We start from the raw sequence: 144,179 nt of genomic DNA, 5'->3' as shown, positions 1-144,179 counted from the left end.
TCTTATCCTGGTATTATACCAAGCATATTTTTCTACAAAACTTCTTGCATCCTCCCTTCTTTCACGTTCAGTTCCTCTATTAGATATCCTTTTATAAATCCCGTGCAATCCAGGTATGCTTTTCCCCTCTGTCGCATAACTGGTCTAATGCTTCCAGGTGTGAAAAATGAGGTTCACTTTCCTGGTAAAATTTAAAAGTTTTAATAAAAAGACAATAAGAGATACAAAAGCAAAAATACAAATTACGGCCGGGTGCTTGGCATTCTGCCAGGAGCATGCACTAACTCAGAAAACACTTCTTTAAATGCATCAACATGTTGCATATTCACAGACCCTCATGCATTATTCAAATCATTCCTTTGACTTCCCCCAACCTGCCCACCTGTAGATGTGGCTCCATCTTGCCCTCCCCACTCCCTGATAACAGAGAGGCAATAAATTCTTCCTTTGGGGTTCTGGTGCCTGTTGCTGTTATCTTCATCCGGATACAATGATCCAAGAATGCAAGGAATTTCCTGATTATTTTTACTGTTCTCTGAGTTAGCTACAAAAAGCATTTTATATATCACACTACTATTTCTGAGTTTTGTTAATAGCAGAAATAAAAGAAACTATATTCATACAGCAAAATTTTCTAACATTATAAATATAGCATTCACTTTTAATATTTGTAAAAAGCCAAAAATATAATATGTACTTATAACACAGAGGTGCTGTCCTGGCCCTGCCTGGTGCAGGGTGTCCTCCTGGCCACTGGGGTTGAGGTTCCCTTGAAGCAGCCCTGACTGGGCCCAGGGCTGGGGCTTCTCTTTCTGTTATTAGGTTTTTGAGGTTTGCTCTGTGTTTGTTTTGTGTTCATGGAGCCTTTCCTTGCACAGCCTAACACCTAGCACAGCTTAAAGGCTCCATTAATTGTTGTGACTGGTTGAGATGCCTCCTTGGAGGCATTGAATTGTTTAGTAACTTCATAGTAATTAGTATGTTCCTCATGTCAACAGTATCTGCATTCACCCTAACTATTCTTTTTCTGTTGTAAACCAATTTTAGATTATTTAAGAAAGTGTTTCTTCAACTGGGTGCTTACTGGCTCAAAGCAGAGGGATTTGCCTGTAGAGGGATTTTGCTACTGCAAACCCTGTGGTGTCATGTAGTCTCAGTCCTGGTTTGCTGTTATAAATGATTTTCTGTGGATAACAAAAAAAACTTACTGAAAGGTAAAGTATGTAAATGGATAAATGCTGGTTTTCTCTGTTAAAAGAGAAAGATAATTAATCTTCCCTTCCTGGCTGAAGTGCTGCATCTTGCACTTACTCAAATAATTAACAAACGTAACAGAAAAGTTCAGCAGTAATTAGGTAAGTAATGACACAGTTGTTCAGTTAGGGTTGCAGTTAAAGCCAAACTAGATACTTTACTTGATTCTACAGCCCGCGTCCCAACTTTGTGGAGATGCCTGAAGGCAAAGTTTCCCAACTGAGAATGGCATCAGCCATCTGGTAGAACCACAGTACCTTTACTGGCAAAACCAAGGATTTTTCTGTCCATCTTCATTATTGGAACACTTTGTACTATTCCTGTGCATGTGGCATCTTTTACTTACCCAGCATTTCATGAGCCCTTTGGACATTTTTTAAGGTAGTTGTTCTTCTTTCAGCAAAAGATACATTCTGCCTCACAGTACAATGCTGTTATCCCATGTAGAGCCAGGTGACTTCTTGGAAGTTTCCCTCTTGTTCTTCACCAGAGTCATTGGTGTCCTGTTATTTCAAAACAGTGACATAAAAAAAAAATGGGTTTTTTGCATATGAAGCAGAGTTTCTGGTGGTATTGATCCATGACATTTTGTCCTCTTCAGATTTTGGCAATGACCTGTAGTCAACTGAGATTAGACCTGAACTTGCAGGTGGAAAATATTCTATCAATTTAGGTCCTTAGGTGATGCCAGACTGGCACCAGGATTTCCTGAGGAGATGTGACTCATGGCTGTCCCATTATTATTAGGAAAGGCATTGACTTGCTTGTTCTTTTCTCTAGAGCTTCACAGCTGTTGCTTACACTTCAGGTTTGCAATGAGTTTGTACAATATTCTGAAATAATTGGCTTTGTTGACATCAGAGAAGTGCTAGCAGATATGCAAGCCAAACCCATATTGTGACGTTTGTTTTTTATTTCAGTGGCCATGTAAGAAAAGCAGTTCTACCTAATCATATCAGTAAATCTGCGGGGGTTTTTTTTTGTTTTGTTTTGGGTTTTTTTTGTGGTTTTTTTTTTTTTTTTTTTTTTTTTTTTTTTTTTTTTACTTTAGAGGATGCTACCAGGGACTTAGTGCAAGAAATTGTCCTAATTGCCATGTGAAAGAGAATTCTTTTTGTGTTTCCTGGTTTATATCTTTCAAAACTTTTAGCAGTAGACATGTGAAATATGACTGAGGCTTTTTCCTTCTTGGCAAAAAAATGAAATTTAAAATCGAAATGCAGAACAACTGGAGTGGACAGCATCTCAAGAAAGATTTCTATAGAATCTGACTTCCTATAATAAATGTCTTCAATCAAAGGATGATTAGGCATGTCCTGCAGTCTTTCTTTGGAGCCTGAGAAATATTCTTGTTTGTGCTGTATTTTTGAATAATTTCAATTGTCTAGGCTCAGGTTTGAAAAGCTTACAAAAATGCTTTCTTGATGGGCTAAGTAAGACTTCAGGTGGCTTTAGGCAGCTCAATACACTTGAAATATCTCTCTTTTCATTTAAGCTTAATTTCCTTACAACACTGCTCAGTTTCTGATAATCCAAGACTAGTGATACAGAATATGCAGGAAATAAATCATGATAAATCTTGCAAGGGCACTTCCATTTGATACAGAAAAGATACTTTGATAGTATGGGATTGGTTGGCACACTGCAGTCTGCAGACACCTGTAACACTTCCAAGTCTGAAAGATGAGCATCCACAAATTGTATTCATTCTGCAGTGAAAATGCAGACTTCTCTTAGGTAATGAGGCAGAACCAATTATTATATTGATTGCCATGATCCTGGACTTTATAACATCTAGCTAACAAAACCCAGTAGCTTCTGCAATGGCTTCTACTGATGAAGGTATATAATTGCCTTTTCATAATGAATAGTACAGCATATCTTCCTGCAGGAGGTTGCAAAGTGGGTAAGACAGCCGTCCTCCCCATGCTGACAGACTGACATTCTTCCTGTAGTTCTGGTGGGACAGATGTCTTTGTTACTGACCAGATAAACAACTCTGGTACCATGAAGGTGGAGGTACTAGTGGGTGGCGATTGGCCTGTTTTTCCCTTTTATTGAGAAGACACTGAGGATGAAAACAATCAGAGAATTTATTTTCCAATATTATCTCTGTGGAAAGTGGAGCTACAGCCCAATGCATGAAGGAGCCTGACAACAGGGTGAGGTGCCCTTCAGATGCCAAGGCCGTGGTTATACCTTCGGTGTCCTTAGACAAGTATCCTACTGTGCTGTTGTTTGTATGTGGTGTTCTCAGCCAGTGAGAGCCTGTTTAGGTTGGACCTTCAGGTCATGCTGCCCCTCAGGTTGTAAGTTCCTAGTCCCAGGTAGCAGCTGGCTATCCTAAACAAGTCATGCTTGTGTCTTGCATTTCCTACGTGACTCTGAAGACTAATGCAATTCTTGCACTTTGGCCCCAAAATGGCCATTTCTAAGGTTTGTTGTGGTGCAGTAATTGCCAACATCTTTCTGTACTGTGGAGTAACTGCACTGCTGCTCTTCCTTTCCCCTGTGAATCATGGGCAAAGTATCTCCCTTGGAAGGAATCAGTAAAAGGCCTCCTGATCAGACTTGTCTTCGCAGTGTCAAGAATCTGATGTCTTAATTTCTGCTAAAAAAAAAAAAAAAAAACAAAAAAACAATTAAATAAATGTTATGAAGGGAAGCTGCCAATGCAGAAAGAAAACCAAAACTAAAAGATGTAATTTATTTCCACATGTCTGTAAGCTGCTCTGTGAGCAGGCTGGCAACTTGACCCCAACCTTTCCAGAGGGTCATCACTGTGGTTTGTAGTAGGTCATGTGAGAAATTTCTCACTTAGTCCAGACTTGCAGGACACTTTCCACATCTGTGGTCTCAAGCTGGTGAAAATGTGCTGGTAAAATTGTGGAGAGAGGTAAATTTTCTCAGTGGGTAGCCCTCTATGCACAGAGACATCAAATGAGTCAGTAGAGTGCTAAAAATAACCAGTGGTGATGTCTGAAGATCTTGGAAAGTAGGTCATGATGCTCACATATAAGAATTATGGATGCTGCTGGCAAGGATCAAGGGAAAGCTTCACAGATACTGAAGTACAGGGAAGAGCGTGTAGCAGATCATAGAGTTTTATCCAATGATTCTTGTGAGCAGTGAAGGTGAATCACGTGTGGACTTAACCTTAAGCATGTTCTGAAGTGTTTTATTAAAAGAAGTCTGGCTTCTTTTCAACAGTGTGGATTTTTCCTCTCTCCTCTTTTCCTGGAGCAGCAAAAGGGAGAAGTAGAAACAATCTCTTGGTAGTTCTTAATTATTTAGCATAGAGGAATGTGGGGCAACGAAGAGAAGTGAAATTTTTGTTGAAGTGAGCTGTTCAGGTCACAGTCTCTGCTACCTCTCTTGTGCTTAATTTTATTTTGTATTGTGTTGTCTTAGTTTATATCTTGTGGAATTGGCATGGCCTTTTTGGGGGAAATGTATTAGAAGAGATAAGGTAAAACCAGAAAAACTTTTTAAAACTATCTAGTTGATTGATCTGCTTTCTCTCTAAAAGATGATCAGTTGAAAAGCAAATCAGTTTGGTGTTGCAACGTACAGATAGTCAGTTCTTGTGGCTGCTCTTGGTCTTCTTCATTGCCTGTGACAAGAGGAGCCCAAATAGAATAAAAGCAATTTTTGGATATTTTACTTGCAATGCATTTAACATGAGTTGATGGCTGTTCGGGTTACAAATCCGCTTGCATAAATAGATAAGAAATTGTATCTCATTGTAGGAAAACTTACCCCCCCCCCCCCCCAATATAGTTTTCCTTGGTAAAGAACAATCTAAGAAAAAAAATTACAAAAATAGTAAGTAAACATCAAGTAAAAAATCAGAACCAGGTGAAGACAGTTGGATGACATGCAATATAAAGGACATTTTGCATATAACAATGTGAATAAATCCATCACAAAGCCACAACAAAAGGTAAATACATATGCTCAGATTTTTCATATTCTTTTTCTAAAAGAAGCATGTTTTAATAAATAATTGAAATCTGGTTCTTTAGGATTTGCCCACAAAGGGAGGCAACACTTTAGAAACATTCAGTTGTTCATTTAATAACCGAAACAATTCAGGTCAAGATTCAGGAAAACTGTTCACATGTAATGATTTATTTTAATAACTTAGGAACAAAGGGCTCAGTCCTGTATTTACTTAGCTTTAAAATATATATAATGCCGTTGAGATCATCAAGAAAGCACACAAGCTTGTCAAATTGAGAAGGAAGAAAATCAACTTACAATCAATGTGAATGAGCTAATGGATAAAGCAGAATTATTGTTTAGAAAAAATATTTACTAAAGAGCTTACCACAATATCGTGGCATATCTGAACACTCTGGATCATTGGTGGACACAGAACAAATATTTAATATAAATTACAGCAGTTCAAGAGAAATTATCTCCAGGTAAAACTGTTTCCAGAAACACGTGAGGTAGAAAGGAACAAGTAATGTACAAATCCTGTTTAGACACCATTGGTACATATGTGCATATTTAAAATGAAAGTACATGTGTACTCATAATCAAATGCTCTTTTTGGGAGCATATAAAGTACCTATGTCAGTTTGTCTATATTTTGCTTATTTTTATGATTTTCTAAGCCAGCCATTGAGATGATTGAGTTTCACATGAGATGTGAATCTATGTTTGATCTTAGAACCAAGCTGGATGAAGAAGCATTTGTACATACTTGTGTATGTGAATTTTAATCAAACATATCTGAGTTACTTCAACTGTTCTTTTTTTCATCAGTTCCTCAGTATTCAGAGGTGTACCTGTCAATTATTTTAAATCCATTTAATCATTTTTTAAATAGAAATTGTGACAGTGAAATCAAACTTACAGGATGGAGCTTGGGTTTGTGCAACTAGTATGTAGAGTGAGATGATTAAGTATGGCTGCAGAATATAGAATTTCATTTGATTTTATTTACAGATGGCATCTCTTTGAGGAGAGTCACAACTTTGATATGCGAATTACATTCAAGGTCCATGTTATATTCTGTAAATATCACTATAGTTTTAAATCAGCATGTTGTCTCTTTTCCAGTATTTAGCTCAGGTTTTTTACCACCTTGAAGTCCTTAGCTGTTATTTTAAGAAAAGAGTAAATTATGGAAAAAGAGAAGAGAAAATGAACTCTATCTGATCACTCAACCCTAAAGAAGTTTATGGCTGTTAAAGAATAGTATGTCTTTCATCCTTTTGTGGTTTGTTTTTTGCAGGGGAGGGGTGGTGTTTGTATGTTCGTTTTTGTCAAATTTTATGGATCCCAGTCTAGAGATTTCAAAGGGGCTGCACATTTCACACAGTCTTAACTGTGATGATAAATCAGTGCAAGGAGAAGTATGTCAACCACCTAGTTAATACTTGTCAGAGATTTGAATGCATTTTATGTTGGCAGTGACAGGAATGCCACAGCTTAAAAGACTTCTGTATGGCAAAGAGTCATTTACTATGTGAAGTAATAATCAAATTCTAGTCCCAGATCATGGAGAAACTATCTACAAAACAAGATTAATTTTTTTTTTTGTCAAAGAGACTAAATCCATGGCATTAAATTCAACGTATGAATTTTATCCTTGTAAAATGAACAGTAACAACAATGAAAACAATCTGTAGTAAGACATTAATCACTGAAGGGTTTTCCTCAAGCTTTGTGGTAAAGACTAAGTCCTAAAATTTCCATTGTTTTGTGGAACTCTAATGATTGAAAAGTGAGTTTACGGGATTTAGTGAGATTCAGGATGACAATAGATTTTTTTAAAAAATGTTCAGTGTAAAGCAACATGTAAAGTTTATTCGTCATTAAAAAGTGCATTCAGTTGGAGTTGTCTACTTTGAGCAACCTTCCTACAACCTCTTAAGCCATATAGATGAGGTAGTGCTGAAGTCCTTACAGAAGTGGGAACATGTTTTAATAATAAAAAGGTTATGTTTTATTGCTGAAAATATTTGTTCAATGTAATCCGTTACATTAATGAAAACAATTTAGTAATTTGGTATAGAAAAAGGTTGGAATATATTTTCCAGTGCTTGAGGATAGACTAGATTGAATTTATTTGAAACAAAATAATTTATCTGTGTATATGAAAAATGAATTTAAAAAACTTTCAATCAAATGAACTTTGAGTTTTGAATGTGGAAGGCAAAGTCAGACAAGAAATAACAGTAATTGCTGGATGCTATGAGTGCAGTTGAGAACAGAAAGTGGTGCCAGAACAGCTGCATTCGTTTTGTTAGCAGGATATTTTTAATACATTTTTAATTAGCATGACCAGGGCATAGGGACCTGTAGCAAATATTAATGACCTTTGGAAGAGTGAGGGCCAGCACCTCAAGGCTTAACTGGGTGTCTGGGCAGCTGGTGATGCCCAGAGAGATGATGCATGGGCATGGAAGAGCTATGGGCTGGGCAGGGGACTTTCCACAGCATGGATACAACCTTAGGCAAGGACCAAGGCATAGGGATGAAAGCCCATCCCTGAGGTTTCTCACAGTTTAGCTGTTTCCACTCAGTCTGATCCAAGATTACAGCTGCCTTGTACCAGGGATCGCCTAAGGGAAGAGGTGACAGGGTCTGTTGGTGGCCCAAGGGCCGCTGTAGCCCTACATGGGGATGTCTGGGTGTGGAGTTATCAAGAAACAAAAAAGTGAAGAATGCACAAAAGGTGTGCTGAGAGCACTTTGATTAACGGGTCATCAAGATCCCAACCCAGCCACAGGGGTTTGTCGGGGACATCCCAATTGAGAAAACAAAGGTCAGCCAAAAACAAAAGCAGCAATCTGCAGTCATCAAGAGGTATAATGGGACGATAAAAAGGCTGGAGATAAGACACCCCTATAAGGAGAAGGAGTGGTGAGGAAATAATATTGATTGGCAGAGGTGAGACACAGTGAAAAGAGGGAGAATCACAACTGCTATTCCTGAAGGGGACATATATCCAAAAATAACTTGCGAAGAGCCCTGAAGAGGTGGTGAGGATTTGATAACTGTACACCTTGTCCTCCTACACAGCGAGTAATCATGGCCAGATACCTTGAAGACATGTGAGCCTGGTGCTCAAATGCCAAACTTGGGCCTGTGCATCTTAGTCCTTGTAGGTACAACAAGTGTCAGTTGGTGAAATCTGTTCTGCTTTGAAATAGACTTGCCCTCTGCCTCCTCCAGTAGAGTCTGGAATTGAGATTTACTGCATTGATAGCCTTGTGTTGCAGCATTAATCATGTTCCTTCAACTGTATGAATGGAAAAGGTGACATTTGCAGAGCTTTCAGACAGGATGGGTACTCCGTGTTTGTGCTGGGAATTAACTACAGCCAGTAGCTAAGACCCACACATCCACTTGCTCGCTTTCCCCCCACTGTGGGATGAGAATTGGAAGAGAGAGCAAAACAATGGGCTGAGATAAAGAGAGTTTAATAGATAAAGCAAAAACCATGCACACAAGCAAAGCAAAACAAGGAATTAATTTGCCACTTCCCATGGGCAGGTAGATGTTCAGCTGCCTCCGGGAAAGCAGGACTACTCTATCCCGGGCAAAACCAGGACATTTTGAAAGCATAGACACTGCAGGTTTAGAAAAATCTGCAATTAGTTTTCATTATGACATGTCTAGGCCATAAAAGCAAAGAGGACAGCAGAAATTTCAGCCTGTTTTAGCCACCTGAGATACATTACCTGTCTTCAGTGATAGTGGAAGTGATAACTGAGAGGTTCATCTTCAAAATTTTTTGAACACTGATAAAAAAATTATTTTAGAAGCCAGTTCCAAGGTAGGTTTTGGTTTTTTTTTTTATTCCCAAGAAAATATATCAAAAACATCAATCCATCTGAGCTGGAAAATCATGCAAAAAAGAAAGAAAACAAGCTGATACATTCTAGCAAACTGGAAGCTGACAAACCCTACCTGAGTCTTGGCCCTGATGTGGAAACTATGCATTCTTCCATTCATGTAGTCCTAGGAAGCAGGCATTTTATCCATGGGGATACAAAGGAGTGTCTTTAACTGAGTTCTTCATAACATCTTACGTGAAACAGCCAGCTTTTAATCAAACTTGCTTAGGAAAAAATATTTCTGACAAAGCTCAGAGAGCTTTGAGCCTCATCTAAGTTTTGCAAATTTCAGGAGCTGATCACACTGCCCAAAGGGGATGGAATTCAAACAAGCCCCGAATGTTGCTCAGGTACCATAGGACAGTCCCATGCTCTGAACAAAGAAACATTTATCCCACTAGTGAGTGCGATGTGTTGTTTTTCTGCAAAGCAAGGAAAACTGGGACAAGAACCTTTGTAATATAAATCTACACCCTTTGTGATGGTGGGATTCAGATTCTATATGGAGCATATTGCATAACCTCAGCAACTTGCAGACAGATGATATAAATATTCTTCTTCAATTAAGGAAAGGAGTGCTGCAATACAGGACACAAAGAAAACAATGTATTAAAAAAAAAAAACACCCAAAAAGATGTACTTGTGTAGAAGTACAGTTTTTGCCACACCCTTAGAGGAAAACTGCTGAGAATCTCCAATTCTTTGGTGCAGAATTTCCTTATCTCCTTGGCATAGTTTACAGCCAGATGCAATGGCAAAATTTGATGATGAAGTAAGTTAGTTATCTTTAAATTGTAGTGTGCGATGTCATGATGTTATGGTAGGACTGTGATGCAGGGTTGTGTTTTATTGCTGTTTGTCATCACATTAAATTGGCTGAGCTGGGAATTGCAGTAAGGGCATTAGCATTCACAACCATTACTGCCTTGAACACTGTCCAGCCTTTTCACTTCCCTCTCTCACCACTCATTCAGTAATTCTGCTTTATGCCTTTTTTGAATGCAAAATAGATTCCATCAGATTTTCTCCCCCCTCCTGACTGCCTTCACGGGGAACTGCTGTGGAGAGGAAAGCTGCCTTTAAGTTCCCCACCTTCTTTCAGACTTGTCATTATGGGTGACCAGTTGTTTTTTGCACCTTTGAATTTTGTTCATTTTCTATATTGGTGAGCCGTCAAAAGCCCTTACAAGTCACAAAAGTTTGAGCACTTTGATTTTCACTTATTATTTGCATGTGTTGGAGAATCTGGGCACTCAGTCTTGAGTATTAATTATTTTACTTCCACAAATGCATATGCTAATAGGGATGAGAAAAGTTAGGGGTTTCAACACATCTAGAATTGGACTAACAGAAAAGGTTTGGGCTGGGAATTTTTTAAGTAACATGTTTTGTCCTCTCTAAATATTTTCATAATATACAAATTAAGCTTGTTTTCCCTTTCAAGCATGGCTTTTATCCTCATTTTCCAGTGGTAGTGAAATAGAATGGATAGAAAGCCTACCCTGAGGCTGGTAGAGGTCTGAATTGGACTTGGTGGAAGCTGAGTGAACCCTGAGTTGCACAGAAACTTGTGGAGGGAACCTTCTGGTTTAATTCAGCTCTACTTCCAGCTAATGGCATGATGAGCTGGGTCAGCTTGTCATGGTCTTGTGCTGTTGAACTCTAAGCTCAAAGACATTGACTTTGCAGCTTCTCTGAGTGACTTTGCCAACAGCTGACCACATCTAATGGGGAAAAGTGTTTGTTAAGATCCAACTGGTATTTCTCTTGTTACAACTTGTGTCTGTTGCCTGTAGCACTGTTTCGGCTCTTGTGCTTTTGCTGTGTGCTACAAGCAGCTTTCTCTGCCTGCTCTGCAAACGACCATCAGTTTGTTGAAGACAGCCATAAGATCTCCCCTGAGATCCCCGTTTTCCTCCTCTTATGCCTGGTGTCTCAGATACTTCTTACACTTATGTGAGCCAGTGTTGTAGTGGTCCTATGTTACTGGCCTTCTCCTGGTCTCATTCCATTTTGACAATGTCTGTCTTCAACTGGAGGTTCCAAAACAGGACATCATTCTCCACATGTGGTCTAATGAGTGCCAAACAGAAGAGAAAGGGAGTAAAATTATTTGAGTTACTGGGTCAAGTCTTGGTAATGCAGCTTGGTACCTGGTTATTGATCTCAGTCTCGAGGGCTTACAGCTAAACCACAATGGCCATATGTGTCAGAGAAGACAAAAAAGATGGTCAGTGTTAATAATGCCTGTCAGTGCCACCGGGGTCCTGACAGTTGTGTACCGTCCTACATAAATTTCAAAAGTTGTCCTGAGTAAACCTGATGAAGATTTGCCATCGGTCCAGACTAACCTTTAGGTACCAAAAATTAAGGTATCATTTCTAGGTGCTCCAAGCAGGTGGATTGAATCAAAATGCTTTTGTCTGTGTGCAGGGGAGAGACTTAGACACTAAGTTGAAGTTTTGCTTTTAGGCAGCTAAATTCAGATGAGATGACAATTCAGGTGGGATCCTACCATCAGATAGTACTCTTGCACCCTTGGAGTAGAAAACAAATGTTTACACTGTTTTGCTTCAGTGTAGAAATTTCTTCCTCAACTTCAAGCCTCAAGGTCTTATCTTCAAACTGACTGGTTGCAAACTGTGGTTGCCTCTCACCCATGTTAGGGCATAGTAGAGTTTTTTCTCATTCACTGGTATGGGTTCCTGTGCTTCGGATAGGCTTACAAAAGTCTCAGAAGTTGTTCTTCAGGGGTTCTCCAGCTCAATCTATGTAAAATGTGGCTTGCTACTGAACCAGAAAATGCTCAGTTTTGAATGAGATTTTGCAACCATTAAGTATGGATAATGGGAGCGTGCTCAGGATGCTGGATGCTCTAAACAAATGCTATCCAAGATCCACCTAACCTGCTTTTGGATGTATGGTTTGAAAACCACTGATGAAAGAAAAGCTCAGAGAAAAGCACAGCTTGCTAAGAAGGGCTAGATGGCAGGGTTGAAAGAAAGGAATTTTATCTTTTGGAGTATTTTAGCATTGCTTTTGTCCTGAATGCAAATCCAAGAGTCTCTGAGTTTAGCAGAAATTGAAAAATCAGGGCTATGACAGTCTTATATCATGCACATGAATTGTAAAGTCAAAACACTCCTAAGTTTTAAGTGATGCATCAGAGTATGGAGAAAGAAAAGGACTCTTTTGCCACATGACTGAGAGACTGGACTTCAGAAGAGGGGTGCAAGAAGTAGTCCAAGCAAGAAGTCAAAGCAAAAAGAAGTCGAAGTCTGAGTTGAAGTCGTTGAAGTCCAAGCAAAAAGGGGTTGACGTAATTTGTTTTCCTCTCAGTTCAGTCTTACATAATGTTGCAGCTCCAAGCAGTTCCAGCTCTAAGCAGTCACATCCCTAAGCAAGAATTTCCCACTAGTTGCAGAATCAGCCTATTGTTTGCGTTACTTGGCAGCCTTACAAAACTACATAGTTTCAAAAACCTTGATATCTGCATATGGTGTACTTTCCCAGTTCTTCTCACATCTGTGGTCGCTTATCCCATGGCCTGTATTCCACCAAGGCCAGGATATCATTAGCTCCACTGTGCTCTCTGTTCTGTCCCCCATTTGTCCTCTCATTCTCTTTCCACAGGTATCTCTTCAATGCTTTGCCTGTAAAGGTCTTCACCATTACCCTGGGCTTCAAAATCTCAGATTTCCTTAGCGGTTTTCTTCCTCAGCTGTTGACTTTATTACTGCAAAGCTACTTCTGTTTCCATGAAGTGCCGAGAAGACAATTTAATTAGCAGATCAGGAATTGGTCTAGAAGCACCAGTGCATGCGCCTCTAACCATAACCACCTGTGACAGAGAGTTTGTTTTCTTTATTCCACTAACAGCTATTATGGAATTTGGGAAGGAAGGGAAAGGAATGACAGATGGTTAACAACTTTGTAGAGGGCATTGATGTGGATGATTTTTTTTCTTAAACTTTTTGAGGAGGGGGAGCCACTGTCACAAACTCACTCTGAGGCTGCAGGGTGCTGGCAGTCCTCACCAGTGCTCTGCTGCTGGGGAAGGACATTTCTGTTGTGCAAACACCGTGAGTGCCTGGCACTGGCCCTGACCCCTCTGGTTTCCAGAAGAGCATAGCTTTTATTTCTGGAGAACCTGGGAATGGCATCACAACAGCCAGCACAGAGAGTTTAATGGCTTACTACACCCAAGCCTGGTTGCCTTCTAGCTCTCTTGAAATCACATTTAACAGAAGTAGAGATGAAAGCAAATGTAAATGAGAATTTGTATACATAGCACAAAAGTCAGCGATGCAATTATAATGAATTTAGAGACAGAACTAAGAAGAAAACTCTTCTTTTATCCACCCATATTTTAATGAACTTAAAGAGGAATTTCTTTGTTCAGGGAAAAAGTGTTTAACCAAATTTGTTGTCTGGGATCCTTTTTGGATGTAATGTTTACACCTAATTTATTCTCTGTGGCTACATTTAAATGTAGTTTAATCAAAATTCTGATTTCAATCTTTTGCCTAGGGTTTGCCTCCCATCTGCCACTTCACTTTCAGAAATACTTAGTTTCACATAGCCATGCCCAAACCCCATATCTTCTTCCAAGATGATAAACAGTTTCTGCTAGCAGACTTTCTTCACCCCAAAGAAACCCCAAATTTACTCTAAGCAAAATGCTCTTGTTGGCTTGCTACAGTCATATTCATGGCTCAAGGTAAAAAGCTTTTTCCACATGCTGAAAATCACATTTGCATCAATGTTAAAGTTTGCCTCTAACTCTGCAAGCCTATTTCAAATAAACTGGTATTCAAAGTTGTGTGTACAGGCAGCACATTTAGTGCTTGTTTTTGCCTGGTGTGGCTGTTACACAAGTTGGTGTGGCAATGCATTATTGCCCTGCCCTTGGCAGAGCTATCATGTGGTTTAATAAATATTCAGATTTAAGAACAACATTCTAGCAAACACAGTGTCTCCCAGAAACCATCAGAAAGTGCTGAATATAGAGAGTGATTTAGTTGTTTTGGGGTTGGGGGTTTTTTATGTGTGTTTTGGTTTTTTTAATTCTTTCCTAATTTTTTTTATCCTTTCTTAATTTTTTCCTGATTACACAATTTTCACAGAAATAAATTCATTGTTAGTTTAGCATTAATTTGTTCCTGGTACTTACTGTTTATTTGCTTCAGAAGCTCAGTCACAATATTTTATTGCAGATCTAATTATCTCCATACCAACTAAGTGTGATTTATTAATAATGATACTAGTGGTAATTGAAACAGAGAGATAGAAGAAGCATGCTATGTACCAAACATGTAGATAAAATAGTTTCCAAATAAAACATCTTCCTTTTTTTTTGAAGAAACAATGGGTGCACTTAAGGCAGTAATTTTATAGGGAGATGGGGGCTTTGCTAGACTCTTCCTGTGCAACAAAATGTGTTTAGATGTTCATACAAATTTTGTGTTATGCAGCAACTGATCCAAAACTCATTGAAAATTTTGATTTCAGTGATCTTAGGATCAAATCCTTGTTTAAGTAACTTCTGAACCCTTTTTCAAGCAATCTTTCAGATTTTGCATCTTTCATGTGAGAACAATTAAACTGAAAATAAACTAATTAGAATTTAATCTGCTGTTGCAGTGAGGATCAGGACATTAAGGATTGTGTTTACTGTGGAATTTATTCAATAGTCCTAAACTCACTGAGGAACAGATTTCTTTCCCACATTGAATAATCAGGCTTTACTAATTTAAAGAACTTACTCCTAGAGCCCACAAATCCAGGCTAATACATTTTCTTTAGAGAGGAAGAAGGCAAAGCTAACCAGGATTGAATTTTTACATGTAAATCCCGGGGATTACAGGAGCCCTTCCTGCCTCTGTGCTTTACATCACTCTCCCAAATAAGCCGACGGAGTGGGGCAGAAAGCCTAGGAAACACTCCAACAGTCACCTTGAAATGGTTTTTTCCTGCTTATGTCTTGGTTGTGGGTTTAAAGGTGGGGAACAGCCAAGTCAGAAAAGTCTTCTGGGGCACCTGGAGAGGATAGCGTGAAATTCCTGAGAACACAGATATACAGCCAAAAAGGCTATGATAAATCTGCCCCTGAGTTTGCAGGTCTTGTCTTCCCAGCAAGGCTGCTGCTCTGATGCAGCCCCTTCTCCCATGAGATACTCGGCAGGTTTTCTTAGCAGCAATAGGGCAAAGCATGTGGGACTGCTGCTATGCAGTGCTCACAATGTGAAAGGCTTGCACTGCCTCACCTTGAGGAGTCACCACTGTGGCCTCTGGCAGGGCCATGCTAGCACTGAGATCCCTAACACTTGTGTGGGGAAAGGGATTTCAAACAAATGAAAACACCAAAACCAAACCAAACACCCCAAGGTGAATTAGTGATATTGGTTGTAGCGGTGAATATCCATGCAAGTGATTCTGAGCAATAAGATCCTGCAATAAGTATTAACTCCATGTTACAAATCCACATTATATTATTGGCTTTTTGCAAATATTAAAATGAATGCTAAATGTATAATGTTGGAATAACTTTGCTGCATGAATATAGTTTTCATTTCAGCTGTTAACAAAATTTAGAAATTTTGTTAGTAGTGTGATAAATATATCTTAAGCCATAGCACAATATTAAAATGGAGATTATGTGATGTTAAAATGCTTTTATTCATGTAGCTAACTCAGAGAATGGTGAAGGCAACTTGTGGATTACCCTATCTGGATGAAGATAAGTGACATAAACCAGAACCCCAAACCCCAAAGGAAGAATTTATTGCTTCTCCGTTATCAGGGAGTGTAAGAACAACAAAATGGAGAAATAAACTATATTGATTTAATCTAAGACAAGTCAATGTAAAAACCAAGCAAAAGAACATCTAAACTCAAAGGAATGTTTGAATAATGCATAATGGTCTATGAATATGCAACAGGCTAATGCAACAAAAGGGATTTAGAGGGTATTTTTGAGATGGTAGGTTTTGGCTGAATTCCAAGCACCCAGCCATAATCCTTTATTTCTGTGTCCTAATTGTCTTTTTATTAAACTTATTAAATATTACCAAGAAAGTGAACCTCATTTTTCACCCTCCATATAGAAAACCCTGTTCTCATAGCTTGCCCCAAGAAGTCCCATGGATCTTTCATGTTATGACTAGGTCAAAGACTCAACCAAGGGGCAGAACATGATTTCTTTTCCAGGCTGCTGTTTTAACACACAGGAGAAGAAACCTATCTAGAGATTAGGTTGCCAGCCTTGAACTTGAAAATTTGATTCAGTTTTCTCTTCTGCAGCTGATTATTTATAAGACCTGAAGGAAATAATTTTGTGTCAGATTCTTCAAGGTATGATGCCCATTTGTTTTCCATGGAAATTGGTTAAGATTAGATGCTAAGTACTTTTATGTTCTCTGTGGGGCCTTTGAATTTGTACCTGAAAAATAGAGAAGGGATGATTCATATACTTGATAACTGTATTAACAGTTGTGAAGTTCTTATACCTAACAGCTACAGAAGTCATAAATTTACTGCAGGTAGAGCTACATAGTTCCAAATCTAATTAGACCTTTCCATCCTGTTTCAAAGGATTTTTTTGGCTGTAAGATAAACTTCTTGTAATATTCAGATCAGTGGTAAATTTTATTATTTACTTGTGTGAATCCACCAACTTTTCAAGGGATTTTATTCTTACTTATATTCCTTTTCCCATGATAATTGAAATAATACCTTCATCACTAGGTCTGTAAATTAGCCATATGAAAGAAACATTCAGCATCAGTCAAGGCAATTAAGAATTTGTCTAGATGGAAAAAATACTGTACCTTGCAGATGGCACACGAGCAACCACACTTTTCTCTAGAGCTTGAGAGATTTATATTCAGTCATCCTCTCAGGACTACATGCAGACTAACCAGGATAAAGTGATGTTCTTAATACACTTCTCAGAAGGGCTTTAGTTACTTTAGTTCTTTGAGCAAGTTCATTCAGGGTCTCTGTGTGGCCTGATGTTGTGCCGTGAAGAGGTATCCGGAGACACTGGACAGAGTTCAGAGGTGAAAATAAGGATTGCACGTGACCACAAGCTAATCTTGGAGCTTAACTGAGACCTTCTGCCTCTGAAACACCTCAGAATGTGTTCGCTGCTTTATTCATTTGACCTCTGCTGCCTTTTCCTTCTGTGATTCTCCTCTTCTACCTGTCAGATGCTAATTTTTTGGCACAAACCTCCATTGTTTGGGTTTTTTTCATTTCATGGTATGTAAGTACCACAGGGAATATCATTAGTATGAGAATTTACAATAGTGTGCAAAACACTTCTTATTCTTTACTTTCTGTTGGAGAATCAGTACAGGAAAAGTGGTATAAGGGTTTTTTCCCGCTATATATTTTTTGGGAGTGTTTCTACTGAACAAAAAAAAAAGTGGTTGATTCATGCCTCTTCCACCCAAGATGCATTGACTTAAATTAATGCACTTCTCAGAATAGAATTATATTCCTGGTCACAATGAACCAAGAGGATCTTCAACTTCATCTTCCATGAATTTTAAGAAAGGAATATTTATTTTTCTTGTGTACCTTCAGTCTAGGAAAGAACTGCAATTGTTCCTTTGCATTGTGCGGAATCGATCACAGGAAATAAATAGTGGTGTCAAACTGCCTCTTAAAGAACCTTTGGTACTTTATCTCACCTTACAGATGTGAGCAGTTTTTGGGCAAATGACAGATTGCCCCAGGCTGGTCAGCATAGGATCCGGGTACCCAAAAGGATAGCACAGTCCAATGGTAGCAAATAAAACAAGTCAACTCTCAAAGCTCATTTTTTGTAAGATTTTTTCAGCATCAAACAAATAGAATCTGCTAATAACAGACAGGCAGTTGTTCTAATGAAGAAATCCTGATTTAACCACTTTGCTCATATTGAACTTAATGCTCTTAGGGTTCAGAGTTGATCGGACTCTGACTTACAAGGGGTGCTGTGGGACAGGGACACTGTTACACCTTTGTCTGCAAGACTGTGAGGGGAGAGAGAATTGTGCAGGCCACATGACCAATTTTATCATGACGTGACAAAAATCTGTACAAAGAAGAAAAATGCATCTGTGCACACTTTCCCAGACTGCCTCAACATTGTGCGCATTCAATATTCAGAATTATTCTGTGAATAATTTATGCAAAAATATTCCAGTGGTACAACCATTTCAGTGAGTATTTGCTATTTTGGGACTTGTGGTTGGTCAGCTATTTCCATGTGACAATTACCACTTTCTGCATGCATGATTCTTACATGTGGCTCTTTAGGGTGAATATATTTAACTATTTGCTGAGCTTTCCCTATGTGCAAATAAATTTTGCTTTCAGCAGCATACAGGGGAAAAAAAAGAGAACAAAACCCAAGCAGAGATAAGGGGTTGCAAATATTTGAGGAGGAGCATAAGTACCAATGAAATTCAACTCTACAGCAATTTTCAGTGTTATGATGCTCTGGTTGTAAAAACTGCGTTTTAAGGGTTTAGGAGTCTACCCCTAAATGCTACACCCCAGGTCAATTTGAGGAGTGCCTGAAGGTCTCCTAGCAGCTCTGAATCATAAACTAATAGGACAGTTGGGGTGGAAGGGACATTTAAGGATCCTTTAGTCCAACCCCCAGCAATGAGCAGGGACATCTTCAGCAGGTCAGGTTGCTCAGAGCCCCCCCCAGTCTGACCTTGCATGTTTCCAGCAGGGCTGGGTCTCTCGCCCTTGCCAGCACAGGAAGCAGAAAGCCATGGTGTGAAGCCCAAACTCTGGATCTCTGCACTGCAGCACAGAGCCCACCTGGCTGCAGGGATGAAAATAGTCAGCAATGGTGGTTTATTGTGATTTATGAAAACATGTGAAAAATACATTGTTTTTTCCTGCTTCCTTCCTCTCTGTATATTAATCTATCCCCTTGCTCTTGGTTAGATGTATCTGTTTTGGGGGGAAAGAAAAACCCTGAAAAAAAACCCCAAAACACCAATGCATCATATGGGCATGGTTTCTTATTTCTGTGCTTTGTCATGTCCAGTTGCCATCCCCACAGCCTGGAGACTTTTGTAGTGCAATTCTTTGCCGTGCAGCACCCAGACAACAAAGCTCCCAGTGCTCAGGGAGTGGCATGCAGGGCAGCACAGGAAAGGGACATTAATAACGTCCCAGGGAATTTTCAGTTTTCTCTGAATGGGAATTTAGCTGTGCTCCCTCCTGCTGAGCGAAATGATAATGAGGCAATCGATCGTAAACAGGTGCAGCGAGGAGCTGCTCTGGGCACAGCAAACCTTCGCGCTCCAGCGCCGTGCTCAGCGTCTGCATCCTGGTATCATTCAGGAGGAGTGACAGAATAATAATTCTCATCTCATGTTAAGATAGAAACTTGTTAAATTCAGAACCTTCTGGAATTAATGCCCTTTTTTTCATGGGTTCTTTGCATTTGCCAAGCTTCATTTCAGGAATTCCTCGAGCGAGGAAATGCACCCTTAAGAGCTACTGTGTAATGAATTATTTATTCATTATCTGAAGCTGTAGAGCGTTTATAAACCTTTAAGTACTTAGAGGTTTTGTAGGTTTTTAAATTTTTTAATATTCCATATTTTTAATTAATTTTTAAAAACTGATTATGTCCACCTTTAATTTGATCAGGTGCTGTGGTCTTTACCACCTTGCTTTGGAAAAGTTGAGCAGAAAACCCACGCTTGCACGTGTTAAAATTCTAGTTTATTTAACCCATGAACAAAAAGATAACACCTGATGGATAGTTTTAGAAGAACAGTATTCCTTCTCCAAAGAAGGGGAGGGAGGACCTGCTGTGGAAAAGTGTTGACTGGGCACAATGCTGTTACTGCTGGGGTGAGGGGTGGCACGGTGCAGAGCATCTCCTCTTACTCTCACCTTCCTGCAATCACCATCTTGCAGAGGGATTTTTTTTCTATTCTTCCTTTTTTTGTTCTTTCCTTTTCCTATAAAACTATATAGATATTTTATATCTGTTCAATATAAGTTCTTTGTTCCCTTTTATTACAGCTTCTTTGTTGCACCCTGAAGTAAACCCTGCCCAGCTCTCAGGTTGCAATCCTTCACTGACCATCCTTGACGATTCATATTTGTGCTTTTCCCTCTGAAGTCATCCTCTGCCTGTAATTTTTAGGCCTTTGCTGTCACTCCATGAGCATATTCTCAGGGATCCCCTGTGACAACCTGCTTAAGAACCCCTAAAAAGAAAAGACACGCTGGCTCATATTCATTTGCATCTCAATCCAGGAAACTTCTACTCAGCTTTAAATATATGCTGAAACAACTTCTCCAGTATTTGATTAAAATATTTGAAGTTGTCACTGGAATGATATCTTTTCCTCTTCCTCTTTGAAAGGATTTTATCTGATCTTTTCACGCCTAGAAACTTCTATAGGAAGCTCTGCTGAGAAACATATGTACACATGACTCAAAAACCATCTGCCTCTCTGTCACCTGAAAGACTTTGCACAGAAAGCTAATGCATAATTTATCATAGACATTTTTTGTGTCACGTTTGGAAATTGTAGCTTTTTTACCTTGGCTCTACAAAGGGGAAGACACTTTTCCTGGACCAAAAAGCCTAAAAACCAATCTTTGTACCACAGATAGCAATTTATGTGCTTAGCTTGGGCAGCATCTGCTCTGTACCTGCTGAAGTCATGTCCCTCTGCAGCTCCAGCAGCAGAACACCAAGCCTGCAGGTTTCATCTACTTTTATGGGATGCAGTCTTCAGAAATCTGGTCTGCCTGATACAAGTAACCAATGACATGAATGGGAATATAAATTACCTTCATAACTATTTTCACGGCTTCTGTAATGCAGTTTAAATGTCGCCCATTGCTGTAGAACTGGGGCTCTGCACAGCACGCAGCCAGGTGAGGAGGCAAGTCCTTGGGGTGAAGGTTGCTGTCCTGCATAGGTAGCATCATGGCCCTTGCAGTGACATCCTGTAAGCTATGTGGAGCAAATACTATGGGCAAAATGTACCTGGCAGACAAAAAAATGTTTGCAGACTGAAGGATGCAGAGGTAATTTAGGTTTGACAAGCCTGCTGTGTAAAGAGAGGGTCTCCAGACTTTCTTCTCGTGACTTTCACTCATGACAACATTGGGAATCGATGCTAGTTCTGGTGATAAGGCTCTTAAGACTTCAATCTGTTAATTACCAAAGAATATAAGCATCTTTGAAAATGGGTGTTCAGATATTACGTTCTCTGAACAAGTGCAGTTGTCTTTGTCTTTCAGTACTATGTCACGGATACTGATTATGACTCCTCACCTTCAAAAGAGAAAAGTTCAGTAGATATAAAAATAGTTTTATATTCCTTATTTAGGATTGGTTGAAAAGCAGCTGCTGAGGGTACCAGACTGCAGTGGGTGAATCTGAGATATAGCTTTGACTGTAGAGTTTTGACTTGTGCTTCCACTCTAAACCTGAAATACACAAAGTGAAACCCTCACCTGTTGTTTGTGCCACATGCTGAATAGTAACTTGACACAGTATCATGTTTCTAAATCTGAACTTGTTTTTTCGGGGACTGCTTATAGCAGTGTGGGAATAGGTGTGAGGATGCCAGTGCATGCACATTATCTAGCTTTGTGTAAAATCTTTTTTTATGTACTTGTTTGAGCCAATGGCCACAGTGTCTTTGTCTTTTGCCAGTGGTATTTGTGCTTTAATACTGCCTTACCATGTACCACATGGAGTAGTTTTATAAAATATGAGTAAACATAAATTGTACCGTTATATATTTGAAAGTTACTCTGCCACCATCCTAGACATGAAAAAGCAGATGTTTCCCTCTTAAGTTCTCTTTCTCCTTGTTGTATATTTGGACCTTTCTAGTAAACTATAGCATAGTAATTTGAGCTTCACCAGACTGTTAAACATTGTTTTAAATCACTTTATCTCCCCCTACATGGTCTTGAGCAAGTTTTTATTCCATTGACAAGGTTCTTGGCTGTCAAGTGTGCTGTTGAATGTGCTAATAACCACTGAAAATATCACTCCCTATTGCATTATTCTACTTACAATTTTCATGACAGTACAAAAATGATGCTCTTAAGCTCTTGCATGCGTATCAAAGTGCTCTGCTCCCTGTCTTTACTTTGTCATTTCTGTTATTCCTCCATTACAAACAAATTCTCTTGTTTACTGTTCTGTCAGGAAGGCTATTTGTATTTTGGCTGTAGAACATACTGTGTCTTACTTGTTTTTTCACAAAACAGTTAATCAGTGGGTTTGGGGGGAGCGGGTACTAGCCAAAAGGGGTCTCTTTTATCGATGTTTTAATTGTTTACTAATTCCACATAAGATAGAGGTATTCCCTGATGGAACCATAGCAAAAAGTGTAAAAGGGGCGTGAAAGAGCTCTTCACCTGGCAGTAAATGCTGCCCTCAATCCCCCAAGCCCCAGACGTGGACCATCATTAAGATCTAGGGACACATTACTGCTGCTGGAAGCTGAGTGCTGTGAGGACTCCTGCATTTACTGTTCTGTTAGCTCCCATTCATTATTCCTTATCTCTGCTCTGTCTCCAGATGTTTTCTGGTGAAGACAATATGTTGTTTTGAGGGTTTTTTCCCACTGAGAAATGAGCTCTAAAAACTTAAATTTGCCAAATGTGCATGAAAGGAATTGAAACATGCTGCCTTTCCTGATGCTGGCAGCAGTTCAGTGATCCCAGTGGTGGCCTCAGTGGTGACAGGAATGGCCACAGGACCTGCAGGAATGGGAGCAGAGAGAGCAGCAGGAGGCTGTGCCTGTCTCATGCACCATCACATTTTGCTACCAGAGAACATCCAGCATTACAGGTGAGGGCACACAAAACTTTAAAGGACTTTACAGCTAAATTGGCTTATGTCTTTTGAAATGAAAAATGTTACAGCACAGCATCAATAAATAACCTGTGAAGGCCAAGACAATACTTGTGCTAGTAAAAGGCAGCCACTGTATATCAGTAAAGTCCATTTTTAAAAAAGTTTTGGGCAGCACTCTGTCTCAGCAGCAGGATATCACTGATGTGTTTGGCCAGAAGCCTAGTGAGAAAAGCAAAGGACAGAGGGAGAAATCCTCCACCAGCTTTGGGCTCCAAACACATACTCATATTCCAGAATCCATCACGTGTAGCATTGCATCGTTCGTTTTGTATTTCCTTCAGCAGTTAGCAAGCACAAGACAGCACACAGCTGCTTTGGATTAATTGGATCCTTTAGCATCTTCATTTTGGCTACCTTCAAAAGATGCTACCTTGGCATGGTTTCATTCAATGACTCTAATAGATCCAGGCAAATACCGGCTTGGGATTTTTTTTTTATTCAGAAGCCAAACCGAAAAATCAGGAAAAAATGTCTTAAGTCAGTTTTCTGAAGTTTTCTTTGGCAAAATGAAACAAAACAAAAAAAAAGTATAATGCCAAATGTATCGTGTATCAAAACCTTGAATGAACCAAAATATTTCATTCCACCAAAATTGAATGTTTGTGTTCTGATTACTCTTGCTTTTTTTTTTTTGTTTTTGTTTAATTGAATGACACTTTGAACAAATAAGTCAAAAAGTTTTACTTGCAAATGATACGAAATATTTTCCATCTCCAGAAATCTATAACTTATTCTTTTTTTCAGCCAAGGATTTAGCTGAATTGACCCTAAATTTACTCATTGCTTCAATATTTTACTTTTCCTTTCTGTTGAATGTTAATGGAAAAATATCCCCCAGAACTTTTCTTCTTGCTATTGAATTGATTCTGGAATTTTCATCCTGCCCTGTCAGTGAGCTATTCTCCTACTTTTACAGGGTTTCTTTTGACTTTCCTTTTTTGTGATGAAGAACATTTCGGTTTTGTTTCTTAATGATCTGAAAGTTCCTGTCATTTGGTGTGTGAAACTGTTAAGATTCTTCATCAGCTGTGCCTTGGCCGTCCCCTGCTTATTCTGTAACAGAGTTACAGGCTAATGAGGAGTAAGGTAAATTCTGCCTGTGCCATTTTAGAGCAGATGTTGCTGTCAGTACATTTTCCTCCTGGACTTGCTTTGGTTTTTCTTTTCATTTTCTTCCCCAAACAGGGACATTCAGTTAAAACACAAGTGTGAAACTGTGCAAAGAGAGAGGAATCAAAGGTTCATATTTAGCTTGGCATGTTGCATGCTCTTTAAACACCTCTTGCCTTGAGAATCTTGGCTCTGCCAGGGAAGCCCACAGTCCTTCAGGCCAAAGTCCATCTCTGCCCAGAAATGTTCATGTTCCTGTTTGTTTGCTCCTTGGCCCAGAAGCCTGGTAATCTGGGCTTTTCCCAAAGTATATGTACTTGTGGCATAGGCCACTGTAGTGAGTCCAGTGCATTTGGAAGATATCTGTTTTATGGTTTTCTTATGGAAATAAGAATTCTCGGCAAGAATTTCCAGTGGACTTCTCTACAAAGCTGGAATCTGGGTTTGTTTCCAAGCTCTGCACAACTGATATCCTTCCACCCATTTAGCTTTAATCTTCTTCATGTGATAAAAGTGTTATTATTTTTGGAGGATGAATGTTGTTTCAAAGACTCATAGTCAGCCCCTTCCAACTTTGAAAACATCACCTTTTTGAAAGAGGTTTTCTAAGTCTGCTTGGTCTGCAAAACTGAGTTTTAAATATTCCCATAAAACCTCTTTATTTCCTGTGCCATGTGCTGAAAACACACTGTTTAGTTTGTTGGGAATTTGAGGTTTGAAAATAATGCTGCATTTATATATAGAGTTAAATAGGCTTGGAAATAATCCTTTTAAGGGCGTTATTTACATGACCAAAAATAATCAAGATCTGATTGTTTGAGAACTATAGGATAGAATGTCAGTAATACTTTAACAAGCAAACTAATCAACTGGCCCTCCTACTGCCTAGAACTGATGAAATAAAGAGATTCTTATTAATTCTGCTTGTAAATGCTTGGGAGCCATGCAAATTCTCACTGGTGAGAGCCAGATGGGTCCCTCGATAGCGAGATTCTTTTATAGGTTCATTGCTCATTTCTGTGGCTAATGCTTTCCTCCTGATGAGGAGATTGTCCCCACTGATCCTATTTCTGGTTGCACTGTTGTTCTCAGAGGCAACCGGAATACAAATCACAGCTGGCACGTCCTTCTGGTGGCTGTACTGGGCACTGAGATTTGAGCTCACCTCCAAACAGTTGTTGCTGCTGGGGATGAAACCTCACACTGAACTGAGGATCTCCACTTCTGTCTGCTGTCTGGGCCCTTCCTGGCAGCTCAGCAGAAGAGAAAGGGGGTCAGGAGGGTTTTCCCATTGTCACTGAAATGGCAGGAAAAACAAAAACTCTCCAACAACATTTTTAGTGTTAGAGAATCAAGGCATTACTTTATTCTGGCCAGGATGTACAACAGAAGTCATTTCATCCACACATTGTCCAGGTTGTGCAGAGAAAACCATTCCATCACACATGACTGTTTACTAGATTTTTCACATACTGTCAAAACCCAGAAAACTCATTGGTTCAATGTTCATTGGTCCCAAGTTATGCAGTTCTTAGTATTTGGTTTCCTATTGGATATTGATCCCTTCACCTTCTATGTTAATTAGATTCTCATTCTTCCTTCTCTTATCTATCTTTTCCCCAACTGATACGAGGAAGTCTTTAGAACTCAAAGACAAAGTGGGTTTTAAAGTAGGTATGTAGTTTATTTGGCAGCCAGGTACACAGGGGATATTTCCTCCAAAGGCATGAGCATCCACTTGGATTTTCTTTTATCCTCTAGAATGTTACATATGCATCAAGTTTTGCAATACACCTATGCACATTCATTTTCTGTGGCTCCACCCCTCCCCTTTTGTATGCTAATCATCTTAACAATCCTTGGAGCCTGTGCAGTTGTCTCTGGTGGTCATCTCAGGGGTCGCAGAGGATGAAGTGAAGTGGTCTTCATCTGGTTTGACCTTCTCACCCCGTGCCCTTTCACATTCTTACTGCTCCTTTGGCCACAGTGCAAGTCATGAGGCCAGTTTCATCTGGTTCCAGGGGCCCCAGGAGCCTCATTATCTTAGCATCCTTGGTAGTTCTGCATACTTGTGTCCTATTCTGGTGAGCATCCTTCCCCTTATCAGGCATCCTTGCATTCCTTCTTGCTCTTCTTGTACATAGTTCTGTCTTTTTCCTTCTCAAGCAACTAGTACAGTAAAAGACGCAGCAAATATTAAGCAATGCACATCATCTAAACGCCTATTCTTATTCAATACCTTCTCATTTCTGTGATTAATATACTCTAGTTTCCAACCCCATGTTTCACAACCAGGTGTCTCCAGCCATGCCAGATGTTTAGAGTTGATGTTCACTAATGGTCATTATCTTTTTTGTATCTTCTGTGCTAATCCCAGTCTGTTGAGATGTTAAACTCATCACGCCTCAAATGGTGAAACAGTCCTTTGAAATGAAGCTTCCCTTCCCCCTGGGCAAGGGTGAACAAAACCCCTGACTAAAGTTAGATAAAGGAACTTTAAACTTTGTATCATTTCCAACACCATGTGGCTGACCTGGGGCAGCCTGCTGGACCTCTCAGAACTTCTTTACTGGGCTTTTTGGTTGGATGAAATCTTTCTCTGTAGCTTAACAAACCTAAAGTTTGCCTCATCTGTAAGAGACGGTCTGAAGATCTCTCATCTGCCTCATGACCATTGTCAAGGACAGAGACTGAAACCCCTAAAGGACTCTAAAACCCCAACACAGGAGTTCTGGCCTGGCTGAGGTGGGACGTCGACCAAGTGTTGCTTGTAGGTGTGTTCGCTGGAAAAAACTAGTATGCATTCCCATCGGAACCTGAGCAGAAACAATGGGCAAGTCACGGTGAATTGACTGTACGTGCTGCCGGACCGGTCTGTTTCTGTACCTGTCCTTGTTCTCTCAAAACGAACACATCCTATCGATCTCCCGATCTTTTGGCCAACTGCCTGTTGCTTTGGAACCAAAGCTTGAGATCTCCCCACAGAAGAAGATGGATCTATTGGCGCAGACCACAAGGATTTCGTCTCTCTGTTGGTAGCTATTACCCACCTTTTCTTTCTCTTTTCTCCCTATCCTTTATTTCTTTTCAAATCCTTCTATTGCATTTGCTGTTGGCACTCAATAAACGTGCATTTGTTTCGATTAACACTGAAATCCCCTCTGTGTTGTTTTTGCACTCTGAGATCAGTTAAGCAACCACCACAACCCCGGCTTGCATTAGTGGATTGTGACACTCATCTCTAACACATTTTAAATTACATCATTTGACCTTTCATCTTTTCATGTTTGGGGTTTTTAAGGCAATTTCCTTCCATCTGTGTTTATGTCCAGCATAAATGTGTCAGCATGCCTCCTGCAGAGCTCAGCCTGATGAGATTGGCAGATTCACCTCTTGTAGATCCTTTTACTGAACAACCTGTTGCAGGTCTCACAGATGTCTTTAGAACCCAATATCCCAAGGATTCTTAGAACTTTTGTTTCAAAGTCATTACTTTGCACTTCCAACAGCCCCACACACATCCTAGGCTGAGCATGGCCCTGTGTCTGTGTGACCTGACCTGCTACAAGGCCCAGGGAAGCTTCAGACCTCTCTGTTTGCTTTCTACAGCAGAAACGCTTTCAGTGGTTGAAGGAGTAAAATCTCCTAGAAAATGTTCTATTATTAAGCTGCAAGGAGGAGCCTTTCAGAAAGGAGAGAAGGCAGACTTTGGGTTACTGCCATCCTTTCAAAGGGAGGGATTTCAAGCCTGTGTGTGCCTGTGGGCCCCCAATGGGTGAGTGTACTCCAAATCATGCACTATAGCTGCAGTGTGAGCTCTCCCAGCCTGGGCAATTGCCCTTAGGAAGAAACCCCATCGAGAAGCAGAGACTGTGGGAATCAGGTCAGCCTGATGAGCAGCAAAAGCCTGTCCAGGGATACAATCAGCCATATGGGAGAGGCTGGCTGAGCCCCCTGGCTATGCAGACCTCATTGCTTATCAGCAGTGGAGAGCCCTGCCCTGGACTTCAACCAGGACTGGATGTCAACCAGAACAAATCCATAGCTGGAAAGTGACAGATCTTGAGCTGTGGAGCTCAGGAGCAGCAATGCAAGGAGAGAGACAGGAGTGTAATTAAAATTCTGCAGGAGGCAGGGAAAGTGCCAGCTGGATGCTGGGGGGCTTTCATAGGAAAACAGTGGGTTCACTCTACAACAAGGGATGCTGAGATGAATTGTGCATCTCTTTGGGTTAGAAGGATCAAAACAGTGCCCTGATTGATGTTTGCCATGGATTACTGAGGATTACATGAAATTTGAAAATACTTTGGGCAGTGGGCAATTTTGGAAACTGAGATTTTGACAAGAAGTGCATACAGATTAGAGCTGAAATCAGGTGGAACCATGGTGTGGGCTTTCACTGGTCAGTAAATTCTGGCCCCTGAGGTGACTGAGACCCACTACAGAGTAAGGGGTCCCAGCTGAGTTTATGGCAGAGGTTTTGTGTGTCCTGGGGTATGTGGCTCTCCTACTACACATTTCAGAATCCTCTCTCTTTGAGGGTAAGATTGCCAGTAATACATGTTGGATGTAGCAGACAGTTGTTAGATAAATTGCTCTGAGATTTTACGGTGACGTGAGACTTTTCTCAAAGAACATAAATTGGGACTAATTTTCTCAGGTGAGGAATGGGGTCAGTATCAACAGATGCTCAAGACTTGATACCTATTTGGGAAATGTATCCTTTGATTTTTGGCTGCTAGGGGGATGTTAGCTACCTATAGTGGAGAATGTAATGTTAAAAGCTGCAACAGGGAAAGAATACTACAGCCCAAATGAAAACACAGTAGTAACTTGAGAGCTAGAGATGCCTTCTGAGTGACTTTTTTTTAACGAGAAGGTAACATTTCCTGTTGACTTGCTGTTTTGGATAGACAAAAATAGCCATACTTTCCCAGATAGGATATTTAGTAGCAGAACCTCAATAAAGATGCTGTTAAATTAGGGGAGATCTCATATTATTCTGTGGAGCAGGAAATACTATATGTGAAGTGTAAAAAGACAAGTTCTGGCCAGCCTCTCCCATGGTTGTGCTGGGAAACCTGTAGGCCCCATCTCTGTGCTGCTCCAGGAACGTAGCATGGCACATCCTAGTAAACCAGGAGTGTGCATACATGGTCAACAGGTTGCACTTAGGCTGTGTCTTCTGCTTGTTTTAAACGAAAGTCTGCACAACAACAATTTACTTCCAGAGGTGGAGCATCTTAAGAGCTATAGGGCAATGGTAATATGTACATTTGTGTGTATGTGTGTGAATTTCACAGAATCACAGAATCACTGGGTTGGAAGAGACCTTCAAGATCATCAAGTCCAACCCAACCCTAACCTCAACTAAACCATGGCACCAAGTGCCACATCCAGTCTTTCTTTAAACACATCCAGGGATGGTGAATCCACCACTTCCCCAGGTAGACCATTCCAATACTTTATTACCCTTTCTGTAAAAAACTTCTTTCCTAATATCCACCCTATGTTTTCCTTGGAGCAGCTTTAAGACTGTGTCCTCTCGTTCTGTCAGTTGCTGCCTGAAGAAAGAGACCAACCCCCACCTGGCTACAGCCACCTTTCAGGAAGCTGTCGAGAGTGATAAGGTCACCTCTGAGTTTCCTTTTCTCCAGGCTAAACACCCCCAGCTCCCTCAGCTGTTTCTCACAGGGTTTGTGCTCCAAGCCCCTCACCAGCCTCATTGCCTCCTTTAAACACACTCAAGCGTCTCAATGTCCTTCCTGAACTGAGGGGGCCAGAACTGGACACAGCACTTGAGGTGCACTCAAGGAGCCTCACCAATGCCAAGTACAATTTGCACAGTTTGCTTCTTGTCCATCCAGGGTAAAGATTATTAACAGTTCTTGACAGAGAGAAGTTTTTGCTCCCTATTCAGCATGTCTGTTCATGTCTGCCTTACCCTGTCAGTGACTATTTGCTTCTGTTGCCCACCAGAAGCAGACCTGGGATGGAGTTATGCAACCAGGTATTTACTATGGCAAGTCATGAGACAGACCTTCTGTTTAGTTTTCTCTTGCCACATTTCTTCAGCTCCATTCATGTGCAAGCAGGCAGTGTGTCTGCAAACAGTGTGGTTGCCATCTCCAGTGCCTTCTGTAAACCTCTGCCTCTGTGCCACAGCTCTGCCCCTGTGCCACACAGTACCACATTGGTTGCCACTTCCTTGGCTGTCTCACTGCAGCAGGCCTGACAACACCCCTCTTCCACCCCGAGGCAGACTGGGAGCACAGCAGAACCCCAGTGTTCCAGCCACAGATCCCTGGCTGTGGCTGTTGGCACTGGTGTGCCTGGCCAGGATTTCTGTCTTACCCTGCCTGCATTGCTTAGGGATACAGGAAGCTTTGAGGGCCAAGATCTTCTTCTCTGGCAACACAGCACCTACCGAGTTGGTCCACTGCTGAGAACTGTCACAAGGAATGTCATAAACAACCAGGGATACAGGCACAACATTAAAAGGAAAAGCATCCTATCCTGGCATCTGAACCTTCTCTGGTAGCTCTCAGGGACTGCTTGGTGTAAGAGAAGTCTATTCCATGACAGAGTACCAGTGGGACAGATCCCAGTTCGATTTCCTCCCTTTTTTTTTTACTCTCAGAAGAATTCACTGAATTACCTCAAATTCAGGGTATTTTTCTCAAGCATTTTACAGGGAATTAGTAACACTCGTAGGCTATATTCCAAGAGAAAGACCTTACAATTATCTACAAATTCTTGGCCTGAGTCCATGCTTGTAAATAAATAACAGATGAAGAAGTGAGTCTCCTTAAAAAAGTGCTCCCAGGGTGTTGCAATGATAATGATTGTCATCATAAGGAAAGCGGTTACAGACAGATGAAGCTGTCTGGAAAGGCTGGGGAAGAGGTTAATCGAGATGGTTAACACTGGTCTAACTCTATAAAGCGCAAAGTGATATAATTAAATACAGAGTTTTCACAAGCACCAGTGCTGTGCTCTACAAGTTGTGATATCTCTAGAAATATATGATAGAACTTTGCTAATGTCACGTAGGAAACAACGCAGAAATCATTAGATTATAGGCTTCAATGGCAGATGTGTAGTAGAAAACAAAATATCTAGTCCACTCTGGTTTTAAAATAAGTTTATTTGGGGTCTGTACTTCTTTGGTTTCAAGGGTATCTAATGTAATCAAGATAATGAATGTGTGCATCTTTCTGATTGCATGGGCATCTTAGGTGACCAAAAGAGTGAATATGGCTTCCTAGACTCACCTGTCTGTCTAGCTGTGGGCAAACTTCTGTGTGTATCAGGCTTCAGCTGTTGCAGTTTCTGTAGTTATTTACTTTTTCACAATAAGTTGAAGTTAATTAATTCAAATTTTCATTAACTCTTCTGTGCTGTAATAGACCAAGTCGTATCGAAATAAAATGAACTTTTGAGGCCAGTTGTCATGGTCTGTTTGGGTATTTCATATTTACAGGACAATGTACTCTGTAAATTCAGTTTTATTTTACAAGCTTATTGAGAAAGAAAGGAAGAAACACAACAAACAAGGGCCAATTGTCTTTGCATAGACTAGTCTGCCATGTGAATTCACTAATTCATCACATAAATTATGAAGTTTCTTTTTAATTCATAACTTGTAATTGACAATTTGTAACAACTCATCCACCACTGTGCAGAACATTTTCCTAACTGGTGGGGGGATGCTCATCCTTCCTACTCTGTCACTGCACAGGTATCCCTGGTATCACACCAGGAAGCACAACAGCCCCAGTGCAACTGCTCTTGGATCAGCTTCCAAACCTTTTTGCTTAAACAGACATTTTTATACCTTCCAGCATGGAAGTTTTATCTGTGCCATTTCCATGACTTAGCAGATTCTGAGGAAACTGCCAGACAATCACCATGCAAAGACAGTGGCTGCAGGAGACAGCAATCTGCAGGTGATAATGCCTGAGTAATGGCCCTTTATCTCTTCCTGTCCTTCCATCCTGCCTATTTGACATTCTTCCTTTGAACTAGGGACACAGCTCCCAATATACATGAGTCATGAGCTCTTAGCCAAAAAACCTGACTTTATCATGTTCTCTCAAATACCTGAAAGGAATTTATAGTGATATGGGGCTTGGCCTTTTCTCCCAGGTAGCAAGTGAAAAGAGGAAAAGGCCTTAAGTTGCCAGGGAGGTTTAGATTGGATATTAGGGAAAAAAAAAAATCTTCACCCAAAGGGTTATCAAGCACTGGGAAGGCTGCCTAGGAAAATGGGGAATAACCACTCTTGGAGGTATTTAATAGATGTGTAGACCTGGCACTTAGAGATGTGGTTTAGTAGTGGACTTGGCAGCTGAGGCTTAAGGAGTGGACTTGATGGTCTGAGACCTCTTTTCACCCTAAATGATTCTAAGAGTCTATTAAACTTTGCCAGGAACTGTCAGGTTTATGAGTCTCCAAACTCTCAAAAAACCATCAACTGGATTTCATACAGTTTTGGAATCAAAGAGGATAATTCCCTGTCTTCCAGCCAGACCACAGTTATGTCAAGGACAATGAGAGCCACCATTTTGCAATACCTGGTCAGACAAAAGTCCATTTTGAAGTCATTGTTACTATAGCCACATCCAGGACCGGAAAAAAAGAGCTCTGGCTTTTACACTTCAAGTCTGAATATCAGGAGCAGTTTGGGAGATTTATATGCCTTTATTGTAAACAGAAGCTAGTTCATGGCTATGATGTGTTGATTTACTGTTCTAAAGCTGTTCCTGTATTATTTTATCACATTACAGATAAATTGCTGCTAAATTTCTGTAGACTTACTATTTGATCAGCTGTCACCTAATGTTTACACTTTATTGACCATTTCGTAAGATTGGACTTTCTCCTGAATGTGCTGCCACAAACCTCTCATGCTTGGTTCTAAAATATTGTGTCCTAATGACCTTGAGGAAGGACACGACAAAGATCACAAAAAGATCACAAAACCATCAAATGGTTTATGTTGGGAAAGACTTAAGATTATCAAGTCCAACCGTAAACCTAACACTGCCAAATCCACCACTAAACCAGGCTACCATGATCATGAAAGATGTGATGATGAACTCTGTGGGAGTGTTTGCATTGTGTAGCTTCAGTCTTCTCTGGCTGCCAGTGGTGAGGGCACAAGGAGCACTTTGCCCTTCAGTATCTTGCCACACAATTTTCTGCTGCTCTTTTCCACCCTCTCTGCCAGCATAGTTTTTTGTGTAATGAACCAGATGTGGGACTTGATTGGGCTGGAAAATATTTAAGGAGTGTTGAGCCTAATGGATAACTGTTGCCTCAGACTGTTAGACTAATGCTACAACTGTGATGTGTAATGTCTTTGGCCATGATTATCATTCTCGCTGACATCCCCTTCCACTGCTGAAGTGAAGCAGAGGAACCAAACTAGTCTTTTGTTATTTACTTTACTGTTATTTTCTATTTGCTTATGGTGACATGGACCTGTTTTGAGATAAAAGACTAGTTTTTCAATATAGCAAGTGCTATAGGTACATATTATATTATTGAATTTTCACAAATATTAAAATGAATGCTGTATGTATAATGTTGGAAAACTTTGCTGTATGAATATAGTTTCTTTTATTTCTATTTTATATATATACACTATATATATAATGTATATATACTATATATATACACTATATATTATATACTATATATACTGTATATTTTATTTCTATCATACATAGTTTCTATTAAGAGAGTTTAGAAATGATGGTGCGATGAATGTATATATATATCTAGGCTATGGCATAATATTAAAATAGAAACTATGTGATGTAAAATGCTTTTTGTAGCCAACTCAGAGAATGGTAAAGTTAATCAGGAAATTCTTCACATTATCCTATCTGGATGAAGATAACAGTGACAGACACCAGAACTCCAAAGGAAGAATTTATTGCCCCTCCTTTATCAGGGAACTGGGGACAGAGTGGAGGAGAAATTGAATGGGGACAGGTTGGGGGTTGAAACAAAGCAAAAGAATGTTTGAATAACACATGAAGATCTATTAATATGCAACATGCTGGTGCTTTTAAAGAAGTGCTCTGAGATGGTAAAGGGTGCTCTTGGCTGAATGCCAGGCACCTGGTCGTTTAACTATTTTGATTTTCTGTCTCCTAATTGTCTATTTTTTTTTATTTTATTAAGTTTCTTAAATTTTACCAAGAAAGTGAACCTCGTTTTTCACAGAAAACAACCTAATTCTCTGGGAATGTTGATTGTGACCAAGTATTATATTTGTAGCTAGCCACGTACTGAAGCAGTTTATTTTGCCTGAAAATAATCAGGTTGCTGTGTTTGATTGTAGCCTGTTCTGCAGTAATTTAATGGAGCCCAAACTAAAATTTCACTTGTAAGGAGGGCAGAGTATGGTATACAGGAAAATACAACTACAGTATGTAGTACTTAATCACATTTAAGCAGTTTTCAGCTCTGCTGGCATAAGGCTCTAACCCAGGCTGTTATTTGCAGTGCTGTGTGGAAATGAAATAGTTTGAATCTCTTTTCAATGACTACCTCTGTCACAATGATCCTATATGGATCAATTTTTTGTTAAAAGTGTTTGAAAATTTAAATGCTACTTAAGCTGATGTCACAACTTTCTTATAACATAAGAAATTCTCACTATGTGAATTATTTTTATTAACGCTTTTTAGTGTTACAGTTACCTGCAAAATATTTTAGTACTCAGCCATAAATGATGAATGAGTGACTACCACAATCTTGTAAAACATTTAAAGGCATGTCTATGGTTAAATGCAACAGGAGTTTGCCAAGTCATTAACAGGCAAGGGAGGAGCAACTGTTTGTAAAGATTCTGCAGGGTTTGGTATCTAGAATCCACTCCCCAACCTATGAAGTTTAGCTGGTGCCTCTGTGCATTGATGACCTAAAACTTTACAGGCATCTGGGAGTTGAGCTGGATGTCATCTTTCTGCAGAAGTAGAGGCAACTGACACTGAATTATTAAAAAAATATGAATATCGCCCTAATGCCGATATCCAACTATGACGGACAAAAGACTCTCTAACAGTTCAAAGTTAGAAAGTGTATGTTTAATTACGACGCCGGGCAGCGTGCGGGATAGCTCCCAAACACACGCGCCCCTACAGAAGATCACAGGGTCTTTTTATGCACAGAAGTATTGAATACCCAAAACACAAATGTTTATTCATGACTTTAGTACATCCCATGCCCCGCTTCGTATGGTAATTAGCCAAAAGCTATTAAGCATGCGTGGTTTGTGTTTTGAAATGGCTCGGTGGTCTTTTTTATGGGGCGGGGTCTCAAAATGATGAAGTAAGTGAGTCTTCTTCGCTTTGACTTTTTCACCTTTAGTGTTGCGTGACAACTGAATCCTGTTTTCCCAGGAGTATTTGATTTATGAATTCATTGTCCTTCTTGAAGCCTATTGATTAGTCAGAATACACAAACATAAGTTGACAGGCCTCATGATTTATCAGTTCCTTAAATCCGGCTTCTGCTTATCAAAAGGGAAGTCTATCTGTCTTACTTCAGCAATATCTGGTTTAACTAAAATCTTTAATTCTTCAAAATTAATGTTTCAACATAGCTTATCAGTGATTACACAGAACCAAATGAAGCGCCAAGGAGTGATGCTGGATGGGTGAGATCATTTTTTGAAATCGCCGTGGCATTCCTTGTGCAATGCTCAGATGCTGGCTTGCAGCTGTGTCCCTGCACAAGAGCCAGAGACATATGCCCACGTATATCCAAATCGCTTCACCATGTGCTGATTCTTCTCCAGCATCTGGCCTGGGGCTCAGATCAAACCTGAGGTCCACAAGGAAATCACACCTGTGAGCATGTGCTGCTGCTTAGCTGGCACAGCTGATTTGCACCTTGAGGCTTTACTTGGTGGGAGGAGAGCCATGGAGATGTATCCAGCATCTAGAACTGTTCTGCAAATCTTAACTAATGGAGCAACCCTTGACAAGAGGTAACATTAGAAGGAAAAGTAATTTTATTTTGTACAAACCAGGTATCACTCAGGCACAAGCGTTCTTCTTGTAGTTTTACTCATTCTTTCTTATTGGGAAGCTTGAAGGTGTGTCTGCACGTGGTCTGTCCAAAAATATTTGTGGCCACAAAGAATTAGGGAAGCTTGCTGTTTAGTTCTCATCATGTGTCTTCTGGGCTGTTCTTAATGGAAGCCACGTAGTCAGTTGGCTTCTGAATGTGTCTTTTACACCTTTCAAAAGTTGCCAGTGCCTGTGAATCGTTTGTCTCTCCTTTTGTCCCACCTCTGTGAGTCATTAGGTAAAACTGCTGATTAACTCATTGCTCTTTTGTCTCTTTCTGGGTGTAGGCTGTTGTATTTAGGTTGTCCTTTGTTTTTCCTCAATCTAGATGTTTCTATAAATAGAAACTGCAGATAGTTGTGAAACTTTATAATCTACTAATTTAGATGCCATTAACACGTGCTTTTCTTTCATCTCTTTTTCTTCCACTTCTTCCTGTTCTCCCACATCCACGCATTTCTACTTTTGCTCTACCCATAACAAGGCTGATATTTCTACTAAAGCTCATCACAGAGTTGTTTGCAGCTCTTCTGCTGAACTTGGGATCTAATGGGTCTGGGAAGGCAGAGGATTGAGAAAAGTGCTTGATGTTACTTTCTATTGGAAAAATTACCTGCTGGTTAGGACAGCAACTCAGGCTTGCTTAAGCTTCACAGGGAGCAATGCAAACATCAATTTCTAAAATTAAAGGTAGCTCATGTGAATGTGCAGGATCATGATAAAAGGAGATCAGTATACCTGTGCTCTGACTCTGGTTACACACTTGTCCTCTCTCCTTCAAACAGTGGGATGGAAAAAGGAAATGGTGAACAGTCATTTCTTCTAGAGGAGACCCACATAGGAATCTACCACAGACAAATGTGGGCTTTCCCAAAAAAAAAAAAAAAAATCAGACTTTTGTCATCTCATGCTATTCTAAAACATAAAAATAAGAAAAATGACCTGATCTTATAAGGAGGTTAGAGGTACTAATTAATGGTTGTGAAGCACTAAGTAGTATAGCAATCAATTACATGGGTGATCCTATGAGAATGTTACTAATTGTGAATTCAGGCCAGAGTTTGAATAGGATATAGTAAATGAGGCATGAGGCCGTGCACTTAGCAATGTGGCTAATGAATCATTGCTCATTAAATGTATGCCATCCATGTACACAGAAAGGCTAAAGGTGCTATGTAAAAAGGTACATGTTATCCTGTAATTAAAGATTTCACAGTGCATATAAGAATTACAAATTTAATTTGTCTGGGGAACATTAAACCAGGCATTTCCTATCCTCAGAAACACGACTTTGCAACCCTTACACTTTTTGAATAGAGACTTTTTATGGAATTCAGTAAAAATTGTTTAAATATTGTGTTTCCATTGCTTGTTTTGCCACAGTTGGCACTGAGCTCCTTCTCCCATGCTGCCTTCGCCATCTGGAACAGATGATAAATGGTTTTCTGAGTTGCCTTAAATCCCATCACCAAATCCTATCTTGTGGGCCTATAATTCCTGTCCCTCTTTCTCATGAGAGAACTCAGTCCCATTTCTTGACCGAGCTTGGCTCCATTAAACTTAGAGCTCTGTCAGGTCCTGCCTTTTTTTCTCTACTGTGTTTTTATACCACAGAGACATGCATCTATAAGATGTCAATCCATCTGCCTACATTTGTTAATAACAAATGAGACCATCAGTGATTTAGTATTCTGAAGTTTTCCACATCAGATTAATTAGTTCAGAGAAATGTTTAGTTTAGTCTAAATTAGGTTTTAATGAAATAGCAGAAAAGTGACTATGTATGGAAACTCAGATTGACTGTTCTCTTTCTAAAGAAATCTGAATTCCAGTACTCTGTTGAAGATAAAGGTAAATGAAAAGCAGAGAACCAGATTGCATCCAGAATTGGATATCATCCAATATGTTTCAGTTTGGTATCATAGCTATATTATAAATACAGTCAACAGGAAGTAAATATCCAACAGTAAAATGGATATTAATCAAGTTCAGTACTGATACCTAACTTTCCCCCATGCTCAGCTTATACCATTTCCTTATGTTTAGGTGGAGCTTGAGTGACTCAAATAATTTATACCTTTGTTACTGATTGGTGTAAAATTCTCTCGCTTTGCTTTTAAAGACGCAGTCAAAAAATATAGAGCACATGCCCAGTGAGGGGTGGAGGTGTGTGTTAATACTACAATTTTATCATAAACCAAGTTCATCCAAGGAGACTGATTTCACCATAGAGTTCCCCTCCCTGAAAACATTTCGACAGTGCCTGGCCACAGTTTCTCCACACTGCTCCACCCTCCATTCCATCCCATCCCCCTTAGCAGGTGCTTACATCTGCTGCAGATCTTGTGTATGGGGAATCACTGTGGAACAGGCCTCTGAACACTCCATCCAGGGAGCAGCCACTGTATTTTACCCTTTAATTTCTGTACTCTTATCACATCTGTTAGGATGTGAATACGACTCCTCAGTTTCCTCCAATTGTACCTCCAGTACTCTGCCTTTGGGGTCCCCAGTCATCTTTCCACAACTGTAGCACAATGATCTCTCTGATCAGCACATAAATAATGGCTTTCTGACATAGGGCAGAAATAACGAGTAGTGCAGGGGATGTTTTGTCACGGGCATCTGCAGAAAGGGGAGATGGCACTTGGTGTCCTTTGATCTTTTTTTTTCTAGTATGTTTTTTACTCTAATTGTTCTAGTGCTCTGTTCCTTCACATAATTTATCCACCATTACTTTATAAGATATATTAGGTTATTTTGTTTTCCACTAAATTTAAAATATCAGGCATATTGATTCTTCTCATCACCCTGAATTTGTCAAATTGCCACCAATGTGATCTCTCTCTGCTTTGGATGAGGCTGGTGCAGTGATGCTATTATCTCCACCCTTTTCAGCCTCCATGGCTGGGCAGAGATAACAGATCAAATGGTCACATCCTGCGAGTTTTCCTGGGACCACAGAACCAGTGATTGTCCAGACACTAAAAACTCTACTAAATGTGAGATTCTCAGCTTAAAAAAGCCCATTCATTCATGAATTCAAAATTCTTTTGTATGGTATTCACAGTGTTCTGTGTTCTTTTAAAAAGAAAATAACATTAAGACAGCGTACAGATGAAATTGAAAGAAAAGAAACCAACCCTTCCCTGCTGACAAGCTAATTTTCAGTGCTTTAAGAATTACAGAGGGAAGTAAAATTATTTTATTGCCTTCTTTCATCATTATGTCACAGTACTAATTATGCTCCTGGTGTTCTAAAGTTTATAATTCTATTTCCTGCCATTGAGTTCCTATTTCTTCATGAAATTAATTCCTTAAACACATGCTTTATGCTGCTAGTGAGGCCCTGGTAGCAGACTATCATCTTACAATGACACCAGTGGGTAAGTTTTCATCCACTGCAGAGATAGAAATGATGGAACAAAGACAGTATAGAATAGAAACCATAGAAAAATGATTAATATTTTTCAGAATGATCAGCATATGCTGCCACAGAGTGAATATGAAATCATCACATTTTAATATGGAAAACTGATGAAGCCTAGAGCATAAATAATAAAAGTTATCCAAACATATCTTTGCATGCGTATGAGAGACTGAGTATGAAAGGCACTATACATCCTAAAGATACCTTGCTGCAATCACTGCTTTGCATAGACTTCAGTAAGAGTGACCTTTAATTTCAGATACAATTCCCAGCTGACTTCAGAAAGATCTAAGGAATTTCAGTCAAGAAATGAGCACATCTCTGATAAAGATGGACCCACTGCCACAGCTCTGATAAACTCGGGGCTTAACATGGAACAAAGGGTCACTGCTGTCTGGTTTGGGAAGTGTTAGCAAACTGCTTGGCAGAATAGGCAAGCTTAATAATGACAGCCAGCTTCAAGGTGCCTCCCAATCACTGCTAGAAAGAGATGCATGAAATATGACTCTGTTCTTGCTAAGAATATAGTAAAGTTATTGCCAGAGAATACATAACTGAAGGATTAACCACCAAGGAGAAACAATCCCTCATGGGAACCATGCTTGTGCTACTAAAGGGAGTGCCTTATGGCAATTTAGTCCAATGGCCAACAGCAACAAGACCTCAAAAACATTTTAATGAAGTCCTTAAAGCAATGTTGTGCCTTTTCCCATGGCTTCTAGAGGCCTTTTGGCAGCTGGGGATTTCTGCACAGAAGCCTCCCCTGTGGCACCCCTAAAACTGCAGCTGCCAAACGTGATGGCACAGGGTTTGGCACTGCTGGTTGTATAGCATCTGGGAATGTGCTGGAGAAGTCCTTGGCCAGGGAGGAGTGGTGAGGTACTGCAGCTCCTTTGCTCTATTTGAGCAAAGAGAGGCAAGCTAGGGACCAGGGCTGGAGGTTAACAAATGCTGAGCCCACAGGAAATTCCAGCATTAAGACTAAGGCTCTGCTATTGAGGAACACATTTATACCTAAATGAGGCCTCCAAACACAGGATGCCTGTCATCAGTGCATTCACCTAGCAAAATTTAGTGGTGCAGGTTCCAACCATGCTTTCAGCAACTGTCATGGGCTTGTTTGCAGACACGGTCAGGCATCACTTTGGAGTGTCTATTTCCATGTCCTTTTTTTCTCCTCATTCACGGATTACAGGTGCAACCCCTGACAGAGCCGTCGGAAATCACACCCAATGATATTTGGGAACAGAAACTTAGCCTGATCACTTGAAGCCAATGTAGCCTTTTCCCGAGATCTTTCATCTATAATCAGGAAGATGTTTTTGGTTTTAATAAGTTGATGGCAGACAGTTTTATTTTTAAAATAAAAATTTTAAAAAGCCTTTTTTTTTCTTTTCTTTTTCTTTTTTTTTTTCCCCGTCTTAGTAATTACAAAATTTCTGGTATTGACTGAAACAGTGCATAAGTGAGGCAGATCATGGCAAGATTTTGTTTCAAGAGCCTTGTCTCTCCTGTCCTATTATTCTACTTAAATGTTCAACCTTTTCTGCGTGAAGACCACTAAGTTAGACAAATCATTGTAGTGATTTTTGTCATACGAGCAAGTGCTTAAGGCAAATTTAGATCATCAGAATAATTTCCCATTTTTCCTACATTTAAAGATATTTTGTATCTTATTTTCTGTCCTGTTGCTACTTATCTTAAAAGGGAGTTTGTAATAGAAAAGGATTTTTGTCACTGAACCAGTCATTTTTCTGGCACACTGCACTGCTAGTAATGTGATTGCTTAAATAAAAATTGGTGCAGCTTTAACATCATAATATATTCACTCATTTCTTTGCCTTTCATTCTAATAATGTAAGACATAATGAACTCTTGGTAGATACAGTAATATCCCATAAGTATTTCTACAGGATTTATGTTGTCATTTAATATTATTTCAAAGGACAAAACATAACTCTTGCCGTTTTGCTCAGCTACTCATTTTGTGATTTTTTTGTTCTCCCACTATCACTGAAAAGAAATGATCAAATTAACCATTTTAACAAGCATTTGCTAGTTGTGCCTACATACCATTCATTTAAATGACTTGTGAAATCAATCAAATAATGGGGCCTAGTCTTCTTTCCCTGAATAATGACTTCAAGGAAGATCCACCTCCCTCTCCGGGAAAGAATGGATAGCTGGGAATGCTCAGGGGAATAAAAGGATTTAAAGCACCGCACATAAAAGGCTCAGTAGAAGAGTCTTTGAAAATAAATGCAGGCTTCAACAAAGGATGAGAAAGAAAAGGGTACAGAGGGAGCGGCTTGATGTAGATATGGACAGCGCATACAGAAGAGGCTGCTGAGGAGATGCATAATACCCCAAGAGAATGAGCTATAGGTGCTGCGCTGTAGGCTGAGGAAAATGCATTTTGATGAGGGGCACAGGATGTGCAGAGGCTGGCTGTGGCTGATGGGGTAATGAAGAGACCTCAAAAGGAATCTAGTCTGGAAAATTAAACTAATTATCTCAAAACAAAGTGTTTGCATGTCCACTAGTATGCAATGAGCCGTTCTTCACACCCAAAAAATTATGAAGGTGGCAAAAAGAGATGAGGTCCATTCAATATTTTAAAAATTTTAACAACTCTTTTTCCTATATCCCATATTTAGGATTAATTGAAAATAAAAGGTGCCCGATTTCTCATCAGTCCAGAGTGGTGAAAAGAATCGCAACATTGCCTCACAGTTACACAACTTCTGTCTGAATTTTTTGCATTTGCAGCAAAGTCTCATTAGAGGATTCTCTTAGAGCAGGACTGAAGTAGACTGTAGCATTTCTAGTGAGTGTTTACATACACTTCTCCAGAAAACAAGCAAACATAGAAATGATTAAAGAAGATGGTGAGTAATCTTCTTAGATTAGCATCCTTGGAGTTCAAAAGATTTTTTAAAAATTTAATCTATTTTCTCAGTTTTTGTTGTTTCAGTAAGTTGTTGGTGGGTTAAACACATCATTAAAAAGGAATGCGTATGTGATTAACATTTTTAATTGTGTCAGAGCTAACAACTTCATGGGGAAATGCTAGATCATCATCATTACCTGACAAAATTCCAATAATATATATTCAGCCACCCCCAATTATTGAAGTAACAGCTGAGTCACGAGATTTACTCATGGATACTTGGCATTACTCTCCTCTGAGACTACCTATTGGACCAGACCAGTCATGGGTCTGACCAAATATTGTAGTGTCTGTTTTTCTAGGAGTGTTTGCAATGCTTTATGAAGATGATGTTTGAGCAGTTGAATAATGTCGGTCTGGAAGAGCCTAAAAATGCCACTGTCCTTCCATAATTCTTTGCTGAGACTCAGATGCTGCAGTGTTTTCTGAATGATACAAATTTAAAAATAAATATAACAATTGGGACCATGCTGATGTGGCAGGATAACCAGAGGTGGGTGCAGGATTTTTGGATGCTGAAGAGCATCATCAAGACCCTCTTCTGTAAGTTGATGCCATACTTTCACCATCCTCACATGAGATTTCAGAACCCAGAGCCATGTGCAGGTAAATGACTGCCATCCATTAGTCTTGCAGCCTCTGACCATTACTTCTTGGTCACTAATTCCTTTGAGGTGAGCAGGTACACCACAGGTCAAGAGGGTACGGAAATTTTGTCCTCGGCAGTGCTGTGGGTGACACCTGAGAAGCTCTTCAAGGCTCTGATCTCCAAGGCTTCTGAGAGAGAAGCCTTGATAAGATCCTTATCTTATTCTTCTCCTTCCAGCCTACTGCAGCTGCAACTACATACATAAGGCTTTGCTCAACCTCTGAGCAGTCAAGCCACTGGGTTATGGTGCCCCTTGAAAAACTCCTCTTTCTATCATGGTACGCATTTTTTGGAAATGTAATTTCTTTGGAGCTGCAGACTGCAATTACCTGAGTGTTTTCACAGGTGTTAAGAGGGTACTTCCAGTGTGGTAGAGGAGACTGAAGTGTGGGAAAAAGAAAGATATTGCAAAAAAGGTGGCTTTGGCAGAAAAGGCAGGAAAAATGAGAAAGGAAAGGCTTTGGATCCAAAATTCAGATAACTGAGGATAAAGCAGGAGGGATAGACGCTGCTAAATTGATTGAGGAAGGGCAGTTGGCAGAAAATATGAAGATATTTCTATTCAGGTACTGCTATTCATGCAGTACCTGACTGTGCAGCCTCCTTCAGGCTTTGAGGAAACTCTTCAGGGTCTGACAGCTTTGGGGAATTCCTGCACCCTAACTACATACTGGAGGTTCTTGTTATGGAAGTCCACATGAGGATTTTTGACCAACTACTCTATTGAGTGTTGGAATGCTGTAGAGTTCTGGTTTCATGCAACAGGAATCTGCTTTGTGCACATCAACATCATTTTGAAAAACCAGTCAGTATGTGACAAATGGGTACAGTCTGGGTATTTGCTTCAAAACTGCCCTATTGCTATGAATTACTTAAAGTTAACAGAATGACTGTGCCTTATAAGTGCATGAATATATCTCTTCATGACCATGATCAAGAATTTTTTTTCCTTAAGGGTTCCATTGAAAAGTGTATGAGGAAAAAGAAACAATATGATTACTGCTTATTGTTTCTGGCTTTCTGCAAAATGGAGAAAACTAAAAAGAATACTTTGTTAACAGGACAGCTGTGCAATAATACAAAAAACTGCATTCCTACTGTGCTTTTCTGCCATGTTGTAAGTTTTTCAACCCCAAATAAGTTTGTGTAGTAGATGAAAAATGTACTGATTTTGTAAGTATAAATCTTTGAGAAATGTCATATGCTTCTTTTTTTGTTTTAAGACCAAATTAATTGAAAGATCTGCAGCCCTGAGGAAGGAAATAGTAATCATCTGTGAAACTTGATTTCTGTATTTGTACCATAATGGTGAATTATTTGCATATCTTTTGTCTAAAAGTTAACTTTTGTTGATTTCCTAAACCCTAAAGAATAGTCTGAGCCCTCCTCTTTGCAGTGTCTGAAGCTCCGCAGAACTCACATTGATAGGCCATATCATCATGAAAATATGCCCTTTCTTAGCTTTCATGTGGGTAATTTTCTTTCATGTACTAGTATTGCTAAGTTTAGCTTGTGGTTGGGTATCTCAGACTGTGGCCAGATGAGCAGTTAGGGCTGGAAACAGACTTCCTGCCTTTGCTCTGTACCTGTGCCCTGTGCACCAGCTGTAATGTGGAATCTTGGGAGCTGGTTGAGATGAGGGTCAGGGGTTTTCAGGAGCAGTGGAGATCCATTCTTGTGCCTCTCTAGCTCCCAGACTAGCTCGAATCTCAGCACCCCTTAGCACACGGAGTTCATTGTTTTTCTGTTGGGACCCTGTCCAAACTATGCCCTTTGCTAAAGAAATTTCATCTTCATGGAGGCTTCAGACATCATGTAGAGTAGATCTCCTTTTACTTACCATGCATCCTACTACTACTCCTGCAGTAAAACTAGCAGGGCAGACTTGGGTTAGTTTAATACATGATGCAGTTTTCAGAAAACTCCAGAATGTAGCAATGTCATCCTCCGTTGGTAATAATCATGAAGGCAGTATTAAATGCAAGGTTTGGCCTGCGTGTTGATGATTGCACCTGTTTGTTACCTCATTTGCGAAAAGTCGAGATCTGAAAGATGAATTAACACCTTTTTCCTCTCAGTGCAGAACCATTTTCTGTATTTGATTCCTCCCCTAGCCTATCTTATCAAAAAGCTCATAAAAATGGCACCAGCCAAGAGAGTTCACTTTTAATGAATATTCTTTGATGTAGTATTTCACTGTGTTTTTAAGGGTGAATCTACAGCTGATCACACATTTTTTCCCTAGTGAAGATAGGCTGTAAAGTCATATCTGGCAGAAGGGGTTTTTCTGTAACTTCTTCATTTTTTGTGGAAGGTGGTTCTCTGTACCTTTTTCTGAGAACCAGGAGCTGAGCAAGACTAAACAATAAATGCAACTGTAGCAGAGATCTGGACTGCAGAGAAATACCCTCACACTAAGAAACCCATAGAAGCTGTTGCAGCAAGGTGAGATATGGTTTGCAGAAGCTCTGAACCTCAGTTGTGTTTATCCCACAAGCTGTCACCAGTGTGGCCACGCTGTGAGGAAGCACAATCCCTAAGATGGACTGCTAGAGAACTTCACTGTAATTTCACTGCAACATCAAAACTTCAAAAAATACGTGTACAGATATTCCTGTGTCTCTGTCTCTTCACTACTTTTTTGAACTAAAGTTGTGGCCCTTCAGCTTCTCTAAGCAGATGGGATCTAAGAGCAATTCTACCTAAGAAAGGGCTATAGATGGAGGATTATCAAACTACAGTGTGTGAGGTGGGGAGTGGCAGAAACAAGCTCCTTTTTGGTACACTTTGTCACTTCTCTTCCTCTGTGAGTTAATGCCTTTCTTTTCATGCTTGTTCATGCTTCACTGATTCTCTCTCCCACTAGGCTCAAATTCTGCCTCTCAGCAGCCAAGGGGTATGGTGAATAAACCCTGAATGCAGACAAGGAGTGCTTAAGATCAGGAATCTCAGTCTGCAGGATGAACCGAGAGGCTGGATACCCTGGCTGAAGTCTGCCAAGGCTCAGAGGAGCAGAGCAGCATGCCAGATCCTCCCTGGATTTGAGCACATCAGCCTGGTAAGTGTCCAGTAAGGGGGCCCAAAGTGCAGTGCTGCTTTTGTGGTACACAATCACTGTTACAGTGGCTTTACTATAGAACTCGTCTCAAAACCAAACCAGTTTCCCAAGCTAAAACAGAACGAGGCCTTGAAGACAAATAATGATGTATTTGTATAGTGTATTTCTTTTTACCAGCAAACAGGAAAAAAATCACATTGATTCCAGATTACAATGTTAGAGACGCATGAAGAACATCTGTCATTATGACAGAATCATAAATCATCATGCCGAAACCCTGACATGCCTTTTTTCAGTGGCAAAGTAATTTTTTAAAATGGGATATAATTAAGTTGCTTAGAGCCACATATTATCTATTTTAAGCCTATTATTTTTCTCATGTGAAAACTGTCAGGTGAAACACACTGGTTTGGTTTTGGTTTTAAATGAAGCTAATAAAAAAACTGACCACTGTTCATCACAACAATTCAGGGTGCTAGGAACTGTCCTATGTGAAGAAATTCTAAGGAAAATAAACCTGTGAGTAAGTGAAACCATGCTGTAGGTGCACCAGCAAACCATCCTGACATGGAAGACAGATAAGTAGTAAGAGGCCAGTATATCTGCATCAGGAATTCTCCAGTGACTTGAAGATCAGAAAGGAAATCCTGCAAAGAGTGAAATCAAGGGCATATTGTAGAAGCAGTGGCCTGCTGGGGCAATCCTGACTTGATTAACAGCTCTTCTCCCATGGGAAAGCACATACCAAAGGAAAAGTCTAGCCATAAATACCTGTGTTTTGACGTACAACCCAGAAAACTGGGCTGTGAATGTGTGTGGGATGAATGATAAGAGCTAGAAACATTGGCTCTACTTTTCTTGGTTTTGTGTGGTTACTTTCTCTCTCCTCCTGGCTGGCTGTGTAATTGATCCTAAAACTTGTACACAGAAGAAACATGTAAATACTCAGGTGTGTTTTATAAAGACGATCCTGCTTGATGACAAAGTGGTGGTCTGTTACCCTCAATCTCAAAGCATGTAAGTGAGACAGGTAATAAAGCAGTGGCATAAACATCTAGGGATAAAACTAAAAAGAATCAGTCACAAAATAAGTTACAACTTTCCTGGAGCATAAAATGGAAGAGAGAGATATTCCATAAATACCAAGAAGTTAGAGGAAGAGAAAGGCAGAGGCACAAATAACAGATACCCAGAGTTGAGGGAAATGTTTTATTAATTTTGCTACTTTCTTCACAGGCACATAAACATTAATGACAGGTAATGATAATGCTATTTTTTTAACAGAATGACATATGCCAGAGTAGGGAGAAAAACAAGTAAAGGAGTGTTTGAATAAGTCAGACATACACAAGTCTCTAGTGCTTGTTGAAATTCACTTAATACCGACTGGGCTCTTGACTCATCTCTGAAAGTTCCTGAAGGAGTGGATAAGTCACCAGGGCCTACAGCAACTATGTAGCCTAAGAAGGAAATACAGTCAGCACCATACTTACAATTTTTGGTAATGAGCCGAAATCTGACATTACAATATACATTTTGCAAATTATTTTTAACCAAACACACACTTGGTTTAAAGCTTTGCTCTTCCCATCATGGCACCTCGGTTTTAAAGAAGGAAAAGAAAAATTTAGTAAGGTTTTTGTTTCTTAAATCTGGCATTCATAGCAGGCTTAGATTTTGACACTATTAATAAGTTGTTGGCTGTTTGCAGGGTTATAACCATTCCTGCTTTTGAAAATGGGAAAGGAAGAGCCTAGGGAATTACAGAGTAGTCTGCCTAATGTCAATACTGAGAAAGATAATGAGACAAATTATTGAGAAGTAATTCAAATTATTGAGAAGAATAATTCATACACACCATGAGAAGAAGGTGATAAGAAGCATCCAATATGAATTTGTCAAACTAATCTAATTTCCTTCTTAAATAAGGCAACTGGTCCAAAAGATAAGGAAAAGCAGTTCAAACGACTGTATGTAAGACCCAAGATGTGTCTTGACCTGAGTAAGGCTTTTGACATCGTCCTACATGCTCATAAATGAACTAGGGAAAGCTGTTCCATTTGAAATCACTCCTAATTCAATCCACTGTCAAAAGTAAACCTAATGCATGGTGGCTGGTAGCTGCACATGGAGGTTTCTTGCACAGCTCCTAATGGATAGGCTTCTGTTAATGTTTCAATAAAAATTTAGATGACAGAATTAGAAATAATTTTATACCTATAAGCTTGGTAGGTGACAATATGTAAAGATTTGCAGAATGTGCTCAAGGACTGATTTGGAATTCAAAAATATCCTGATAGATTGTGAAATCCAACATGAAAAATTTGAACAAAGGCAATTGCGGAGGGCTACATTTGGGAAGATGAAATCAAAAGCATAACCACAAAATGCCACTGCAGACAAAGATCTAGTGATTAATGGGGGCTATGAATGAGCCGATGGCATGATGCTGTTGAGAAAAAGAGAAGAATGTAATTCTAGATTTTCTTGAATTGTCCGCTCAAGATAGTGTATGTAAGATGAGATAATTAGTATGCTCTTCTTGGCACTGGTGAGGCCTCAGCTAAAATACTGTTTTACTCTGAAGCACCATCATTTCAGAAACAGGTAGATCAGCTGCAAGCAATCCAGAGATCAACAGCTATGAAGACTGGAAAATTTGATCCATAAAGCAAGGCTGAAGTTCTAGTTTAGTTTTAATCTTAAAAAAAAAAAACAAACCCAAAACAAAAACCAAAAAAGTCCCCCCAAATTTATATGAACTTATAAAAGTTCAACAGTCTTTAAGTACATAAAAGGCTATTACAAAGAGGATAGTTTAATGTTTTTTCATGCCCACTAATGACACACAGAATGACAAGTAAACCGTTCCCAGCTATACTACAATAAGTATGACAGTAACATACTCCAACTAGAAGAAAAGATTACTGCTGGAATATATTACCCAAGGAGGTTGTATAATACTTGCCATTATTGATTTTAGATACAAATCAGAGGGACTGCCATCTACATTTATCAAGAGAGTTGTGGACTTCCTTTGAAGCTAGAAGATGGGCCAGGTGCATGTTTTGTAGCAGGTGGCTGAGATCACTGGAACTGTGACAGAGCATACAAATTATTACAAGGTAATCCATGACATATTTTCACTAAAAAAGCATTTGAAAATTCCATGTTTGGTTCTGAGCATATTCTGTTGCTGTTATGGAATATTGCACAGGTTGCTCTCTGCTATGTTTTTTAACATCTTTCCCTTGATTTTGTGTTGTGGGATTTTTGGTTTGTTTTCATTTTACCTCAGGAAGGCTTGGTACACCTTTGATTAAAAATATTGAGGAATAACAAACTATGTAACCCCTTGAGATTCCATCCAAATCTATACTTCTATGATTCATGCGCAAGCTACTCTATTTTTCTGAGCTGTTGAAGAGCCTTGCAAGCACGAGTTAATTATTAAACTAGTTCTTTTCCCAGGGCAGTAATGATCTAATCATTTATGATAGTGATCAAATGGGGAATTAAACAAACGTATCCAGAATAAACACAGATCAAATAATCTTTGCCAATGGAAAAGGACAAAATCTTGTTTTCATGCCAGTGGGTCTGCAAAACAACAGCACAGATATAGATGTCAGTAAAACTAACAAGTGCAGACTTCTCAACCTGTGAGAAATTCTGTTTTAATAATTCTTTTTATTCGAAGTTTTAGGACATTTTTCTATCTTGGAAAATTAGAAGAATGGGAATGAGAAAAAAATGCAAGTGTTTTGAAAAGGTTGGAAAGTTTTGAGGGCTCGAATTACAACTGAACATTTCAACATTCAAAACCCAAAATGTTGCAGTCCTGGTGTACCACATATATATCTCTATATATAACTATCTTAGCTAGGGGAGCACAGAGCCCTCATATACACAAGAAAATGCCAACCAGAATTACTGTGCAAGTAAAATAGCATTCTGCAATATGATATTTTTTGTGTTAGCTAAAAATAAATCTCTTTAAAATCATACTCACAAAGGAGAACTGAGCAAACTCATTTCTTTTTCTTGGTAATTTTTTTTACCATTTAAAACTAAGATTTTTTCAAAAAATATGTTCTTTTTTAAAAACTCAAACCCAGATAAAATTTCTGACAAATTCTAGTAACTACTTAATATGAAAATAACTGGCTCAAAAATGTTTTCTAGAGAAATCTTTGCTCATCAGAGTGGACTATAGTGTTGACCAAAATATGTCTGTAAACTGGAAGTGTTTTCAGTCACCATTGTTATTTTGATCTAGTGAAAGATGATCCTCAAAGATAGGATCAGGGTTACGACTTTCCAGAAATTTATAAATATTTAGTTTTGGTGTTTATAGGGTATACTTCAGTGAATGTCCACTGGTTCTTTTGTTCTTTTAAAACCATACATGACATTTAGACACTAGAATAAGGATTTCATACTGCACAAGAACTTCCTCTCTTAGAAGAAAACCACTGGACCTTGTGAATTTTGCTATGTAAATGGATAAATACTGACATAATACATCTGGCTTGCATCAGGTAAATCATTAGATACCCCACCTTTGGATCAGCAGCAGTAAAAAACTTGCAGAATATCAAAGACCCTGGGACAAATATGTCAGGTATCAAGGGCAGCCTTAATCCCAAACCACAGGGAGGGACAATTGAACAATGGGGGTTGGGGTAGATGACTTTTGAAGGTCTCTTCCAAACTGAGCTCTTCTATGATTCTGTGACCCAAGAGAAGAGAACTCAGCTTAGCTGAGCTCACTCAGGGCAGCCCTGGCAAGGCCATTTCTTGCTGGGACCTGTAAATGTGAAGGTGGACTCTTGGATTTGCAGGCCAGGGTGTTGGTACAGCTCCACTGCACGTGCCAACAGACTAAAGTGTCTTAAGCAGCTTAAATACCCTTAAGCAGCTTTGAAGACTTAGATACTGTAAGCTTATAAAGCAGTTTAAGCTGCTTAAACCACTCTAGGTCTTTAACAAGGGCCCCACGATGCTGCTCCTTGCCTGGCGAGTGAAACAAAGCTGGCTGCAGCTCCCTCGCCATGGGCTGGAAGGATGGAGCTGCAGGGCTGCCACAGATCCAGCAAGAAATCTGCTGATATTGACATACTTTGTCAATGATGCTGTACGAAATAATGCATCATATACTCTCTCCCCTTGGTTAACTCATTGTGACTTTCTTTTCTTTTAGCTGCCTCACTTCCCAAGCCACCACTGTGTCTTTTTATTCTATTTTCACCATTTAGCTCAAGCTCTTTCAGTATCTCTTTTCTGTCTAATTAATTCTTCCTAAAGAGATCAGTGGGCTTCTCTTACTGCTGTGATACGCTTTTATGAAGAAAACACGTCTCAATTCAGCCTATTCAGTCCACAGAGCCATGCTGGGGGTAACTGTTCATTTGTATCACGATGGTTTAACCTAAATCTAGAACTTTTTTCTCAGAAGAAGGGCATGAGTTGACAGAAGCATTGTGGAAAAACCCAACCATGTAATCCCAGGAAGTACCAGTGGCAGTCATTAAGTTATCACCTACAAAATCAGGAAACCAGATGGGAGAGCACTGTTCAGAAGAAGGAATACAATGCACTGAATCTGTGTCACAGTTTCTGGCATTTTGGACGTTTCATAAAGGATGCAGGAGGAGAAAGTCTGGGGACAGCTCTCCAGAAAAAAATTGGTACATTTATGTTCCTACACTGAATCTCTTAGGGCTGAAAGGGCTTTGTTTTCAGTTTTTACTCCAACTGTCTGAATTTGGGGGATGCTGCGCAAACCACAAGTCATGTTGTTCTTACCAAAGGATGTAACACCCCCTCCCCCTCACACAGAAGACAGCTGCTGAGTGTAGGTTTGGTTTGGTTTAGTGACAATTCACTTTGAGCTCCCATGCTAATAACTTAGGGCAGTGGTGATAATATTCTGGAGCAAGCACTTGAGTTGGATGTGATATGCTTGCTGCAGAGGATCCTCTCGGGCCTCCATCATCCCATTTTTCTTATGTTTGAACTGAAGAACAATTTTCTTGTTGTTTCCAGCTCCTTTGCAAGGAACGTTCTCATCTTTTTCATATCCTTCACCCATTTCCTGGGGCTGTATCCTAACTTCTCAGGTGTTCTCTCTCCATAGTCCTCAACTTAACTGGGTCCATATTTTTCACAGGTTTATGGAGTCCCATCACATTTGCCTTTGTATACATCACATACTTCAATCACAGGTTAAGAAATGTAACTATAAAGCTGATACTCAATCAATGGTATTGAAAGACTTGAGAGCATAAGCAGGAAGAGGGATAATGGTCAGCCCTACTTACTGATCGATTTTTTTCTGATTATCTATGTTATGCATTCCTAAATGACGCTACCTATCACCATAGTGTGTATTGAATGCACCATGTCAAATGTGATATAATTATTCTAGCATCATTTACACTTTCATTAGGGCTTGATTTCTACCAAATGTTATTTTTTTCCAGTATCCTGAAAGCATGTTTGTCTCCATTTTTATCAAAGAAAATGATTTGTAGCATGATCTATTCTTTTCAAGTCATCAGTGAATTTTAATCTCTTCACCTATTTATCCAACTATCAATAATCACTTCCTTCAAAAATGTGTTTGAAACCCCTACATATGATGTCAATAGGATTCACTAGCTTGGTGAGTGATTGAAATTTGTTTTTCTTAAATATTGGTTAGATATGCTTCCATCAGGTGACACCACTGGCAGTTAACAGATATATTTGGAGTGGAGTTTTGGAACTCCCAGTTCTATGGGAACGTGGTTTCCTTGGGTTCATGACTTGTGTCTACATCATCTTCCTAGTTGTCCCAGCTTCTTCTCCAGCTCCAGCCAGTTTTGTAGGAAAAAGGGCAGGTTGTCTGGAGTACCTGTGGGCTTTGTGATCAGTAGATCAGTGTTACCTGCTTGGTGTCCATACAGCTCTCAGGCTGGAGAAGGTGAGCTGCAATCTCCATTTCATTCAGCTCCAACAGTAATTTGGCTCTCATTCTTCTCTAGGAAGCTGCTCATTTGCAGCAACAATTAAGGAGGGGAATTGAGGAGGATAAGGTTAATTGTAAGCATGGAAAAGTCATCTTTTTTAACCCTGAAAACTATATGTAGAGATCTATTCACAACTCATGCGTTTTCTTTGCCATATATTCTATTACATCTGAGGAAACAAAGGTCCTATTCATGTTACAAGAGAGTTTGGGTAGTTTCACAACTAAAGCATTTTTTAACATTAGTGAAACAGAAAATAGAAATCAGGCATCAGGTCATGTATACAGGCCAGGGTTTGGCAGACATTTACATTTATGCCCAAATTTCAATTTGAACTTGATTTCCCTTGACTTCCAGGAAACATCAGGGTGTGTTAAAATTAACTCTGCTGCTTTGAGGTGACAGCAGCACTGTATGTTTGCATGGCTTGATAGACAACTGTGTGTGCACCAGAAGTATTTTGTTGACTGTGTTAAGCCTGGTGAGGTCACACAACTGTGCTGATCCATTCACCAATGGAGAAAGAAAGTTTTCAGTGCTGCTGCTGCACTAAATCACCCAGGGCTGGCAGGCGGCCAGGGTCATGTTGCTGGGCAGATCATCAGGTGTTGGCCAGTCACTGAGGGCTGCTCACACAGCAAAAATGTGCAGGACAGCAGACCCACCCTTCCTTCCTTCCTTCCTTCCCCAAAGTCAAGATGACTGTCTCCTTGATGAGTCTGTAGGATTACAGCTGATCTTGCTACAGGACAGCATGGGGCTTCTATAAGCCAAATGGTCAGTTTTTCTCATCCCTCCATTTTCTCCCAAACATTGATACTCCCATTACTGTTTAATACATATGTTTTAAAATCTTGTTGAGATGAAGTAAACAATAGTTTATTTCAACTTCAAAAAATAACTTGTATTTACACTTGTTCCTAGCTATTTTTTTTCTTTTTTCCACCTTTGGTGGCTACCTTCTTCAGCTAATGGATGACACAGAGAATTGCCTGAATCTATTATGTGTCTGTGAACACCAAATTCCTAGATTGCAAGACCAGCCCTTTGCTCTGCTGGAAGTCATCTCAAAAGGTAGATAAAGATTTAGGAAGAAAGCCAGAGTTTGCACTCTACCAATATTAATTTCATGCATTCCCACCCGCATTCTTCATTCAATAATTGGGCTGTGCTTCCATGTCCACCCACATCCTGCCTTGACACACATCCACGTGCGGATGACGGGCAGTGACAGGTAAGCCAGCCAGCCTGCAGGCTGAGTCACCCCAGCAAGGCAGACTGTCATCTGGCAACCAGGATGGAGAAGAAGGAAGTATGCCAACCAAACAAGTGATCTGAGCAATGCATGGCGCCCCACATGCCAAAACAGAGGTTGCATAATGTTGGCAACGACAGAAACATATGGAGGACACAAGAATGCATTTCCAAAATGGCCTTCATGGTAGGAATTAAGAAATACCAAAACTCTGCCTGGTTATTTTCATGGACCACTTTAGTGATGAAGATGAATATAGCAATCAAGAAATAGAGCATTGCTGTGGTATAACCCTCTCAGCATTTTTGTTTATTTTGGGTGTCTTTTCCTCTGCATGGAGGCTCAAAAGCAGGATCACAAACACAGTTTATGAGTATGGAGCAATTATGCTATTTGTTGGATTGTACACACAATAAATGGCTGTGAGTAATGTGCTATTAGCCTAAGCATTAATACCCTCACCACCTCTGATGCAGTTAACCACTGGATTTCTGCTGGTCAGGCAGATGGTAATCACATGGGGAAGTGCCAGACTCCATTGCTCTTTGCAATAGGATGATCCTCAGTTTTGCTGAGTTGCTATATTCTGATTTTTTTTCCTCAGTTTTAAAATTATTTCAGTTGTTAGTTTTTCCTTGAGTCCTCAAGTGACTGCTGACAACTCAACAATTTAACTTCTGTTCTTGATTCAGGTTTTTTGTAATATATATCTTTCTTGCCCTAAGTGCTTGTATTGTCATTTATAGGTTCGCAAACTTTTTTTAGTCAAGCAGACTTGGGGTCGCATGGCTCACCTAGGCCTTGTGTTAAAATAGTATGAGTGTGAAAGATCTAGCAATATGGTGGGAGACAGACGATCTGTACTTGTTTTTTGATGTAATTTTAAGCACCTTGCTGGCTTAAACATGTGGGTCTTGCCAGATGGCAAAAAGAGCCAGAAATAGATACTGACACAAACACCCTGCAGGGTCAGATGTTCTGTATAACTGGTGGTATCAGTGATGTCTTTGTAAAGCCCAGCAGAAAAGTCTGGGAAGGATGGGCAGAACAAGTGAGGTAAGCCCAAAAAGGGTGCATCATAAAGAAGATAAAAACGCAGAAGTAAAAATTCTATAGTCCTGAGACAATGAGAAGTGCGGAATTACAGGAAGGAATGTGAGAGTAAACAAATCAGTGACAAATAACATCTTTTGTAAGGATGCAAAAGAAAGATGAACAGAGATGTATCAAGTACCTAACACCTGAAATTGAAACTCCTGCCGTGGTAGGAAACCACAGATATTGTTTACCAAGTTACAAAAAATCCTGTGTGGGGAGTTGAAACAGGAAATGGGCTGATCAAAAGCAAAGATAGGGAAATATGTACAACAGAGATAATATGGATCAGCAAAGCATTTTAAAGAAGTCAGCAGCAGAATGTTAGCCCTACTTTGACATGAGATTCTGTAACATGAGATGATGTGAATCTCTTTAAAAAGAGATTGCTGTTGGTGAGGTGATGACATCAAAAAAGCAAGTTGTAGTCCAGTAGGTAGCAGCAAAACCATGATGAAAGACATTCTGGTTGTAGTAAAAATGCAAAGACACCATGATGTCACTGCAGAACTAAAATTTTTAAAGTTGTTGGAAAAAAACCTAGGAAAACATGCCAAATTTTTACAAGAGGAAACATGGAGTTGTTGAAATTTTAAAATGTGAGACTGGGAAAGTGTCTCTCTGCACTATGCTATAGGGGAGGTCATTTGCAGTGGAATCCTGAGCAAGAGGACACAAAATTGGAGGAGAGCAGCCTCTGGACTCAGGCCCAGAAAACCAGATATTCATGCAAAAGAGCGTCCTGAAAGAGCACATGCAATGACACGCTTTGCTCATCGCCATCTTCATTGATTATTTCTTCAGGTTGCTTGACATGGGCCTCAGGAATGCCCTGTGGAACTTCAGCACTCAGCTTTTACTCCATCATCACAGCCTTGCAGAGACGGGTGGATGGCTGCATCTGGGATTCCATCTAGGTAAGAAGCTGGTTCACTTGGAACACTGGTGTGAAACAAGGCTACACTAGCTTTCTGGGGCTGTTTAGCATTATGATACATAGCTACTGTGTAGGCAGCAGCAGCAGCATTCTGTGGGGTGGATTGCACATATCTTGGAAGCATAAATTGTGCTAGTAGCACTGTGTTACTGAGCCACAGACCTGAAAAAACCTGTGAAGATACATAACCTAGCAAAAGAAGTAAGCCAGGCAGAATTCAAAATCAGTTATCAAGAGCAAACATCCCTGAAAGCTTAATACCAAGCATCAAAGTCATGCTAGAAAACACAAATTCTGGGAAAGCAGATCTTGCCAGTCTTGTCCATATCCCACTTCTAACTAATTAGGGAAGAACTGACAGTAAAAATAAGACAGTCTTCCACTGCTCATACTCATTTCAGCATATGGAAATTCAAGATATTCAGTTCAGATGAAAAAAAGATTCTTTAGAATTATTATTTACATGTAATTACAATGCTGAAATAGATCCTGGAAAACAGAGACATCAAAGATGCTAGGTAAACTAGATGCCTTGGGAAAAAGAAAGTGCCTGTGAAAAAGTCTGAATGTTGGCCTCTGTCTCAGCATAGAGTTGAACTTCCCACCACAGTCGGCAGGGAGCATGGCATACAACTGTGCATTCTCTGAATGCCAGCCCCCAAAAGAATTCCCCCAGAGATGATCCAGTGGGTATGAAGGAGACTCACCTGATGGGAATGATGGTGATCAATCCCAACCATGTGTGCTAGAAACAAGGAATGACAGTAAGAAATGGAAGATGCTACCTTCCACAGCAAGAATAACATGAGGGCTGCAAAGAGGATCCAATATATTCTCCATAAGTGCTTTGTTTGCTCTGCAAAGCAAAACTTGCATTGGCCAGCTTGCCACTGGAGCTGGTTCACTGGTTGTGAACGTTACTGAAGGGGAGGAAAATAATGCTCTTGCTCCAGAGATGCAAAGGGTAGCTGCTGTCCAGGTGAAAGCACGGTACCAAATACTTCAAGGAGCCAGGGAAAACCTCTTGCTGAGGCATCACTGTGTAATTGCTGCAGCCATGGTGGACTGGGGAGAAAGTCCTTTGTCAAGAAGAGTTGGCAGGTGTGGCACTCAGGTAGTCATGCCTGTGGAAATTACTTGATCCCTGATTAAAGGGGCTTTGCCTTTCATGTATCTTCAAAGGAATCTAGAGTCTACTGGTATCATTAGCAATGATGGCTTATTTTCATTACCTAGACTGAATGAAAGATATTTAATCAAACTGTATTTTATTAGAGACAGTTCTGCTGTTTAACCATAAATATTTGGTGTGCAGTCTGGTGTCGATCTGCAAGGTTAGTAATATCTATAAAAGAAGTAGTTGTTTTTTTTTATTTGCATTATCTACCAAGTTGTTTTTGCTTATTAAGTTTGAACTTAGACCTGAGTGTACTTTTTGAGGTGAATCCTTGTTGAAATAAGGAGGCACATTGAATGCATTCAGGATATATTGTTTCTGCTACAATTCCCAGTCATTTTCTTAGCCATGTTTTAACACAAAACCACTAAATCTATGCTTCTTCAGAAAAGTAAATCTCTACAGTCTGTTCTCAGCTTTCTTCTACATTTCTCATAATATCAAGCCCACACATAGCCCAGATTCCTCAATGGTAGCTGGTGAAATTTTTCCACTTTCTTGTGCTATATATATTCCTATGTCCTGAGCAGCAGCCTGTGTCTGTGTTTTGAGTGCAGACTGCTGTTATTTTAGATACCTGCCTCCATAAAGGAGCATCAGTGTTTCTTACACATCTTCATAATGAGAGTTTTTTCATTACTTTCACCTTTTTCAGAGGCTTAACCTGATTTCCAAAATGAGGTTGTTCTTGTTCTCCAGGTTAAATAACTAAATACAGATATGTGTGTGTATATGTGTGTGTGAGCGTGTGTGTCTGTATACAATGTTGGGAGTCTGCCCATCAAGATCCACGTATATTTATATGTATAGTGGTTGAAGTCAAGAGCTTTATTTAGGAGGGACTCTTAAATGGGTGCCTGCTTTTTAAGCACCTACTGAAGTGTCATGTGTGCTTACACACTTTCCTGAGTAGGGGTGCATCAAAGAACAGCCTTATTTTCTGGAATCAAAACCTTGGCTGAAATATCACTGTCTGGATCACTTGCTACTTGCAAGGCTGATAACAGCAAGGGGACATAAACCATAGCTCACGGTAATGTAAGGACACATTGCAGGTAATCACACAACCTGTTGTTCCTCAGGTGAGACCATGTGCTTTAGTAACCCGCCTATATGCAGTGGGAGCATCAAGATGAAGGTCGTGGGTCCCAGAACACAGCTGTGATAAAGCAAATCTACATTGTGACATTCAAATTTGTTATATAATTAGAGCATTCAATTATAGACTGAAAGACATACTTAGAGTGTATTAGAATATTCTCTGATGTAAATGAGGTTGGATTAATTCCCTAACAGGCCGAGCAGTGACAAGAGGTGGAGATAAGCTCCCAGCACTAACTGGGGACAAAATTAGGCAAGTGGCATTCTTGCCTGCCCTGCCCTGCCCTGCCTCGCCTCCTCCTGTGCTCTGGTCCTATGGCCATGAAAGCCAGCTCCAGACTGAGAGCCCCTGCCACAGAGAACAACTGGGCAATGTCCACCTTTTGTTGTAATCCTCTAATAAATGATCTCTCCTTTGGGTTCCAGCTGCAGCTCTGCCCTTGTGCAGGGTATCCCTTGGGTGGAGCCACAAGCACTGGGAACCGCTAAGACTCTTGAACAATTTCAGTAGTTTTCTTGGATTAATACTGGATTAATTTTGTCTCTGAAAACAGTAAGTTTTGATAAGAGACCTTGTTTCTCTAGGCTGATCTGGCAGGTTCAGCCATAGCTTACATAAACTGGAACATTGAGGCTTGTTTCAAAAAAGGAGAGAATGCAAGCCAAGACACAAATATGGGCCCCTATTTTCCTTTGAAAAATATTATTAGGTTTCCATTTTCCTCTTAGGCAGCAATAAGCTACTCCTCTGAGTGAGCAAAGGGTCCTTTATATTTTGCAGATATTTGAGGAAATTACAATGGCATTATTGTTCCATAAGTCACTTCGGAAATATTCTAGATCTCACACAGAGGTAGAAAGAGTCTGTGACCAGACTGCACAACCTAGAAACAACTGAGATTAAATGCAAGGGCAGCAGGCACAATGTCCAAAACAGATAAATCAGGGTGACTGCATAGTTGCATTCTTGTTTTTCCACTGTACTAACAGGGAGAACAAAGTAAGCCTGTATAGCAAATACTTGAAAACACACATACTGGAAGAAATATTTATGTTGTATTAGCATATTCTCTGCTCTAAATGAATTTGGGATAATTACTTATCAGACCAAAATGGGATAAGCAGGGGAGATAAGCTCTTAATATCACATTAGGAAAAATTAATTAAGCAGAATAAACATAATTTATTTGATTCTTCTCTTTCCTATTTCAGTTGCTTTCTTTAGCAATCTCAGTAATTATTCTTTAACAAATTCTTTATTTATTTTCTTAAACAGAAAAATAAAGAAAAATGAAACAAGCTGGAAAGAGATTAATTTTATCCTGGCTCCTCGTTCTCCTCAGCAGATGAACAACTGCAACATCAGCACAGATTTCTGCTACTTGAGTTAATGGAGTGCCACTACCAGTCACAGGTTGTCATCCTCTGAGTAAAGCACTCCCAGAAGAGGATTGCTGATGAGCACTGGTGAGAAACATGAACTGAGGATTTGCTTGTTGGCTGGGATGGCAAGTAATTAGCTCGATGTATATTCCAGATATAAGGTAACCCAGCCTCCTGTGTCCCCTCCAGCCTCTCACCATCCTTGTCCTTTTTCTTTCCCCACTTCATTCCAGACCTCATCTTCTCCTACATGAAGTCACAGTGAATCCCAGCTCCTGATCTCCCAATCTGATTTGTTTGCTCACTCCCCAGTATGACACTCTTTGCTTCCAATATACCTGGCTGGACTGCCCTAACTCCCCAATTCCTTCTCATGATCCCATTTCTCATCTAGAATAGGTTTGGTATCCAGTATCTCTGCCTGAGAAATTCTTCACAGTGCATTTGAATAACTGTCCTCTGTACTCTTGATTCGAACATCTGTGTTGCTGGGACCCGAGGAAGGCAGACCCCTGCTTTTCTTTTGTTGACTAGACCTCTTACAGCTCATGTCTATCCTTAAAAAATGGGACCTTTTAGGAAAGTGTTCTGTTGAAATCAAAGTCATCTTTATTAAACATGCACCATGACTTTCCATATACCTGTCACTGAACAAAAACTGTCTTCTACCAGCTTTTAAGTCCTTACACCAAACTTGCAAGATGTAGGTTTTGTCACAGAAGACGACAGAATTTTTAACCACAGCACATTTTCCCCTTCAGTCTGTCAGACATGTCAGAGATGTCTGAGTTGTTTTACACTAGCTCCCCTTGAGAATGTGTGTCAAGTAAAAAGTCCTGGATGATACAATTTCATATTGTTTAGACAGGACAGCAGTAGTAATGCATTTAATCTTGTAAAAAGCATTCTAATATCTTTAGTGACCACTATACAGACTTCTTTTCACTTAGAGAAGATAAGGAATGTCCTTGCAAACAAGAAAAATTAGATCCTGTAGTGCCAAGGCCGGTGCTGTAAGTAGTTCAAGGTGACCACTGTACAGCTCAGACTGTTACATAAAACAATTTGCAAAGATCAGTGAAAATTAAACACAAAATGACAGGTTCTTCAAGAAAACAGGACCCAGCGAAAAGCCTCAAGGACTATGCTGAAATCATGTCCAGTAAAAATAAGAAAAAAGTGAGACTAGACTCAGTAGTACTCTTGCTGAGTAGTTGAGAGAAGACTCTCAGTCAGGTGCAAGAACAATGACACTGATTACGTGGGTGATGATGATGAGATTTATTCCTAACACAGTATCTAAATATTGCCAATGCAGTGTATAATATAAGCAGGTCTGAAGGGCTGTAACATAGTAGGTTCAGCTGGAAATGTGCAGGTTTGCAGAAAGCACAACTGCAAAGCAGCGAGCTACTTTAGGATTTTATCTCCACCTGTTGCTCACCTGTCCAAAATTGAGTGTTCCCATCCTCGGGCTGGACGGACCCTGCAGGTGTCCCTTCTGGGGTGGGATCCACCTGGAAGCTGCCCTGCAGCCTCTGGAGACCAGTTGGCCCAGTCTCCAGGAGCCTTTTGTACCCTTTTGCAGATCCACGTGTACCAAGATCAGTCACAACCATCACCACTCCCCCATCTCTGGAATGCATTAATTATGCAAGCATCCAGACAGTTCCTCCTGCAATTCCCACCTGTGTTCTTATCTTTGGGCAAATCATATTCAAAGACTGCATGGGAGAGGGGGTTGGTGTGTGTGGAGGGCACACTCCAAAGCTGACTATTTTTTGTCACCATCACTGGAGCAAAATTGATATGGTAGATTAAACCTTGCTATTGAGCAAAATCATGAGTGGTGGGCTATTCTGACTCCCTGGTGAGCCAAAACTTGAGCTGCAAAGATGCTTAATTTGACCCAAACTGCAGAAAGATAGGTAGGCAGCGGAAACACAACACCCTCATTTGTACTTTTCCTTCCCTCCCCTGTTCTTTCCTTTTTCACGTGAGTTTCCCTTCGATTTCTGTTTGAGAAAAATCTGCTTGAGATACTAAAGCTGTCCTTTGGAGGGCTGCTGTGATGCTGTTAATAAACATCCAAAAAGCTGTGTTAGAGACAGCAGGACATTGCTGCAATTTCCATGTTTCTGTGTGACCAACAGACAATATGCTGTCCTGAAGTTTTCTAGCAATGAATTTGCTATTCAGTCCCAACACCAGGGAGAGAGGCTGAGTTCCCTTCCCCTGCAGCTCTTGAGCTGTCTTTGTCCCTCTCCCATATGGCCCTGCCTCTCCAGGGAAGGACTGGGCTCTGTCAAGACCTCCAGTAGAATTTCCAGTCCATCTCAGTGAACTGCATAACTCTCTTTTCTGAAATAGAAAACCCAATACTCTGTCTTTCTTTCTCTATCAAAGTCTGTTAAACGATGGTGTTTTTCTCACATAGACTTTAAACAGTGAATACAAATTGGAGTTTTAAAATTAAAGCCTGACTTGTCTGCATTCTAAATATTTTTAGTCTTCTTTTTTCCCTTGTATTTTCCTATCTTTAACAAAGGGTTTAAAAGATTTTGTGTGATCCATACTGCCACAGGAATAAACAAGCATTTGAAACTTCAAACCCTATCCAAAGCTATTTTAGCAATATAGTTTTGTGAGACAGGACCTTTAATTCATTTGACCCTCGGTCTGTTTGCTTTGCTGAAATTTGACTCAGCAAAGTTAAATCCCCTTCTATCATTCAGCAAGACAACTCATTTTACATTTGGATACAAACCAACCGCCGCCAAAGCTGCATAATCAACTCCTGCCCCAACATTCCACTTAGTACTAGTAGGGCGGAATGGAAAAATAATTGGTGATGGTTGTATAGAAATGCATCTAATTTCTATGGGATGCTCAGTGAATATCTGGACAATAGATGTTGTATTAACTACTATGTTTACCAACATACCTTTTACTTTGCCTACTGTATATATTTATGTAAGGGGATGGCAGTCTACTGTCATTTTATTGTGCAGAATTCTTGAGTGGATACCACGAAGTATTTTTTTTTTCCCAAATCTGTTTTTACTTGATATTTGGAAAACTGTTCTATAATGACAAGCTCTGGAACAAAATGTAAAAGACAGGGCATTTTCTGTATTTGAAAGATTTCTCCATATGACTGCAAATAAAATTATGGAAATATCTATTCTCTTTTATTCTGTATTGTTCAATCAACATGGTTTTCTCTTCCCTCTTGCTATACAGTCATCTACAGGTTTTACTTTGTCTCTGATTCATTATTAATATTTATATCTACTTATTATCAAACAAAACAGAGCAATCAGTTGTTTAAGGATGTGCTGGAGCAAGTCATTAGAGGAAAGTTATATTTATTTCCATGTTAAAGGCTATGGAAGGCTAGCCAGGGATATCTCTTTCCACTTAAAAATTTTAAGTCCATTAGAAAAGTATTAGGGGTTGGTCAAATAAGGATTTCCTTCTCTTTTTTTTTTTCTTTTTTTTTTTCTTTCCCCTCTTCCATTTTGTGTTAAACATTAGAATCCATGAAAAGCAGCCTATTACTGTAAGCCATAAAGCAATTCTTTCCTGGTTTCAGAGAAATCTACTTGAAATGTGTGCAGCCTTTTTGATCTCCAGGTTCCCAGTCTGGGCAAACAGATGGAGTGTTTCTACCTGGGCTATTATTTTCTTTCCCTCTTCTCCCCTTTGAGCTAAGCTGTGCAACCCAAGAGGAAGGACTTTTAACCGAACACACAGCATTGGGCCTGGCTGAGCAGATCACAGAAAGTTCTCAGTACTCTTCAGGCCCAATGCACCAGCTCCTATGGGCCCCAAAGCATAGGTATGCATCTGCCGCATTTCCCTGCACTGCCTGATTATATTTCCACCCTCTGCCAAGCTGGTGATGGCCACAGGACGGCAGCCTGAAGAGGGAAAGACTGAAATACTCTTTTCACCAAGGTGTATATGAGAGGTAATTGTTGGTTGCTTTCAAGTCTGAATCACTCAATTTTCAGGGGCTCGCAATATCACTAACACAGTTTCTTTTTTCCAATACCTTGTTAAATGGAAGAGACCCTTCTCTTTTATTTGAAATGTCGGTTTTCCTGAGCTCCCTATATTTCCTCTAAAAGTCCTTAGGCATTTTTTCTTAATATAACTCTGTGCCTCAGCTACTGTACCTCACAGGTAACCATATAAGAGGAGTGTGGTATATCTGATATGACTCCTGCGTTACTCTGATCTGACACAGCCCTATAATGCTATTGGGATGTGATTGCTACACAGCAGTCAGCACCCAGCTTGCACAACACTGGGGGGAGATCTTAGAGGCTGCAACAAGAATGCAGCAACATTGGGAAGAAGGCAGTGAATTGTGGCAAAATGTGAGTAAAGGAATGGAAGGACTGAAGAGAAATATTAACAGTAAACGCACTCAGGGAAAAAATATCAGAGGGTGAAGGTTCCTACTCTCTGCAGACACTGGAAATTGATACTGACAATGATAATAGATAATAATTTTTTTCATTTGTTATACAGAAGAATGTACATAAGAAAAACGAGGTAGGAAAATGAAAGGAACAGATTAATAAATGCACCTGAAACTGTGAAAGGTATTGGACTGGCATCATTCCAGTGACAAGAGTGGGAATCATTAACTTGAGCTATTTAGCATTCGTATGCAAAACTGAAGAAAACTACAGAATAGAAAAAATTATGACCTGGTCTATTGGATAACTATTAATAATTTAAAGCAACTTCTATCTTATCTTTTACAAATCAGTGGACAACTGATTAGGCTGTTATGTAGTTTCATCATAGCTACCTCCTTTTATCAGAAAATGGTGGGGGTTTTAAAGCTAATGTACGTTTCTTTGACCACTCCTATTTTGGTTGTTCAATTTTTTCTAGGGAAAAAGAGTTGTCATGTTCATTGTCTGATACTGCTGCTATTCAGATCTGGTTTTAGATTAATTCTTCTCCATTTGTCACTCATCTGTGATTAATCAAGCAGAAAATAAGAAATAAAATTATGTATTTTGTAAAGGTGAATTAAGGTTTCAGTAACTCTGAAACTGTGGGTAGGAACACTGTGACAGACTCTCGGGAATTGCAACTTGGTTTAGTTCTACCTACTTTGGTGGAGTTATGCTGAACCATATTTTCTGAGAATCTGAATTTTAAGTATCCTTGCTATGTTCTTCATAATACAGTATAATCTCTGTAGGAGTAATAACCTGGGAAAATTTTGCTTTGGTCAATATCTGAAATGAAAGTTATGTCATTGGCTGTGAGCTGTCTCCCAGGGCAAAAATACACCCAGTCCTTATTTGACACCAGGAAAAAAATTGAAATATTCTCCTTAATTTAGTCTTTGACTAGATGATGATAATGGCAAATTAGAAATTACTTCTGAGTTCTAACTTCATTTTAACATTTAGGATATCTGCCTGCTGCACCTTTAATATGATTTCCAATTACAACAATATGGGAAATATCCCAGTATTTGAGGTCCCTCACAACATGCCCAAGGGACAGGAAAATGCAATTTCTGTGTAAATGCAAACAGAGTTATAGACAGTTTTCCCCAGGAAAGTATGTGATTGATACATGTGTATACATATAAAATATAGATATGTATGTTGTATATATGTGTGTGCATATCTATAACTCAATCCAGTTGTGTTTAAGTCCAGAATATGTCTCTGATGCATGAACCATAATCCTTGATCCTATATCCTGAAATGTCAAATGATACCCTCAAAAAATATATTAAAAATTAAAATTCATTATCCTCTAGACATATTGCTAAAATATTCCTTTGGGGTATGACTTGTTTGAATAGAAGTACAAGAAATAAATTAGGTAGTTATTTACTTATATATTGCCCACAGTTTTATAGATTTATGAAGAAAACAAAACTGGAGTGCTGCATTGCACAACTTCATAACACTGCAGTTACATTTTCCCTTGTATTTACAGACTGGCTTATTTTAAAATCTATTCAAGCACTGGAAAATCATAAATATGCAGCTCCACAGATCTGGAGGTCAGGTTCCTGTGACTGTAATACATATCTTCTTTGGGCAAAGCTCTCCAATTTAGGGTCAAGCTCTGCTTGCTTTTCTCACATTTGATTTAGGATGGAAATACACGAGTGAAGAAACAGGTTTTGTCAGAGTATTGCACGGCTACACAGCGCTGACTGCTGCAAACATAAGCAAAAAAAGTACTAAGGTTGTAATCTAAGAGGGGCAGAATATGACAATATGACAATGTTTGGTAAAAATATTACTAAGGGGTCTATCAGCATGTTCATGATTTCATAGGAAATCTGACTAAAATATGCCTGATTTATGGCTATTTATCTCTCCTAACCAGAACTTCTGACAGCTCACAGCTGAAGCCTCATTCTGACTCCTCTATTAATACTAGAAATTTTAAATAAAATGAGTCAACAGATATAAAAGCTGTTATCAGTCTTAACGCCTTCGATTTCTGATCATAAATGCAATTGAGAATCACCCCTTTATATTAAATCCAGAAGAGAGCATGTCTGAGAAGCTGAAAAGTGGGCATCATGGCATCATCAATGCTCTATAACTCTCGTGTGATGGGACACAGTAGAGCTGCCACTGGCGTAGTCATTGACCGTGGAAGATTTTTTTTTCTGCAGCCAACCTAAGTATGATAAACCCTTTCCCCCACCAAAAAACTGGAACATGTAACAGTGCTGTGTTCAGGGCATGACTGAACATTAGAGCAGCTGAAGTGGCACCACTTCACCCCGGCACAGTGTAAAGGCAAAGTGAACCTTGCCTATCTCCCCCAGATATTAACTAAACAAAAAGATTTTTAAAATGGAAGTGCTCTTAGATATTCAGCATTTGCCTAGATCCATAAATGTCTTGAGGTAACTGAGAGCAAAATGTGTGGGATTTAGATATTATGTATCCAAAGTTCCTATATATATATATATATATAATCTACGCCCTTTAATTTCATTATAATACCCTAAGAATTAATACCATAAATAGTTCCATCATCATGTAATCTCCTAAGAATTAATACCAAAAATAGTGATGGCAGAATTAAAAAATTGGAGAGAAGCTTGGGATATCTCATCCCTTATGTCTTGGGGCTGAAATGAGTCATATTGCCATTTCTCCTGTGGCAAAGAAGACTTTCATAGCTGAGAGGGGAGGCAAGAGCCTTGAAATTTCTGTGTGGCAGTCTTGAGGCCAGTCCAGACACAGATGGTTGAAGGGTTCAGTCATTCCAAGTAACACGGACCCAAGTCTATCCACTGTGTCTTTAACTAGGATTGTGATTTGTTTATCCTCTATTTTGTTGTCCCATCCTCTATTCAGGGCTGTTCAGAGAAGTTGCGTAATGAAACAGATAAGTTGGTTTGACTTCAGCTGGTCCTGGTGCTTGTTGTCCAACGTGGGTTTGGTTTAGTTGTGGGGACAACACTTGGGACACAATGAGAGAGAAACTCAAAATACTCAGAGGCTTTTGAAGAGCTGAACATTTTATTTACTAGCTAGTTACCACTGCAAATAAAAATTTTAGTGCCCAAGATAAGATTAGTTTTATCTTTCTGCTAGGAAATTTGTAGCATGTTCCTTTGACTTAAATTGATAGACTGAATTTTCTAATAAGGTTTGCTTCTTTGAAAACCAGCTGTCTAAAAACAGCAACATGTGAAAGCAAACCAACCCTTCTTATTTTCCCTGTAGGTATAGTCAGAATCCTATCTCCAAACAACCTTAAAGAAAGTTTTCGATGCTACTTTTCTATTCTTGTTAGTTCAGCATAGCCAACAGTAAAGGCCTTGTTGACATTAGGCAAATGTGCAATGATGCAGCAAAATCAATTTAGTCACACTGATGCAAATCCCTCACACAGATGTAATGCCTGTGTGCAAAGTAGGGCATTTCTGAATGTACACAATATTTAAAATGAAGTGAAAGAGAGAGATCCTATTCCTTCCAACTGATTCCTTAATGTGATTCATATAGATGCCCCTGAAACCCTAAGCTAAAAGAAAGGGACTTTCTGGTCAAAAATAAGGGTTCATTGGGAGCACTGTTGATCGGGAAGGAATATTATGACCTTTAAATTGCAAGTTGCAGTAGCTTAACAGATAGAATACTACTTTAAAAAATACCGTTTACCTTTAAACCGAGGATATTTGTCCTTAAAATCACCAGGAAAAGAAATATGTGATTGCATAACTCCATTATATGGTTAATTTTCAGAACAGAAGTGAAAATTAATATGGTTTTGGTCCTGGGCTGGTTTTAGTAATTTAATGTGATCTGCTGTCAACAAGAGGCAAAACAAACCTCTGATGCTCAATAAGACTAAGAGAACAAAATGTACCTTACTGTGGGTATTCAGTTAAAGTTCTGTGGGCAAAAAATGGCACAGTCTGTGAAGGCGTTATTGAAAAACAAGTGGGGTCAGCAAGGGAGGTGACAGTAGGAATACCAGTAATGAGGTAATGACCATCTTCCTTTGCAGACTGAAGAGGTTTAGGGATATTTTTTTTTCTTTTTTTTTTTCTTTCTTTCTTTTTTTTTTTTCTTTTTTTTTTTTTTTTTGGTTAATAAAAATGCTTCAGGCAACTGTGAATTTGAAATAAAAGTTTTAGTAATTTTCTAAGTGTCTTTCAGCTGTTTTGGAGGAAAAAAGTTCCAAATGCTTCATGTGGCAGTATTTAATTTATATAACATAATAATAAATGAAATATCAAAATCCAAATAAAATATATGTATTGAAAGCATAGTTTTTAATCACAGCCAGACCATGTTGCAACACTTTTCTTTAAAAAGTACTTTCAGTTTGGGAAGACTCTTTCCCAATCTGAATGGAAGCACATTTTGAAACCTGGGATCCTTTTTGTTAAGTGAATCTTTGATTCTCCTTGCAGCTGAAGACTCACGCTAGGGAAGTGAAAAGATATGCAGGGCTTCTTTTCCATGTACACTCACCTAAAACCTGACTGTTAAAGTGACATTTCCCCCCTCCACTCTCCCTCAAAAAGAAGACTAGGAAGTCTCATTTCAGGAATGAAGTCAGGGCAGAATCTCATCCTGGTAGAGTACAGTCCCCCAGTATAGCCAGGTGACTTGAGGAAACGCTGTTTTTTTCAAATATTGCCAGGAGTTGGCAGTGCTTCATCTTGTTCTAGCAACAATGCTAACAAGAACCTGTGTAGGAAACCCTCATGAGATAAAGAATCACAGAATATGCTGAGTTGGGAGGGACCCATGAAGAACTTAGGCAGGTAGGGAGCTAAGCAATCAATTATTACTGAATTTCAAACCCACAGGCGATACAACTATACCCCCTGCTTTATAATTACTGAGATTCATCAACACAAGCTGTGGCCCTCACTGGGCAATTCCCAAGTTCCTTGAAATGAGTCTAATACCCAGTGAGGTTACTTGTGCTGCTGCAGAAAGATATTTCTGACCTTTTACGTGTCAGAAAAGAAACTGGATGTGACAGATTTGGAGCTGGCCTGTGATAATTTAGGAATATGGTCTGTTGGCCTGATTATTTCGTTGAATATCTGGGTTTAACTCATCAGAGATTAGCTCGCAGTTGCATTCTTAAATTATCAGGGCTGATCTGTACTCATTACCCTGGGATGCCCCACTTCCATTGATGCTGCACTGCCAGGGAGCACAGGGATTTGGAAGGGGAAGACATTAAGTTTTGAACCACAGCATCTCTACACGGGCAAGCCTAGCATCCTACACATCCCTAGGAGAGACACAGGGGTCCAAAGGTCCATTGGGAATTAGAGATGGAACCTCTAAGTGTCTGATAAAACAAGTGGATAGAGCACGGTTAGGAGACATTAACTGGGATATGTTCCTGTATATCTAAGCTATTTCCATGTGTTTGTGGAATTGATAAAAGTGAACCCTAAAAAATGCCTTTGTTAGAGAAAGGGGTTGTGAATACCACAATCATTTCCATCAGTTTTGAACTAATACTGGGTGTTCAGAACTGGCATGTTGCCTCTCACCTTAGGCAAGCTCCTTTTCCCTGAAAGGGAATCTAACAGGATGAAGCCAGGGTTAATTTACAAAAGCAGATTGTCTTCTCCAACCATGAAACCAATAGCAAACAGTGCAGAGGTGATATTATTCCATAGTTTACAGTGGAGGCATGTTGTGTGGAGAACTGGAAACATTACATGGCAGCTGGCCCACTCCAGAGTACTGAACCCAGCCTTACCTGTGGTGACCTTCCAGCTGAAACTGGTCAAGCGAATCTCTTCTCAATTGTGAAAGTGTCAGTTGTTATTTGCCAGGTGCTGGACAAATATTTAACTTGGGTAAAGAGCATATACAATAGGACACGAAAAAGGTTTCCAAGAAACCATCCTCCAATCTAGAAGAAAAGTTTTATGTGTGTGTCTGTGTATGTTAGGTGAGTGAAGTATAGAAAACAGAAAGTTGAAAATCCAAAGAAAATTATCTGAACCAAGTTTTTCTCACTCTCTCCTTACTGAAAGGACAAATAAGTAGTTTACTATAGCTTGATGGATTCTTGATTGTGGAGTTCCAAAAAGTGGCCTACATATCTAAGCTATATTCTAGATCAATTCCTAATTCAGCCTTCAGAGCTTGGGAGGCACTATGCTCATTCATTGTTATTCCAGATGTTTTAGTATGTAAAGTTCTACTTCACTGTTGCTGGAAAGGTTAATATATTACATTTCCCTAACCATGAATTCCTAATGCTTTCATCTTGCTTTCAGTGAACATATTTTATATTTTACAGGTTTCAAAAACCAACCATAGATTAAGATGTGCATTTCTCAAAAGAACACAGACCACTAAAGGCTGTATATTCTGCAACACATCCTCCCAGTGACTGATTTGTGTTGCTGTAACAAAATCTGGCCGAAAAGCTGCCAGATCTACGTCTTGGATGACTACTGTGTCGAAAGCATTTTTTAATGACACAGGTGGAGTGCTGAGTCTCCTCTCCACTTCCTTCACTGTTGCCACATAAAGGTTAAACTGGGCTGGCAAACTGCAAAGCCCCATGGCTTTATTCTGGTCTGTAAAAAAAACTTTGGAAAGAGACTGTTTGGTGTCACATGGCTGTTTTAGGAGGAGGAAATGCACATACTGGTGTTTATTGGTAATCTGGGAAGATTTGCATCTGCTGCATTTGCAAAGCCAAGTGACTTCTAGAAAGTCTAGAAATACAGGAAAGAGACAAACTGAACCAGGGACAAAAGGAGGAAATTAGAGCCAGCAAGTAAATTCTAAGTGCAAGGAACTTCTAGTTATGAGATCTCCATTAATTTCTTCAGTGCAGCTGGCAGCCATTTCTTTCTGCAGCTGAAGTTTCTGAGTGATACCTTTTTGTGGAGTATATCACAGGAGTGTAGATTACAAATTGCAAATATCTAGATTGCAGCCACAAAGTGTATATCTGAAGAGAAGACAAAACGCTTCTGGAATTTCCTTTAAATGGGATGCCTAGAAGAAGCAGGGGAGGTAGTAAAACAAGTAGTGAACAGAAGTAATGAGCAGCATAGCAAGGAAAGAGAGAAGCAGCCTCAGTTTCTGGATGTTTCCCGTAGCTATTAATCTTTATTTCCAGCTATCAGCTTGTCACCATTGTTATTCTTTCTTCATTGGTTTGACTCATTCCAGTGAAACACTGGAGAGCCCAACAAGTTGTCTTTCATCAGAAACTAGACAAAACCGTCAGCTGTTTGCAGACAGAAGCAAGTACAGCAGATATTGCCCTGTGGTGGCCTTGTCTTTCCCAACAGCCCCAAGCCAGCTCTGCCTGTGTTCCCTGATGGCCAGGTGTGGTGCAGCTGTGGCCAAAAGCTGTGCACCCAGGGCAGTATACCGGGATGAACTTCTTTCACTGATGGTTGTCACATTTTGTCTAAACAGTGTGGTTACATTTAAAAGCTTTTTCCCTCACTTCCTTGTCTTCACACACTGAATGGTTGGTTATCTCAGTGTGTTTTTTCTGTTCCTCCATGCCCTTTTTGTTCCAGTCCCAAGTACTCCTAAAATGATGCTGCCACTAACAGGAAGGCTCTACATTCAAGTTCAAATTATGCAAGTTCAAACTTTCATTTTAAATCAGATGCTGTTCAGATGCCATGCAACTACAGATTTTACAGCACAATTTGAGCGAGCTTTGCAAACATCCCAAGCAAACAAACTTTGCAGGAAACATAATCCTATTATTTTACTAAGCTTTGGGACACTGCCTCATGGGGATCATCATTTGAAACAAAACCTATACTCAGTTCCTTCACAGGGTGATCTTTGTACAATTACACAGTATTACTATTTTCCTGTGTTGACATCTGTTAGAGAAATAGTTCATACCAGTTACAGAAACTACCTGGTTTGATGATCTTATGACTTGGTATTATTCCTCAAATATGTATTATTTACTGAGTTTCTGATCATGTTTGCTCTCAATACTAATCAACCATTCTTCAGTTATTGCCTGTTTCTCAACAGACCCTTTCTAATGGCGCTTTTGGTAATTTTCACCTTGCAGAACCTGTACCATCCTCCTTAACTTTAATTCCAGAGCCCATTTCATCATTCACACTTGGCATGCTCTCAGCTTGCTAGCTCCTGTCACGACGGATTGTTAGCACATCATCATAGGGCGTTGGATAGCCAAACCGGGGAGGGGGGAAGACGGACTACAGGACTCTCTCCTACCATTTGGCGACTCCTAGTAAAGAGACAGAGGCAGCTGGACTGGGAGGCAGAAGATGTACTTCAGGAGACTGCTTCTGGAGGCATTTTTTCCTTATGTTTTGGCAGGTCAAGGGTTGAGAATGTATGGCTTGTCCCCTCCATTGATAACCAGAGAATGACATTTTCCTTTTAACAATTCCTCATTGTAAAACCAAATCCGTTCCTCCACGCCAAAACAACCTGTAGTATTGTTCTCCTGTTACTATGATAAATTATGCATGTGAGACATGCTGAATCATGACAGTGCTCCTGTACACAGTTGTTCCTTGTGCTGAAGAAATTTGTTTTTTGTCCTGTACAGCTTTTTTATGGTCCTATTTATTATGGAACCGATGTTAGGGTCTTGATGAAATTGCTAGGAAGTGGGAAGTTTACTAGCTGCTCTGGGAATTAAAGCACAGACATCTGGAGTATTCTGAGGAGCTTGGATCAGTTTATGGTTAATCAGCAACTGACGTGTAAGCAATGCGTTGTGTCTGCATGCATACTTCATGGAACCTCACAGGATCATGTAACAGTTTGGGTTGGAAGAGACCTTAACTATTATTTGCTTCCACCCCCACCCTACCATGGGCAGGTCACTTGCCACTTCACCAGGTTGCTCAAAGTCCTGTCCTGATAGATAACGCAGAGAGTAGAAATTTTCAGTTCCCCTGAAGCTGCTGGATAGAGTTTAAAGACCAACTGCAGAAAAAAAGATAAAATAATGTAAAAGTGTGCACACAGGATGATAAATGTAGCTGGAACCAGTAGATAAACAGATAATGAGGAATATAGTGGCTTTCTGGGTAAAGTTATGTAAAAAGAAGCAACAGGGCATATTCTAAGAGGAAAGGTCATCTGTAGCATAGGGGGCACTTGGTGAGGACAACCACCAAAGACCCCTTCAGACAACAGTCCAGGAACATTAAAGGACTTCCAGTAGGAGGCAGTTGCATGCAAATTAGTTCTCTGAAAAGTGATGTTTCTGTATTCAGCCAGAAGTACACTGTAATCAATATGCACGATCATGATGGAATAAATACCTTGTTGTACCTTCTGGACACACATCAGATTAACAGAGCTATCCTTCTGATGTGTCCAGCACTATAGTAAAGAATGCCTGCTGTCTGATACTCAAAATTTTGTTAGAAAGTTTGTTGTCTATCTGATTTCAGTATCAGTCCAACATTGCCATGAACACTTCCAGAGTTGGGGCATCCACAATTGTCTGGGCAGCCTGTCCAGCGTCTCACCAGCACAATACTTAAGGTCTTTGATTCAATAAAATGTTGTGTCCAAGTAAGAATTGTACTTTTCTGTTGTATCTTCTTAATCATACCAATCACCAATTAGCTTCAGTCAGGCTGCATGTGATGATGGTATTGCTGTGATCTGCCAAGCCAAGCACAAGCCAAAACTTACAGACTCACCCACACAGGGGGCAGGAGAAGGGTGACCTCTTTTAATGCCCTGTCCAAGGGACAAAGACCTCTCACAGAATCACAAAATGGGTCAGGCTGGAAGGGACCACAATGGGTCATCTGGCCCAACCTCCCTTCTCAAGCACGGTCATTCTAGAGCACACGGGACAGGACTGTGTCCAGATGGTTCTTGAGCATCCCCCGTGAGGGAGATTCCACACCCTCTCTGGGCAACCTGTTCCAGAGCATGGTCATGCACACGGTAAAGAAGTTTTTCCTCATATCCAAGAGGAACCTCCCGTCCTTCCTCTCACCCGGTCAGAGCCAGGTAACCACCCAGGCGACAGAGACGTGCCACCCGCACCGGGAGAGGGCGGGGCTGGCGGGGCGGGGCGGGGCTCGGCGGCGGCCGGGCCGGTTCCCGCGGGGCGGGCGGGGCAGCGCTCGCCGCACGTAGCGGGGGCGGGGGCGGGGGCGCGGCGCGGGCGGGGCGGGGCGCGGGGCGGGGCGGGGCGGCCGTTGGCGGGCGGCGGGGCAGCCGCTGGCGGGGCGGGCGCGCAAACACCCGCGGGGCGGGGGTCGGGAGGCGCGGCGGCGCGGGCGGGAAGCGGCGGGGCCGCTCCGCCTCTCTTCGGCTCTCCGGCGGCGGCCGGCGCAGGACAATGGAAGAGGCGGCAGCGGCGGCGGGGGGGCCGTGCCCGGCGGACCGACCGGGGGCAGCGGCGGCGGCGCTGAGCGGGGAGAACGAGGCCGAGAGCCGTCAGGGCCCGGCGGAGCGCGGCGGGGACGCGGCCCCGCTCAACCTGTTGGACACTTGCGGCGTGTGCGGGCAGCCCATCCAGAGCCGGCGGCCCAAGCTGCTGCCGTGCCTGCACTCGGTGTGCCAGCGCTGCCTGCCGCAGCCCGACCGGTACCTCATGCTGCCCCCTGTGCTGACCCCCGCGGCCGCCGCCGCCCTCAAGGAACCGCCGGCGGCGGCGCCTCCCTCCTCGCCTGTCTCCTCGCAAGCCTCACCGCTGCACTGCACGCCCAGTAAGTGTCCCTTCTGCCGTACCCTCCTTGCCCCTGCCGGGGGGTGCTGCCCCCGCAGCCCCGGGGCCTGCGGGTCGCGTTTGGGGGACGGGAGCTGTCGGGACCAGGTGCCGTGGGCGGGTGCGGGTGCCCGGCCGCGGAGCTGCCGGGGCACGGAGCTGTCGGGACGGGAGCTGCTCGCTGCTCGCCAGCGCCAAGGCTGGCGGCGGGGTTGTGCTTTGACTTCGTTTTTTTAAATCGTTATTTTTTGAATTTCCCACCTCGGAGGGAAGGCAGAACTGTTGTGCTTTCCCAGGACCTCTCTGTGTGGATGGAGAGGGGCGGTGAGAGCCGGCCTGCCGCTCCGGGCCGTGGGTGCGGGGGCAGGCAGCCCTTCTCGGCGGTGCCGGGAGGCTTTGGCCCCTGGCCGGCGGACAACCTGAAGACGGGTTGATACCAAGGCACAAAAACGTGGCGAGAGAACAGATTTTTTTTTTTTTTTTTTTTTTTTTTTTTTTTTTTTTTTTTTTTTTTTTTGAGTGATGTTCGGAGTGCGGAGCGCGGCCGGAGGGGCGTCCTGTAGGTTTCAGCCGTCGTTCGGCCGGGAGCGACCCCGCGCCTGGGCGGGGACCGGGGCGGCCGAGCGATAATGAGACTTGTCCGCGCGATGAGCAGCCTGGATGGCTCTGCTAATGCATTCATGCACCACTTACTTGCTAATTACCGTGCCGAAGGGAGAATGCCGCGAGGAAGTTTTGTTAAGCTCGTGTACTGACACAGTAGCCTGTGTCAATGTGTTTGGAAAGTACTTATCGTTGTAGAAGATGTGGAGTAAACTCCAATTTGAAACGATTTTCCTAGTTGGTTTTTTTTTTTTTTTCCCTTTGCCCTCTTAGGCTAGGTCTAATGGATCACTTAGTTTTGTTAAAGGCAATTTCGTCTTAGAAAAAAGTGCAACCAAGCATCCTGTCGTGGAAGCTGGTCAAGGTCTTGAAAAAACTTGTATAGGAAAGAGGAAGTGTGATGGAAATTGAGCTAACCCATAGGTATTAGTGGAGGTTATGCTTGTTGGAGTGTGTGGTGGTGGGGGCTTAAGTGAAAAGTGGTCAACCTGGTGCTACTATTCTTAAGTCCTTTAAGTGGGCTTAGGAAAACTTCACCATCCTGCCAGAATTCTGACCAAAAATTACCACTTGAATATGTAAAGTGTTTGCAGCAATTCGTAAAGGAAACACCCTCTTCAGAGAAAGAAATATTTGGAACAGTTAGAGATTTGCTTCAGAATATCTGAGAAACTATCAAGTATTTAAACAGTATCTGCTGAGCCTCTTCATCTGTGTGAATGTCTGTGTTAGTATAGTCATTCAGTCTTTAATTTTAGCATGTAAAGTATGTCACAGACTGCCTAATCAAAAGTAACAGAATGGGAAAATCTGTGAGACCCTAAGCCTATATACTTAAGCTTGATTAATTCAGGAGATGTTATTGCTTAAATGTCTATGGGAAATTCTGCATGGGAGGAACAGAAAAACACAGACTCTGGAGTATGATGAGATATTTCTAGAAGAGATACTTGGAAATAGGAAAGAGGGAATAGATACAAGCTCGGGAGTTTGCAAGGTGGCGTAAGAGACAATATTGTTATAAATGATCAAGAGCCAATCCAAAATTCAAAGATTTATTTAGCAATTTCAGAAATCAATTTTGAAATGCCACGATAAATCAGGACAACATCGATCGAATGTTGGCAGTGGGATGGCAGCAAGGGGGCCTTCCAATCTTGCCCACGAATTCTGGGTCTCAGTGCAGTTTTTCTGCCCTGTTATACAGTCTTATACAGTTTTTCTGCCCGGAGGTAATGTCCATTGAAAAGTCCAAATATTCATGTATTCTTTTCTCTCCGAGTGAGATTTTGAAAGGATTTCCTAGTAAATTGAAAAGACGTCCCAAAAGATCTCCCACATCTTCTTTTGGGGCACTTGAGCTCATCTCCTAGATCTTCCACCAAAATTGGTATCAGATTCTTGAGTAGCTGTGAAAGTGCATTCCACCCTTGATTAATGGGCCATCTCCATGTTAGCTTCACTGTTTCTGTTGCAAATTTTGTGGTTTCACAGCTGGACAATGGACTTTGGAATTTTGGAGACGCCCTCAGTTTGCTACTGAGAATCCAGGTTTTAGATACAATGTATAATTTTACTATGTACAATTTTAAAACATGAATTTATACACTGCATCTGTTACAGTATCATCATTGTCTTCTGAGATTTGAGGTCATGAACAACACAGGTCCATTCCCAGATGTTCTGTACAAATATAGCAGGAATAAGGATCTGTAGCTGAGTGAGATATGAGATGCATCATAAAAATTAAAAGATTAGTGCTGTTCAAACATCTGCTTGATAATGACTCACAGCAACAGTAAACTTTTAGCTCTGTTCCCTCCTGTTGATTGTGAGTTGGTTCTGTTTGAATGACTTTCACAGCACATACTCCTCCTCATTCTACAGATTCGCTGAGATACTGTGTTTTTGGTGACAGTTATTTTTACCCTGTTGACTTTTCTCCCAAGGTGCTTTCATGCTTCCATACTAGAGTTCATTGTCCAGTGGGAAGAAGAAACTCACACTCACCTTGAGGCATTTTTTTATATCTTTACTTGTGATGTGTTTGCCTTGGTTAAAAACACAGGACCTGTATATTAGCTAGCTATGGCCTAACTTGGTGAAGTGCATTGTCTACTTTCTGTTTTCCAACTGGTACCAAAAAATATGTGAATTTGAAGTTAGGATTGGGAAAAAAAACCCCACCGGTTACTGTCCAAAATGGATTATATATAGAAAATTTATTACAGCTGGTGGAGTTCTTAATTTCTCACAAGATAGTAGAAAGGACCAAAGTGATGCAAAAGTGTCACCTCTTCTGGTAGTGTGTTGTGCAAAATGCTTATGAGGAATGACATGAAGAAATAAACTGAAGAGTATAGTCTTAAACAGCTGGATAACAAATAACTCTTACGATGTAAAATATGAATTATTGTGACTAAACTGAAGAAATAAGCATCAAGGAAGCTGTTTTGCTGGAAAGAATGTCCCAGGTACAGAACACAATGGAATTGCAAACTATGAAAATGTCCTGAGAAATAAGCAGGCAGGTTGCTTCTGCACCTGTGCTGAGCGCTTGAGTTGCACAGAAAGAAGCCTGAGGAAAGATTGGAAGAATGGAGTCTGTCTTGAACAAAAGAGAGGATGTGATCTGAAAACTGCTTCAACAAACCAGCCATGTGTGTTGTATGAATACTGAAATCAGCTGAGAAACAGGTAGCTGAAGAGACTGAGTTTCAAGTATAACCTGGAGACACTTTTTGTCTTTGTTAAACTGTTTCCAGGAAGAAACATTTGTTCTCTTTACTAGAGTAAAGTGTGCCTTCAACTTCCAACATACTGACAAGTTATTTGTTGGCTCTCTTTCTGTGAAGATTCTAACAACTAATTAAGGAGCTGTGAAAGAAAAGACTTCAAGCTTAAAGTGAATTAAGAATTCTGGAGTTGCTCACTTGAATACAAGATTCAGCATGGATAAAAGCAGACAAGTGGCGAGATGTGCAGAGGAGTTTCATGTGATAAATGTTAACTAGTATTCCTCTTGCAAAGGCAAACTGGTGGAGAGGCCAGTTAGCATGGATATATTCTGTACTGCTACATGCACTCAGGTTTGGAGTAGAATAACTTCTGTAGAAAAGAAAACCTGGAGTTTCTGATTTCTCTACCCTTCCTGAAGTTGGAGGTGCTGAAGAATCATCAGTGTGTCAGACACCAGTGGTTTTAGCACTGGACAGTTCACTGCTTTCTGAATGTTCAGTGGTAGCTTATTTGCTCTAAGTGATAATTTTAATGTTGGATTGCCAAAAATGGGTTGTCAGACAGAACTTTACGAACTGCAGGGAGTGCTGCAAGAGCAGCTCTGTAAATGTGACACTTGCTTGTGAGCAAGTCTCTGCAGCCACCTCTACGAATGATTTGGCAAAGTTCACGTGGGTTTTCTTTTTGTTTCTCCAATGACCATTCTTTACTGTCTGGTTGTGCGAGTTACAGTTGGAGCATACACAAAAAAAGGCTGTTATTAGAAGTCTGCCATTTGCCCAGATTTTGCCTGGGCTGCACTTCAGTGAGTGAGTGAGTGGTAGCCTGTACTTAAAGGGTAGTGTTTGTAATGTGTAGACCTTCATAGTACTCTCCTGGATTTTTCAAATGTGAAATAGGTATATGAAAGCTGCAAGGTTAGAGATTGAAATTCTATTCCTTCTCAAAACTTTTAAAGTTGCAAGTAGCTTTGTTTGTTCTTCATCATAAATCTGTACACAAAATAGATTTGGAACTGGTGCAGGGAAATGCTTGTGAACGGAACTGCATAGCAAAGTTTCATACCAGTATCATCATGAAATCTTACTAGTGTCAATGCCAAAACAGTAGGCAGAAACTTATTTTTTTCTGAAACTCCTCTGTAGCAAACCTGCTAGCAAACAAATTTATATGAAGCTGTTAGAAGCATATAATGTTTGGATAATCCCATGGTGTAACTTCTTGGGGTGTGTCTGGACTAACATTTCAAGTATGTTCACTACATGCAAAGTAAGGAATAAATAAGGAATAAATACTTCAGAGTCACTAAACAAGGATTCAGAGATGTTAGTATTTCAGGTTATTGCTTCCCAGAAACACTTGCTCGGCAATGTGGTATAAAGTTCCCTAATGATGGGATGAAGACCTTACCCTTGACTTCCCCTCACATATGTGGATGGCATCTGCTTTTTTATTGTCCCATAGTTTTACTGACCCACAGTCAGTCCTTTTACAGATAACTTAAAATTCTTTCAGATCCTTGCCTGATCTTTATATCTGGACTTTCTGATGCCATTACTTCATTTGACCTTGAGAATACAGCTTTTGACATCAACTTAAATTTTATTACTTGTCTTTTTTCTTACTTCCTTTAGTTGGATAATGATTGGGAACCTTATTAGTGAGTTTGAAGGATATAATAGCTTCCTTTAATGTTTCTTATGGTGATGTTCAAGTTTTCATCCATATCTTGGTAGTCTAAGAAGACTTAGGATTCTTGTTCTAAATCTACTGCTACAAATTATTATTTCCATTTAATCCTTGGTACTGCCTCTTGCTTAAAGTGAATTCTCTCCATCTTTGCCATTACAAAGAGCCCATGTTTTATTTGTGTGGCTCTATACTCACACTTTCATAAATGTGGTTGCATCTATGCATCCTTTTCACAAGGAGCATCTTGTTTCTGCTGTGGTGCATCAAGAAGTGAATTGTTTAACCTCCCACATAAAGGAGATTTGGGAGTGCTAATATTTGGAAATAGTGTGTGTTGTAGGAACATGTATAGGAAAGACATGTCTAGTTTTCATTCTGTTTTGGATTTGCGCTTTGAGTTGAAAATTCCCAGAACCCCAGAGATTGCATATGTGAAATGCATTTAGCATTTCAGGTGAAGTACAATATTATTGTTTTGATAGCCTGGAATGGACAAATCTCTTGGTTAAAAAGTTACAAAGCTAGTAAAAGCTTAAAATATTAATGAATGAACTACCTAGAGCAAATTCTTATTTCTCTACTTATAATACCCTTCTTTTAGAGAAAAGTATGCTCTCAAGATACATATGATGGGATGTGATACTTACTGTATGTCTTTAGGTAGACAGGTATCTGCCAGGGAAGATTGGAGTCTCCCTTGGAATGTTAGCTCCCCCTCCCCCTTTCCAAATTATTATAAATTTGCAATTAAAAGGCTGCCAGGCAACGATTTTGGGAATAGGTATAGCAGTTCTTTACTAGAGATGTTTAAAAAATAGTAATTTTGTAGTACAAAAGAATAAGCAAACAAACAAGCAAGAAACCCTAGAAAACCCTCACAGTCAGAAATAGAACCTGACACCCTGTTGCTCAGGGTGTTGGAAACAGTCCAAAAGTAAGCCCTCCTGGAGTGGCAGATGTGGTCCTGTTGTAAGCCGGGGTGGTGCTGTGGAGAAAAGGGTCCAGAGATGGATCTGATCTTCCTTTGGGAGTCCCATGGGAACACTGGCTGTCTGGTGACACTTGTGGTTCCTTTTTATCTAGATGGAAATGGTTTGGCTCCTCTTCCCTGGGTAGAGCATCTCACAATAGGATGATTTATATCATGTCATTGATGTCATGATGTGTCATGTCATTGGTGAGCTTTAATGGCCCATTAACAGAAGATATCCCCATGGGAGTAGTGGAACAGTGCACAGAGATAAGAAACAATGCCCCACCCGGTTTTAACAGTTGACTTGGGAGGCAGTGGAAGACTGAGCAGAGATTAGAAACAGTGCCCCACCCGGTTTTAACAGTTGGCTTGTTATCAGAGAAGGCAGTTACCCCCTCCCTTCTGGAGTTACAGCAGATAAAGAAAATCTCCCCAACTGGGGTTCAACAGATGGAATGGAATAAACTTTTTTTGGTTACAAAACCCAAGACATACTGTAAAAGTGTAATTTGGAGTAGGGATATATTTGCCAAAAGTTACTGCTTTCTCTTCTACCAGGAATTCCATAGAAATCTGGAGGCATGTCTATGCAGCCTTAAAGGCAAGCAGCTGCATGTTGTGGAAATTAGCTTGAATCGTGCTTGCTCTGATATGATTAATATAAGTATGTAATAGATGTTTATTGTCTTACGTATGCAGAACAGTATTTCTAGGGTAGCTTGGATGCATTCATGTTCTTGCTTCTTTCACCTGTAGAAAGTGGGAGATTGAAAAACTGAAGGCATTAGGAGCATCAGATGAGTGTTACAACTGCAGTTGCCAAGTTCATTCCAGTTGGAAGCCTTAGAAAAATTAGGCTGTACAAGTTATCAAAATAGCTGTATTATTGTGTGAAACTTCTTTTCAGACAAAGACTTCTATCCTCAGAAGCCAACCTAGCTCTGTTTCAATACAAACTCAGTTTATAGTGTCTCTGGTAAGCAATTAGTACTTTCAGCAGTAGAAAGGAATTCTAGATCATAAGGACAGCAAATATAAGGTGAAAGGATCATAAGGAAAGCAAATATATACTACTGTATTAAAAATTCTCAGGTGTCTAATTGAAAGTGTATTGAGTTGTTTTAATGCTTATAATTGAGATATCTCTTAAGAAAATGTCTGAAGAGCAAGGAAAAATAATGGTGCATATGTTCATGAGGAGGCAAGTTGAAGAATGTTTTTGTGGGCTAGCTTATTCCTAGGAAAAAAAGTCCCGAAGAACTTGCAGCAGGCTTTTAGCTTGGTCTGCTGAATTCCATGAGTACTACAAAGTGACCATGTTCTCTGAACTTCACCCATTTGTTAAATTTGAGAAAGAAATTTTGTTGAAACTCCTGATTCTGAATGTGGTGTTATTAAAGAAACTTGTCTTTTGTACAGGAAAATCTTTATGCCAGTATTGTGTGTGTTTGCTACGATGCTGTAGGAGGAATTTCCATATTATTTAGTGGAATTTCCCAGTAATGGTAAACTTGTAAAGCTGGTATTTTGCCTGTTGTATCTAATCTAAAAACAAGCCAGGGGAAAACCAAAAGGAACTTCAAGTGAATTCTAAATAGGACTGTATTTCAGGATGAGTAACTGACTAGATTAAAAAAACCATTATTTCTGAAATTGGAAATTTAGACTTTTAAAAGGTTTTTGCAGTAAAATGAAATACTTTAATACAGTAGTGCAGTGGTTTGACCTTGGCTGGATGCCAGATGACCACCAAAGCTGCTCTGTCACTACCTTTCACAACTGGAAAGGGGAGAGAAAATGTAGCAAAAGGCTTGGGGGTCAAGATAAGGATGGGGGAATCACTCAGCAATTATCATCATGGGCAGAACAGACTCAGTTTGGGGAAATTAGTGAATCTATGACCAATCATAATCTGAGTAGTATGATGAGAAGTGAAAGCAAACTTCAAAAAAACCTTTCCCCCACCCCTCTCTCATTCCCAGGCTTAACTTTATGCCCGATTCACTATCTTCTCCTTTCTCAGTGGCTCAGGGAGATAGGAATGGGGGCTGTGTTCAGTTTGGCACATGATGTTTCTGCAGCTCCACTGTGGGATCCCTCTGATGGGAGACAGCTTTCCACAAACTTTGCAAATGTGAGTCCTTCCCACAGACTGCAGTTGTTCACACACAGCTCCAGCATGGGTCATTTCTGTGGGCTGCAGTCCTTCAGGAACAGACTGCTCCAGTGTGGGTCCCCCAGGGGATCACAAGTCCTGCCAGGAAACCTGCTCCAGTTTCCTCTCTCCACGGATCCACAGGTCCTGCCAGGAGCCTGTTCCAGCACAGGGTTCCTATGGGGTCACAGCCTCCTTCAGGCATCCACATGCCCCAGCACAGGGTTCTCCATGGGCTGAAGATGGTTATCTGTTCCACAGGGTCTCCATAACACACTGGTCAGGCAGGGTTCTTCAGGTGCATGTGGCCTGAAGTGTGGGTTGTGGGCCAATGCAGATGATCCCACTGAACTGTTAATAGTATAAAAATCTTCTGTTGGACTTACTATTTTATATCTAACTTTTGTGTGCTGTAACAGTATTCTGATGCATTCTTTTTTCTTTGGCAAATTTAAAGGTCACAGAAAAAATGTTTTCATAGAAAAAATTCCAGTGGTGCTTTTAAAATTTACCTCAGCAATTAGGTACTTATGGAGTTGTGTATGTTTCAAGTATGTACTTGGAGTTCAGATGTGCTTTGAAGGTGTCAGTGCCATAGTTGAACTGACCAAATAATCTACTTTTTTGCCTACTGGCCAGAGAGTATGGATAAAACCATAAATATTTACCATCAAAGAAAGCATGAAACAGTTGTGTGGAGTAGCTAAGCAAATGAAACTATTTTTAACAGGAAACAGTCTTGTAAAATCAGCTATGAAACTGAAGGTTTAGCCAAGGAATGTCCCTAATTACTTGATACAGTCTCTCCAGTGATTCAAGTAAATGCTTATTTGAAGCTTTTATGTGGGAGAAAATTGCATATTACCTTACATACATTACTAACATGATAGAGGACTGATGTTAAACAAGGTTTCTAGTTATTTTTGAAGTTTATCAGTGGGCTATGGGAAAAGGATAACAAGTAAGCAAGTCTCAGCTCTTTGAACTGTACTCATGGGTTTTGAGGGCCCTTGTTTGTAATGCAGATTTGGGTCATGGAGACATCCTCATTTCAAAAAAGAAATCTGCAGCTCTAGTGCTGAATCCTCTGTAAGTGGGAGTACATGGACAGGGGAACTAAGCCATTTGCCTTCTGAATGTAGAAAGATTTCTGCTTCTGATTAATAACTAAGTTGCCACAGGCAACTTACTATTAAAATGGAGAGTTTCCTTTTCAACTGTAGTCCCTCAAGTGAATATAGTGCAATTTGAATAAAACAAGACTGTAGTGCAAATACCCTTTGAACTAAAATGATTGCCTAATTTGAAAAGTGACTGCACAATTTTCCCAATGAGCTAACACATCTGTCTGGACTGTAGCTCATAAAAAAAGAAACAGGACTACTTTAACATACGTGTTGACTTGGAAACCCCCCCTGTATTTTCTAGGATGTCTACATGAGGTCGGAAAGCATTTAATAAAACTTACTTGATGGGCTTCATTTGTTTCTAGGCATGTGCTCTAGAGTCTTAGCCTGGTCAAGGATGTGTGCGGTGAAGTTTGTTTAACTAATGCCATAATCCAGCCCTCACACAAGTTCATGTTGTGCTTTAGGTAGCTGCTGCTGCGTCTGCTATGTCAGGGTACTTACCAGAACACTGATGCTCTTAGGGGAGGGAATGCTGGCAGCTGCACAGGGAATGAGTAGGTGGAAAGAAAGAGGGAGAGAGCTGCAGCACTGCTGGGACTGGAGAATGAGACATTTTAAAGTGGGAGCAAGGTTCTAATTTTAAATGCAAGGTGCAGTGCCTCAACGAAAGAGCCCAGCAGCACTAGTCTGTTACTAGAACTAAGCACTGTGCAAAATTGTCCTGAACAGCTGTAGGAGAAGGGAATACAGGTGACCTTGTCCCTGATAGGTAGCAGCTGTGTTGATTACTCAATACAGCCTCGTCCCCGATGAGTCACAGCTATCCAATAATGAGAAGAGTGATAAAAGGGAGTGGGTTAGCTGGTGGGGGATCATCCTGGAGAATCATGGAAGAGGAGGAACCTTGAGGAAGAGGGAGTGAGAGGATCATGAAGAAGAAGGATCCTGGGCATAGAGAATCACTGTTGTGAGGTCAGTCAGGGTCTGCAGTTTAGAGCCTGTTGTTGGGACCTGCAGTCACAGTCTAACTGGGTAAAAGCCTGCATTCAGAGTCTGCAAACTAATACATGCAGGGAGTCAGGATGGCTGAGGTGTAAAGAGGAATAAACCAGGACCCTTTTCATGCTGTGATAAACAAGAAGTCTGTGTCTTGGCTCATTTCTACCCTCTAACAAGACAGCTGCTGCAGCAACAGCAAAAGTGTGAATTGAAACACGTATTTTTTCTAATCTGGACTTTGCTTTAAAATGAGTAAACTAGTTGCTGAAATAATGTAGGAATATAAATTACTTGTCCTCCTTGCCAGCTGGTTTAAGGAGAAGGAGTAGCAGCTTTGAATCTTCTTTGCTTTTGGAAAAACTTTGCTGACTTGTAACTATGGTTTCAACCATTTTCGAGTAAAAGTTGGAATTCATAGCATTGCCCAGCTGACAGTAGAATAGAACACCATTTTAGTCTGAGGACAGTAAAACAGAACAGCACAGCCTTGGAGAAATAGATAGATAAAGGATGTAGCTTAGGCAAACAGAAGTCCTGCAAAAGGCAAGTAGGATGCCAGCTCAGCTTTGCAAGGCTGACAAAGCAGAAGTTACAGAAAACTGTGATATTGTGCTTACTCAAAAGTGGGGGTCAAGGAACAGCTATCTGAAAAGGACACTGGACATTGAAGACCACTGAAAAAGACCCTCAAAGAACCCTGTAAGGACTCCCAATAAAGGGTGTGACTACGTCAAATAAAGTAATATGTATACATCGAGTAAGGAGGGATAGCTAATGGATGTGTCATGGGTGTGTATGATGAAAACTTGCTTACCCCACACTCAGGGCACTTAATTAGAGTAAGGATCCTCCAAGTGACCAGTGCACTGCAATAAAGAGTACCTGCCTTCTAATACTCAAAACTTGTTGAATAGTTTCTACCTGTCTGATTTCAGTATCATAGCCCCAAAGTGATAAATTAGAGTAGCAGGTGGCTCATCAGTTGGGCACTGAGATAAAGACAATCTGTTTAGCAGACAGGCTTTGTTGAAGGATTGTAGAGCTGTATAATGATGGGTAGTGAGTGTCCCATAGCAGGACCTCAGAAGTGGTTAAATATCTGGGAACTTTGAAACCCGGGGGGTATCATATGTCTGGATTATATTTATCTCTTTTTTTTGTGTGTTTATGGATTCCTACCTTTTCTTGCTTAAGCAGTTGGTTTTCAGCACTCAATGGTTCCGTTCCTTACTTGCTTTTGTTTTGTTTGGGGGCCCTTCATCACACATTAGCAGCTACTGTTCTCACTTGTTTTAGCTTATGGACTGTTTGTTGAGCTTACTAACTACAGACTACTTGGCCTTCAATAGTTCAGTTTTATCTTCCTGAGTAGGGAGAAGGGACTGTGAGGATATAACCTGCTGGCTAGCATATCTTGGAAATCACTGAACTTAAGAGTATTTAGATTGTTTAGCTAATCAACTGTTAAAGGAACTTTATCTCTTTGGAGAAGTTCTAAACTTTTCTTCAGTCCCTTCTGTATACAAGGAACTCAAATGTGGTTTCAGAGCTCATGTGTCAAATGTTGCCTGAGTATTCCCTCAAAACAGACACCTAGAATTCTTTCCTTGGATAAACACAGGTGGCATTCAGATAGTTTATCTGAATGGGTGTTCGGAAATGCTAGCAGCTCTTTCTTCAAATATTGCACTCCAAGTTGTTAAATAAAATGTTTATTTTCTGCTTCATAGCAGAGTCCAGTCTTGTGAAAGAGTGTTCGGAAGTTTCTGGAATGGAACATGTGGGAGGACCTGTGCTCTTCCCACATCTAGCATTGAATTTTAAACAAAAAATGAAAGAAAAAAGTCCTTAACTTGTGTTTGTCATAACTCCTATATGTACCATAAGAATGCTATAAATGATCATGAGCCAATTCAAAATCCAAAGATTTATTTAGCAATTTCAAAAGTCAATTTCGAAACGGCCACGATAAATCAGGACAACATCGATCGAATGTTGGGTGGACCACCCAGCAGCAACAATGGTGCTCTCAGGTATGGCCACGAATTCAGAATCTCAGGGTAGGAGCTTTATACCATTTTTCTGCCCTGAGGCAAAAAACACGACTGCTGCAAAGAACACGAATTCGCCCAAAACATGACATCATGCAAATAGCACAACTGCCAAAATGTCCTTCATGCTCCGAGGGATGCTTTTGAAAGGGTTTCCTGAAGAAAAGTCCAAAATAGAGTCTCTGAACCTTCTGTTGGGGCACTTGAATGAAATCATCTGCTAGTTTCCCTCGAGATCATTATCAGATCCTTGAGTGGCTGCGAAGATGTGGCAGCCCGTGATTAATGAGCCATTTTCACGTTATCTCTTCTGTTATGTTGCAAATGTTGTGGTGGCACCTCCAAGCTAAAAAAAGAATTTGGAATTCTTGGAGACGCCCTCGGACTGTCTCCAAGAATCCAGGTTTTTTAATTCCAGTGTATAATTTTCCACATCCAATTTTAATACACGAATTTTATACAGTGCATCCATTACAAGAATGACTTGCAAGTATTGCTTTTATCACTCAGTAAATAAGTATTTGATAATAGACTGTTGGCACTGGCACCATCAGTAAAATTGCGTGCATCTTTATGGATTGTGCAGGGAGACAGTACTCTTGCCTTTTGCTTTTCAGAAATGGCCTTATAGCTGGATGAGGTACAAGTTAGAAGCAAAGCCATGATTTGTGGTAGCTCATGTGTCTTCTAGGTTATCATCTCAGCCATTGACACTCAACAGGGCCAAAGATCTCTCTTCAAAATAATGATTCCAGAAGCTGTTCTGGCGAAATGAAGATGACTTTGTTTATGGGTATCCCAGATGGATTCAGCTGACAGTCCTCTTTGCTGCATTCCACTCTTTGTGCAAGAGCTGAATGTAGTCTGGATTCTTTAAGAAGCTAAATGCTAATCTTGCATCCTTTAAAAGTCCATTTAGCAGCAGTATTATTGTATTGTGTTCCAATCTGATTGTATGTATTGTGTGGGTGTTTTGGTTTTTTTTTTGCCTGCTCCCAGTTCCATTGGCGATTAGGTCAGATTTAAAATGGTTTATTTGGCTGCCTTTTTGACTGATCTAAGTTTTTGAGACTGTAGTGTAGGTGTTGTAAGCTGCAGGATGTCTGGCTTAAAACTTTTGCCAGAATTACTGAAGTTGTGGCTGGCTGGTTTTGCTTTTTATTTGTCATTATGCCAGATAAGTGGATAAGGAACCACAATGCCATGGTGGAACCCTTGTGTTTATTCCTTAAAAATAAAGAAGGAACAGAAGTACAGTCCTAGTTCATTCCCAAGCTGGTATTGGGTGCCAAATGTAGTATTTCCAGAACTTCATTATCAGTCCTGTGAGGCAATATGGTGCAAGAAGGTGGAGAGAGATTAAGTGAGTCTAAAGGACAGAAGTTTTGTAAATGGCACTTATGAAGACCAGTTTTGGTAGAAGGTGAATTTTCTTAAGCTTTATTCTTAGTGCCAAGAGTGCTGGGAAGGCGCCTCTGAAGGAGTTCTTCTTTAGTTCTGAGAAAATGGAGGAAACCATAGGAAGACCAGATTTCTTCAGTGGATGTGGATGTTCATTCACATCAGCCAACAGGCTCTGGCTCATGCTTCAGTTACCTACTTTAGATTACAGCAACAGAAGGAGATGCACCATGGGAACATAAGCAGTATCACTGCTGGCTCTGTAACCTGCTGTTTTCTGAAAGCTGTAGGGCAGCTGTTAGAAATCCCTGTTGTTCTTATTTGATCAATTAGTGCATCTCTTCAACCCAGAAGGAATATGTTTTATTAGTTACATTCAATAATCTTCATATTAATGCAATGTCAGAGGAGATGATAACACTTCTTCTTAATTAATGCTGGCTCTTGCAGGCTGCATAGCCATGTGTGAATCTCACAATGCATGTATTGCTCCAGCTTGGTAGTCTTAAAGCTATGAGGGAAGTGGAAAAAGCTGGGCTTCTTGCTTTTTGAGCCCTTACAATGGTGCTGTGGCATACTGGGCACGTGTAAGAGAAGAATAGAAAGTGAGCTGGCTTTTTATTGCCTGACCACCTGCACGCAAAAGTGCAATCCCTGTAACTTGCAGTATACTTGGAGGATATTCTCCTCTCTTAGAGACTGGTTTTAGAATATTGGAGGAATTTTTGCAATTGAAGTGGATAAGAGTATTAGTGTAGTTACTGAAAAGTGGGTGTTTTTAAGGTGTAATTCCTCTGACCAAGTGTAAACATCTACTTTAACCACTCATGACCTAACTATTACCTGTGTCTGCAATGACTGTGAAGGGACCTTCATGTGACATTTAGATGAATCCCACTGAAGGTATTAAAACTTGGCAACACTACAAAGAAACTTTATCCATCTTTCAGGTGCAAAATTTTGTTCTATGGAGTCAGCATAACAAATCACTATTAGTTTTGTGGTACTATTAAGAGTTGCTTTTTCATAGATGAAAAAATCCTGCCTGTGACAAGCTTTATTGTTGAACAGCTTTTAAATATAATGTGTCGTCAGAATAGACTGCATTTGGGAGTCTTGGGTTATATTACTTAAATAAATTGAATGGCTTAGAGCTTTACTTTTTTATTCCATTAATAATGTCTTGCAGAGCACTCAGACTTATTTGATGTAAACTACAGGAAAGAGTTATCTATATTGTTTTCTCTTATTAGAGTGGGAATTTCCATCAAACATTTGTTGTACTTTTCATTTTCTCCGTCCCTGTCAACAGCAAGCTTTAAAAAAATAAATCTAGAAAATTTTAAAATACTCCCAAGTCAAAGTATTTGTTATATAACAGATTTAATTGCAGCACAGATTGACAATGTACCTTTAAAAATACTCAATTTATTGATAAATAAATAAATTCCTCTTTCTTGCTGTTGGGTATCTAAGTGTTGAGCAGTGTACTTGGATGGTAAATGTGCTATTACCGTAGTATTGTTGAATATATTGAAGAGACATTAATTATTAAAATACCTCTTCTTAGTAATAATCAGCCCTTTTTTTCCTGTACCCTTTCACCAAACAAAATAACCTAAACAAAGGCAGAACCAATTGTTTTAAATCAACATATTATCTCTGTGTGCTTTTAAACATCCATTCCCTGCACAAATATTTTCCAGATAAAGTTTTTGGAATTTTCCATTATATTTCCCATCACTGTTACCTGTGTTTTGAGATAGTTTGAAGGAAACATAATAGAGGTCTTGATGACTTCTGAACTCTGTCCTTGAGGAGAACCTCAAAATAAATATCCATGTAGCAGAATATGGACAGATGCTTTGAACACTGCAGTTAACAAGTTGATGGCTCTGAATATTGACACTTCAGCATTTTAAACCAGGTTTTCCTTTGGAGCTACAGACTGCAGTTTGTTAGAGTGCAAAGATCTATGTGCGTCAGTTGTGTTCTCCAATAGGAATTTAAAATCACAATATCAAAAATGCATGGCATAGAATAGGCAGGTAAGTTGAAATTCAGCTGTCTGAACTAGAATATCTCCTGCCATTTCTGAATTTTTGGGATGCCTGTACTATTTTTAAAAGGGATTGTGGATGAACTGCACAATCCACAGGAGCCTATTCCTTCTGGAATAGTAGCTGGAAGTCAGGCATGATATTACCCTCAAATTAGGTATGTCTGTTTAGGTACCTGAATTGCTCCCCTGAGGCAAGTGGCTGGAAAAATGAGGGCCAAGAGGGTAGTTTGCCAAGTCTCTTGAGTAGTTTCCAGTTACTGAGTGATTGAGGATGGAAGGAGTCTTGTAAAGGAACAGGTTGCAAGGATTCATCTGAGCACTTGAAGAAGAGAGGGAGTAACATGAGCTATAGTCAAAAGCCTTGAGTTTCATTATCATTCCTGTTTGGATGACATTTGTCTTGAAATACTTTGTCTAAAGCCTGTTACCTACTGTAATCACTGCTGGTTCTAATTTGGTTCCCTTAATATGATCCAGATACTTAGGAGTTATTTCTGAGGCTTTTTTTACCTTCACATCTGCGCAGTGTTGATGGGAACATTAAGGTAGCTGGGGCTAAACAGAAGAAGTGGGCAAAACACTCAGGAGTGTCACACGTTGGAGTGTAGTTTTCATCCTTTCAACAAAGAATTAAAAAGAACCAACTCTTTCAGTGCCAGGGAAGGGCTTGGTTCTTTGGGTTGTGACTGGCTGTAACTGTCCAAATTACACTCTGCTAACCTGCTATTTTTATAGCTATGATTTATGGGAATAGATGCATTATACTGCAACTGCTGAAGTAACAGCTGGTGGTAGATGAGAACTCAAAAAGATGAAGACCAAAGTATGAAATGTAGTGCTACAAAGAAATGATTATTAGCTGTGATGTACTCTAAGGCAGGGTCGATCTTCATACCAGAGATTCTGACAACAATTTTTTTTTTATCCCAGTCATTTTGTAGAAAAGAAAAAAAAAAATTTATAACGTGTTAACATGCTGCTATTATGAAGAAAGGTACTAATTTCCTTGTTCCAGAAACACATGGATACAATGGACTGAAGCACTGTTGGCAAGATCCTGGAGTATCTGTGAAATGGTATTTCAGCAAAATGTATAAATCTAAGCAGCATTAAACCCATTTTCAAAATGTTATTTCAAAATTAAATACTTGGCTGATCAGAGAAAACTGTGTGAGTATCACAGAATCTTAAAAATCCTTGCATGTTATATGTCTGAATTCATTACATACCATTTGGAAACACTTGACAATTTCAGGACTGGAAAGAATGTATTTTAATTTTGATGAAAGAAATGCTCATCACAGTCGGCAGTGACAATTGGCTTAATTGTTGGCAGCTTCTGCATAATCATTTAAGCACGTTCATTGCAAGACAGTGAGACTTTTTGTTCATAATCTTGTACTTAAACATTGTCTGTCCCACAATAACAATGTTTCCCTTTGTTAGCACTATGACACTCCTTATAATTGTGTTTTTGAGGAAAATGCATTGGACAGCTTTGGATGTGAATGTAAACTCTGCCATCAGAATATCTTAAGGTATTCAGAAGTGTCTGGAGAGTGAATTCTTGCAAAATTTACAATTTTTGAAGTCTAATATATGCTATCTAAAATGTTTGAAGATTTGGCATGTATAGCAAAAACAATGAACCATTTCACAGAGCAGCTGAAATATTTTAATTTGGCTCTGCAGTGCTTTCCAAGAAAGTCAATGTACTGCAGCATAAAAACTGGCCTGTAACACTCTTCCAGAGGGGGGGATTACAGCTAATAGTCTTTGTCTGATTTTCATTTATTTGCATTTTAAAGGATATAAAATAATTTAAATTAACAATTAATTATAATTTTAATAAACTTTTTGCTAGATTGGTGGTTGGTTTGAATGTTTATATCTTGGCAGTAGGTGCCAGTTTTCCCTTGAGACGTGTCTGCTTATTGGTTTAACCTATCTCCCCTCTACTAGCAGCAGCAGGCTGTCACAACTAGATGGGAGCAGCTTTTTCTGGAACAAACTGGTTTGAAGAAGTTGCCAATTTTGCAGCACCAGTAGTGGCTTAATGAGAAGCAAGAGGAAAGCAGTAATTATTTTAAAAATTGATTCAGACGTTATTGCACATGATACTGCCTCTCAAATTAAGTTTTCTAAGTGTTTGTTCTTAACTGGGAAACATGACCTGTGTAAATATAACCAGCTTACCCTCAAACCCATGCATTTTAATGAAAAGGCTTGCAAGTATTAATGGTATCTATAGAAAAAGCAAGAGGAGAAAAGAATCTATAGCTCACAGTTGAAACACACTAATTTTCTGTGTAGTTATGTTAAAAATCTTACAGCTGGTGCTGCCTTCAATCTCTGACATACCTTTTATTAGTTTTAATTAGCGTGTCCATGTTTTAAACATTTTAACTGCATGTGTAACTTGCTGTTAATATTTTTTGTTCTGAAATCTGTATAGTTAGAATTTCAAGGAAAAACATCTGTAAAATTGGGGAAGATTGCTGTACAATACCCTAATTATTTATTCTGTAATGACTATGTCATTGCAGGTAAAATTGCCAGTTGCTTCTAAGCACTCTATTTAATAAAGAGAGCTCTCTTTCAAAAAAACTAGTGGGTTTTTTGACTGATTTAATCTGAAGAAAGGGAACTATTAAGTCCTCCTTTTTTTAGTAAAGCACTTTGCATCTACTAACAAAAATAGCCTCTTGGATCTACAAATGATCATCCAGTGGCTTTATTAAATTGGCTCTGAAACCTGTTTGCAACAGTGAAGATGCAAATGAGTCAAAATTGGGGCAAACCAGAGCAGTCTCCTCCTATTGTCTTGGGATGCTTCAGTGGTCTTGAATGTACTCCCAGGAAATTGAGTTTTGAGTTGGAAATAGTACTGTATAAGCTATAAATCCATTCTGCTGAATGGCTTGAGATGCCCTTGTGGATGCAGCATGTAACTTGTGAAGAAGACTAAGAATGGGCCATGATTGTTCCTACTTAAAATTCCTACCTTGAATTCCTTGAAAGAGGTGCATGTGTTATGAGCTTGTAGCCAGTGGGGGGAAACACTTTTCTCTCCTGGCACAGCCCCACTAAATCCATATTGCAGTCCCTAATCCAGCTCACTGCCTGGCAGCACGAATCTTTCTGTTGTCATGGGATGGGAACGAACGAGCAAGGGAGCTAGCATTGCTACTTCTGTTAGCGTTATGGTGTCTTGGCCTGGTTCAAGCAAAATCTGAATGTGAGATTCCACAACGGCTTAGTTTTTGTAAGTAGGCGGCTAAGAAGGGTGGAGGTCTTCTCTTTTACTCCTCCTGCTCAAAAGCCACAGCACTTGATCCAGTTCCCTTTACAGCTGAAAAAGCAATGCCCCTGATGCTAAGATCCAGCTATTGAGATGTGCCTCTGCCCAAATTAAGGTTCAAACAAGATCATATGCTGAAGTCAATAATATAGATTTTATTTAATGTGGAATGTCAGGGAGAAAGGTAGAAAGAAATGGAAAGGAGAGCAGAAAGAGAGAGATCAGGCAGAAGATAGTCACCACCTCTAGATCCAGTGGTGTCCTTCTGATTCTTTTTCACCTTGGGCTTCTTGGTAGTGGGAATCTCCAGGTCTTTTCACTGTTCATACATATTAGCAAAGAACAAAGAAGCAAATTACTGGTCACTGGCTACGGAGTTCTACTGTTCTATTGATTGATTCCCTTGCTTCGAATGCTGATTAGTCCTTGTACTCAGTCTTCGTCTTTATTTGAGTTGGTGGTCATGATATGATCTTGTCCTGCCGCAATTAAGTTTTACCAAGTCCAAGCTGATTTCAGCACAGTTGCTGGGCTGGCTTTCCTTGTGGCCCATAAATTCTGCAATTGTCTCTACTATTGGTGACAGGTTCTTCTCCCCCAGTTTTGTTAACCTCCCCTTAGTTCTGAGATAATACTCAGACAGCAGCACCCCTTTTATCTTATCTCACGTTCCTGCTGTGGTGGCTTATCTTACAGTCCAAGTTCCAGGTATCCGGGGAGGCACTTTCAGGCAGCTTCAGTGGTTGGTGGTGGTTGCAGATTTCAGCTGTCCCAGAACTTGGTGATCTTTGTTTGACCAGTGATCCACATTAGAGCAGTTGCTTCTTTACACACGTTTCCACAGTGGGAATTTTCGTCTGGATGCATTACCCAGAGTGAGCTACCCAGGTCTCACCTCTGCCAGGCCTGGGGATAGCGCTGTCCTGTCACTCCATTCTGTGCTTATCTCATGGCAAAGTCCTTCGGTGGCTGTAACAGTGTTTGAGACTGGCAACTGTGTTCTTTAACTCCTTACACCTGGAACAAATGAGCAGATAAAAACGTGGGATCTGCTCACTCACTATCCTGACAATTATCATGATGATGATTATGAAACTCTTCCCAGTTTATTAAGTCATATATTTTCACCTTCCTGTGCTTGCTCCATTAAAAAGAAATAAGAATCTTATGGAATTACTTTGACAAATATAAACCCTGATACTTGAGATATTTTGCTTAAATTTACTGTCCTGAGGTTGACTAAATCTGGGTTAAAACTGATTTGTGTAGCATTCATCAATCCAGGATTATAACAAAAGCAAGTTTACCCTCACACAGTGGTAGAAGAAACCCCTGACCTAAGGCTGGACAGCATAAGGAATTATAGAAAAGAAAATTCATGAAGATTTTGAGAGTTGTAGGCAATTTTTCCATTTTTTTTCCCTTTTCCCATCTCACACCAGAAATTCTAAGTGATTTCTTGAATAGGTAGTTGGCAGTATTCTCTTGATGAAAAGGCACATAAACCACATAAACCATTTGGTTTATGTTAGTATGTTTATGTTAGTATGTTTCCTAATCTCCTCCCCTTCCTTGTCTTCCATATTTTCAACTCAAGCTGACTTACAAACCCTGGTTAATGCTGCTGATCTGGTTCAGTCGCTCCAGGTTTAATCTTCAGTGGCAGTGTTGTCCTCTTCTCGTCCTTGTGCTGCTTCTCATGTTGCTTCACTGTAGTCAGGAGTGCATTTGGTCAGTGAAGCAGAACGGGATGAAAGTGAAGCTTGGGAGAGCAGGAAAAATGCATCCATCTCTGAACTGGTTTGCCAGTCTCAGTCTGTGTCAGTACCCATCTCCCAAACACATGCAAAGACAGGCTCAGACACCTGTGTTGACCTTGATAAAAGTGTGAGAAGTCAGGTTGTGATTCTTGTCAATCAAATAGCACTCACCTATATACGTGTGTCTGCGGGCAGTGTGGACAGAGACCTTGGGGTTATTATAAAGAAGAGTTAAAAAAAAAAGAAATCGGCTAAGTGAGGCATGGAAGTGGGGTTCAACAGTAGGCTTTTAGCTAACAGTTTGTTTTAACAACAAACTTGTAATTGTAAGTATTTAATATAAGCTTTAAGCTACCTTGTAGTATAAGCTTCAAACTATCCTTTGTACAAGTTATTTTTTTGAGTATGGAAGAATTTGTAATCGCTTGACAAGGGGAAGTAAGACCAGCATAAGCTGAGAGGCTCTACAAAGACATTTTGAAATATGCTGACTTTGAGTTTTGTAATAACTGAGAGAGGGGCCCTAAGCAGACAGGTATTGAGGCATATGCTAGCTTTAAGTTGTGTAATGACTGAGAGGAGGCTTGCAAAATGTATGCTAACAGAATATATATGCTTGCTTAAGCAAACCGTATAACCAAAAAAAAAATGTTACTGGAGAAAGATATTTTAAAAGGTGTATAGGAGGCTGGAGAGGCAGCAGAAGACCATCTCGGACCACCTCCCCAGCAGATCTTCAAAAACCACAGCTGCTTATTCTGAAGAAAAGCAAGTAAAAAATAAGTGAAAATTTGGGGAAGTGCAGTGCCAAGAATAAAAGAGACCACCGTTTGAGATCTGAATTTGTGCGTTGCTTGGGGTGGAGACCCCCTGTGCACCCAGTGCTGTCACTTGCTCACCCTTTTATCAAATAAATAAATTGGCTGTATTGCTTGATGTATTGGCAAGTCTAGCTTTTCATTTATAAGAAAAGGAACAGAACTTAATGATGCCTTACTTGTCCAAATAAGGGAACAATATGTTTTAAAGAAGTAGATAAAAGAATGTGTAAGTAGACACACAGGATGCTCCAGGTAGCTTGAACCATTGGACAAACAGATGATGAGGAATACAGCAGGGTTTGTGGTAGTGATGTAACAAGAGGCAACAGTGCATGCCTTAACAGAAATTCAAGGAAAGGTCATGTGGAACACTGGGGGCTCCCAGTGAATACAATCACCAGAGACCCCTTCAGAGGACACTGTAGGAACATAAAAGGATTCTTAGGAAGAGGTGGATGCATGCAAATTAGTTCTAGGAAAAGTGATGTGTATGTATTAGACAGGAAGTATATTCTAATCAATATTTATGATCATGATGGAATAAATACCTTTTTGTAAGGTTTCACACCTCATCAGATTAGAGGAAATAGCCTCTGTATGTCCAGCGTGCTGCAATAAAAAGTGCCTGCTTTTCAACACTTCAAATTGTGTTAGAAAGTTTCCTCCCTAGCTGATTCTGGTATCAGCCCAGAGCACTGTGCTTTGTCAGGGTCAAGAATGAGCAGTGAGGGAACAGGGAGAGTGTGGTTTGTAATTGGTGCTGTTGGAAAATGTAAAAAATAGTCTTTTTTGGAAAGTGTGCAGCTTGAATATTCGGAGATGTGTTCACTCTTGACTATGGTAAATTGATTTGCTTAATTACAGGAGAAATTCAGTACTTGCAGTTCTGCTAGCTACTTGACTTACCAGAACTGAATTTCTCAATTATCCTTGCAGATGATGGTATAAGAAATGTTACAAAAGTTGTAGCCAAAAAAATGGAATTTGTATATCAAAGGAAGCTGCACAAATGTGTATTGAAAATAGCACTTAGAGTAAAATCTGGCTTAACACCATAGCTGTTCAGATGAAACTGAAATGCCTTGATAACAAGTGAAAAACTGCTTGCTGATTTTCCAGAATGAAGAATTGCTTTAGTAAAACAGGTGGACTTTTATTAGAGCACTGCCTCATACTGATTTGCCAGTTAAATCTTGTGCATCTGTTGGAGAAATCTTATGAAAAAACTACCTTAATCTTGTATGAAGCACTTAGAGTAAGGAATTAAGTTCTTCTGCAAAAAGTGGAATATTTAATAGTTCCTGTACTTCTTCATTTTATTGTAAAAATGAAACAGGAACAGTTTTAAGCCCCCACTGGTTTAGTTAAACATGGCAGTGTTGAGTTATATACTGGTGTTGAATTCATTGGGTTAAACAGATCTTTTTTAAGGCCTTGAATCTATGTCTCCTCTCAAATGGGAGCTGAAGGTCTAGAATCTGTGTCAGTGTAGACTTGCATGACTATTCTACTGTAGGCTTTTTGCATGTGACTTCCATGTCCTAAGTGATTATTTCAGCCTAACTTAGTTTCAATTGCTTCATTTTTTGCTTGTAATGACTGTGGTAGTTTTCTTCAAGCAAGATGTCAGTGCCTAGCATTTTAGGGATTTTTCTTGGATATTAAAAACAAGCCTCAGTGCTAATAAGACATTCTTATTTTCTGCAGCTGGAAAAGGTGTCTGCTCAAAAATGTTTGTGTAGGTGTTTTCCATTTCAACCTAGTCTACTCACGGCTGAACCCCAAGTTTTGAACTTTACATTGTCCTTTCCATTCTGTTGAGAAGACTAATTGTTTAATCCTTTGTGTTACTGGTTCTCAGCTTCCTTCAACCTGGAGCCTAAGTATGTTTCTGTCTTAGAATTGTACCCCATTGTGTCTTGCAGAGGAGAGAAGAGAGCCTTGCTTATTTATTCCTAAATTCTTCTTGCTTTCCCTTGCTTAATGTGAAGGTAGTTGCGATATTAATACAGGTCCATTCTTCCTCTCTACAACTCACCTCATTAATTTTGAATGTACTACGTTTGTGTTCTCGTGTGACATGGATGAAGGTCAGTCACGTCACACTGCTGGTGTGTGTATGTAATACCACTCAGTGTCACTTATTTATATTCCACACTAATAAGTGTTTACTTTAATCCATTCTATAACAACCAATCATCAATGGGAATACATTCCCTTTATAGTAAAATAATTATTTTTTTATGAGATTAAAGCAAATTCCTTATGGCATTGAAACAAGAAAGTGTTTGACCTTGGCTGATATAATATGTCATCAGGGAAGAACATGTAAACATCTTCAGTGATAAATGAGAATTTGCTTTTTCTTGCTCACACCTTACTGACAGGAAAGCGTTAAAACATCCTTTCAAAAATATATATCCTTGCAAGTTGTCTTTGAAGTTGTTTAATATATCTTAGTTTGTGCAAGCATAATCAGATTTTTTTTTTTCCCCCCAGTCGGTGTTGTCCGCTGTCCAATTTGTGGTCAGGAATGTGCAGAGAGACACATCATAGATAACTTTTTTGTGAAGGATACCACAGAGGTTCCCAGTAGCACAGTAGAGAAATCAAATCAGGTAAGTGCATTAACATGTAATCAAGTTAACACCTTTTGGATGTGTGTGCATATCCTTGGCTTCTTACTGTGTGGCCTTTTTGCTCTTCATATGCAGATAGAACTTCAAGTACTTAGACATCACATGGAGTAGCTACTCTAAAAAATCAGTTAAAATGTATGAAAATGCATGTGAAAAAGGTGGTTATCTTCCCCTAAACAATTTTTAAAAATTGTTGATATAAACTTGCATCTTAATAGCAAAAGATAAAAGTAAGGAACAGGCATTAGAATGGCAATTTCTGTACTTTGGACAGGGTGCTTGAAACAGTCTTGGAAGCAGAGACTTGAATAACACTACACCAGGAGACCTAAATGGACTTTATCACATTACTGACAAAACATGGCATTAAATAGCTGGAGTCCTGTTGCCAAGGAAGAGGCTCAAAATGCTAATTGGGGAGCATGGTATACTGTAGGGGTTTCTTGCTTGTTTTCCTTATGTGGACTGCCTCTTCTTTCTTATGCAGTCAAGTAATAGCCCTCTCATAGGAGTTGCTTATGTAGAGTGTAATAAATGGATATGATTCGTGTTAACTAAATTGTAACTAGATCAATATTTTAGAAAATAATTGTTACAAAGTAACAAAGGAAGTTAGTGTCAAGAAGCAGATGGGCCCAGTTTGCAGATGTTACATGCGAAAATAGGATACAGGATGTAGTTTTGAGATAAATATTATCCCAAGACAGAAATGACCTTGAGATGGACAAAGTTGGGACAGTTTCAAGTAAAAGATCTGAAGCTGTGGTTTTACAAGGCTAATTTTTTTGGAACGTAATGCTTGCTTACATAACACAACGCTTAGTACGCATGCACAGCCTGTAAGGTTAACTAGAGGACAAAAGGAGGGAGAGTGTAAGTCTTCATCAAAGACCACCAAAAGTAGACAGAAGACTCCCGGCAGCAAGTGAAGCATGCGCTGTGAAGTATAGTGCCGTAGATTTTAGGATCAGAAATAGGAGGGAATTTACAGGGAACACTGATGAATATGTATTAGCATATGGTATATAAGTAGAGTTTGAAATGTATTGTACGTACGTGAGGAGGGAGATAATCCCTCTCCATACCCAATCGGTTTTGCTTATGCCTTATCAGAACCTTAATTATACTTAATTACTGCCAAATGTTATATATATATGTCCAAGTGTATTTCATCTCAATTAAAATGCTGCTAATTGAATTCAAGTGCTGTTTATTGAATTGGACATATAGAATTTCATTTGTAACAGGAAGAATAGTAATAATGGAGGTTTTTCCTCATGTTTTTTTCAGGAGGCGAGTACTAGCTAGTGTGGAAGCAATACCAAATGAATAGTCACATCTGTGTAGGATCACAGTTGAACAATCTCTGCTAGCAAAATATTGCACGTCTTCAGTTTTAGCTAGTAAGGGAGTATCTCATGCATCTCTTTAGTCATGAACTTTTTATTAAACTCCAGGAACATACTGTAAATAATTCAGCCTCTTTGTATGTTGCTGCATTCTTCACAAGAATAGTACAGTAAGGTTGCTGTACCAGTATGGCTTGCATTTAAACTCATGCCCTAATATTTGGATGGTGGTCTCCTTTTATTATGAAAATTCCTCTTTTTCACTTTCTCGTTTTAGGGACATGTATCATTGGCTCTTGAGCTGTTTGCTTCAGGGGCAGTGTCTTAGAGGTCCTTTATTGTGTGTTCTGCTCGTTTCAAGGCTTAGCTGGAGTTTGTGTTTGCATGTGTGAACAACCACATCTCTCGGGAACAGAGAGACAGATGACAGGACCCAGTCAGGTTTGGGATACCAACTCGATGACTGTTGAAGGCATAAGTGGTGTCATCATCTCTGAGGAAGAGGACTTGAGTCTTGCAAGCCATTAAACTGTTCAGATTTGAAGGAATTTTGAAACTGGGTTTCTGAGAAATGGTAGACCTTACCAGAAACTGAAATTGAATTGTGAGTTGCTGGAAGTACAAGCTGTGTTCTTGCAATGTAGGACTGTTTGAATTTAGCTTTTTTTGGATTTGGCAAGGGGAAATGTTGGTTTGTTTTCTTCTTTGTCCCCTGGGAATTGCAGGATAATATATGAATTTTGCAGATGGTTGTGAGATTTACACAGTCTCTTAATACTGTACCAGTAAGATTGACAAAATAAGTTGTTCCCCTTGAAAATTTCATCATAACTTTTATAGTTACTTTAATTTAGGAAGAGAAGCAAGATAACAAATAATGTTATGCAGAAGCAGTCCTAAATGTTGTTTGGTTTGTTTTTTGTTTATGGTTTTTTGAGGGGTTTTTTTTTAGGCCGTGGGGCTGTCCCATAGTCTCTGCTTAGTTACATAACAAGTCCTTGAAGATGCTGCTTTGGAGAGTGGTGGTAGAAATGGATTTTTTTTTCCTCGGGAGTAGTAAACATTTTTTTTAAGTGTCTGATCACCCCCTTTCCCCTCACAATATTATTTTGCTTCCTGTGAAAGTGAAGTGAGAAATTCCATTCATTGAATGGTGTGAGCAGATGTCAGGGAGGTTCTTGAAAGCGTTTCAAGATCCCTTAAGATCCCTTCTAGACTTCGATCTTACTTTTCCATTCTGTATTTGTTTCTCCCTCTCCCTGACACAAACCAGCAGGTTTGCACTTTGAAAGCGACTCTGTTCTTCAGCTAAGGTCCTTGGCTGAACTCGGCACACTTTCTTGTAGCAGTTGAAGGCTGACTAGCAGAACAGGACATTCATGTGCTTTTTTCTGAAAAAATGGAGCTAGATGTTTTGTTAGATGCCTGCTAAGTGAGTGTGTGTACCTTACCACTTGGAAACGAATGATGTGCCGTTCTCTTTGTTTGAAGAGATTTATTTTGGTATGATAATGCAGCTTTTTGTACGTTCCTTTGTACCTTGACATAAGAAAAAAGCTACACTGTTCTGTAAACTTCTCTGTTGTGGAACAGCAAAGTTAAATCAATAATAGTTAAATGGATTAGTGTACTGTCCAAGGGGGAATATTATGAGGTTTAAGGATGATACAGCCTTCTAATCAGCCTGTCTTGTTTTGCCTTTGAAGGAGCAAATAGAAAAGCAAAAAAAATTTCCATTAGCATAGGCAACAGATCAGAGAAATTAAAGTAGAAAAGATACAGACACTTGCAGGAAATACTGCGTCAGAGATCATCCAAATTCTATCCAAAACTGCAGCTATTTTATAGGATTTTTCTACTGAGACAGTTAATTTGTCTTCAGTAGTTTTGCAGCTTTATTTGAACACTTAAGAAATTAGAATTGGAAGCAGGGCATGGGTTTTGTGCAAATAATGTTGTGGCTTAGAACTACTGGTCTGTTTCTATGATTAGCCTTATATGTGTGTTGTCAGGAAGGACTGCTTTATTTCAATCCAAGACAGACCGCAAAAGACCCCTTGCAAATGAAATGTTTGAATGTTTCAGATTCAAAATGGTACTAATGCTAAAGCAATTTTTAGCATACTGAATTAAAACTGCAGAAGTGAAAGGCATATCATGGAGCCTGGCATTGTGGGAAGAGAGAAATAACTGGAACCCATGAATGTGCTATCCATCCATCTGTAATCGTGTTTATCTTACCTGAGCCTGATTTGGGCACTCCAGTACAATACTGGCATAGCTGTGCTTTCTAGCAGTTACTGCTGAAAACTTCAGGAGCAGAAGTGAGCATGAAGGAAGTATAGAACTCTCTAGTATATGTTCCACAAGAGCTTTCCTGGGTAGCATTAAAGGTTTCGTGCTGGCTATTAGCATAGGAAATAGCTATTAGCTTTGCAAAAGAGAAGAATGTCACAGGAAATGCAGCCGAAATCTTCCTGAAAGTAATTGTTGTAGGTTGTGAGCAGCTAGGACATAAATACTTTGAAAGAGCAGATGTTTTACAGTTTGTTTGGGGTTTTTTTGCATTGTGATTTATTGAAAGACTTGGCAAAATTATTGGCTTCTAAAGAGAGGTTTGAAAATAGAAATTAACTATACTTCATTTGTAAGGGTGAGCAGAAAGGGGCTTCAGACCTAAGAGATGTAGCTGAAGCAAGTGCTAGATTTGAGTAAGACTAAAGGATAGACAAGTGCAGGAAGTTTAGGGATTTTAACTGAAGAAAATGGTGTATGCAAAGCCATGAAAATAAAAATGAGGAATGTGAGATTGATGCAAGAAAGAAGATCTTAGTGATAACATGGGTATTGGTGCAGCATACTGAGCCTCTAGTGCATTTCAGTCTAGGTTCTCATAGCTTCTGTGTCCAAAACAGAATGTCTGTAAAAATTTTTTTGATGGTAAGAATAACTTTCTGTATCTTTACCAGTTACTGACCTGAGAGTTTAAAATATTGTATTAGGAATGAAGAACAACTGTTGTACATGAGATGTTGGGAATGTAGTAACAGAACAAGGTATCAGCTTCGATCTGATACTAGACCAGATATTAGGAAAGCAAGTCTGACTGCCATAATGAGGTGATTAATGAGGAGAATTTAGAACAATAAGTTTCTTTAAGTTTGTATGGTGCCAGAGGAACCACTGTGTGTTCTTCCAGAGAAGAACTATTATGCTTAAAACAGCTTATATAAGCTGTACCTGTGACCAAAGTGTCTTTGAAAGCCAGCGGTAATAGATGCAGGAAGAGACACAATATGTATGCTTTGAAGAGATGTGGATATTGATGGGATGGTGGGGTAAAAAGAAGGATGTGTTGATCAGATTTCATGGATTTTCAGCTGTCAGTAGTACATGGTTCATATTTAGAATTACATGTAGTCACCATCTTCAGTGATTTTGTATGTGCTGGTGAGATAGTTACATAACAATCAGCATCAGTGAGGTTTGGATCCAGTGGGGGAAAGCATTGCACCTAGTGTACATAGGTGAAGTTTGGAGTTCACTGACAATTCATCTACACTACTTTGCTCTCTTCTTTTGAAATCTTTGCTTGATTATTTAATCTTTTTAATACTCAAAGTGTATTTAATTGAAAGAGTGGTTACTTACTACAGTAGCTGAGAAGACAGGTCTATTTATTACCTCAACTCTTGCAAGTAAATGTGTTTTTTCTACCATAAAAGCTTGTGTATTTACTTAAAATAGCACTTACCTGCAACATGCTGAGTAATTTCTGCTTTCATTAAATCTGACTGAAGCCTGAATGAACACTTCCCGGGGTTATAAATACTATAACTCGTAACTGAATTAAGTGTAATTACAAGGAAAACTCAATTAAAAATAAATGTCTGCATGACCAGAATAAAGGCTTATAGGTTAACTAGGGAGAGTTTTCTTTGAAATCACTGAAACACTGCTTGTGTGAGTCACAAAAATAAGAATGAAATGAGTTTTAGGTTTTGTAAGTGCATAAAAAAATATTTGCTCTAATTATACTTCCATGTACTTTAGCTGTATGGCTTACTCTAATAACTAGGAATTCTAGCAAAATCCAACCTATAGCTGAAAATGTGTGTTTGAAATCAGAAATAGGAGCAAATCTGATGCTACCTCGAAGGCATTGCTGTTTTGACAGCTTGAGTTATGATGTCTATGAGAAGCTTTATGGCTCATGTCCATTTGGTGGATTTGCAGTTTATAAAGGTGGGATATATATTTTTGATACTACAAATGAAGAGTTTTGATTCATTTGGCAGCACCTGAATCACAAGTTGTTGAATCACAGTTCTCATCTCATTCCACATGCAGGTCAAAGCAGTTGAAAAAAACCCTACAAAATCATATTGAAAAAAGACAATAGATGAAACTCTTGGAATCTGGGGAGAATTAATAACTTCAAATAATCTTTGAACTTACCTAAATGCCTTGGCATGTTAGTCTGCCTGAGTTTGCTACAGGTGATCTGGAAAGGCTGTTGTGGGGAGTCTGGTTGGTTGGTTTTGCTTTTAATTTGGTTCCTGCTGGGTTTTTGTTTGGTTTTGTTTGTTTGTTTGTTTTGGTTTGGGTGGGGTTTTTTTTTGGTCTTTGTTTTGCTTCTTTCACTTAGAGAATGCCTGAAAGACTTTTTCCTCTTCTTTTCCTCTGCTTACTTTGTTTTTACTGCTGTTTTGTTTTACTCTAGAAACCCAAATATCCAGTATGTTATTCTCCACTCTGACTTTTAAAAACATATCTGGGTATTTTGGGAGCATAGCATAGTAATACCTCTCTGGCAACAACACTGACGTGAAAACTTTCTTGTCCTGCCTATTTAATTCAGTCTTCAGTCAGTATTGCTGATGTAACTGAGCCTTGGGCTACAATGGTGTAATCAGTCCTGGTTTGCATCACAGTCTTGCAGAGGGTTGCATTGCCACAAAAAGGAGGAGACAACTGGCTAAAGAGAAAGGAGGGAGAGCATTTCCCCAAGAATTAAGAATACTTTTAATTTTTTGTTTTGTTTTTCTAAACGTCATTGAATTTAAGGGTTAATATGAAGTGTTAGCTTTAACCCCAGCTGGTAACCAAGCACCATGCAGCCTTTTTTACTTCCCCCTTTCAGTTTACTTCCTCCCCACCTCCAATGGGATGGGTAGGAGAATCAAGGGGTAAAAAGGTAAAAGTGTAGGTTGAGCCAAGGACAGTTTAATAAATGAAATAAAGTAATATTCAATAATTATAATTATAGTAGGAACGATAGGGAGGAATAAAGCCAAAGACAAACAGGTGATGCCAAATAAATTTTTGTTCACCACCCACTGATCAATGCCCAGCCTGTCCCTGAACAGAAATTGGTGCCTCCCACCCAACTCCCCGCAGTTTATATGCTGAGCATGATATTCTGTGGTTTGGAATATGTGGGAAGTTCAGGCCAGCTGTCCTGGCCACACTCCCTCCTTTTGCATGTCCTGACTGGCAGAGAGCATGGGAAGCTGAAAAGTCCTTGGCTTTGTATAAGCACTGATGATATAAGCACCTAAGAACATGCTGATGTTCTGGTTGTTGCTATCATTATTTTCCTACTAAATCTGAAAGCACAGCTCTGTGCCAGCTACCAAGGAAAACCCCCACTCCATCGCAGCTGAAATCAGGAAAGAAAGTAAAAATTTTCAGTTTCCTGATTTCAGTTCACTTCCTTTGCTAATGGAAATAATTGCTTTATTTCCGTTTCCTAGACTTTTTTTATGATGTCCTGGTATTTCTCCCTAGTCTACTGGTCTGGATAGGAATAAGATTTTTTTTTTTTGTTAAGAGAAGAAGGGGAAGAAAAAGAAAAACCAGGTCTCATTTTTGTAAAGAAACAGAAAAAGGGGCACAAGCCCAATTTTTCCTCCTTTGCAGGTCACCTTTAATGAAAAGAAATTGCTTCAAAACTCCAAGTGACAACAAGAGGGGTCAACAGCCCTTGTGTTGTAACTTCATTTCTCAGAAGATACTTGCTTTGAGAGGTAACATGATCCAGAAGAATAAGCACAGCATTGGGAATCTGGAACTTATGTTCAAATTCCAGTTCTGTCAGTAACTTGCTATCTGGCCTAAGGCAAGTTTTGTGCTAATTTTCCTCTCTTTCCTGAAGGGGAAACTGGAACATAGTTCTATGTATATATTCTTTATCTGCATAAGATATAAATATTTCCTTCCTCTTTAACTTAATCTATATTTACCTTGTGTGGGTGCAGAAGTCGTTTGGTTGAGCTTTTTTAATCAAACTGAAAACAAAACTAAGATCTAACATTTTCTCCTTGTTGCTCCTGCGAGCAGAAATCTGTCACGGTGATCTGTAGGATGTAGCAGTCTTCAGACAACATGAGGCTTTGGTTTGCAACAGTGCTAAACATTGCCAGCAATGGGTGGTAGTTACCTAAAAAAGGATCTGCATAAGCACGTTCACTGTTTTTTACTACCAAAACCCTATGGAAGGTAGGCAGAGGCATGAACAGAGGCATTGTAAAGGAGGGGTAAAAATGAAGTGATAGGATGAACATCTGAAATGGCGTTGTCCATTGTTCAAAGTTTTCAGCCTGTTGTTCAGATTGTGGTACTGTATCAATTTTTTTCTTGTGTATGTATTTACTCTGTGCTGAGGGGTTGTGGTCTGCTGACATGTTTGTTTTCCTTACTTAATTCTTTTTTTCCTAGGTCTGTTTGGTGTAGTCCAAAGACCCCAAGTGTTAACAGGCCACACTTGGAAAATTCTTACGCATTGGTTGCACACTTGTTCTGGGGTAGCTTTTTTGACAAACTTAACTGGAATAATTTAAGAGGTGATGCTAAGGTGATGCTAAGATTCTTGAGAGGAGCCTGGCTGCTCAGTACGGTCTGTCCTTCCTGAAACCAAGCAGGTGACCGGAAGCTAAAATTAAAGCTGCTGTGTGAACTGAGGGAGGCTTCTAAATCACAGTAGTGCTGCTTGTGTTCTGTCACCAGTAAATATTTCACATCACCATCCTCTATACAGTAGACATTGTATGGCTTCGAAGTGTGCAGGGAATGGCAAAAAGTAGTGGTCTGACTTTCAGCATGTCAGGCAAAGATTTTAGGGTAACACTGACAAAATGACCTGCTTCTTTGGAAAGTCACATTCAATTACTTCTGTGCTGTTATTTATAATGCTCCTGTACCTCGGGCAGTTTTCCGTTCTCATTTCACTGTTTTCAGAAAACTATGAAAGTGCACTGGTGATGTATGAAAAATAACCTGTGTGTATATTCGAAACTTGCTTTAACAGCTACCTTTTCTTCCTCTTGTCAGGTCTGCACAAGCTGTGAAGACAATGCAGAAGCTCATGGGTTTTGTGTGGAATGTGTAGAGTGGTTGTGCAAAACCTGCATCAGAGCTCACCAGAGGGTTAAATTCACAAAGGATCATACTGTGAGGCAGAAAGAGGAAGTATCTCCAGGTAACACAATTTCACAAAGAATTTGTGTCTGCACTGGAAAATTATATTGGACCAACACACATTTTTTAAAAAGTAGTAAATTGAAAGCTGGCTTTCTGTCAGTTTTTTGTGTCGGATAAGCTGAATAGAGGTACACGTTTTCTTCTCTTTTTAATTGAACATGTTTTAAAACAATAACTACACATAGACTTTTTCTTCCACATGGATTGATTGCAAATTATTGTCTAGACTTAAGAGATCAGCTGCAGAAAATACTTCTTTGGGCATTTGGCTCCTCTAGTTTTACTAGAGGTCTAACCAATTAAACGTAAGTTTTAACATGAGCTTTATTGTTGTATACAGCAGGAAAAGGAGCACTAATAGATTATATTTTTTCACCGTTCTGATAAAAAGCCAGCCAAAATTCATGTTTTAACTAAGTATCTTTTGAGCTTGAAATGTTTTGCCTTAGGGCAAAAAGGGCAGTATATTATGAATTGGGGCATTTTTGCTCGGTAGGATCTAGGATAATTCGAGCTGGAAGGGACCTCAGGAGACCTAGTCCAGCCTCCTGCTTCAAGCACTCAGTTCTGAGTTCCACTTGCTCTGGGCTTTATCCATTTGGGCCTTGGGAACCAACAGTGGTGAATGTGGTATACACCATAGCCTCTCTGAGAAATCTTGACTACTCTGTGGTAGAAAAGGTTGTATTTCTATTAATTGAGAACCTCTTTTGTTTCAGTTTTTTCCACACTGTGTCTTGTCTTTTAGTGTCATTGTAGGACAATAATAGACATTATGGGATGCTGACAAACATTCTACTCGTTCTAATACATCCATTGGAGTTGCATGATTTTTCTTGTAAATACAGAATTTTTTATTTGATTTTTAGCAATTGTTACATGTTATTTTCAATACATTTATTAGAATAGATATTTATTTTCATTCCACCCTATGTAGTATTACGAGGTAATCTATTGCTCAAAGGGTATGTTGCACCATGATACTTTGAAGATGCACACTGTATTCTGTATCCCACTTTTACACATGGTTAATCAAAAGTGATTATTGAGTGTACTTTCAAGAGAGGACAAAAGTGGAGAGAAGTGGCTGATGGACTGTTAGGCTTGGAGGTAGGAATGGTCTCAGTGCACTCAGGGCTCTTTGGGAGGCAGTTTGTTGGTGAGTTGGAAAGAATTTTGACTGAAGGATACAGATATGAAAATAATGTCTTCCAGATTTCTTGAAAATAAGGAATAGATATGAAAACGAGGCCTTATCGATCTGCAGTGAAGGATGGGCTGCAGTGTGAAGCCAGTTTTCATTACAGGCTGTATAATCCTTATGAACTCAGTGTCCAACCTAACTCTTAGGAAATCAGGCTTTGTCAGTTAAGTTGTTTAAAGAAATAGATTTGATTTCTGGGATCTGATGGCGTTTCCTGCACCCTTTGATATTTGTGCAGTAGAAACTGAAGGGAGACCTCTCACCCATTAAAAATGGGGTCCTGAAAGGAAGTTCGTATCTCCTGGTTATTACAATCTGTATGTTCTGCTCTTTGAATGTCTATGTCGTGATATCCTCAAACCCCTTTCCACCAAGTCAGCTGAGACACAGGACAGAGCACACATTAAGTCAACCACCTCCTCATCTCCATTTAAGAAAGGAGCTTGCTGATTGTGTAATGCCTTTTGCAGCCGCCACAGTACTGGCTAAGCCTTTTGTAAATAGTTTTGTGAAGCCATAAGAGATTATGTTAAAATAGGTTTTAGACATTTTCCATTAGAGAGGGTGCTAGCTTCATGCTTGCAACAAGAGTGAGACATTGCAGTTTGAGCTTATGGCTGTTACAGTCTCAGTGAGTGACCTGATACACGCTTGTACATCTAAGGAAAAACAGGAGAATGCAAATCTTGGACAAGTTTAGTAGACTGAACTAACATCTTCCTTTATTCAACAGAGGCAGTTGGTGTGACCAGTCAGCGACCAGTGTTCTGCCCTTACCACAAAAAGGAGCAGCTGAAGTTGTATTGTGAAACCTGTGACAAGTTGACCTGCCGAGACTGTCAGTTACTAGAGCACAAAGAGCACAGGTATTAAAGCAGAGTGTATGTTTTATCCATCTCACTTACAGGAAGGTAGCCTGAAGTAGATTGTAGTTCTAGCTGTAAGGAACACAGCTGGAAAAAGTGCAAACTAAAATTTTCTGCTCAGACATGAAACTCACAAAAAGACAGAGATTGTATCCCAAAGAATGTGACTGATGAGTGTGTGTTATATTTAAAATAAAACCTGATTCTTCCAGTTGTTAATCTGGTGATTTAAGCACAAGACCTTTTTTACAGTTGAGCTATTTGGTTGGAATTTGTTGCTATGCAGCTCTTCAGAGAGTCCTTAGAAAACACAGGGGCTATGTTATGCAACTGTACACTTACGGGTAACTTCTCCATTTGTCCTTCAACAAGATTATATAACAACATTACCAAACAGTTTCAGAATGGAGCAAATGGGGATTTTTTTCTGTGAAGAGCCCTTTCAAAGAAAGAGTTGACCTACAGTTTGGCTAATACTGTACAAGGACAACACTAACACTCAGGTCTTTGTGTTGCTGTTCTTTTGGTCATCTTTTACTGGTCACTGAAGCTGAAAAGCAGAACTATATGCAACTTCTGAGTGCAAGGCAAAAATCTTGCTGGTTAACACATACAGTAGTGTTTTGGGACAGATGCACTCTGGTTAAATATAAATATGGTTGCTATACCTGATGCAACCACCCAAAGAGCTTACTTGCCTGACCAGGAGAAGTGGTGTTGGCCGCTGTTGCTCCTTGGAACAGGCTAAACATTGCTCTTGCAGAGTTGCATTCTTCCTCTTTTGTTCTCCTTCTCTTAGGATTTATAGCCCTTTTATAATGTGCCACTTCTTCTTTTTCCTCAGATTGTTAAAAGATTTCAGTTCCTTGATTGAAAATGTTGCCAACTTCTACCAACTCAGCAATCTCTTCTATTTCTGCATCCTTGTCCTGCATGAAGTAATAGCTTACATGCATTTTCACATTCAAAGTGATGCACCTCAGAACATTCATTTTTCTTTTGCTAAAATTAGGCTATGGTCACACAATATCCTTTTGTAGTTGTGAAAATTATAAATTCTTCTCCCAGTATGACAGGAAATAGACTATAAAATTAAATACACCATAAATGAAATACAGGAGCATATACTGACATATGCTTCCATGATGACAGTTAAATTTTGGATTTGAACAGCCTCTTTCTTGATTAAAGAAGTATTATTTTGTAAGTTACTCTGCTTTTTTTAGCAAATATGTCACACCTTTCACATGTGTAAATTCTCACTGCTTTTTACTACAGGTACCAGTTTATAGAAGAAGCTTTTCAGAACCAGAAAGTTATCATTGAGACACTAATCACCAAATTGATGGAGAAGACTAAGTACATAAAATATACAGGGAAACAGATCCAAAACAGGTTTGTATCAGATTATGAGTTTAAAACTGACAGAAGGCAACTTTACATATACTGTAGTTTCTTGAAATATTTATTAAATTAGTGTATTTTGTACCTATCTGCTTTTATTCTTCCAGAAAGAGGAATTCTGAAGTTCACTGTAGTGATTGTTGCCTGTTCAGTAATGTTTGGTTGCGTTAGGTAATTCTTCAGCTCAGTCTGTGGGCTTAATGGGCAGTAGTTGTGTGAGTGCAACAAAACAACTTTTGCAATAAAGACTGTAGAAGACAGTCTTAAATGCTTCCCTGGCATCAGCAGATTAATTTTCTTAGTGTAGATCCCTCTTAGAAAGTGAAAGGTTATGACTCATGTTTTCATGTTTGTGACATGTATTTGAAGATTTATGTAGTACTTTTATGCTTGGGGCTCTACTCACTGGGTACTACAAACCTAGGAGAAAAATAAATCTGTAAAATGCAATCTGCAGCAAGCCTTTGTGGCTGCTCCTTCAGCAGAGTTCAGGGCCAGCAGTACCCAAGGAGATTCAGCACAGCTGGGGATGCCAAGTGGGACTTGAACTTTTCCTTCATCTTTGCAGTAGAGGTTTCCCCAGTATAACATTAGGCTTTGCTGTGATGAGGTTGAGCACTGTTGTTGAAATGGCTAAATTAGTGCCATTCTACCTTGGTGGAAATTAAACTTAAGCAGTTTTGATTGGCATGGACCAGAAAAGTGCCAGAATTCTGAAAATCGACAATTTCAATTACAGTGAGCGTTTAATTTTTATCAGTGACAGATGTCAGAGTTACGACATTAGAATTTGCCGTTAATTAATTTTATCATTGGTCACTCTTACTTGCTCTATTTGTCCCAGTAATTTTCCTGACTATGAGTATCTGATGATACATGTCTTAAATTGGTGCATATGACCAAGAAGTATTGTACTCTAAGCAACTGATTTCCTTTTTAATACTGTCTAAAGAATGGGTTTATGAGTTAAAGAACATTATTTTCTATACTGTCTGCTTACAGAATTCTTGAAGTGAATCAGAATCAAAAGCAGGTGGAACAGGATATTAAAGTTGCCATATTTACACTGATGGTAGAAATAAATAAAAAGGGAAAAGCTCTGCTGCATCAGTTGGAGGTAATTTCATTTCAATCATAAGAATGAAAAATTTCAGTGTTAATATTTTTTTCTATGTAATCACATTAAAGTAAATTTCTAGCATTAGTCCCCTGTGCATATCCCTGTCCTATCATGATTCCAAAGTGGGGAGATTGGAGAGATGTCCGATACAAGAACATCTGTTTGAGCAAGTGGGGTTCTTGGTGGAGAAAAGTTTGGTTTTTGAGCCATGACTAGTTTCTTTCCCCATGCTTTTGCAATTCATGATTCAATGCATCGTGCATGAAAAGTGTTTTATCCGAATTTGTCATAAATTCAGTAATCCAGTAGCAAATCAGAGGAGAGAATTGTCTAGAATGGCTACCTGGAAAAATACTATCTCCAATTGTGTTTGAAATGTGTGTGTGTTTGTGTGTATGTAGAGAGGCACACACATACATATATATAAATATATGTAAAAATGTGTCATTACCACAGAAAGTCCTGATATCTTGAGTATATGGGTAGTGACTTTTCTGTTTGATAGCTGCATCAGGGGGCAGGAGGCCTTTTTGGAGGAGCTAAGTGAAACCACTTGATCATTGTTACCAGTATGAAAGCTATGCCTTTTAACTGTAAATTGAACCTTTTGACTGGAACTGCTTTTCTACTTGCAGACTCTGGCAAAAGAGCATAGGATGAAACTTCTGCAGCAACAACAGGAAGTGGCAGGTCTCTCTAAACAGCTGGAACACGTCATGAATTTTTCCAAATGGGCAGTTTCCAGTGGGAGCAGCACAGCACTGTTGTACAGTAAACGCTTGGTAAGGTTAGGAAGACAGCTCTCTCCATTCGCCTAGAGACTAGAGTTACGTCAGATATGCATGCACATGCTTGTCAGGGTGTTTGAATCTTTAATGATTACCTACTCCCTGGAATATTTATGTATAGTTTTTATGGTTTTCTCTTAGACATGAATACAGAATATTTCTATTTGTTTGGCTCTCTGGCCATGATTCTGTCCTGTTACAATACCATAGAACTATTGTAGATCTGCAGATGTGGAACAGCTCCTTTTCTCTGGGTTGAAATCCATGAAGCCATGAAACACTGGGAAAAAATGTTGTGTGTCCTACGTTATCATTGTGCTTCCTTACAATTCTTGCTACAGCATCTGAGTTCATGAAAAACAGTATTTGTATATCGTATACAAATGTGATCAGTGGCTGATGTCTGGCATTTTAATGTAAATATTATTGATGTCTTTGTTCTGTCATGTTCAACTCCCACTGAAAGTCTTTCAAAATAAAAAAAAATTAAACTAAGGCTTTTGTTTACAAACAATTACAAAGCTAAATATTTCATTGCTGTAATGACCATGAAGATCTGAGTGCATATTGTCTCACTAAGCTGACTGTTCATGATGAACGGAAATCCTAGAAAATTGCAAAGGAAAAAAAACAAAACAAAAGCTTACCTTGATTTTTCCAAAGGTTACTAGACTGTACTTGCCTGATAACAGAAATCTGGGGCAATGTTAAGGAAAGACGCTAGATGCTTCTTTTTTCAATTCCTATAAATTGGTTCACAAAGTTTTTTTCTTCATTTTCTCATTGGTTAGTTGAGAACCTCCCAGGGTGTCTGGTTTGGGTTTGGGTTTACTGTTGGGTTTTGGTGATGTTTTTTTCTTTTTTTCTTTTTCTTTTTTTCTTTCTTTTTTTTTTTTTTTTATACCCATTATTGATATGGCAGGCTATAGCAGAATATTACTTGTTTTTATCAACTTCAAGTAGTTAAATTCATTTGGTCTGCTTTATACTGCCTCAGCCAGTCTTTTTTTTTAATTGTGTAGAGAAAAAGGACATCAAACTGAGTCATGTTGTTTATAGCTGTATAGTGGCGCCACCAAGACTCTGCTACATGAGTAAGAAAACAAGTTGAGTTTCAGGCATCTTAATCATATAAGCATTAGGCAGCTGAAAGAAAGGACCATCTAGCCCAGAAAGCCTCAGCAAATGAAAAGTATTTTTCAAAAGGGCAGACTGAGCTTTAGAAAGTTGATGCTGCTTGGGAGTTGAGTAGTTAACCTGTCTGTGACCATTTGGAAAAATCTATTTCCAAGCGGTTTTGCGTAGAGGAGCGTGTGAGACTTCTGCTTCAGAGTATGCAGGAGAGAGGAAGGAATGCCCATCAGAACTAAAGGCAGCATTAGAGCTTGGGGACTGTACTCTCAGGCTGTACTTTTCACTACTACTAACACAAGGCAGCCAGTCAGGAGTTTATCTACTACACCTGTGTGTGCACAATAGTAGGAAAATAATGGAGCAAACTGTGACAGGAACTGTGTGTGACCAGTACTGCTAACAGGGCAAAAGTCTAGAATTTCTGTACTGTCATCTGCTTGGTTCTGGTATTGTACATGAAAATCCTAAGGAAATCTCTATCCAAAATGGTAATAATGCCCTTAAAGTTTTTCCATGGTCATTTAAAAATTTTTAGTTACCTTCAATGTTTTTTGAGTACGGTCCTAAACTGACCTGCCTAAAATTGAAAGAAAAAACTTGTACACTGGAAGCTCTTACAAAATTCCTCGGGGGGTGGGGGGGGGGGGGAAGCCATACTTGATAATTTTAAACAGTTAAGATGATTTCACCAAGTATATTTATTTTCCAGGAAATAATCTATCACTCAAAAAAAACCAGCGGTTGAACTACCCAAGTTTTTTTTCCAGGATCTGCTGTGTGTGATTCTAAAATTAGTGCCTGTTGTGTTTTGGTATATCAGTTCCTGAAATTTCTAGTGAAACAACTGCAAGACAACATTTTCTTTCTAGGAACTAGATAAATTGTGAGCATTTGGTAGAATCTTCTCTTGTGTAATCACAGTCCAGTTCTTTGGAACTAAGGCATTGGAAAAATCTGAAAATATCTGTGAATCTGAGGTTTCAAAGACAGTTTATAAAAATCTGTTCTTTGGCTCTCTGAAGAAAACTTAAATTTAGTACAAAAGAAAATTCCCTGTGATCATACTTGTTGCCAAACGAATGGCATACTTGGATAGAAAAATGAATGGGCTAAAATAGATTCATGGGGGTAAAACCATCAATGGTTATGTAAGTCTGAACTTCACTTGCTAGTAGTTAAAGTTACTGAAAATAATGGCCAAGTTTTCGGAAGGATATTTATTTCTACAGGGAAGAATTGTTATTTTTGTTTAGACTGTAGTTAACTTCTTTTAAAACTACTTTAGGTAAAAGAAAAAGAGATTAAAAATACCTCTTTATTGGTAGCATGGACAAGTTTCTCTATCTTTAACCTCAGTTCTCTAGGGGCTTGTTCAGGGGCTTTTTGTTGGTGGGTTTTTTTGATTGGTTGCCTTGTTTGATGGGGGGGGTGTGTGTTTTTGGGTTTTTTGTGATGTTCAAATACATGGCTCTGGCCCCAGAGGGGAAAAAAAAAAAACTTTTTTTTTTCTTATTCTAGATTACATATCGACTACGGTATCTCCTCCGAGCAAGGTGTGATCCTTCCCCAGTCACTAACAATACCATCCAGTTCCACTGTGATCCTAGCTTCTGGGCTCAGAATATTTTCAATCTAGGTATGATAACTTTTTATTAGCTCTTTGATATCTTGATCCTATTTTGAAAGCAGCCTTCTTTTTGTGATGATAGCCTCTGTGCTATTCATATCTTCATTTGCTCTGCTAAATTTATTTCCCTAACTGTGAAAAACATTATACGTGCAATGCATGGGGAAGAGTATTATTTATGAATACTATGATGAAGTATTAACAAACTTATCTTGTTTGAATGGTATAAGTGATGGTGAAAATAGCAGCTTTCAGTTTTCTGGTCAATACTTCTAACTTCTGGCTTCTGGAACAGGGAACACTGTTTTTAACCCCATTTCACATCCAAAGAAAGGGTTCCTGCTGTCAACCAGCACTCCCAGGTCCTTTCCCACGGGACAGCTTTCAGCCACAGTGATAAGCACCTCAAGAACTCAACACCTTAGCAGTAGGACTTAAAGGTTTTAGAGGTCTTTCAGGATTTTGACTGTTGTTGTGTTTCCTTTCTCTCTCCACTGTTATCTTGGTGGGCATTTTTGTTTCTCTGTCATGTGCAGAAGGCTTTGTGAGATATCTGTGGGACATTTTCTGCCTTTCATCAGAAGATGCTGTCTCTGTGTACAGAGATGCAAATGTATGATTCTCTGCAGTGTCAGAGGAAGAAAGTGTTATGGCAGTTCTTTAAGGCAAACAAGCTCCTTTTCCCAGACATGAGGACACTGGAAGTTCCTGCTTTATAAATAATTTTCTTTGAGACAGGAATTGAAAGTGAAATGCGTTTGCAGAAACCAGCTATCAGGTTGTGTGGTAGTAACTTCTGAGCTGCTGCTCAGCTGAGATGTTTCTCATGAGCTGACTTTTTCCTGTGTTTGGTGGGCTCTTTTTCTTGTGTATGTTTATTTAATGAACTTTGGAAATTCAGTCCCATACATTCTGAAAAGTGCTGCAATATAAATGCCACCTGTATGGACCAGCACTGGGATTTTTGTAAGAGTTTAAGTGACCGATAAAACCAAATCATGTTTATCTAATTCCAGAAATCACAACCTTTAGGCCACTTTGTTTATGATCAGACATGTTCAATTTCTGTAGATAAGCTACATATAAGAACCAGTGAAGAAAAATAAAAGAAAGTCTGAGTAAAGAAACAAGTTACCTCAGAAATGGTTTGAGTTCTAGTCAGACTGCATGTGTCACTGACAGTGTGATGGCATTTCTGCTAACTGCCATACTTTGGTATTGATTTTATTTATTTTGCTTAAAATAGGTTCTTTGGTAATTGAAGATAAGGAAACTCCACCACATATGCCCAAGAGCCCTGTGATGGAACCAAACTTACAGCCACCAGGCAGTTTACCTCCCAACCAGCTCTCCAAGTTCCCAACACAGATCAGCTTAGCTCAGCTCCGCCTCCAGCACATGCAGCAGCAGGTCATGGCTCAGAGACAGCAAGCTCAGCGCAGAGCAGGACCAGTGGTTCAGCCAAACCCAAGAGTGCCAGGAACCATGCAACAACCTCCTGCTTCTCATCAGGTAAGTTAGGACTGTTTTCAGAGTCTCTTTTTTCCATGGCACTGAACAAGAAAGTAAAGTAAGATAGGAAAAAAAGGAAAGAAGTTAAATCTAGATACATAACTTCAGATATCTTAATCTTCAGCACGTGGCTATGTAGATGTTTTAGAGGACATTTTCTTTACTGAGAAATGAATGGGCATTTTTAACTTGCCTTGCAAAATGCGTGGTAGCACCCAGCCTTTATTTATTCTTAATACAAATAAAAACTTGTTGTATCCATATACAGTGCTTAACACATTTTTGTTGTTTTGTCAAATGATGAAAAGTTAATGTCATTAATTTTTTTTGCTACATCTGTTTTGCACAATACCCAATGATTCTCTCCTATATCTTTCAAAGTTGGAAACACTTATTGGCTCTTATGTCTCTTCATATATTAAAATAATTCAAGACTGTCTACTAGGTTTTAACACTGAAATTCAATGCATTTGATCATTCAGATAAATGGTGTGTTACTATTTGTTTGCATATAATTTATGAGGAGTTTCAGAAGTTTAAAAGGACCATTAAGTAAAAACACGTGTGGAATATAGAACAGATCTCAGCTTACTTGCAGAACTGTTTTTTGTTGTTTTTATGCAGGCGCCTCCGCGCTTGATTCATTTTCAGAATCATAGTCCCAAGCCCAATGGTTCAGCTCTTCCTGCACAACAGATGAGATTTCCCCAAAATCAGAACCCACCAAGGCCAGCAGTAAAGCCCAATCCATTGCAAATGGCATTCTTGGCGCAGCAAGCTATAAAACAGGTAGAGTATCTCTCCCTTTTCACACTCCATTTAGAAATTAAACATCAAATGTGCCTTATATCATGTTTTATACTATACTTCTAGAATGCTTTTCAATTAAAACAGAGACTGTATTATTTTTCTATGACAAGATCCCCATAGTTTTCTTAATGAGGTAGCTGTCAAGTTGCTTTCATTTTGACAGTTCTAAGCAGCTGAAGCATTAGGGAAGTGAGCCACTGTGTGTGCTCTGTAGGTGTTTCATTCTCTTACTTGCTGTTGCTGTGGTTTCTGACCACTTATGCAAAACTTAGTGTGGCCATGGTCTGCACGCTGCAGTCAGTGCGTAGGCAAATCAAATTTAGCTTGATGATAGTGACTTCACCAGGAACCAGGTAAAACCTTGACTAAAAAGCTAGAGATGCCATGGTTCCCCAGAGTATGGCAAATCTGAACTGTTACAGGTGAGGGGAGAAAAGAGTCCACAACTGTGGGACCTCTGCTGAGACTGATCAATGCCCAGCTGATCAGCAGCTGGACTGGGGTGGAAGCAAACACATCCTATGTGTTCTGGATGTTTAGGAATGCTCGTATTTATTAAAAAGCACATTATTACCACACGAGTTGCTGGGTGAGGTAAGCAGGAAAGAATCAAGTCTGTGAGCTGAAAAGTGGTGTAATACCAGTTATGTTTGCAATGCTTATGATGTCAGAGAACTAATTTCAGCTAAATGGAAGAAAGCTGTACAATATCTAAGAGAACTTGCAAGAATAAAAACTAAGTCACTTCTATTCTGTGTCTCTGAAAAGAAGACTGGCCTGTCCACAAGCCTGTCTTTCAAGATACTTCATTATTCAGTAATGTTTGTCTGAAACTAGAGGCCAGTAAATAGAATAACTGACTAAAAATGGAATTGAGCAGAGTCAGGTTTTGCCTGCAGTTGCCAGGAAATTCCATTAAAGTCACTGAAAACTGCATACTGAGAAAGAAATTTCGTTTGACTTGACTGTGCACTTCATATCATGTTAAATGTATATGTGGATGGAGATCCAGTCAGCTTTTCAAATTCGTAATGACTTCATGTTGTTAAGGGAAGCACAGCATCAAAGAGTTCAAGGCATCCAGGTGACACTGTAGCCATTTATTTGGTAAAGCACTGGAGCAGTTGTACATTCAGCCTATTACCTGTAATGCTTTATTTCACAAAAACTGTTACATTTCTTCCACAACACTGTCAGTGAAGGATGAAATATTAATAGATACTTAACACTGAGGTATAGCTTTGAATTTAAGAATTTGCATTCATTTCTTCTATTCGTAGTTTTCAAGTACTTGTCATCTTCCATTGGCTCGTGAGATTGGTTCTTGAAATGAGATAACTTCAGAGTAAATCAGGAATTAATGTTTGAATTCAGGTTCCTGAACTAAGCTGCTGGTTTTGTCAGTATGTTCAGTAGATGTGACCTGTTGCAAAGAAAAAAAAATGCTGAATTGTGGATTTTTATCTCTTCTTTTTAGTGGCAGATCAGTAGTGGACAAACTTCAACCACCTCTTCAACTGCAAGCAGCACAACATCGACTCCATCCAGCCCCACAGTCACCAGTGCTGCTGGGTGTGATGGGAAGAATTACGGTCCCCCCGTGATAGATTTGAGTTCCCCAGTGGGCAGCTCCTATAATCTGCCATCTCTCCCTGATGTAAGTGTAACAGAGAGGCAATGTTTTACAGATTCTATTTTAAAGTCTTAATGTTTGTGAGGAATATAAACCTTTTAGACTGGAATTCTGTTTGTCAAAATAAGACAGTTCTAGGAAACAAACAGTGCAGAGTTGCCTGCACGTTGCTGGAAATACTCAGAACTGTTCTGGGAGACAGCTGTTAGGACAACTAAGAAAAATAGGATTACAAGTTGTAGTTGTAATTGGACTCATTTGTATGCTCTATATTTTTCTGCAGCCCCCATAATGATCCTTACAAAAATGTGTTAGCTTAGTTTGTTTACCAGTGTCTATAGATAGCAGTGGTTTGCTGATGGCATTTCTGCTAGATTTTTAACATTTTAAAAATCTATTTTTAACTTATTGAAAGAGCTATCTTGGGTAGGTATTAACGGTCAGCATACTGGATATATTCCTTATATCTTTTCCTTTTGGTACTTCTTTTCTTCATATATTCTCTAACATGTCTGTGAGCTCGTGTTAGACAGAGTAAGATCATCATTTCTTAACCTTCTAAGCTTCTCTTTTGTAGTTTCTTCCGAATGGTACTTGTTTGCCACAGGTCCATGTTGGAGTTACTGAGTTTTAGTCAGGTGACTTTATTTTTCCACATAACTGCCTAACCTGTTTTTTGTGGTCTTAAGTTTTGTAGAAATCTGAAGTATCATGCTTTTCTAGTCGTAGCTTGCTGTTATCTCCCATCTGTGCTTTGTCTTTACCTATATACTGTGTGTTCTCTTTATTAAAAGGGAGTACAAAGACTATAGAATCACAGTATCTGTCAGATGTAAAGGGGCAACTACACAACATGGTCATAAAGCTACTGAGTCTGTGAGACATTTTAGCATATTTATTTCTGTGCACAGTATTAGGAACTCTTCTACTTGTGTATGATTGAGTTTACACTTTTAAGGTACATGGCCTAAATCACTGTAAATGTGCTCACCTTGCCAAAGCTGCTGCATCCACTTTGGATACATATTATCGAACATTATCTTATATATTGAAAGAAACCAAACATTTCAAAAAGTCATTCCTCCTTATCAAACCAGAATGTGTGTTTTTTACGGAAAGTTAAAATGCTGCATTGGGAGCCAGTAGAATATAGTTCAGTTATCTGGCCTGAGCCACAGTGGAAAGAACAAGTGTTGGTTTGCTGTTTCCATTTTGAGTCAATATGCATGGCTCGTGTCCAGAAGGTATGTGGGACAGATGGGATTGAGTATCCTGTGAGTTTCTTCCAGTCCTGTTGAACACCACTGGATTGAGGGGTAGTTTGTGTATAGCGTATTGCCTTTTCAAGAGTATTTATTGTGAGCATGTCCAAAGAAGGTGTGGAGATAAACTTACTTCGGTGTGTGAAAGCTCCCTGTTTGATTTAAGCCTCCTCTGTAGCCTGTGGAGAAAAATTGGCACTTACAAAATCATCTGCTCTTAAAATAAATCCCTGTCTGGATTTGGCTGTTTCATTTTCTTTTTAGGGAAACTAAGATGATATGTTTTAAAGTAACCATCTCACTTTTGGATGGTTAAACTTTGGTGAAATGCATTTTGGTCTTCGCTTTCAAAATTGCAGAATGACAGAGGCTTTTTGGTTTTGTTTGATTTTTGTTGTTTTGGAGGGGGTTTTTTTTCCCTTCCCAACACTAACTGCTTCCCTTTGCTTCCCCCCTTTTAGATTGATTGTTCAGGAAACATCACACTGGATAATGCTGTAAGGAAGGATGGCACTGTAGAGCAGAATCAGCCAAAACCCCCTTCAAACAGGACTGTGCAGTCACCAAATTCCTCGGTACCATCACCAGGCCTCTCAGGTAATTAAATGTGATGCAATTTTCCATTTAAATGGTGCAATTGTAAAAGCTAATGTGGCACTGACATCAGAATTAATTCTGTTTTATATTAAAGATGAGAAATAAGAAAATGAAGGCAAAGTTGTAGAAATGCTAGTAGGAGGTAGAGTTGAGATAATATTTTAGCATTGTGCTCAAAAGTTTAGCATCCAGATCTTAAAAACAGGGAGGGGAAAAATGGGTAGATTTTGGCAAATTGGATAGAAATCCACAGGAAAGTGACACTCTCAGGTGTACACCAGATGAAGACCTAGCAGCTGTGGTAAGAGACAAGTATTTGAGAAAGTGAGATAGGATGTAACAGCAGACTAGAAATGGTGCCTTGGGTGGGTAGTGCAGCACTGACACAGCATGACCAGAGAAGTTACTGTGACGGGTGGCTGAATGTGGTGGACCTGGAGGATCCAGGGGATTCCTGTCACCATGTTGGTGGCCAACAGCAGCTATTCCTTGCTCCCATTTTCTGACCTGAGCTGTGGGAAGGCTGTGTGAGTGGGAATTCCCGGGGAGCACTCATGCAATGTTCCTGTGTTCATGTGGTGGTCCCACATTCCGCCGGGATAGCAGGGACAGCGGGCAGTGCCTTCACAGGCAGCACAAACAGCCTGCTCAGGGCTGCTGCTCAGCAATCTGCTTCACAAGGCTTTCGGCTCTCTGGGTCCCAGACTTCTTCCTGCTCGCCAGCTCCAAGTTTCCTGGCAGTTCTGAGAGATCTGCTTGAATTTAGTAAGTCAGAACAGGCTGCAGTGATCAGGTGGAGAGGTCAGCCAGGCAGAGGTACTCCCGCATCAGCCTGCTTGCATGCAAGGGCCCTTTCTTAGTGCTCTCTTTCCCTCTGTTAACTCATGCCTCTCATCCTTTCATGGAAGTGCATTAAATGAGGTATTTGTCACTTCTAGAGACATTTTCCCCAAAACGTGTGTACTTCTCTGAGTTGTATCTCAGACTGGGCGCAGACCTGTGTTCTCTTCTAATCTGATTGTTCTGTCCCAGGAGGAATCAGTGTGACAAACGTGCACCCTCCAATTCGTTCACCCAGTGCCTCCAGTGTTGGGAGCAGAGAGAGGTAAGGAAAGTGTGTGAGAGAAGAAAATGTAACTTCCATCTCCACAGAACATGCCTCAGTCTCTTCTCTCTTTAATGCATAAAGATGTTGATTTGTCTCATCTTCTGTGTTAGCAGGTCAGGCCCGATGGTTGTTATAGCACTCTTTGCATTCTAAAAGCAGTAATTTCATTTGTAATGTATTAATAGAACATCTAAAGATGTATTTTAACTCTGTAAATGATGGCTGGGCTGGTGTTATTAAAAGAACACCATTTACAAATCAGGTTTTAAGTTCAGAAAAATCAGCTAAAGTAAAAACCTGCATATTGAAAGCCCTCATGGAACTGTAAATTACTTCAGCTTTAAGGAACTGATGTTACAAAGAGGGTTACTAGGAATTTTCTGCTGCAATACAGTTAAGTGAGCACTAGATATCTACTGAGAGTCTACACAAATGTTTTTATCCCTTACTGATGGAATATTAATGAACAAATATATTTACACAGTGTTGTTTGAAGAGTGCAGATCCGTTAATGCGTTGCAATAAATTAGAGCATACATCTGACATGAGATTAATTTTTCATGCAGAGAAAAATCAGATGACATTCATCCTACTTGAGTTGGAAATGCAGGTGCTTTTTAATCTGGAATACCTTTTGCTCTATTCCATTTACATGGCAAATTCTCTGAAGGACTCTTATGAACAGTTTAAATGGTTGTTTGAAGAGTTTTTACTTGCATTTAAAAATGTGATTAGATATGCTGCTGCTTGAATTCATTTTGTTAGATTTAAATTCTTCATTTTATTTAAAAATATAAGCAGGAATTTTAAAGTTTGATTATCCACTCTCATCCTGTTAGGACTAAATATATGAAAAAAGACAGATCTAGTTCTAAAAGTAGGGTCCAAGTTTTGGTAGACCTGCAAGGCTCTAAGAAAGTTTTCCAAGATAATGTAAATATGTGTCTTATCTGCCTATTCAGTTGTGTGGTTTACAATGTTCAGTGGAGGTGCTTTTTTGTGTATGGTCTGAAAGAAACAGAGAGTATTGGCAAATTCTGCACTAATGGGTCAAACCATGAGTAATTCTCTAGTTTTGGGGCTGCACCATTAAAATTTTCCCATTTGGTAATGTGTTTTAAGTATACCTCAAAGGAAATAAACGTGAGTGTTGCATTCCATAAAGGGAATACTACTCAGGATTCAAAGAAACAAAGCAGATTAACATCCTGAGGTCTTGGAAGGCATTAGTGTACAATAGGTGTCCAGTTCTGAATCCTAATTTCCTTTTTTTTCCTGCCTCTTCCTGTCACTTACAGTTCTGGCTCCTCCAGCAGGCCACCAGGAGCTGATTCTACACACAAAGTCCCTGTTGTTATGTTGGAGCCAATCAGGATTAAACAGGAGTCAAGTGCATCAAATGAGAACTTTGATTTCCCAATTGTTGTAGTGAAGCAAGAGATGGAGGAGGAACCCCGGCCTCGGAATGTAATGTTTACAGCTAGAAAGATCTCCTTTCTCTTTGGGGCGCATTTCGTATTTATGGGGACTAAAATCATTTACTCATATTCTGTTGGGAACTGTATCAGGGGAGAACTAAAAAACTAAATAAAAGGAAGAGGCGAAACTCAGAATCAAACTAGCCCAACTGCCAGTTAAATTAACTGGTGTGATCAGACTGCTTTTATCCATTGAAAATCTGGGAAATTCAGAAATAGCTTGCAGAGATGAAATTTTCAGATGCTGCTAGGAAGTGTTTCCAGGAATATCCATGAACAGGAATATCCATAAACAAGGTACTAGATTTTTGGGCCATCAGAAATTAGTTTTTTTATTGGTGGAGCAGTAAATAGCCTTTCGTAGCTAATTTCTTGTATTCATTTCCCTGTGTTAGAGTGTGTTAGTAATTTCTGCATGCACGTTGCAGGCTGTATGGCTGCTGGCATGTAAATTTGTTATTCATGTCAGTTTGCACATTGTCAGGGTCATGTAAATTCACATAAATACTGTCATCTGACTTCCTTTGTTTTTTCCTGCAGTCCATACTTACTTCCCTGCTGCTGGATACCAATCACAGTTCCACTTCTGATGAAGCTATGCTAAGAACAGATGCACCAGACAGCACAGATGACCAGCCAGGGGTACTGCAGAGCACATTCCCTGGGAAAACAGGATGGATGGGATCCTCCCACACTGGCGAGGGCAGAAAAGAGGATGATCCCAATGAAGATTGGTGTGCTGTGTGTCAAAATGGAGGGAAGCTCCTTTGCTGTGAGAAGTGTCCTAAAGTATTCCATCTTTCTTGTCATGTCCCTACATTGATGAGCTTTCCAAGGTAATTGACTATTTCAATTCCATCTAAAACTGCACTAAAAGACATTAGACTTGTGTTGTGAAATGCAGGATAAGAAGTTTCAGTCTCAGAGAAAGAGATGTGTCTTTTAAAAAGTCTTGTATCCAGGAGTTTTATTAGTTGAAGAAAATCTGAATTTTCATGAAACTTCAGCTTAATTGTATATTTTTCTACAAAATCTAGTAAAACTCTTCACTTATTTGACAACTAAGCAAGATCAATCATGGGCATCTGTTATTAAACTAGGAAACAGAATTACCAATCTGTCATAAAATGTTTTAAGGGTGACTGAAAATAGTTATATTTCTTAATAATAGTGATTAAAAAAAAGAAAAATTATGAAATGTCTACAGGAAAAATCTGAATTAATATAGTATTAAATACATTACTTCAGGGCTAAACATGGCTAGACTCCAAGCATGGGATGTGTAGTGACTGACATCTTTTATAACATCTCAGTCAGTGTTGAAACAAGCATTAAGCTTTCTTGATTTGCTGTTACAAAACCATTGCTCACTTTCTTGACTTTCAAAATAGAGTCTTAAATAGATTATTGTTATAAGCATTACCGGCGTTTGCATCTGGAACTTCTGGAATTAGTGTCTGTGATTAAAATAAACGGCATTTTGCAATGCCCCAGCTTGGAAATGTCATGCAATAAGCTTGTTTGTATTAAAGGATAAAAACATTGGTCATAACATGCTCACTGGTTAATGCTTTTATAAATATTGGGTTTTCTGATTAAATACCAGCATAGTTTACTGGTGTAAAACATTTGGATAGCAGCTTAGATTAGCACACTGATATCTCTGTGCTACTCTGAACATGCACTTGTGGAAGTGTATCTTTCTTTTAAATGTCACTTTTACTTTAAATGTCACTCTTACTTCTTGAGACTTCAGATTCTAGGGGGTTTTTTTTATTATTATTAAAACAATGCTATGTTACAACTTTATGCCATAAGGAAAACCCAGTAAGGTTACAGTAAGCACTTTTTGAATGAATATTCTTTCTGGCAAGGAAACAAAAAGTAATCTTGAAGCAGGAAGATAACTACGCCTTACAGGACTTGGTTTCTATGAAAATTAAACAGTCAATGTACAAGTCTTTAAAATGCTTCATTTTTACTGGATCATTCAGTGGAAACTGAGGTAATGGTGTCTGAGGGCAAGGGAGCCAAAAGCCACTTTGATAGCAGGTGTTCAGATCTGTAAAGGTGCATATGGCTACAGGTGCATTGGGTTCCTGGTCTCCTGAGCACAGTTAGCTGAAATTTCCTCCTGACTTCTGATGTATCAGATTCTTGCTCTCATCTTTGTGGGGTTGCTTTGCCTTTTTTTTTTTTTTTTCCCCCCAGCTAGAAGTCTGCCAAACAAACTTCAGTCTCTTAGCATTAGTTCCTTCAAACACACAAAATAATTTTGTTATTACTGTGTCAGCGGTGTCAGTCTGCTGCTTCAACTAGATCAGGTTGCTCAGAGCCCCATCCAACCCAACCTTGAACGTTTCCAGGGATGGGGCATCCACCACCTCTCTGGGGAAGTTGTGCTGAGTGTTTCACAGTCCTCACTGTAAAAAACTTTCTCCTTGTATCCAGTCTGAATCTACCCTCTTTCAGTTAAAAACTATGTTCCCATGTAGATTGGTTAGGCCACAGCATTTTTTTTCCCTCATTCCAACCTACCACATTCTTCCTGATTCTTGGATATTTTAATGCATTGTTCCTCTGTCTTTAATTTGTTCTTTGTTTTGCTGTATCACCTAAGGATTTTTAGGTCATGGCCTGTATCAATTTTTTGTGTGTCTGCCACATCATTTCTGTAAGACTGGTCCAGGCACATGGGTGACACTGTCAAAAATCACTCTGTGAAGTTAAGACAGTAGAAAGTAAAACTTCTTGAAGCAAAATGCCATCATTCACCACTGCATGCTAAAACTGGCAGATGGTGAAAATCTTTGGATCACTCTGAATAGAAAACAGTAAGATTTTCTTCTTAAATTTGTGAAATCTTCTGCCTTACTACTGAAATGAAGTAAAGGGCGCTGCAGAAACTATTTCCCATTTATGAAGACACTTTATAATAACATATCTCTGGGTAAATACATGCAGTTGATCTCGTAACTGGTTATTGCTGGATTCTGTCTGTTGTGTGACAGTTCAGCCCTCTGGTGGTTATGTGCAAGCCTGCAGATATCTTTGTTTTTTCTTTTTTTTCTTTTTTTTCTTTTTTTTTTGGTAGAGAACTATATTGAAAACATAAACTCTTCATAGTTTTCCCTAAACTTTCAAGTTCATAAATTGTGTTCAACAATCAGTGGACATAGCTTGCAGAACTATCGATCTTATAATCTTATGCTGAGCTTTAAATCTCCAGTATTGTTTTATAGAAACTAGTAAAATCATGAACATCTGAAAGTTTTAGGGAGTGAAATATTTTCAGTTTTGCAAAGAATCTTGTCTATGGTGATCTCTGTAGATTAGTAATGTGTGTAGATCAAGCTTGTTGAGGGTATGTAGTTCTAACCATATAATGCCAACACTTTTCCTTCTGTTCAGCCCATATGACTCCTGTCGTTACGGTTGTACAGGGCTCTCCATAGTGCTATCCTTAAATCCTGCGAGCTCAAGTGAAAAAAATTCAGTATTGACAAAGGTAGAGACTATATGTATCTTTCTGCACAGACACCATTAATGACACCAGTGCCACTAAAAGGAAACAAAGTTGTAGTAAAGCATTTTTGCCAGCTGTCACAGCCTTTTGTACCACCAAGAAAACAACAGAGAGAAAACCCACCCCATAGATGGAGGATTTACCCAGAAATACAGGGAAAGCTTTCTGGCAAAGGAGTGCTCCCTCACTGAGGTCTGTGTGTCTGTTTGTCTTCTTTAGTGGAGAGTGGATTTGTACATTCTGTCGGGATTTGTCCAAGCCAGAAGTTGAGTATGACTGTGATAAACCTGCTCACAGCTCTGAAAAAAGAAAATTGGAAGACACCATAGGTTTGGCACCCATAGACCGCAGGGTAAGGACAAAATTATTATTTAAAACTTCTAAGCTGAATTAATTTTGAACTGTGTTAGAAGCTCTTGTCAGTGTTTTACCTGTTTTCAGTTGGCAGCTTTTGTAAATACGTTGAAATTAGTATTTCATTCGGGTCTTAGTCTACATGTAGAACGTTCATTAGAGTAGTAGAGAGAAGACTCCCAGGCTCATACAACATATGACACTGGTTATGTGGGTGATGATGATGAAATTTATTGCTAACACAGTATCTAAATACTGCCAATGCAGTGTATAATATAAGTAGGTCTGAAGGGCTGTAACATAGTAGGTTCAGCTGGAAACGTTCAGGTGTGCAGAAAGCACAATTGCAAAGCAGTAAAGCAGCCATGGAGCTACTTTAGGATTTTATCTCCACCTGTTGCTCACCTGTCCAAAATTGAGTGTTTCCATCCTCGGGCTGGACGGACCCTGCAGGTGTCCCTTCTGGGGTGGGATCCACCTGGAAGCTGCCCTGCAGCCTCTGGAGATCAGTTGGCCCAGTCTCCAGGAGCCTTTTGTACCCTTTTGTTGCAGGCCCACGTGTACCAAGATCAGTCACAACCATCACCACTCCCCCATCTCTGGAATGTATTAATTATGCAAGCATCCAGACAGTTCCTCCTGCAATTCCCACAATTCCTACCTGGTGTTCTTATCTTAGGACAGATCATATTGCCCATCAAGAGAAGTGTATGTGTGTGGAGGACAGACTGTCACACCATTATTTACGTGTGCTCTATTTGTATTTTGCATTAAATGGAAGTTATAAGCCCTGTAAAGATTCTGATAAGGGATCAGCAAGCATAAAATCACACAGTATTTTTAGAATCTCTCTCAAGGGTCAAGATCCAGTTTAATATATTTGTATACACAAAGAAAAAGGGGAGATACTGAGTTCTGTATTTTCTGTAGTTTGTGATTTTAGAATAAGCCATGTAGGATTCCTGAATTACTTGGGTATCTGTTTTTCTTGACACAGAAGTGTGAAAGACTGCTGCTCTACCTCTACTGCCATGAAATGAGTCCTGCCTTTCAAGATCCAGTTTCTCCCACAGTATGTACCTCACTTCTTTCTATTTTATGTTAGCAGCATATTTGCCATGTTTCTAATGGGATTCTAAAGTTCATTATAATAAGTCAAATTCCACAGACATTCAATGCGTTAAACCTCTTTAGTTTTATTCAAACTGTCTGAAGGGCAAAGTTGAAAGTTGAAGCATTGGGTTGGCAGGGGCTTTACAAGTAAAATTCCACAATAACTGATTTGACTTAATACTTCAGAAATAGTTACAAAACTAAGTTCTAACACTGCTAATTTCATATCCTGAATTACATCCCTGAGAAAGTAAATTGGGATATATTTGGGGGTTTTAAACATGACCTGATTTTGAGAACTGGGGTACTCCATAGTACTAATATGAAATTGAATTTTTTATTGACTTGAAATTTGTAAGTTTAAAATGGTAAACAGTACCTGGGTGCATTAGAAGTCCAAGGATACAAAGAGCTACTACCATGGTCAGATGAAAAGATGTTCTTCAAGACAAGTCAGTGGGGAAAGACAAGTCAATGAGGAAAGAGTTAATTAAAAAGTACTATATTCCTATGCAGCTTTTATTCCATTTGAATTAGAATTCTGAAGAACATTCCCCAGAGTTTAATAATAAGAAACGGCACGAGATTAATTGATTATTCATATTATGGTCGTGTGTTACTAAATTCAGGTATTAAAAATATGCATCTAGTCAGGAGAAAGTAGGAAAAATATTAATATATTACCACTGGTTTTCTTTCTTACTTACTTTCTTATTCCTTTCAAAGAAAAAAAAAATCTTAATCCTTCAACCACAGTTTGGGTATGAAAACCATTGATATCTCTGAAATTGCCACCATTTCAAAGGACTTACTTCATATGGTGGTCTTGAGAATGAAACTTAATAGACAGCTTATTTGACTACACCTGAAAATAACGTCCAAACCAACTTATTGGCTCTATTGTATGTAGTTAGTGGAGGTTTTACATTATTCTCTTTGATTTTAAAATAGGCATTGGAAAGAGTATATTTTAGCCAACAAATTGCTGGCTAAATACATACTGTATTACATACATTATGATGTATTTACATACTAAATAATCACTGTTACTCCAGAAACTGTCTGCATGTATGTTAAAAGTGCAATTCTTGTATCTTTGAGTTGTACTTTGAAGATGAGACTAAATCTTGCCCACTCCCTCAAATCTAAAGGTTTATAAAACAATAAATTATGAACATTGCATTTTGGACTTCTTTTTTTCTCTACTTAGGTCCCTGATTACTACAAAATAATCAAAAAGCCTATGGACTTATCAACCATCAAGAAAAGACTTGAAGTGAGCAATTCATTCTACACAAAGCCAGAAGATTTTGTGGCTGATTTCAGACTGATTTTCCAAAACTGTGCTGAATTTAATGAGGTTAGAAAAGTTGATATTTTATCAGGTTTTGTTGGTTTAGTTGCTTTCAGGAAAGTTGTAATGGGGGTAGAACTTGCAACACAAGAACTTACTGCATTAAACTTACTTTGATTATGAGACTGCAGTGAAAACACAGATGAGATTTGACACTGCTGTGTTCTGAGATAACTTTGCAGTGGAGATCTTTGCATAGAAGGGAGGAGGATGGTAACAAACATAGCTGAATGGCAGGACAGCAGCTAAAGAAAAGGACAGTTTTTCATTATACAGGTTAATGGTGGGCATTATGATCTAAAAACAAGTTTAGTCCTCCTTGCATCAGATCTTAAATTCAGTGGGAATTTCATCTGGGAGCTCTGTACTCACCCTTATGATTTCAAGTTGCATGTTAAGTAACTTGTTATCCCCTACTGCAGATAAGGGAACATGTGGTGAAATAGGGATGCAGGTTCTGAGTGGACCACAAAATGAGAGAGAATTACAGTGTAAATAAAGGCTTCTCTAAGGGGTTCTCATCCAGTCACCCTCAATAGCTATAAATTATTCCTGCTCTGGTGATCTCTGCTTCAGGAAACTGATAGGTGTGGTGCCTGTGGATGACTTTAGGACTGCTCAGTCTTCCACGTTACAGTCATTGTCTGTCAAGTAGTATTTTCACTGTTACTAAAAAGATCTGTAAGCTAGAGAAGTTTCCAACACCCTGAGGGCATAGCTATGTCTTTCACAGCACAGCTCTGTTCCCCTGCTCCCACCCCAGTCAGGATTTAAGAGTTCTTAGAATCTTTATACAGCTTTGAGAACCCAGGCAGTGTGGCTTTTGTGGTCACCACCTTCTTTGTGTGTCTTGAGAAAAAAAATCATTGGGGGTTATTGGCTGGAAGATCTGCCCTCACTCTGTGTTTTTGTGCTCTTTGGGGCCCTGTGCTCCATAGCCATTCTTGCTGCTGAGTGATGGTTTTTTGCAGTTTGTACCTAAAAGACCTAATGTGATCTGAGTACAAAGCTATTTCACAATGCACTGATGTTGTTAATTCACCCAACAGCCTGATTCAGAAGTGGCTGATGCTGGCATGAAACTCGAAGCCTACTTTGAAGATCTTCTAAGGAACCTTTATCCTGACAGAAAGTTCCCTGTACAGCCAAACAGCCAAAGTGAAAAAGATAATCCAGAAGTTACCGATGACTCGGATGATGACTTTGTACAGCCCCGGAAAAAGCGCCTCAAAGGAGAAGACCGTCAGTTGCTTAAATGAGCCATGTGTGTTATTGCAGAAGGTTTTTTAAAAACTGAGAATATTCATCACTGGTATCACTGTTTTGACTTGTAGGTTTGTGAATATTTACTAGCCTTTCTACCCCCTGTCTGAAACACAAATCTAATGGAGATCAAGGCATGTGAAGAGCTTCTCTGAAGTTCAAAATCTTTCATCTCTTTTTCGGAGCAGTTCAGAAATTGCCCTTTGCATGGGGTGACAGCTGTTTAACTTGGTTTTGAAGAAGAAGTTTGTATAGAATTGAACTTTAAAAACACAACATGGGTTCAACATGTGGCTTTCTGAGTTTGAAGAAAATGTGATCTCACCAGACTTTTAATTTTACCAAAGGCATGTGGCTGGCCATAATTTGATCTCTCTGTACTGTATTTAACACAAGCCATGAAAAAAGATGGTGTAATGTTACTGTCCTGCACTACTGATGGGTGCAATGAAAGTGTAGTTGCCCCCAGAGAAGTTACTGGAAATTTACCTGTCTATCTAAACCAAGACAGAGGGTATTAAAAATAACTTAAAAAAAAAAAAAAAGGAAAAGGAGGAATTTGTGTGAGAGTTTCTAATGGAGGAAGTAAAGGACAATATTTTGGTTTGCACCATTTTTCTCACCACCAGCAGGAAACAATGTATTTCTGTACCATTTTGTTTAACAGGTGTCTCAAGTGTGATGTACCTCTGTTTAATGAAGTTGGTGGGAAAGTCTTGAGTGGAAAAACGTTTGTTTGGAAAACCAGTCATTTTTGTGAATTTTTAAAGACAAAAAAAAGCATCCTTTCTGTCTACAATGTCTTGTTCTTTTCTCATATTCTAAATATGTCAGAATGCAATCAGTGTTCACTTGGGAGTACCCAAGTTTGAAGAGAATGACATTGCTCTTAAGCCCTCCATCTTTCCCTGATGACCACAAAATGAGGATGAATTACCTTATTTTGTTCCAGCTTCTTTCCAGGAGCTCTGACAAAAACGTTGGAATTGCTTCTGCCCTAGAGTGCACCTCCAGTGGGACCCACCTGTGAAAGCTTTCCATCAGTTCTGTAGTTCCAGCTGGCTCCCTACAAAATTCCAAACTTAATCCAAACAAAACTTCATCTGATTCTAACCTTTTATTTTAAGGCATCTCTGAGGGCTATTGCTTGGGGTTTAATTTCTGCGAGAGAGGATTCCCACAACTTCAACACTGCTGATGGATGATGTCCCCAGGCTGGAAGGGAAGGGATTTGGGGTGGCTGGGACATACCTGGGGGTGTGTGGGAGCTCCAGGAGTGGGCACCGGGAATTGCTGTCTGAGCCCCTCCCAAACACACCGTGCTGACATTCCCGGGTAATGCCAGCTGTTCCTTGGGGCAATTTTGGGGTGTGGGTGGGGCCTGTCCAGGCTGAAGCATCTCCCGGGGCCTGTTCAGAGCAGCCCCGGGCTGAGGAGCTGCAGGCAGCCCTTTATCCATGTCCATCCGAGCACTGCCCAGGAATCCCAGTGCCCCTCCCGGGGATGCGTGTCTGGCACGCTGCGAGCCACGGGCAGGACACTGCAGGCACAGCTCCTCCCCTGCAAATACCGAGGAGAAGAGGTGCTGGTTCCCTTCCTGGGGCTCCCGGCCTCCTCCCAGCCCGCATTCCCAGCCAGCTGGGACACACAGGAAACACCAAGGAACATTCCTGGCAATGAGCAGGAGTCACCCAGGGCTCTGTGCAGCTCTGAGCCAGGAAAGTGGCCCAGCCTCAGCACCTGCCGTGATTTTGGGCTGTGAACACTCACCTGCAGGAAACGCCCCTCTGCAGGCAGGACCAGCTCTGACACTCCCCAGGAGAACTTTGGCCATGGACCAAGTGAACCCTCAGGACTTGTCCTGCTCATTTCTCCCTGGAAAAGGACATGGAATGAGCACCTTTACAGCTGTTGGGTAAATTCTGGAAAGGACGGGAAACCAGGGTTATTAGAAGGGTTTTCTGCTGTCATGTCAGGTACCAACCCGTTCTGCTCTAGAGCCTTTCTAGGGGCTGGTGTGTAAAGCAGCATTAGCGGGAGAGGAGGAGCTGGATTTGCATAGGAATTCCCTTGCCGGTAGCAGCCATTCCCATCCCAGGCAGGACCTTCCTCAGGAGCCTGAGATTGGCTCAGGTGCTTGGAGCAGGGTGCTCAGAAGGCCAAGGTTCTGAATTCAATCCCCACATGGGCCAGTCACTTATCACCGTTTGACCTGATGATCCTCATGGCTCTTTCCGACTCAGAACCTCCTGTGCTCTGGAAGTAAAGAGCAAACTGTTTACGCTGCCTTTTTAAACCCACTGGTGTTTCCATTGGAGAGCGGGAGCCACAGGGAAAGCGGGGGAGAGGAAGGACAGCATCAAGTCTCTCCCGGCAGGTGCCGGGTGAGGCTGGAGCGGGGCCGAGCCCCGGTCCCGCCCCGGGCGCAGTCGGAGCGGGAGCGGCAGCGCCGGACTCGGCCCCAGCGCCCGCCCCGCTCCAGCCCCGCTCGTTCCGCGGGGCCGCGGCGGGCGGGAGCCCCCGGGGAGCGGCCACGGGGGAGCGGGAGGCGGGCGCTGCCGTGCCCGGGGGCGCCGGGCCGGGGGCGTTCCCATGCCCGGGGCCGCGGGCGGGCCGGGAGCGGAGCGCGCTCCGGGGGCTGCGGGGCCGGCCCTGCCCGGCGGGGGGCGCTGCGCTCGCCGCCGCTCCGCGCCCGCCAGGCGGCGCCCCAGCTGAGGGAGCGGCGGCGTCGGGGGTCCCCGCGCCCCGCCCGCTTCCAGCCGGGATCCAGCGCCTGCTCCGGGGAACCGCCGCCCTCCTCCCGGCACCGGCACGGCCCCGGCTCCCCGCGGCCACGGCGGGACCGTGCCCGGAGCCCCGGCGGGACCCCAGCCCAGCCCCGGCCGAAGCAGGAGCGGCGGCGCCGGGCTCCACCCCAGCGCCCGCCCCGGAGCGGCTCCTCCCGCCCGCGGCCATCCCGGTCCCCATCCCGGTCCCCATCCCGGTCCCCATCCCGGTCCCCGCCCAGAAAAAAGCGGCTCCGCCCGGGAGCCCCGGCAGGACCCGGCCCCAGATCTCCGGGCTCGGATCCCGGTGCCGGCCCCACCTCAGCGCCTCGGGCTCCGCACAGCGCTCCGAGCGACGGTCCCGCCGCGCCCCGGGATGAGCATCCACCGCGCCGAGCGGAGCGGGCGCGGATCCGCCGGGATTTATGGGCGGGGCGGGGCCGGCACAGGTGTGAAGGGCGGGGCCGGCTCAGGTGCGCGGGGCCCCAGAGCGGCTGCGCGGGGCGGGGCCGAGGGGATTTAAACCCCGGGAATCTTTTTAGGAGCTATTTGCCCCTCGGCCCTCGGGGCGGGAGCCCGCGGCCGGGCCGGGCTCTATATCTCTCTAGATCTCTTTTCTTCTACGTTTCTTTGCTTTTGTACTTCTTTTCTTCTATACCTCTCGTTTCTCCCCTCCTTTCCTCCCCTCCTCCACCCCCTACTCCCTACCCCCGGCCCGGTTCCCCCCTATTCCCCCTCACTGCTAGATCAGAGTCATTCTTTAAATACCCTTCCTATTGTATCAATCTGTTGAATAGTCATATTTTCCCATAAACTAGTTTCCATATTCTAGGAACTGTTTTGCATGGTCCCTCCTTGGGTCCGCCTTTTTAGAGCATGCGTGTTTCTTGGCTGTGTTTTCATTCTCACCTCCAGTTTGGGCCTTGGTCCATGCTTTCTTCAGATGGTAGACGCTGATAGTTGATCTCTCAATAGCAGAGTCTTCTTTACATGTTCACTGCATGTTATCCTGGCCAAACAGACAGTTTAAGCATTCTATGTCAACTACTACCACTATGCCTAATTTTCTTTACTAATAGCAGAAATAAAAAACTTACATCCTTACCACAACGTTATTAATCGTATAGCACACATCTTGCGAAAAGCTGACTTTATAATATACATTTATAACGATTCCCCCTTCTTTCTTTTATAATTCATTTGGCTTGAGCCATATTGTTTGTTTTCTAGCCTCCATTATTTGTTCCTTTTTTTTTTCACAGATCATTTTTGCTTCTTCAAAGGGATGTTTTACATTATTTTGTTTCTTTAACACCATGATCTTTTGTGCTGTTCTGGATGTAGTCAATTTTGGGTCTGTAGGCATTGTTATCACTTGCATGCCTTGAACTACGTTTGTGATCAGCCGAATAAAACAGGGGATATCAGGCCAGCGGTAGCACATAAGAGAAAAAAATCCTAGTTTTTTCCACCATTCTATTCTCAGTAAATTATCCCACCAGCTGCTTTTTAGCATTGATTCCCACTCTTGGACCAGTACATGAGCTATTTTCCTGACGTCATTGACTACATCCAGAAGAGCACCTCTGTTGTCATCTCTTTTCAAACAACAATCTGATGTATTAGATTTTCTACAAACACCCCCTTCTTCAGCTAGTAAATAATCTAGAGTTAACCTGTTTGGATATACTGCTGCTCTTGTTTGGCAATGTTGATTTGATATTAATTCCAATGCCTGACCAATTTTGTTTGTTACTATTTCTACAACAGCCTGGAGTCTTCTGATGCGGTTCACCATATAAATTGGGGTCCGATATCCCCAACTCCCATCTTGTGCTCAGGTGGCTGGCCCATATGTTTCCAATATGTGTCCAGGGGGCCATTCATCATTTTTTGAATCCTCCAATCACATCCCTCTTATTTCTTTCCAAGTCCTCATAAACTGGCATCCCTAATTGATCTCCCTTTGGTCCTGGTAAAAGAAAGAATCCTGGCTGTATGATTCTCAAAGTGCAACTCCCTTTCCACCTAGAGGGGAGTCTTGGGTATGCCCTCTTTCCACATATCAAAATCAGCCATCCAGTGCCTTTCAATAATAATTTTCCTGTTGATTTATATTCTCCCAAAATAAGGATTTTTTTCTTTATCATTACACTGAAAAAGTCCAACTTCATTATTATATTTACAATTTCCTTTTTTCATTTTCTTTTGAGCCCAATACCAAGTTGGTTCCTCGATCCACCATGTAAAAGTTCCATTGCTTACCTTGTATCTTTTACAGGGAGTGTTTCCCACTTCATTAAGAGAATCTTTTCCAGTGCACCAGAGACATTCTTCCCCTATCACTGTTGACCTTAAAATCCACCCTTCTGGTCAGTTTTCCCCTTTTATATTTGTCTGATTCCACTTAAGGAGTTCAACTGGGCCTAAGCAACTGCCTTTCGATGGCCATTCCTCTGACATCAAAGCCCCTCCACAGACCCAACAGTTGGTTATGTTAAGCTTTTTACTTATTCTTTCCCCCAATTCCATAAACAGATTTTCCCCCAGTCTTGATATATCTATTTCTTTTTCTAATTGCTGGTTCAGTTTTGTATACAAATCTTGGAGTAAAATTTGTACAGGGTTTGATTGCTTTGCTAGCTTTGTCTTTTTGCTCACCAGTTGCTCTTTTACTAAATCTTGGACTTTACTCCCAACAGCACATGTGAAACAAATCCATCTTTCCCCTTTTGGACACTTACTTCCCAACCTGCCATCACTGGTCCCCAAGTTTTCTGCAACCCAATATTTTCTCCCATTATGAATACCATTATTTAATTTGGATGGGTTATAACAGTGACTGTTGATATGGGTATGTGTAATAAGAAAGGAACCTCGGTGTTTTTCCATATCCAACTTTTGATAGCATCCGTGGCATGACTTTGCTGATATCCTATAAGGGAAAAGACAAAGAATGAGTGACAGAAAAAGGAATGACAGAGGTCTGGGATGGCTTATACCTCCACCTTCCATGCTTATGGGGTTGTTACCCACAGCAGGAGTATATGATCTTGGCGGCAAGTACAGCGGCCAACCCAGTCTTGCTCTCTATTTCCTTGTCACTTCCTTTTTGTTAATTTCCAGGCAAATCGTCTTTGACACTTCTCAACTGTAATTTCCCACTGTTTCTCAGGTATTTTCCCACTCAACAGGCACTAGTAATTCCCATACCCAAGGCAAAGTTACTATTTCAGCGTGTTCTTAGTTCTACCGGGCTGGGTAATAGATTTGTCACTCAACACTTCATACAATGAGAGCGTTACTTTTGTGAACTACAATACAAATTTTCTGCAATTTAACACTTACATTTAACCCAGCTAACATGTCTAATATTGGGATGAATCAAACAGGGTATATAGTATAATTTTGATGGGAGTGGTAACTCTTCTGTGCATAAGTCACAAGCTAGGGCGAGAATATGAGAATCCTCTGACCAAAACAGTCTTGATCCTCTTGTTTGAAGTGGAAATACCCCTCCCTAGGGGGCATAATGGAGGTTTTTCAGAATTCTTCCAGGTTGAACTTAAAACCACCGATACAAGCTTGGCCTTATTTCCCAGTTAGGTGTGATTCTTTGTATATTTCTTGGGTCATTTAGGTTTTCCTCAGTTCATTACCTCCCAGTCCTCATTTAAGAGTCAGTTTGGTATCATCCGCTTTACATGTTACAGTCCATCCCTTCGGTTCTTCTGTGGGTCCTTTGACTCTGCTGGCATTGATTCAAGACCTGCAGCTTTAGTTGTCTGGATACCTGAAAAGCATCTTTTTGCTGTGGGGTTAAAGAACCATCTTCTCTATATTTTTTTTTTTTCAGTTGTAAAGATATATACCTTTTTAACATTCATCTTTATTTACTTCATAAACAACAGTTTCATAATTCAAACATTACTTCTTAGGGTGTTACTTTCAGACTTTCACACACATTTTATTCATGGCATTTGTGTATTAATTTTGTCAGAAAAATTCTCAATAACAACAACAAAAAAATCAATCTCATCTATAATCCCTTCTTCTTTTTCCTCACTACATTCCTTAAACTTCTAGCTATTTTCTATCAAACACCTGAACTCTCACCACTCTTCTGACTCCAAATTCTTGTTCTATCAAAACTATTCCTTCTTATTTCCAAGGTCATTCCCCCCCCCCTTTCCCTTTATCTCAGTTATTTTCTTAGACAATTCTAGTGCTCCTAAGAGCTTGTAAACAACCTTCAAGACTTCTAGCAACCAAAAAACTTCTAAAAATTTGTAAAAGTCTCTAAAAACTTCTAAGTTCCCTAAAAACCTAAAAAACTTTTAAAATAAACTTCCGTTAATTTATAAAACTGCACTAATCTTTTTTTTTTAAGCAGCCCTCATTTCTCCTATTTTTTTTCAAATAATGTATTATCTCCAATTAGTAAAAGTTTTACACATTTTAAAGGCACATTCTTTTCTTCGTAAGATTTTCTTACAAACCGTCAACACATTTTCTCTCTTTTTCTTAGAGGATTTTATTCTTGCCAAACATTTATTATTCTTCTGGTATAACCCTCATTCCTAATAATATTTCTAGATATTTTCTCAACACATTGAGACCGAATTCAGGCATTAATAATATATTTCCCACCCATATGTTGGTATTTCTTTTAATGACTACATTTTCTATGATAGGGACTTCAAACTTTTTTCCTTCTACTGTCATCAATTTTGAGATTTTTTTTTACTTATTTTACATCCTACTGGATTTTTCATGATACATGTTTTCTCTGTTTTAAGATCAACTAAGAATTGGAATACTTCCTCTTTAGGACCGACTTTTAGAGTTACTAAAGGTTTTATAAAATATTCATCTCTTGAAAACCAAACTCTTTGTTCTTCTCTTGGATGTAACTCTGTTGGAGTTTGATTTTCTCCCTCCTTTCTGTCTTCAAAACTCAAATCGCGACACTTTTGGACTCTAACTAGGCTTCCTGTGTCAAAAAGAAGATCATTTATCGCAGATATAAGAACAGAATTTGTTTCATGGATTAATTCTTCTAAGGCAGAGAGGAGGAAAACGGGACTCCAAGCCGAGTCTTGTAGGAATAAGGGGGTGTGAGCCCCCTCGGCTCTGACATGAGCAAGCAGGATTGCAGGGAAAGTGGACGGGGGTGGAGTGGTCAGAGCCAACGGGACCCCCGGCATGACGGGCGGATTAGCTGCGGGCAGGGTTGCTGAGGCTGGGTGGGACCGAGCCCCCGGTGGGGCCGGGGCTGGCGCGGGGGCCGAGGTGAACGGGAGCGCCCGCGGCGGTGCGACCGCAGAGACGGAGCGCAGCGGGGCCGCGGGCAGCGCTGGGGCGGGCGGACGGGCAGCCCGAGAGAGACACAAGCGGCGGCTCGGTGAACGCTGCCACAGGCGCCCGCGGAGCCACGAATGACTGGGCGGAGGGGACGGGCGGCTGCACAGGGGCCAACACTTCAAAGAGATTCCAATCTTCCTCCCCCCCCCCCCCCCCCCCCGTCGCCCTGATTCTTTAGCCTTCTAATGACTGTTTACATATTTCTAGTGGAGTCTCTCACAAATGTAACATAAACAAGTAGATTGTTTTCATTCCAGTCTGTGATGGACTGGTGAACTGACCACTAGGGTCAGAAAGGTGTTCCTCTCATCTACCAATCCTTGACCAAACTCCAAATCCTATTTACATCGCAAATGATAATAAACTTTCTCTTTCTCTGCTCACCTCTGAACCTGAGTGAGTGTGGTTCTTTCGTGTTCCTACCAGTGACACCCCCCCACTCCGCTTCCAGCGCTTCTGTCATTACAAACAGCTGTCCTGAACCTGAATTCTCCACTAACTCCCTCACAATTCTTTCTTTCTGCGAGCACAACTCCTCAGAATTCCACTCTGGCCTGCAGTTCCCTTCTCCTTGCCATTCAGACATTTTAACTCTTTTACACTTCAACAATTCATTTCTCTAACACAAATAAACTCCACAACAAGCACACTTTCTCCTCAACTGCTTACTTCCACTTACACAAAGACAACATGAAAAAGACAATACAAGAAAATGGTCCAGATGCTCTCATGTTCTTACGTACCTTTTAACTCAGCAGCAGGTCTAGGTGCTATCGGATCCTTTACTTGACTTTCAACCTCGTAACATTATCCCGTTTTCCCGGTGGTTTGTGTCAGGAAAACCTTTGCTCCCTTCGTTTAAGGGATCCAACCGCTCTCCTTGGGACCCCTGTCCCAGCCAGACCTCTAAGGGGTCCAACCCCTTTCTCTGGGACCCCATCCCAGACCAGGGGGTTCAAACCTCTCCCCCTCAGTATCCCGCTTTCCCAGTGGATTGTGCTAGAAAAAGCTGTCGGCTCCCTTCCTCTGAGGGGTCCAACCCCTCCCTGGGACTGTCCCAGCCACCCGGGGTTTTTTACAACCCCTTCTCCCCTGGGACCCCGTCCCAGCCACCCCGGGGGTCACTTTCACTCCTTTTTATCTTTCGCTTCGCGTCCGTACTGGCCATTCCTCTCACGAGAGAATGGAGCCACAGCTTAAGAAGCTACAACAATCGCTTCACCAGTCTGGGTACCCAGCCAGTGTCTCAGTCACACACCACACAGACCCCCCCCTTTAACCCGCTCCCCTAAGAAATAATTACAATCCTTTTTCTTTCTTAGGTTCTTCGTGCATGAGGTTTTTATGGAGAAAAAAAAAAAACAACAAAAAAAAACAAAAAAAAACAAAAAAAACCAACCAAACAAAATCCTGCAGTTTTAAGAAGCCTTTTCCCTTTTCCTTACTTTGCTTTTTCTGTCTCCTTGCTTGTCTCTTCAGGTGTTTACCTGCAAATTCCCAATTCTCACCAGGAAAAACAGAAGTTTTGGGCTGCCAAAAAACCCAGGCGGGGCGCCTCCCTTGCTCTGGATTTCCTGGGGTTTCAGGGATGAGGTATATAGCCCCCAAATCGTGAAAAACAAAGTTCACTTTCTATGTAATTTTTTTAAAAAATAGGTTCAATAGTAAATAAGACAATTAGGAGATTAAAAAACAGCAAAGTCCAGCCAGCCGGAAGACTAGACATTCAGCCAAGTCCACACCCTGCTAGATCAGAGTCATTCTTTAAATACCCTTCCTATTGTATCAATCTGTTGAATAGTCATATTTTTCCATAAACTAGTTTCCATATTCTAGGAACTGTTCTGCATGGTCCCTCCTTGGGTCCGCCTTTTTAGAGCGTGCGTGTTTCTTGGCTGTGTCTTCATTCTCACCTCCAGTTTGGGCCTTGGTCCATGCTTTCTTCAGATGGTAGACGCTGATAGTTGATCTCTCAATAGCAGAGTCTTCTTTACATGCTCACTGGATGTTATCCCGGCCAAACAGACAGTTTAAGCATTCTATGTCAACTACTACCACTATGCCTAATTTTCTTTACTAATAGCAGAAATAAAAAACTTTTATCCTTACCACAACGTTATTAATCGTATAGCACACATCTTGCGAAAAGCCAACTTTATAATATACATTTATAACACCCCTCTCCTCCTTTCCCCGCAGCCGCGGGGCTCGGGGCGCCGGAGAGTAAAGCCCGGAGGGCCGGAGCCCGGCGCCCCCGCCCTCGCTGGAGTCCCCGCACGGGGCCGGGCCGGCCGGCGGCTCCTGAGCGCTGCTCACACACACCGCCGGCACTCCGGCTCTCCGCACACCGCCCCTGAAGGCGCGGCCCCGGCCCCGCCCGGCCCCGCCCGGCCCCGCCTCACGGAGCCCGGCTCCACCCCGCGCTCCCGCCGAGCCCCGCCCTGCCCGGGATGGGGCCGCATCCGTCGCTCGCCGCCCCGCCCGTTACCCCTGGGCCGAACCGGGACCGGGACCGGGGCTTCGGGTCCGGGTCCTGCCCGTGTCCGCTGGGGGTCCCGGGGCCGCGGGACCGGGGCGGGGTCGGCGCCGGGACGGGGACCGGGCTCGCCGCGGGCGGGAGGAGCGGCTCCGGGACGGGCGCTGGGGCCGAGCCCGGCGCTGCCGCTCCTGCTCCGGCTCCGCCGGGGCTCCGGGACCCCCCAGACCCGCCCGGCCCTGCAGCGCCAGGGGAATTTGTTTGGAGTTTTGTATCCAGCACAGGCAGGTAATTGTGGAGAAACCCCAGAAAAAAAGGATATGGGGTCGGGGCACGGGCAGTGTTCTGCTTTAAATTAAAAACCCGTTGGGAAAAATACATCTGTGGAACGGCTCATTTCCAGTCCTGGACCGGCTTCTGTGTGATTGGCAGTGATTCCAGCTGCTCCCACGGGATTTTCAGCCAGTGGGACTCCAGTGAAATGCCAGGTGCTGAGCACGACAGAAAATAATGGGAAAACTCTCTGGATCAGGCAGTGTCCCAAAGAGCTGGCAGTGCCCATTCCAGAATTGGATTTACCAGTTTTGGGGGATGTCCCCTCTCCCCTCCTCACTGAATTCCCGCTGCCAAAACCCAGCCTGAGGCTCAGCTCCCCATCCCGTCAATCTCTCTGAGGAATTGCACTTGGATTTCCCAATCCAGCAGGGCAGCACTGCTGTTCTCCTCATTGTGTATCTTGATTGCAGTAACTGCTTAAGAAATCATTCAGAGAAATT

General features: G+C 40.3%; 1 protein-coding gene and 2 long non-coding RNA genes across 7 annotated transcripts; 2 read left to right on the top strand and 1 right to left on the bottom strand.

Annotated features, from left to right (window-relative positions):
• The first annotated feature begins 49,345 nt into the window (after positions 1 to 49,345).
• LOC136290267 (uncharacterized) lies at positions 49,346 to 63,440 on the top strand. The gene is made up of 3 exons (XR_010721067.1): positions 49,346 to 49,439; positions 56,482 to 56,594; positions 60,169 to 63,440. It is a non-coding gene; the product is annotated as an uncharacterized lncRNA (long non-coding RNA).
• Positions 63,441 to 75,052: 11,612 nt separating this feature from the next.
• Positions 75,053 to 133,581, top strand: TRIM24 (tripartite motif containing 24). The gene is made up of 19 exons (XM_066183790.1): positions 75,053 to 75,489; positions 99,675 to 99,793; positions 108,496 to 108,643; positions 110,583 to 110,715; positions 111,994 to 112,110; positions 113,122 to 113,236; positions 113,875 to 114,021; positions 116,680 to 116,797; positions 118,035 to 118,300; positions 118,925 to 119,089; positions 120,588 to 120,767; positions 122,467 to 122,602; positions 123,635 to 123,707; positions 125,009 to 125,177; positions 125,729 to 126,024; positions 128,934 to 129,066; positions 130,066 to 130,140; positions 131,392 to 131,541; positions 132,585 to 133,581. The coding sequence occupies exons 1-19, from the start codon at positions 75,120 to 75,122 to the stop codon at positions 132,792 to 132,794; spliced, it is 3,120 nt and encodes a 1,039-aa protein (XP_066039887.1). The 5' UTR covers positions 75,053 to 75,119; the 3' UTR covers positions 132,795 to 133,581.
• LOC136289725 (uncharacterized) lies at positions 120,213 to 136,196 on the bottom strand. 5 transcript variants are annotated; one of them, XR_010720854.1, is made up of 8 exons: positions 135,884 to 136,196; positions 134,783 to 135,054; positions 134,569 to 134,673; positions 133,736 to 133,822; positions 131,648 to 131,780; positions 130,561 to 130,622; positions 128,858 to 129,013; positions 120,213 to 120,533 (listed from the first exon to the last, which is right to left on the bottom strand). It is a non-coding gene; the product is annotated as an uncharacterized lncRNA (long non-coding RNA). The 5 variants fall into 5 exon arrangements; XR_010720855.1 differs by lacking the exon at positions 120,213 to 120,533 and adding an exon at positions 131,908 to 131,992 and having other exon boundaries at positions 128,715 to 129,013; XR_010720856.1 differs by lacking the exon at positions 128,858 to 129,013.
• Between the last annotated feature and the right edge of the window lie 7,983 nt (positions 136,197 to 144,179).

This window comes from Chamaea fasciata, unplaced genomic scaffold, assembly GCF_029207755.1.
Source record: "Chamaea fasciata isolate MVZ Bird 193981 ecotype frontalis unplaced genomic scaffold, bChaFas1.0.hap1 SCAF_5, whole genome shotgun sequence".
NCBI classification, from domain to species: Eukaryota; Metazoa; Chordata; class Aves; order Passeriformes; family Sylviidae; genus Chamaea; species Chamaea fasciata.
This window is presented reverse-complemented; position numbering and strand designations above follow the sequence as displayed.

Coding starts and splice junctions, on each gene's coding strand:
- TRIM24 (XM_066183790.1), top strand. CDS start 75,120: ATGGAAGAGGCGGCAGCGGCGGCGGGGGGGCCGTGCCCGGCGGACCGA. Junction 118,301..118,924: donor AACCTCCTGCTTCTCATCAG/GTAAGTTAGGAC, acceptor GTTTTTATGCAG/GCGCCTCCGCGCTTGATTCA. Junction 126,025..128,933: donor ACATTGATGAGCTTTCCAAG/GTAATTGACTAT, acceptor TGTCTTCTTTAG/TGGAGAGTGGATTTGTACAT.